This window comes from Erythrolamprus reginae, chromosome 6, assembly GCF_031021105.1.
Source record: "Erythrolamprus reginae isolate rEryReg1 chromosome 6, rEryReg1.hap1, whole genome shotgun sequence".
Classification (NCBI taxonomy): Eukaryota; Metazoa; Chordata; class Lepidosauria; order Squamata; family Dipsadidae; genus Erythrolamprus; species Erythrolamprus reginae.
Genome location: NC_091955.1, coordinates 73,131,779 through 73,275,957, shown reverse-complemented (window position 1 = coordinate 73,275,957; position 144,179 = coordinate 73,131,779). Strand labels below are relative to the sequence as shown.

General features: G+C 39.2%; 2 protein-coding genes across 3 annotated transcripts; both read left to right on the top strand.

The window, feature by feature from the left end:
- The first annotated feature begins 4,134 nt into the window (after positions 1-4,134).
- On the top strand, positions 4,135-29,298 carry TCP11L2 (t-complex 11 like 2). The gene is made up of 12 exons (XM_070756250.1): positions 4,135-4,696; positions 10,436-10,542; positions 16,783-16,845; positions 17,485-17,657; positions 18,799-18,934; positions 19,419-19,539; positions 21,652-21,872; positions 23,811-23,947; positions 24,388-24,578; positions 26,600-26,781; positions 27,361-27,533; positions 28,670-29,298. Exons 4-12 carry the CDS (start codon positions 17,519-17,521, stop codon positions 28,912-28,914), a joined length of 1,545 nt encoding a protein of 514 aa, XP_070612351.1. The 5' UTR covers positions 4,135-4,696; positions 10,436-10,542; positions 16,783-16,845; positions 17,485-17,518; the 3' UTR covers positions 28,915-29,298.
- A 9,648-nt stretch (positions 29,299-38,946) lies between these two features.
- On the top strand, positions 38,947-129,544 carry POLR3B (RNA polymerase III subunit B). 2 transcript variants are annotated; one of them, XM_070756248.1, is made up of 28 exons: positions 38,947-39,074; positions 41,810-41,842; positions 43,909-43,965; positions 44,607-44,671; positions 45,022-45,097; positions 47,079-47,179; positions 51,837-51,928; positions 53,469-53,586; positions 54,837-54,945; positions 63,978-64,100; positions 64,917-65,033; positions 67,555-67,689; positions 74,050-74,211; positions 76,324-76,524; positions 78,479-78,641; positions 82,496-82,649; positions 83,785-83,859; positions 85,239-85,337; positions 86,487-86,614; positions 91,772-91,981; positions 95,264-95,422; positions 97,444-97,561; positions 98,651-98,793; positions 108,062-108,165; positions 111,624-111,790; positions 115,210-115,323; positions 117,642-117,815; positions 129,035-129,544. In XM_070756248.1, exons 1-28 carry the CDS (start codon positions 39,009-39,011, stop codon positions 129,162-129,164), a joined length of 3,393 nt encoding a protein of 1,130 aa, XP_070612349.1. In that variant the 5' UTR covers positions 38,947-39,008; the 3' UTR covers positions 129,165-129,544. The 2 variants fall into 2 exon arrangements, with proteins under 2 accessions (XP_070612349.1, XP_070612350.1); XM_070756249.1 differs by lacking the exons at positions 38,947-39,074; positions 41,810-41,842; positions 43,909-43,965; positions 44,607-44,671; positions 45,022-45,097 and adding an exon at positions 46,620-46,642.
- The last annotated feature ends 14,635 nt before the right edge of the window (positions 129,545-144,179 follow it).

Below are 144,179 nucleotides of genomic sequence, written 5' to 3'. Positions count from 1 at the left end.
GATTATATTTGCCCACCTTAGCAATCAAACCCAAACTCAAACTCTGACAGATAGTTATAAAAATAAAGGCCGGGAAAAGGATACAACAGCATTCCTAAATCAAGTGTTCAGCCTATATGTCCCATCAAACATTTGAAGCCAGACTGGAAGAAACTAAATTAATTCTGTCAGACAGTAAAAGATGTTTTCAATTCTCTGCTTGGTAGGATAGCTAAAATATTTTATATTTTATTTCTATTTATAGAACTAAACAAATCCAATATCTTGGTATTGTTAGTAGAAGTTGATGTATTACAGTCCTCCACAATTAGCTTCATTTTAAATGTTTTCTGAATAATGTATTGAAAAAAATAACAAAAATCATTATAAGTTTCTGATTAAAATGAAACTTTGTGTGCTTCTGTTTCCTTTTCATATTTATCATTGCTGCTATGATAAAATATTGTAAACAAGGATTAGTGTAGTCTTACACATCGGCAAAAAGAATCAGAACACAAAATACAAGCTTAGAGGACATGACCTTGTAGATGGCCCCCACTCTGTCAAGGACCTTGGAGTACTCATATCTAATGGCCTACGTGTTAATGCCCACAGTAACAACATTGCCAAAGAGGCACTAAGAGTTGTTAATCTAATCTTACGTAGCTTCTTCTCTGGCAATATTACACTGCTAACAAGAGCATACCAAAAAAAAACAAAAAACCCACCCATTTGCTAGTCCAATTCTCAAACACAGCTCACTTGTATGGAACCCGCACTGCATTTTGGACATCAATACAATCAAGAGAATCCAAAAATAATTCACAAGAAGAGTTCTCCACTGCTCTTCTCACAACAGAATAGTACTTTATTCTACCAGACTTGAAATTTTGGGCTTAGATAACTTAGAGCTATATCGCCTTCATTATGATCTAAATGTAGTTCACAATATCTACCTACCTGTCAATCAATACTTCACCTTCAACTGCAATAATACACGAGCACACAATAGATTCAAACTGAATATAAACCACTCCAAACACAATTGCAGAAAATACGACTTTAGCAATAGGGAATGTGCTACCTAACTCTGTGGTACCCCAAACCCCAAAAGCTTTAACCTTAAACTGTCTACAGTTGACCTCACCCCGCACCTAAGAGGTCTGTAACGGGTGTGCATAAGCACACCATTGTGTCTAACGTCCCTGTCTTACTGTCATATTGTCCAACATGTACCTACTTTGCTTATTTTTATGTTTGTACCAATACCTACTATTTTTGACAAATAAATTAATTGAATGTATGAATGAATAAATAAATGAATAAATAAATATGGTAGGGCTGCCAACTACTCTTGCTGCTGGTTATCTTGATTTAATAGATAAATAGCACTGGAAATGTAGTGTTAGAAGTACTGAGACCTGCCAGGACAAAAGCAGTTGCCATAAGTATATACGTATCACACTTTTCACATTTAGCAAACAAGTTTAATTTGTTCACTATACCTTTCTGGCTTGCAAGCCACAATTTCACTCACTTTGTATATTGATCTTTGTTCTTTAAACTTCTCATCACTTTTTCAGGATCATGTCAAATCCTCCCAATCAGGTTTCTTCTTCACCTATTTCCTCTTCGTTTATTTTGCAATCAAACTACACCCATTACTGTACAGTACAGTATATGACAAAACATCCCAATATGTTTCTTTGGCACTGATGTATTTGGTCAATTCTCATTTATTCAACCTATTTTATTCCACAGCTATTTATCCCATTTCCACTGCATTTAAATTATGTTTCTTCTGCCATATCCAATTTTCACTTCTTTATAAAAGAAACATGATCTTACACACACACACCCTTAATTTCTTTTATCAAGCATTCATTCCTCACAATAGGCTACATATATTTGGCAACTGTCTACTGTACTGTAATATGTAAATTGCCACCATAGAAATGTTTCTCTACCTGGAGAATGACTTTTCCACCCTAGACCGAACAATGATATTTTTTCAGCTTTTAAGAGAACTGGGCAAATAGATTTTGTATCAGTGTGTGGGTGTGGTTGTTTAAATAGTCATGGGGAAGAACATATTACTGTAGTATGGGAGTGTCTTCACTTTATAAAGCTAGAAAAAGTCTACCATCCTGCCCTCCTCACAGGTGGAATCCCATATGATTCAGTTGCTTCTCTCAAGAAATGAGGTGGGCCAATTTAGTAAATATAAATATGTACCTTAATCTCTTCAAAATTTAGTAACATTTAAAGCGTTAATGGAAGAAACTGCAGTATACATTTTGAAATAGCTTGGCTATAGCTTAAATTTAACAGTGACTTTCAAAAATTAATTTTTCAAGCCAATTTGGGGGGCTAAAGAAATCTGTGATCCACTTCAAGACAGGTAATTTTGTTACTTTAAAAACTGATTTGTGGGGAGAACTTAAAATAGACTTTATTATTTTATTTTATTATCATCTGTTTGACTCATAGTGACTACGTAGTTTGTTTGTTTTTTGCATGACAATCTTTGCCTAACCTGATCCTTCAGGTCCTCTAGTTGCATTCATCACCACCACATCTATCTAACTTACTGCTGGTCATTCTCTTCTCTTTCCTTCAACCTTTCCAACATTAGAGCCTTTTCCATAGAACTCATTCTTCATGTTTCCAAAGTACGGCAATTTGAGGTTAGTCAATTGTACCTCCAATGAGAACTCTTTTAATGTGTTTGATGATCCATTTTCTTAATAGTCCACAGTATTCTCAGGAGTCTTCTCCAACACCAAAGTTCAAAAGTGTCAATATTATTCTGCTCGTTCCATTGTGTGTCTCACAGTAAAACAGCATTGCTAAATAAAATTAATATTTAACTATATATATATTGTTCATCTTATTTTCCATAACAATTATGTCTCCAATAACTACCAAGTAGATCACAGGGCAACATTCCTTCATAATTATTACCTCCAACTGCTTTTCAGTTGCCTTTGAAAATGGAAAATCCCAATCTCAAGGTTTGTAAAATAACCCAAGGGATAAAACCCACCAAGCTAACAAAGGAACCAGTCTGAAGGCAAACTTTTCCATGGATTTGTCTGAAAAACATTTGTCAGACCAATTCTAGAATATAGCTCACCTGTACGGAACCCGCATTGCATATCAGACATTAATACAATCAAGAGGGTCCAGAAATATTTCACAAGAAGAGACCTTCACTCCTCTCGTAGCAAAATACCGTACTCCACCAGACTTGAAATACTGAAATTAGACAATTTACAATAGAATTCTTTATTGGCCAAGTGTGATTGGACATACAAGGAATTTGTCTTTGGTGCATATGCTCTCAGTGTACATAAAAGAAAAAGATACATTTGTCAAGAATCCTGAAGTACAACACTTAGTGATTGTCATAGGGGTCAAATAAGCAATGAGGAAACAATCAATATTACCTAACCATAGTTCACAAAATCATATACCAAAATATCCTTCCAGTTAATGACTACTTCACCTTTAACCGCAACAATACACGAGCACATAATAGATTCAAACTGAATCTCAGCTACTCCAAACTAGACTGCAGAAAATATGACTTCAGCAATAGAGTGATCAACGCCTGGAATTCACTACCTGACTGTTGCTTTTTCCCCAAACCCCAAAATCTTCAACCTTAGATTGTCTACAGTAGAATCTCTCCCCTGTCCTACTGTCCTGTTGTCTTCTTTTGCCTTTACTTTCTATAATATGTTTATATAACCTTACTATCCTATACTCCAGTGTTTCCCAACCTTGGCCACTTGAAGATATTTGGACTTCAACTCCCAGAATTCCCCAGCCAGCGAATGCTGGCTGGGGAATTCTGGGAGTTGAAGTCCAGATATCTTCAAGTAGCCAAGGTTGGGAAACACTACTAAACTCGATTGACAAATACATACCGGTAAATAAATAAATAAATAATAATAAATAAAATAAAATAAAGCCATTCAAATTCAGCATCCTCCTGGGGCCAACCATTCCACAGCGAGAACGCCGTGACACTTTTGTCTTCTTTCGCTTCTCTCCTGCGAAACGCGATCCTTATATTCCGCCGCCAACGAGAACCTCTTTGGATCACGGTCAGGCGGCCAACTCAAGCGGGAGATGCATTGTGACAAAGTCAGGACGGGATCGAGCAACCTACAGGGCAGGAAAGAGCCGCGCTTTTTGGCCCCGGCGCCCAAACCGCGACGCGAGCCGCCCCGGAGGAGGCAAACCTCCGAGCCCGAGCAAGCAAAGGGAGAACTGGGGACATCCGCTCGCTTCCGTAAACATCGGTCGGCCCCGCCCCTCCGGCCGGGAGAGAGCATTCGCACCCAGGGGGGAGATAGGAGCCAGGTTCCTGACGTAAAAGGACAGATTCGGCTTCGACGGACCTGCAAACCGGCTTCAACCTGTCCGGGCTAAAGCTGGTCGCTTGGGTCTAGGAGTGTGGCTTCCTTCGCCCGTCGCCTTGGTTGAGATCAGGAACGGAACGTTTCCTCCTCCCCTCTCCCCGCGGAGAAGTGGAATCGTCCAGGCAGCTGCTAATAGACGGCCCGAGACTTGTATAACAAAACGAGGAGGGGGGGGGGGGGAGAGGCGGATGGAGAGTTTAAAGCCCTGGTGACAACAGTTGGAGGGGCAGCCCCGGCAGAAGCGGTGCAAGGAGGGGGGGCAATAGAGGACTCCTCCGCTTGGAAAGGTGAGTGCGTCTCCCTTTGCCTTTCTCCTACTCCTCCTCTCGAGCAAGAAGTGCTCGGCGTCCTCCCCAAACCCCGAGAATCCTACCGACGATTGAACCCCGGATTCCCTCGGGAGCCCCATTGCATTGGGGAGAGAACCCGTGAAAGGTGGAGGGTGTCATTCTGGCTGGATCCCGCCGGCAAGCAAAGCGGTTCGGATTTGCAAACAATGGCTTAATGGCTTTACGCCGTTTTTCGAATCTGGGACAATGTTGGCTTGTTTTACACCCCTCCCCCCCGGTTAAACAAGCATAAGGCGGGCTCGATCTCAAGGTGACTCCTCTCGCCCACCAAGCGCGCTTTTGCAGTCGGACAAAGCTGAGTGGAAAGGGGGGGGGGGGGGAGAGAGCAATAATTCCCTTTTTGAGGGGACATTTGGGGGGGGGAGGAATAATTTGCAACCTGAATTATTTTGTCCATTCCGAAACACTTGTGTGTGTTTTTTTAAAACAACCCTCCTTCCCTTCAACTTCTCTCAAGAAATGGGGTGGGCCAGTTTAACAAATGTACCTTAATCTCTTCAAGATTTAAAGCAGTGTCTCCCAACCTTGGCCACTTGAAGATATTTGGACTTCAACTCCCAGAATTCCCCAGCCAGCAAATGCTGGCTGGGGAATTCTGGGAGTTAAAGTCCAGATATCTTCAAGTGGCCAAGGTTGGGAAACACTGATTTAAAGCATTAATGGAAGAAACTGCAGCATACATTTTGAAATAGCTTGGCTATAATTTAAATGGAACATTGACTTTCAAAAACTACATTTTCCAAGCCAATTTTTGGGGTCTAAACACATCTATGATCCACTTCAGGACAGATCATTTTGTTACTTAGGGGGAATTTGGGGGGGGGGGGAAAGTAAAATAGAGCCATAATTCCCTTTTTGAGGGGACGTGGGGGGGGAGAATAATTTGCAACCTAAATTATTATAATTATTATAATTTGCAACCCATTTTTTTTGTTTTTTAAAACGACCATCCTTCCCCGCAACTTCTCGGATGCGGTTAAAGATCCGGAAGCGATCTGTAGAAATTGCGGAGATCGCGAAGGCGAGAAGCGATCTTGTTGTTTGGAGGCTTTCCTTGGAAACGCTGCTTTTGTTTTGCACCGGAGGCTGCCAGGAGGAGGCTTCGAGCCTCTGAGCCGGCGCCAAAAATACATCTGCGGCGGGGAGGGGAAATCATCCAAGCCACCGAGGGCGAGCTGCTTGTTTTCGCCCTCCATCCGAGGAGGGGCGTCGGGTTACTCATGTGCAAATCTTGTAAATCTACAGTGAGCCTCGGAGTCGCTGCTCTCTCGTGTTGACTGCTAGTAGAGGTTAGTCCTCGATTTACGAGCACGATTGAGCCGGGGATTTATGATGCTAAGGAAAACCTTTTTGGCAGCTTTCCTGCCAGGGTTGTTCAGAGAATCAGTAGACACCCCCTCCCCCCCAATTAACTTGGCTTGTCAAAAAGTCGCAAAAGGTGATGTGATATAATAATAATAATAATAATAATAATAATAATAATAATAATAATAACAACAACAACAACAACAACAACAACAATGGGCGCAGTGCCAAAGGATCTCAGCGGACATTTGAAAACCATCGGAATTGACAAAATCTCCATCTGTCAATTGCAAAAGGCCGCTTTACTGGGATCGGCAAACATAATTTGCCGCTACATCACGCAGTCCTAGGTGCTTGGGAAGCGCCCGACTGGTGATGAAATAGTTATAGTTTATAGTTATAGTTTATTAGATTTGTATGCTGCCCCTCTCCGAAGACTCGGGGCGGCTCACAGCATAGCAATAATACAATACATTACAAATCTAACAATAAAAAATTAGATCCATTTAAAAGACATTAATAACATAATAAAACTCCTAGCTATGCAGTCACACACATTCAACCTATCATGCAGTAAGGCCAAAAATATAATAAAAAGCGGAAAGATCCCCACGCCTGGCGACAAAAGTGGGTCTTGAGCATTTTATGGAAGGCAAGGAGGGTGGGGGCTATTCGAATCTCTGGAGGGAGTTGATCCAGCATAGCGATCTCGTTTGCTGTGTTGTGTTGACATAATAATAATAATAATAATAATAATAATAATAATAATAATAATAATAATAATATATTAGATTTGTATGCCGCCTCTCTCCGAAGACTCGGAGTGGCTCACAACATAGCAATAATACAATACATTACAAATATAATAATAAAACTTTAAAGTCAATTTAAAAACATTAATATAACATAACCAGTGTCATAAAATTACCAACTACACAATCGTACACATTCAACCCAGTACATCATACAACAGAGGTCAGAAAACAAAATGAAGGGGGGAGGTAATCATTCAGGACCCTGCAACCGTCCTGAATTTTAGTCAGATGCCAATCATCTGTTGATTATGTGACCATGGGAATGCCACAATTCGTAAGTGTGAAAAATAACTGTAAATTTGTTGTAATTTCCAGTGTTCACTAAAGGAACTCTTGTAAGTTGAGGACTACCTATACGTTCTCTTACTCTGCCCACTGCATTGAAATGGTTTCATGGTTGATAAATCCACAGTAACTGAATTTAAACATGCCTGAGATAAACATATCCATCCTAAGATAAAATACAGGAAATAGTAAAAGGACCATGAGGTCTTTTTCTGCCGCCAATCTTCTATGTTTCTATAAATAAAGTCTCAGGTGTGATTAACAGAAAAATCTGAATGACCACTACAGTGGAGCCATGGGCTAAAAGTATTAATGCATTGCATTTTTATTATTATTTTTAGTCAATTTCCTTTAAAAAAATGATACAGATTCATGCCTTGAATCCAAATATCCAATCAATTGATTGGATCTATTGTGATAATTCAGTTTAAACAAAGGTGTTTTGTGACTTTAGAACTACATTTGAAAATTAAAAAGCAAAACTTCTATATGGTGGCTGTTTAGATTTCTGCAGCTTAGATCTGTAGCATATGATTCAGATGTTTACAGACATTCTTGCACTTAAATCATTGTCATCTTAATTAACAATGTTGAGTTTTCCCCTAATTTGACAAATAGTAGAAAATTACTTAAATGTTTCAAAATGTACATTAAAAGCAATAATAAATAACTGTCAGATCATAAGGTGTCTATTAGACACTGTAACATTTGCACATCTCATCATTTCCATTTCTGCAGATTCTCTTTTCAGGATTTTTCCATGAGTTCATGTGAAACCACCTTCAAATCACAAGACACATTTGCCAGCATTCAATGAGGCTTCTTAGTCATGAGTCCTTTTGATCCCATTACAGTATTAAAACATTATTTGAAGCTGGGATCTTTACATGGGATGCAACCTATATGAAATCATCAAGAAATAAATTATGTCTGTCAGGGCCATACAATTGGACAATCATGGATCTCACCACTATTTGGCTCCCCAACCAAAAATTGGGTTGGGGAGAGATAATTTGATTTTGCATCATTTTTAAAGGGAGTCACATGAAATCATTCTAAAGTCATATTCACTTTAAAGGGATGGTAGAGTAGACCTGTCCGTCTACTGTGAATAGTTCATTGCAGGTGAATCAGAGATGGATGTCCGGAATGCTCACCATCTTTCCTCACACTAATCCCTTTGACTTAAGTTCTGTGAATTCTAACATTGCAGTATTTTAAGAATCCTAACATTGATAGAATTGTGGTGCAACCATATATTTACACTAATATATTTTCTGAACTTTTACTTCTATATAGATGTACATAACATTTCAAACCATTGTTCAATACCAGGAAAAAAACCTCCAGGCAGAAGACTTGCGTCAAATACCTACAATTAATATGGATGATTAAATGAATAATATTTTCAGGGTATGTGGGGGAGGATACTTTACATTCTGAAGCCTTCTGTAAATTCTGTAAGCTTTTGTCTCTTCATCATAATAATGGACTGTAATTTAACTGAGATACACTTTCTTCCCTTTGGGGGAATAATGTGGAAAGCAATATTCTGGGGGACTTCAACCCTTCTTACTTCCAGAGCTTCTACTTCATAAACTAGCATTTCACCTTTTAAATGAAGAAAAATCTAAGTGTGAAATACAGATCCTGCAGGAGGGGGAAGAAGAGGGTCCAGTTACGGTTTTCTCAGGTCAGGTTTATCTTAGTCTTAAAGAAAATACTAGGACAACTGAAGGATTTAGCAATAATACAAGAGTAGGAAAGAACAATAGGTTGCAAGGTCACTGAAGCATTCTGTAACGCCTGGTAAACATTATGCAATCTAAATGATTGGCTAATGCTAGAGTCTATGCAGAACCTTATCCCTGTAAGTATTTGTTTTAGTTCTCTGGAGACAGTTGTCTCTTTCCTACTAGTATGCAGGAACAAACAAAGAAAAACGTTGCTCCTCCAAAGACTGAATTTCGCTCACAGCAAGAGATAAACCAAGAGTTTGTGGATTAATGTTTGCAATAAATCATACATAAAGCTAAATGTCCAGAGACTGATTTACAAACATCAGTAGGGTTATTAGATTAGGATAGATATGTAATGCTTTCTCAAGAAACAGATCTGTTTAAATGAAACACTACTGATAAAATCAAATTCAATTCTCACCTAATGAATGTTACATTATGGAATTCACTGTTAACAAAAGTTCATTAAAGAAACCTATTTCCCACTTAATTACACTGGTACACCTCCACAATTAGTGAAGTAAGTATTGCTGCTCAGTTTCCATTCATTAGGAGATCTATAATATTGTTGCTATAACCTTTGTATATGGGTTGCTATGTTTCTGAGTTAAAAACAAAAAGATGTGCTTATGATATCTGCTAATTCACCATCAACACACACACACACACACTGTAAATTTTCCATTGAAGCTATATAGAGCCATAAAGAGTCCTGCTGATTTATTTACTCTGATCGGTATATTCTTGAATCTTTTTTTCTCTTCTGAAAAGAGAAACACAACAAACAGAACAAGAATTCGTAAGTGTAGTAGTGTACTATCACTGAAGTTGGTCAGCACTAATTCTCTTGTGTGCATGAAGAAAGATTGCTCATTCCTTGCATGATTGATTTCCATTGTGAGATACTAAATGAACCACTTTTCTCTATTAATTTTCTGCTTCTTCAAAGAATTATTTATTCTCCAGCCTTGTCTTAGCATAGAGTGTAGATGGGTTAGCTTTCAACTCTAAGAATTATTAGAAGCATCAACCTGGGAAAAATGAAACATTTTTAATAATTTTTAAAAATGCAAGTTGCCATTACAGGATCTGCATTTGTGAGTAGAATTATGCAACTGGAACATTGCATGACTCTCCATAATCCCACTCTTTTGAAATGATTTCCCCAGGTTTTCATTAGGATTTTGGCAAGTTTATGCATGAGTTAATATTATGTTTGCCCTTGTCACGCTACAGATATTTACTGATAGATGTAAGAATAAAGTGATAGTTTAATAAAATCACTGCATCAACTTAAAATATTTGATACCTTTGTAAAGATATTCATGCAGAAATTAATATTGCTCAAAAATGAAATTGCAGGTGTTTTTTACAACTCTGTAAATGTTGATGGAGATTGAAGAGTCTTAAGATACTATGCAAATTCCATTTTATCTCATTTATTTTACCCCAAATAGGCACAATACATATGTTGACAACATGATATACAATGATATTGGTTTTACTCAAATTTCTTATTTTCTGTGTCCCAGTTTGCAGATCTGCTACACACTTCTTAAATGATCTTCAGAATACATATTGAAAGTCTAATTGCCAATGAACTGCATCAAATCTCACATAGGGAATAACTCTTGAACAGGTAAGGATTGACCATGATAGACAAGTCTAAAAGTAGTGCAGTAAACATGGGTAAGCAGGATATTAATAGATCACATATAAGCATGTATATCTATTTTTAAATAATACCCTTTTAAGCATTTAAATACTATCTCAAATTTTCTTATACAGTGTAATTTGTAATGAAGCTTATTTTCCAACCAAAATAAGGCTGTGAGTTTCTATTTTACATTCTGCTTTTATTTGTTATGCATGCATGTCCTACATAGTTGCTCACAGGACAGATATGTCACCTAGATCTGCCATGTGTTTTTTAGGGTGAGTAAATGAAGAATGTAGAGCTCTTCATATTTACTTTTATTTATTGCCTTCTCTTATAAGGCTATTAGTAGTAGCTTTCCAGTCCCCCCAAGATACTACTGTAAAATGTGCAGACTGCAACTTTATCCACTCCACAATCCTGTCCACTCCAGTGATGCATGGATTCTATCACTCTATTTCTGGTTGGTTGCATCTATATATAGTTGCATACCTACTGACTGTCCTTAACTTTCTGAGCTCTCCATGTTTTTCAACTGGTCCTGCAGCAAAAAGTTAAAAGAAAATTTTACATCCCAAATATCTGACCATCAGAAACTTTCGATCATCAGCTCCTTCCATTCTTCTTGGTTTCTTATTGATTTAATTATTAGTCTTTTGTCAGCATGCTTATTTAATGTCTGCTTTATCAGTGGAGGGCTTTGTCTTCTTGTAAACATGATCTTTAATAGTCAGTTAAGGGAAAATTCATTTCATAATATGAAATGACAAATTAACATTAGCCAAATACCTCCTATTTGCAATTAACATTAGCCAAATACCTCCTATTTGCAATTTAGGGCTGGTGAAACCTTTGGAATTTATTATTTGTTTAAGTAGTGGAAACAGTAGTGGAGCGAGAATAATGAATGAGTTTAACTAGCTTAAATAAATTTCTGATGTACACAACTTGAAGAATAAATTAAAAATATTTTTCTTGATTCTTTGTGTGTGTGTGCATGTGTGTGTGTGTAGGTCTTGCCATATTTGGGTCTTTTCCTGTGTAAGGTTGATAGAGTATTGGCGACGTTTCAAGGTTACCTGTGAAAACCTATATATATATATATATATTCACGGGTACAGGTATGAGGGTCTTGGAATATTTGGGTTTCTTCCCGTGTAAGTTTCAGAGATTCCTGGTGACGTTTCGACGAGATCCCACTCATCATCTTCACACTGGTGCTTTTGACCTAATGCAATAGTGAACATTCTAGTGCTAGTGCTATGTTCACCATAGCACTAGGCCAAAAGCACCAGCCTGAAGATGACGAGTGGGACCTTGTTGAAACGTCACCAGGAATCTCTAAAACTTACATAGGAAGAAACCCGAATATGCCAAGATCTTCAAGTGTGTGTGTGTGTGTGTTTTCCTGTCAAAATATTTATATTTATATATATTTATTTGTATTTATATACTGTATACAGTGGTACCTCTGCCTAAGAACGTCTCTACTTAAGAACTTTTCTAGATAAGAACCGTGTGGTCAAGATTTTTTTGCCTCTTCTTAAGAATCATTTTCTACTTAAGAATCCGGAAAAAATTCCCAGGAACTTTGAGGAAGGCCCAGCCAGTTTCCTGCCATTTCCCCTAGGTTTCTCTCTCTGGCGCAGTGTATGGGAGGCAGTCTTGTGCCAGGTATATGGGAGTCCCTCTTTGTTTTAAGCCTTAAAGTTTTAGATTTGTTAAAATTCCCCTTACCTCCCCTTCCTTTAGCAGCAACTGTCCTCCTCCTCTTCTTCTTCCTCTTCCTCCCACCCAAATTCCGAGCTTTTATTTCTTTCCTAATGGGTTTGCACGCATTATTTGCTTTTACATTGATTCCTATGGGAAAAATTGCTTCTACTTACAAACTTTTCTACTTAAGAACCTGGTCACAGAACAAATTAAGTTCTTAAGTAGAGGTACCACTGTATGTGTGTGTGTATGTGTGTGTACGTGTGTGTGATTTTTTGTTTGTTGAGTCAACCTGATATATTGAAGGAGCATCATAGCTTCCTTTTTGCCTCTCGGCCCCACTAGGAGCCATATTCCAAAGGCAGATAAGTTTTTAATAGCCGACAATATAATCTATAAGTGTAACATATTTTTGCTGATAATGAAAAGGAAGGGAGATTACTTTAGATCTATTTCGGTCTTATTTGCCTTCATCAGGTAGCCACACCCTTACTGGGATTTGTAATCCCAGATTTCAAATCCCTGTAAGGGTGTGGCTACCTGATGAAGCAAAAATATGTTGCACACACACACATACATCCTGAGTAAACAGTAAGAAAACTATTTGCCTTGCTTCACAATCAATTTCAACCAAACGTAGCATACATATGATTTACTATTTGGCGAAAAATACTGTGGGAGTAAGATAAGGATGCCTACGAATGCGTTTTGGGAACAACGGTCGTGTTCTGTGCACTGAGCCTAGCTTAGCGGTTGTATTCTATACACTGAGTTTAGCTCAGCTTTTTTCTGAAGAGGCCTAGGCCTCCCTCACACAGTAGGCCTATGAAGGGAGCCTGATTAGGCCTTTGAGTAAATGTGCCACGGCCTAAGCGGATCACCCACCTCCATTTATTTATTTATTTATTTATTTAAATAAATCTCACTATGGCGGCCCAATCTTGCAGGGAGCAGCTTCAGCCTGTGTTCCCAGGATCGTCCTTTGTCCCAACTCAGGCCTAGGCCTCCCTCACACAGTAGGCCTAAGAAGCGAAGGAAGTCTGGTTAGTCTAGTAAGAGGCCTCTGATTGAGAGCACCACATGGCCTCAGTGGATCGTCCACCCCCACCTGACAGCTTTGGCCCGTGTTTCCAGGATTGTCCTTGGCTCCAACTCATTGCATGAAGGATGGGACCACCCCAACTGAGGCAAAACAAGTATGGAGGCCAAAGACACAGCCTATTTCAGCAGGAGTGGAGGACGCGCAGCATGAACCAGCTCGGGGATTTATATTCTAATCTCAGGCCCAGTTTGAAGAAATAGTAAAATAGGTGGTGCTTCTAAATCCCCTAGCTGTCCACTGGTTCCGTAGCTGGAATTTGAACAAGGACCTTGTTTTTAAAACCCTGTCAATAAAATTGCTTTGATTTGATACTATAGATATAATTCATTCCTTTTCCTGTCTAATATAAAATTGGAATAAATACTCAGGCAACACCACGTAATCATTGGTTGCTGATCAGTTTCTGGTCACAATTCAAAGTTTTGGTTATGACCTATAAAGCCCTTCATGGCATCAGACCAGAATATCTACAGGACCGTCTTCTGCCACACGAATCCCAGTGACCAGTTAGGTCCCACAGAGTTGGCATTCTCCGGGTCCCGTCGACTAAACAATGTTGATTGGTGGGACCCAAGGGAAGAGCCTTCTCTGTGACGGCCCCGACCCTCTGGAATCATTTCCCCCCAGAGATCAAAATTGCCCCCACCCTCCTTGCCTTTCATAAGCTCCTTAAAACCCACCTCTGCCATCAGGCATAGGCGAATTAAAATATTCACTCCCCTCAGGCCTATACAATTTATGCATGGTATATTTGTGTGTATGTTTGGTTTTTAATAAGGGTTTTTAGTTATTTTAAATATTAGATTTGTTATACGTTGTTTTATTACTGTTGTTAGCCGCCCCGAGTCTACGAAAAGGGGCGGCATACAAATCAAATCAAATAAAATCAAATTAAATAAATAAATAAATAAATAAATAAATAAGCTAATAAGCTAATAAGATATAAAATCAGCATGTGAATAGGTAGCTTCGTTCGATTTATGTAATGATCATTCCTCTAAGCGTGAGAATCATAATATATCCTGAGAATAATATTATGGCACACAGAAATAACCATATCCCTCTTTCTACTATATTAGGTGGTTATGTGGTCATTAGTGTATCCAGGTTCTGCATTGATGCACAATGTTCACACTGCATTGTATGCACAAACATCTTTGATGTGTGCATTTTTAAATTGCAACTTTCTGTAGCTGATTCATTTTTATATAGGATTATTTTCCTAAAACTTTTTTCAGAAAATGGAAAAGTGTACTTTGATGATTGCTACATTACATATAGCAAAAAGTCAAAAAGAAGGTCCATTTCTAAATGTCAGTATGGTAATATCTGAGAAGTGGAATGTACTCGTAAAGGAAGCTTATTCCTATTAGCTATTTTTAAAAGACTAAAGATGAGAATCCAAAGAAAGAAACTATGAAGCTGGAAAGGAAGCAACTCAAATTTCTTTCGGGAGTCATCATGCTCTGTGCAAATGAGGGACAGTCTCATTTAATTGCTTGGCTCAGTGACTCGTGTTCCTGTGTACAGTACCTTATGGAATATGACATAAAGTTTCAAGACTCTAAAGTATGTAGTTCTGTCACCAGTTGTGTCATCAGTTGTAGCTGTGTTTCTTCATTAGGTCTGACATTTGTAAGTTAGATTTTGGTCTAGTGAACTAGGTAAACTCAGCCATTGTTATTGATAAACCATTAGTTTATAGTCGTAACTTGTTTTTCAAATAGATACCAGAGAGTTTTTATTTGCTGCTTTTGATGAGACTATGCCTTTGTTTACCTTCTCGTAGCTGTTCTATAATTGCCAAGCATAAAATGTTTTAAGGTCTTTCATACCATGGTCATCAAGATTCTTCTATAGCACAAGGAACTTCACTTGCAAATCAAGGGTGGGCAACTACTATACTGTAAAGTATCTTGTATATTTGAGGACAAAATGTTTTAGTTGAACCATTCAAATAAATGACAGCTGTGTTGTGATCTACCCTTTTGATATTAAAAAGTAAAAAATGCTTGTTACATGAGATGATATTTTGGTCCTGTTCCCTCAAATTCTGTGTCCTGGTTTTAAAAAATGGTTTTTATAATTCCTTGCCATATGCTAACACATTTTGAGGACACAAAGTTAGGATACGTGGTTTCATTCTATTTATTCATTATTCATTTTTGTATGTAAACTTATTAAGTTTATATACATAAAAAGGAACGGAGACTAGCATACTAATCTGTCTCTCCTTCACCAGTTGTAGAGTTAATCCTCAAGTCCACAAAGAGGGCAGCTTCTCTACAATTAATCGGCTTTTAGTTCATTAGTAGTTTTGATTAAGTAGATTCCTATGGAACCAAGGAACATCTGGAAAATGTTCTTGTTGTAAACAAAAAGAGGTTCAGGCTTGTTGACTCAGTGCCAGAGCAGTTTAATAATTGTATGACTATGTAAATTCCAACTGTAGTTTTTAAATTGATGATTTAAACATGGTCATATTTACTTCCTGTTCTGCACATGTGCCTAGATATGATTGGTGGGGTTATTAATCTACTTGACCAACACTAGAAATAGTTGTTTTTCCTTGACACAGGAAGCATTTAATTGCATTAAATCATGATAATTATTGATGGTTCAGTATGAGAGGTGTTATATGTTAATAATAGACTTTATTAATACATAATAATGGATAAAGTATATGAATTGAGTAGTGACTGGTTTAAATCTCTTATCACACTGACCTCAGTGTTGGGTTTCATGTTGTGTAAATTGGCACATTAACCCACTAGACAAATATTCTAAGTTGATCAGTTGGATGAGTGCCAGTTATTTAACTGGTTAAATATTATTGAATATTTGAAGAATTCAAAGTGATAGCCTCTCTCTTTTTGTAGTAACTCCTTATTACCAAGAATAAAGTAAGGATCATTTGTCCTAGAAAATGAAATAAAGCTTCTGTTAGTCTGATTTTTGTAGTAGGTGCTGAGAATCCATATTCATAGAAACATAGAAGTCTGACGGCAGAAAAAGACCTCCTGGTCCATCTAGTCTGCCCTTATACTATTTTCTGTATTTTATCTTAGGATGGATATATATTCAAAAGGGTGCCCACTTGTACACTGTCTCTATTTAAAATTCCAGTGATGCAGAGTTGGATAATAGCATCTTGTTAAGAAGGGGAGCATCTCAGTTTCCAAGGAATCTAGTGGTCCATAATATGGTATAGCTAAATTATAGCCAAAAATGATTTTCATTATTTAACATTAAACATTAAATACCCAGACTAGGCTTTTATCTTAGAATATTAACCTGTCTTACACAACTCCCGTAAAGACTGATAAAATGATATATATGGAAAATCCTTTGAAGTATTAACTAAATCCTAAGTGTTAAATTAAGTATCTGTCTCTTTAATTTTCAAGATGACTGCATCTAGTCTACCTCTAGACAACTGTGATAATTTCATTTGGTGCTTGCTTACACAGGTTAGTATACAATTTTGACTAACATTCAGTAATCTACTTATCCAGTTTGTCATGATCATCAACTAGGAAAACGGCCAAAACGGAGGTCACTAGGGTTGGGAACAGCTGTAATAAAATTGTATCATGTAAAGAACATAATCTGTTCTTTACAATAAAGATGTCTAAGTTCGGTATCTTATTTTAATTATTTTCCCCAAAATCTCAGCATTACTCTGTACACTTTAAGTCAGTTTTAATACTGCCTGATTCCATTTTAAATGTACAATAAAATGGATGTTGTATTTGTGTGTCGGATTTAGCCAAAGGCCAGATGACACCATCCCTCAAAGGAAGCTTAGAAGAAGAAAAAACATCATCTACTTCCCAAATGTTCATTGAATCTAAGGATATCTTTCATTTTAAAGATAACTTACTTGGAGTAAACACTGCTCTTCATTTCAATTCAGTGGGTTGGGAACAGCTGTAATAAAATTGTATCATGTAAAGAACATAATCTGTGATTATGAATAAAGATGTCTAGGTTCAGTATCTTATTTTAATTATTTTTGCCAGCCATATCTTCAGTGATAATATTTTAAAAGACTTTCTTATAGCTGTATCAAACAGATTTTAGTAAACCCCTTTTAAAAAATTTGGCAGGTTCTATTTACTGGATCAAGAGAAGTGATCCAAAATGCCTTTCACTGATGAGCAGAGCAGTGACTGTGATTCTTCGCGATCTTCAGAAAGTGCAACTTCTTCATCTAGTGACTCTGAATACTCAAGGCAGAGTTTTACCAGTGATTCTTCAAGCAAGCCCAGTTCTCCAGCCTGTAAGCAAGAAACATATACCAGGATATGTGCCTTTGAATTGCCAAAAGGGTCTGGGATAAGTTCAGATTGGATATGCAAATCCTCCACCATTTTGAGGAGGATGTTGGTGGACTATTATCTTCTGGCCGTATTTGGGCATTTGTAGGATTTTTGTCAAAGGAAGACAGTGAAATAAATGTCTCTGACACTTCTAGATTGTGACCTCAGAACACTCAAAATAATTTCCCAAATTGTGCAAAATGTCAGTGATATCCTATGGGAGTTGAAGCTGGCCACATTTTAGAAGGGTTTTTTATAGCTATCTTCCATGACATCATGCCAAATCCTGGGAGTGAAAGAGATTGCCAGAATGTAAGATTATTGTTAATTTATGACCAAACAGGTTTGGATCCTAGCAGTTTATTTATTTATTTATTTATTTATTTATTTATTGGATTTGTATGCCGCCCCCTCCAGAGACTCGGGGCGGCTAACAGCGACAATAAAACAGTGTACAATAGTAATTTGGTATTGATGATTAAAAATCAATTAATATAAAAACCAAACATACATACATACATACATACCATGCATAGAATTGTAAAGGCCTAGGGGGAAAGAGGATCTCAATTCCCCCATGCCTGGTGGCAGAGGTGGGTTTTAAGTTGTTTACGAAAGGCAAGGAGGGTGGGGGCCGTTCTAATCTCTGGGGGGAGTTGGTTCCAGAGGGCTGGGGCCCATGTATTGATAGTAGGCATTAATAAAGATATCATGGACTTCCCTTAATTATATTTATAATCGCTGTCTGCAATGATATTGCCAACCTTATCCTAAGTACCTTTTGAAATTTTACAGAAAAAGTATAAAATAGCAAAGTGCTTGAGTTGTCCTCTGGCTGAACTAAATGACCATCTTAGAACGGGTCCATAACATTCTATAATTTATGGATATGCTGGAAATGTAATTTTCAAAATTATAAAATTTCACTAAGATGCTGCGCATGCAACTTTGGGTCTCCGGCACGTGCGTATCCCAGCAAGATTTTACTTATTTTTAAAACTTTTTAAAAACACTAAGTGAAGAACCCGCCCAGAAATGTAAAATATTGATAGGTTTTCATGTTCAAGTCAAGGCGTCATGTGTTTTATTTCTTGATTCCAGCAACAAGTCCTCCCAAAATGGTTACGTTTGATGAAATGATGGCAGCTGCAAGGAATCTATCAAACCTAACTCTGGCTCATGAAATTGCTGTAAATGAGAATTTTCATTTGGAACGCATAGAGCACCCACAGAACAGGTAGGTTCAGGTTTTTAAAAGAATGGGGAAAAGGGAACCAGTTTCTAAACTGATAAACAAGCAATCGCAGATAGTTTGAATAGTTTCATGGGTCCTTTCAAATGTACATCTTTTAGTACAGAAGGTGTGCTCAAAAAGCTAAGCAAGCCCCCCCACCCCAGGTTAAGCTTGTGATTCAAATTGATAAGCCCATGAGACATAAACATACTTTATGTCTTGAATGTGTAATATTCCTGTAAATATTGACTAAGGTTACATACAGTATCACATAAATCATGACCTGTGTAACAACTGCAATGGCCCATTTCACAAATAATTGAGTTCTGACCTTTGGTTTATAAACTGCTATGGCTAGGCTCTTTCTATTAATGAAATGTTAGATCCTTTCCTCTAAGGAGGAAATTGATTTGACATTTTTTGGTTCAGCACTTTGCTTGCTTTAACTGCTTATACTCTCCTGTCTTTCCCTTCTCATACCTGACAGCTTACCTGGAAGGGTTAAACAAATTGTACATAAAGCATTCTGGGATCGCCTGGAAGAAGATTTGAAGGAAGACCCTCCTGAGTATGAGCATGCAATCAAACTGTTCGAGGAAATTAAGGAGGTGGGATTTTGTTCCTGTTCTCTCTCTCTTTCTCAAGATAAATTTGTTTATAAGCAGCCACGGAGCAGGTTCTGTACATTGGCATTCTGTAAATCAAAGTTGTAGATGTAAAGTGTGCAGCCTCTCAAGATATCTCTACTCTAACTGTCTGTCAGGTGTCTTGACTATGATGGCTGGGAGAATGGTAAAGTTGAGTTTGAGCACACCTGAGAGGCAACCAGGGGGAGGGGAGAAGATTGCTGGAAAGTTTTATAAGACAGAAATAATTTTTAAAAATTCTACATGCTCAGCATGTTTTTTTTCTTTTTGTTTATGATGGCATGGTTGCCAAAAGCAGAATTATACAAAGTTTGATAGCATTCATTGTAGCACTTGTTTGTGTTTGTTTGTTTGACAAACATGTACAAAATAGCTGGTATCGGTATAAACTTAAGCAAAGTAAGTACAGATAAATGAGGACAATAGGACAGTAAGACAGGGACGGTAAGCACGATGGTGCACTTATGCACGCCCCTTACAGACCTCTTAGGACACACAAGGGGGTATGGTCGGGTCCAGCATTAATGACTAGCAACTAATGACCAAGGAGAGATTCAACCTAGAAGTAAGGAAGGAGTTTAGAACTAAGACGCCTTAAACAAGATCTAAGTATTGCCCACAAGATCATATGCTGCAACGTCCTGCCTGTCGGCGACTACGTCAGCTTCAACCACAACAACACAAGAGCACACAACAGATTTAAACTTAATATTAACCGCTCCAAACTTGACTGTAAAAAATATGACTTCAGTAACCGAGTTGTTGAAGCATGGAACTCATTACCGGACTCCATAGTGGCATCCCCAAACCCCCAACACTTTACCCTTAGATTATCTACAGTTCACCTATCCAGATTCCTAAGAGGTCAGTAAGGGGCGAGTACAAGTGCACTAGAGTGCCTTCCGTCCCCTGTCCTATTGCTCTCCTATATCCTTTATACCTTTCTTCTATTCCTATATCTCTTTTTCTACTCTTTCATTGATATGTTCTATCACTATATCTTCTTTTCTATTATTTCTTAGATATATTTTACTATCAGTACAGTATCTCCTCTATAACCCACTAAAACCCTCATTGTGTATTGGACAAAATAAATAAATAAATAAACTTCCTGACAGTCAGAGCGATCAACCAGTGGAACAACCTGCCTGGGGAGGTTGTGAACTCCCCAACTCTGGACACTTTCAAGAGGAGATTGGACTGCCATTTGGCTGGGGTGCTATAGGATTCCTGCTCAGGCAAGGGGTTGGACTTGATGACCTGCATGGTCCCTTTCAACTCTTAACAATAAATAAATAAAAATAAATAAAAAAACTGAAATATTTCAGTAGTCCAAGTCTCAGAGGAAAAATCTTGATTTGGACAATACTTTCAATATTTCCCTACAGTGATATTAGACTCTGATGTAGCATTGTTATACGTTCAAGGTGACCACAATAACTGCTCAGCTTATCCTGTCAGTGCTGAAAGCCAATTAAAAATGTGTGTGTGTGTTTCAGGCTTTGCCTGAAAGTTATGTGTGTTAGTATTTGTATGCTGAGTACTTAAACAGGGCCTGAATGAGATCCTGCTATGACTACAACATTTTGCCATAACATTACATAATATCATAACATTATTTTGTAGTTTTTAAAGGTTTTGCAGTGGGTGGGGATGGCTGTCTGTGTGTGATTGCATATCTTTATTTCAGTGTTGCCTCTGGCAACTGATTACTCCTTGTAGTTTTGTTGGCAAGATTGTTAGCTTTGTGGCCACTTAGTTCCTCCAAATGACACTTTTGTAAAATAATTTAGATGTAGAACAGCATGAACTTGTTTTGCATCTAGGTACGGCATTCACATCATTTGAATTACAAAGTGTCTCTACAGTGACTTCAAATGGCAAGGAGGGCAGGACTCATAATTTATCTTGAAGAGCAAAGTTTGGCATGCAACATAAAGCCACAGTTGCTGAAATTCCTCCTAACTTAATATTACTGACCGGTTCTCTGTGTGTCTTTGACCATATGAAACACACATTTCTATTATGGGTCATTAATTGCAATTTAGTTGATATGTGGTTTTAATCTTGCAGATCCTTCTTTCTTTTTTGAACCCGGGGGCGAACAGGATGCGCAACCAAATTTGTGAAGTCCTCGACACGGACCTTATAAGGCAGCAGGCTGAGCATAATGCAGTTGATATCCAGGGTCTTGCAAACTATGTCATTAGCACCATGGGGAAGATGTGTGCTCCAGTAAGGGACAATGATATCAACCAGTTAAAGCCCACTGGGAATATTGTAGCGTTGTTGAGGTTGGTATGTGATTTACTTTTTAACATTAGGTGGTGGTTAAAAGAATGATCTGAGTCAATCCACCCCAAATCCTCCTCGTGGTCTTTTAGGAGTATACCATTTAGAATTCCCAGTTAACATGGCTATCAAGTCCTTCCCTTTGTTGTTTACTGCTGATAGTCAGACATCAGTAATACCTATCATTGACTAAAGCAGGGGTCCCCAAACTTTTTACACAGGGGGCCAGTTCACTTTCCCTCGGACTGTTGAAGGGCTGGACTATAAAAAAAACCTATGAACAAATCCCTATGCACACTGCACATACCTTATTTTAAAGTAAAAAACAAAATGGGAACGTACTATTTAGAGGGGGGGGGAAGAAGTCTGAAATTCATATATGTTTATGTTTTGTTTTTAATTTTCTTTTGTTAACATCTGATTGGCTATACAAGGTTTTCTTGGCTTATAGAAAAATGTATAAAGAAAGAAGGAAGCACTTTGTCATAATGGTTAATAAGTTAGAAATATAATTGGTGTACTTTTTTAAGAAGGGAATTTAATTAAAATAAAATGAATGTAACTGGATGACAAAATTAGAAAAAAAAACTTTTGCAACTTTTTTGATGATTGATATTAGTTACTAACAAAATACCGCATTTTATTCATGGAAAATTAGATGTGCTCCTGTTACTCACCCGTGGGCCGGATAAATGGCCTCAGCGGGCCGCATTTGGCCCATGGGCCGTAGTTTGGGGACCACTGGACTAAAGCATTGCTAGCTGAGAAATTATGGGAGTTCAAGCCCACCCAACCCAAAATTGCTGAGGATGAGAAATCCTGAATTAAAATGTTCCAAAGGCGCTTTTTAAAGAGATAACTGGACTAGGTAAACGTCTATATAGATTCTCAATCATCCAGGTCATAGTTGTCGCAAAAAAGGTGCTTTTTCAAGAGGCTTTCTTGTTTCTTTTTTTTTCTTTGAAGACATTTTGCTTCTCATCCAAGAAGTGTCTTCAGTTCTGAAAGCCCAGTTGTCTTTTGAAAAAACACCTTTGGGACAACTATCACCTGGATGACTGAGAATCTCCACAGACCTGGACTAAACCATTCCAAATACAATCAGTATCTTGAGTCTGACTTTAGTTTTATGCTTTTTCCCTGTCTCCTATCGTTTGTAAAAGCAACCATCCACTTCCATATTGTAAAATACAGTAGTACCTCTAGATACGAGCTGCTCCACATGCGAGTATTCCAAGTTACGAGCCACGAGGGGAAAGACATTTCTGTTGCAGACCCGAGCTGAAATTCGGGATACGAGCCGAGCGTCCACTAGGTGGCGCAAGAATCCTTGCTTCTGGTTATCTCGGAGGGGAAAAACAAAGTCTAAAGCCATTTGTTCCAGATACGAGTTGTTCGACATACAAGCTCCCTTCTAGAATGAATTAAACTCGTATCTAAAGGTACTACTGTATGGATATAAAAGCACCCTTTCATTATATTTTCTTATGATTCAACTCAGCTTTGAGTGTTATTGTTTTACTCCCAATGGATATCTGTTCCAGTTTGATGGCTATTTGCTTTTTAAAGCTAGTTGCTTAAGAGTTTAAAAAGTGACTTTTGCACTCCAGTTTTGGACAGGCATCTGGTAGAAGCAGAATAGATAGGATTTATGTTATCATTTCTTGTGATCTTTGCATTTGTAATAACCAAAGGTTATAAAAAGATGTAACTACATGAACATTGCAAAACAGCTGAAATTCTTCTCAGTGGCTTTACAATGTCATGCCTTATTTTTGAAGCTTGGAATTGGATGTAGTTTCTTATGAAAACTAAACTCTTGGGAAATTATCATAAAAGTACATATCAATGTTCACATCGTGAGAAAGAATGACTGACTAAAATATGAAAGTAATAATGTTTGAACATACTGCAAATTTGTCATTTCTGTATTCTTTCAGGCAAATATTCCATGTCCTGGATCTCATGACAATGGATATGGTTAATTTTACCATACAGAGTATTAGACCTCACGTTCAGCGCAACCTGATAGATTATGAAAGAGCAAAATTCCAAGATATACTTGAAGAAACTCCAAGTATGTTCTTTGTTTACATAAAAAGGGGATAGACAGTGAAGTGGCAACAAAGGCAATGAGATCTGAAGCAGTTGAGCAACAGGCTGCAACAGATTTGGGGAAGGGAGAGAAGTACAGTACTTTTTTAGGATGACTGTTAGTAAAACAACTTTGCAAAAATGCTCTGACTTACATGTTTTACTGTCTAGATGTATTTTTACACTGTATGCTTCTGCTTGATTATAAAGTGACTTTGTCATGTTGTAAACTTAATCAGTTATTTTTAAAACTTTCTCTTGTTTTCAATATTCACCTGTTTTCTTTTCTTTGGGGGATTAGGTCTGGAATAATCATCCCCCCCCCCCCCAAAAAAAATAGCTTATTTACTGAACTGAGTACATGCCTTTATAAAACCAACAGTACAAGTCTAGTATCTCTTAACTCTGTCTCCAAATGTTCAGGTGCTCTAGACTTGACAACCGAATGGATAAGGGAATCAATACAAGATGAACTGTCTTCTGTTTCTTGTGAAATGTCATCATCTGCTGGTGCTAATGGGATCTCAAAACCAAATCTTAGCCCAATTGTGGTATTAACAAACAGCTACCTGAAACTGTTAGAATGGGATTATCAGAAAAAAACAATTCCAGAGGTAAGTTGCTTTCTATCTCAGAACATCTAAAATGTTTATTCTTCTTTTTCTGTAATACATAGTGGATAGCATTTCACACTTAAACCATGGTTGACTTAACCATGATTTATGGAGTAAAGCACAACAAAGTAATCCAAAAACAAGTCATGTTATAGGTTAGTATGCTTCCTGATTTTAGGCCGGTAGATTTTTTAATAGTTACCATCCACAATGTCAAATAGACAGACAGACACTTTTTCAAGAACAAGCTTGGATAAAGATTGATTCCGTTTTATAATGTGAACCGATAGCCTGACAGCAATACATTTCATTTCATTATAATTTTATGCCTTTTTTGTATGTGATTTGCTGTTCATTGAGACGCTGACTCTGTGGTATCCTACCTACTTTGTCCTATAGAAATTAACCTAACTCTGCAAAAAATGCTGCCATCTGATGCAATGACAATTATTGTTTTAATAATTCTAAGAGACAGGAGAAATTCATGACAATTAAGCCTATAATACCTAGTCTTAAATGTTGTTTAGTACTTCCAGGCTGCTAAAATTTTACTACCTTAAATAGCAATTATTGGGGAGCAACAGCAGAAGAGGACTAGATCCTCCTATTTACATTTAAGAGCTTCTAAATTAATCTAATTGGTTAATGTATGATTATTATTATTATTATTATTATTATTATTTATTAGATTTGTATGCCGCCCCTCTTCGCAGACTCGGGGCAGCTCACAGCAATGATAAAAACAATATACAGTAACAAATCTAATATTAAAGTTTAAAATAACAATTTTACATTAAAAAGCCTAAAAATCCCAGTATATATTAAAAAAAACATAAACATATCATACATACAGCTGCATAGGCAAGGGGGGGTTTTAAGAATTTTACGAAAGGCAAGGAGGGTGGGGGCAGTCCTGATCTCTGGGGAGAGCTGGTTCCAGAGGGTCGGGGCCACCACAGAGAAGGCTCTTCCCCTGGGTCCCGCCAGACGACATTGTTTAGTCAACAGGACCCGGAGAAGGCCAACTCTGTGGGACCTAACCAGCTGCTAGGATTCGTGCGGCAGAAGGCGGTCTCGCAGATATCCTGGTCCGGTGCCATGAAGGGCTTTATAGGTCATAACCAACACTTTGAATTGTGACCGGAAACTGATCGGCAACCAATGCAGGCTGTGGAGTGTTGGAATAACATGGGCATACCTAGGAAAACCCATGATTGCTCTCGCAGCTGCATTCTGCACAATCTGAAGTTTCTGAACACTCTTCAAAGGTAGCCCCATGTAGAGAGCGTTACAGTAGTTGAACGTCGAGGTGATGAGGGCATGAGTGACTGTGAGCAGTGACTCCCGGTCCAAATAGAGCCGCAACTGGTGGACTAGGCGAACCTGGGCAAACGCCCCCCTCGCCACAACTGAAAGATGTTTCTCTAATGTGAGCTGTGGATCGAGGAGGATGCCCAAGTTGCGGACCCTCTCTGAGGGGGTCAATAATTCCCCCCCACAGGGTGATGGACGGACAGATAGAATTGTCCTTGGGAGGCAAAACCCACAGCCACTCCGTCTTATCAGGGTTGAGTTTGAGTCTGTTGACACCCATCCAGACCCCAACAGCCTCTACACACCGGCACATCACTTCCACTGCTTCGTTGACTGGACATGGGGTGGAGATGTACAACTGGGTATCATCGGATGATCTCACCCAGCGGTTTCATGTAGATATTAAATAGTGTAGAAAGCTGGCATCAGCCTTGGGCTTTAACCAATACCTATGTAACTCAATTTGCTCTTTAAACTAATTTACATTTAAATGTTTATAAAACAATATCAATAAGGAAATGGAGTTTGGACATTTTGCATTTGTGTTACCAGCAATATTGAATATAATGAAAATATGGTGCTAGTTACATTTTTCAGATTTCTTTTATTCTGGACCTGATGAAAAAGACCTCACAAAGATGTACTTTGTCAAATATGATCAGATATTTGATAATTGTCCATAAATATTACTCTTCCAATTGTTTTAGACACTAATGACAGATGAAGCTCGCCTTCAAGAATTATCCAAGAAATTGAATCAGTTGAAGATTGTAGCATGTATTTCTCTCATAACAAGCAACTTGCTGCCTGCAGTTATTGAGGATATTCCAGACTTTGTTGAGAAACAAAAAAGGATTTCTTTTGTTTTGCTCGAAGGAATGCATAAGGAGTAAGTATTATTATTATTATTATTATTATTATTATTATTATTATTATTATTATTATTATTATTATTAATTGGATTTGTATGCCGCCCCTCTCCGCGGACTTGGGGCGGCTAACAACAGTGATAAAAAACAGCATGTAACAATCCAATACTAAACAACTAAAAAACCTCTTATTATAAAACCAAACATACATACAAACATACCATGCATAAATTGTAAGGCCTAGGGGGAAAGAATATCTCAGTTCCCCCATGCCTGACGGCAGAGGTAGGTTTTAAGAAGCTTACGAAAGGCAAGGAGGGTGGGGGCAATTCTAATCTCTGGGGGGAGTTGGTTACAAAGGGCCGGGGCCACCACAGAGAAGGCTCTTCCCCTGGGTCCCGCCAAACGACATTGTTTAGTTGACGGAACCCGGAGAAGGCCCACTCTGTGGATCCTAACTGGTCGCTGGGATTCGTGCAGCAGAATTCGTGCAGAATTCGTGCAGTAAACACATGAATTAATGAATAATGATTTTTTTAAAAGGCAAAAGCATTATGTGATAGCATTTTGTTTCTAATCTCCTTCCCTCTTTCTTGCAGGACTTTTGATTTAAAAGAAGCTCTTAATGCAATAGGTATTCAGACATGTAGTGCAATAAATGAATCACTCACAACAAGAGGCTTTCAACTATTAAATAAAGAGGTTCAAGCAAATGTGGTAGGTCAGCTCTGCAACATTGTTGAAGAAGACAATGCTGTCATCACCTTAATTGGTTAGTGATAAATTACTTGACCTATTTTTAATATGAAATGTATATTTAAATGCACCTATGATTCCTGAGCACTCTTATACGCATTCATTTTTAAAGCCTTCCCCATTGTTCCCCTTGTGAAGATTGGGCCCACCTGCTTCTTAAATTTAATAGTACATTACTGATTTTAGATTTCAGTTGCAGAACACAGAAATCCTACCTTCATTAAATGATGATCCCAGTTTTAGCCACATTGTTATTTGAAAGGAGCACAGGTTCAGGGCAGCTAGCTTTGTCTCTCCTATTTAAAACCTGCATGAACCCTGTCACTAGCTTGCAATGGTTTATGCAGATGGTTCTTCCCATTCACTGTTTGTGACCTTGCTAAGAGTTGAAGAAGCCAGCTGACTGGGTTGATCACATATTTTACAAATCAGTGAAGTTTGCTAAACAAATTACTGTAAACCAAGCAGAAATGACTTACAATATGTGAATCTTGGCAGACATGGCTATAACTGGAGACCTGCAGTTGCTAAGGCATTGGAAGCCTATGGTTCTTAAAGTATTACTAAATTATAACTCTCATATTAGCAATAGCACTTAGATTTAATACCACTTCACAGTGCTTTACAACCCTCTCTAAGCGGTTTACAAAATCAGCCAGTTGCCCCCAACAATCTGGATCCTCATTTTACCCACCACGGAAGGATGGGCTGAATCAACCTTGAGCCTGGTGAGATTCGATCTACCAAACTGATGGCAGCTGGTGATCAGCAGAAGTAGCCTGAAATACTGCACTCTAACCACTGCGCCACCATGGCTCTTATTGTCATATTCAATATTGTCCACATTGAATATGACTGCATTGTAGACTTCCATGAAAGAGGAAATATGTCCTTTGTATAGATTTCAAAGGTATTTTGCAGTCTAAATGCCAAAGTTTTCATAGATTAGATGTCAACTTCTAATGCCATTAGTATCAGTCATAGTGCTACGTTATCTGTATAGTCACACTGTCTTTTTTGATGTGTGAGTGCTTTGCAGTTAATTATGTTAGTTGGTCAGTTTTCATTCATTATGAGAAATTAATGCTGTCCTAAATAATGCCAGGAATCTAATTGTACATGTATGTGTGGGTATTTTTTTTTCTTTTTCAGGTAAACGAATTCATTTGTACATAAAAAGCTTGCTTGCTTCTCCATGCTTACAAAAATCTATGCCTACAATTCCTGGAGGTCTTGGTGTGGTTCAGAAAGAGATAGAGACTATTGGATTGCAGTATGCTAGCATTGTTAACCTTAATAAACAGGTTTATGGACCATTCTATGCAAGTATCTTTCGAAAACTGCTGTTCAGTGAGACAGAAACAAACAAAGCAGAACTTGAGACTTCTACCAACTGAAATATGTACAGCTACTTTTTTGGTCCCTCCTTTTCACAATATTTATATTGTGATCTGCATTCTTCTTTTAACTATGCATAGCTTGCAGTGATGAGAAAAATGTTTATATTATACAGATTACAGTCTAATAAATAAAAGTTCCCTCCAAATTAAAGCAATTTCTACATTTTAAAAAGGTAACTTTTGAAAGGATTCTGTTTCTAGCTATGGATTATAACATGTGGCACTTATTTTACTGTAATTTTCTTTTCTTTTTTTACACAAATATTTTAGACATGTATGATAAATGCCTACTGTAATATAAATCTTTTAATTGTTTAATATGCTTGTGCAAATAACTATGGTGCAATAATATTAAAAATATATTTCAGTTTTAATCTGAAATAATTGTTAGGGCATTTGCCTTCTGCCTTTACCCAAAATGGATTGCTCAAGGAGCCCCCCACTTCCTTTCTTCTCACAAGTGAGATGATAGGGAAGATCATGTGTCAAATTTATTCAAGGCTGTTCCTGTTTTGAGCTTTTAATGTATACAGTCTTCATAATCAGTATCAGTTGCTTAGAATTTAGTAGCCTCTGATTCCACTTGGAAGAATATACAGTAGTCCCTTTTTTAAAAAGATAAGACATGATATTTTAACTCACTTGCTTAACAATTTGCTGTATTATATACAATAGCAATAGCACTTAGACTTATATACCGCTTCACAGTACAGCCCTCTAAGCGGTTTACAGAGTCAGCACACTGCCCCCAATAATCTGGGTCCTCATTTTACCGATCTCAGAAGATGGAAGACTGAGTCAGCTTGTGTGTTTATGTGTGTGTGTGTGTATGTAAAATTTATTTTTATATATATATATATATATATATATATATATGTTTTTCTTATGTCGGATCACCCTGGTATATTTAAGGAACGTCACAGCTCCTTTTTGCCTCTAGGCCCAACCCAGGACCACTACAAGGCAGTTAATATATTTATAGCCGACAACTATATTCTGTATGTGTTAAAATGTTTTCAGCTGGAATTTTTAAAATTAAGGGAGACTAGGATAAGGCCGAAATGGGACCATCCTAGTCTCCCTTAATTTTAAAAATTCCAGCTGAAAACATTTTAACATATATATATATATATATATATATATATATATATATATATATATATATATATATATATATATATATAATTTTTCTCAACTTATTGAAGGATTAAAGTACATTGAACACATAATTCTGTTTACTACCAACATGAATCAGAATTTGAAAATGGAAAGTTCAAGAAGACAAATGTATAGTATTAAACAGGAAATGCTGAACATGTTCAGTTGGATACCTTTTTGCAGATTTATGTCAGTAAATAGTCCCACTTGATATTTTACTTGCTTTTTTTTTTCTAATAAAAATTTAGTTACCATTTTGGGTATAACATGAAACACTCTTACCCAGAGATGTAAAATTTCAGAAAATTTTAAAGCCATGAGAAAAAAACATGTGTTCCCCCCCTTTTTTCCAGAAAAAATACAAATTTTTGAATAATTGAAAAAAAAGTTCAGTGTGGAGTAGTTTTATAGATTGCATAAAACTATTGTGCAAAAGTATGTGCTTGCAATAAAAAAAGGTAACCATCCCCCTTTCCCTCAAAAGCAACAAAAGCAAGAAACCATCAACATAAAAAAATAGATTTGCCCCTTAACATCAATAGCAAATAAAGTTAAGGTCCATCTCAATATTTAAGCTCCACAGAAGGTTAACCTTTTGAGTGGTACTTTTTTTAAAAAGAAAAAAACAGATGACACAACATATACATGCCATTTATTGCATCTCATTTTCTGAACTACTGTTATCATTTTCCATTTCATCTTCGTCTTTCTCTTCGTCATTTTTCTCATGGACTTCTAAAATCTTTAGGGTTGCATGGATTGAAACAAGCTTCTCTACCTTTCACAGGTCAGTTTGTTTCTTGATTTCGTATGAATATTACCAAGCATTGACGAGATGGAAGAGGTTGTAAGAGGTTGTGTGCTGCAGAGACCTGGCCACCATGTTTCAGGAGGGATATGTGTCATAGAATACCAGAATGCTTTCCTGGCCCAAATCCCTGAAGCTGTTCTATATTCTGCAATATTTGAAAGTACTTTTTCAACATCGTTCTAAGCGCCCATCTTGTTTCATAATCTAGTCACTCACACCACACTGCCTTTAAATCTTGGATCCAGTAGATTTGCAGCAGTATATATTGTATGACAACAAAATCCTTCCTGTTTCTTAATAAAATCTTTCAATTTACTTTTTTCAGCAATTGTAGGTGGAGATGAACTTAGATTCTCAAAAACTGATGTTTTTAGGATAGACGTAGTTAGGAATTTTGACACAAGTGTAGTGTCTGATTCAGATGCACGGATTTCTGGGGAAAATGGCATTAAAATCTGTAGGGAGTTCTTCAGCTGAACCCAAAACACATCTATATCAAGTACATATTTCTGGGAATTTTAAGATCCTCAATACTGTTGCTTGAAGATCTTCCTCCTTATCTTCAGTGTCCTTATTTTATTCTATGCATTTTTTTCTTCTTCTTGCTGCTTCTTGAAGACTACGGTGACAACATGAGTAGCTTTTATATATTGATAACTTCTTTAGGGCTTCTATAAATCCTTTGAAGAGTGTCCAGTTTCATGAAGTCACTAAGAAATAAGCTTAGTCCATGAAATGTATTATAGTAATATGTGGGTACTTGTCCATTATGATTTCCCATGCAGCTTTCATATTGCTTGCATTGTCAGCAAAGCAACTACTTTACCCCTCTCAATTTTCTCTAAAATAGCACATATCTCACTTCTGATATATTCGAAAGTATGTCTGTTCTCTCCAGTTTCAATGCTTCTATAAAAGACTGGTTGAGGTATCGTTATCAGAAAGTTGATGATTCCTTCTCCCCGAACATTTGCCCATCCATCTGTAAGTACTGCAAAACATAGTCCTTCACTTATTTTTTCTTTTACAAATGCCATCACACCCTCGTATTCTAACTCCAAAAGAAGTTTGCTAAAGGAATGTCTGCTTGGCAAATAGTATGGCCATAATAATTCCAAAGTTTCCTACCATTTTGAATTATTGACAAAGCTGATCCAGAAGCATATATTGCTCTTGCAAGAGCGTGATCAATTTTCTCCTGATTTTCAGGTGTCGTTTTATCTAAAAATGAAGGTATTGTGTATTTTTGTGAGGCAGTGCTTTGCAACATCTGCTTATTTGAAGATGTTGCTAGTGAAGAAATACTTTGTAATGATCCAGAAGCAGCAGAAAGAGAGTTTCTGGAATTAGAACTCTGGAAGGAAAAACAGCATGCACTTTCATTCTGGTCCTCATCATTTAATTCCATAAAGTATTCTTGAATGTCTTTAGGGCACCTCTAGCATGCAAGGACGTGTTTTGTCATCTCTGTAGCATTCAGAAAAGTATATTTCTTCTCACAATAGTTGCAAATTGCAGCTTTGCTCTCAGCAGAAATTGCACTGTGGAAATGCTTCCAAACTCATCGTTTTACTGAGAGGAAGAATAGAAAAATCAATTTACTGACTAGACTATAGGTAAGCATTATTGTGTGATGGTCGAGAACATTAAGAGGAATCATTTAAGGGTTACAAAAGAGAAATTTGTCAGACAAATTTTTCCTCTGACCAGTCAGTTAAGGCTTAAAAGGAAGACAGAAATTATCATCTCCTGCAGGGATCCCCAAACTTGGCAATTTTAAGAGTTGCTAGAATTCTGGGAGTTGAAGTCCACAAGTCTTAACGTTGCCAAATTTGAAGAACTCTGATCTACTATATACCAGAAATTACTCTACTGTAGGAGGTCCAATGTACATAGATGAACTAAACTCAAGTGTTTTCCTGCAGTGCTCTCCTCATGGCACAAATGCACATTTCTCTTGTTTGAGAACTGCACTGAGAAGTACAGTGTTACTTGAATTGTATTCTAGAACTTGCTTGTTTTCAGCCAAGAGAACTTGCAATAATTTAAGACTTTACAAAAAGTCTCAAAAATCTTTCATTAAGGTCTTCATATTATATAGTTTGAATACCATGTCATAGAGATTACCTCCGAGACCGCCTTCTGCCGCACAAATCCCAGCATCCGGTCAGGTCTCAGAGTTGGACTCTTCATGGTCCCATCAGCCAGAAAATGTCGGCTGGCGGGACCTAGGAGAAGAGCCTTCTCTGTGGGGGCCCCAGCCCTCTGGAATCAACACCCCCCAGAGATTTGCAGTGTCCCCACCCTCCTTGCCTTCCGAAAAAGTTTAAAGACTCATCTTTGTCACCAGTCCTGGGGTCCTTAGATCTTTCCCCCTGGCCAATGAGTGTTTTTAGTGTGTTTCATGGAGTGAATGATAATGAATGTTTTAATTATATCAGGATTTTTAGGGCTTTTTAATATTAATTGGATTTAGATGTATTATTATGTTTTCTTATATATGTTGTGAGCCGCCCCGAGTTCTTGGAGAGGGGCGGCATACAAATCAAATCAAATCAATCAATCAATCAATAGTTGGAAAAGGACATATTCCACGCTCCTTTTTTTCACATTTTCTGGAAAAAAATGGCTTTGGGGAAAAAGAACCTGTTTTCTTCCCAATTTTTCAATTTTTTCCCCCCTAGGCTTTCCCATCTATACCATTACCATATAATGCTTCTGAAATGATTGTCAGAAATACTTTCAAGAAGGACCTTAATGTTTAAAACAACTGCTGAGGTAATTGTTCCTACAGAAATAGGATTGTTTTACCTCAGCCCATCAACCTGGTGACAAGGCAAGGGGTTCTGAAAATTGGAATCTCTACAAGATCAAAGAGATTTCAGATTAAGGAAGATAGATATGAATTTTTTAATTAAAAAATCTCATATATTGCTAGGATATTTTAGAGGAGAACCATTTTTATTCATACGTGTCAACTGCACATGGGATTGAACAAAATAACTTTGTGATAAATATTTGTTCAGCAATCCAAATGTGCTTATGACAGCCAACTTAAGTTTTACAAATCAATTTTCTTAAACTGCTCAGTATCTTAATGATTTTAGAAGATCTTCCTTGTTCTGGTATCTATCCCCTGCTCTCAATATTCCACCTTTCATTTTTGTAAACAAATTTACAGCAGGTTTGAGAAGACAAGACATTGTGGTAGCTATCAAAATATGTATATGGCTAAAGGAAGTATTGAAACACAATATTTGTTGACAATAGTGACTTGTATCAAGAACTGAATATGTGAATACCTAATACAGTGAATAAACTGTGGCTCTCCGGTGCAGTACTATAACTTCTAGCATCCTACATAACTAGTTTCGTTGCATACATATTGTACAATGACAATAAAGGCTTTGACTTGACTACATATCGGTCATATTAGCTAAGGCTATTAAAACTATATCTCAACAAATGGAGGGTTATACTTTACTAACCCATGCCACATACTGAAAATACAATTATCTAATTCTTAACCTTGAAATTTAAAAAGTGTAAAATATTTTGGACCTATACATACTTGGATAAGTTTGTAAAGTTATAGTATCTACTAAAAAAAACTTTCTGTAATCATGTTATGGTGTATATATGTTCTGTTTTTAAGCATTTTACATTATGTGGTGAATATGTTTCCACAAATTTTTAATTTACCTAGAGAATTAGATCTAAATTAGTTTAACCTGGATACCATTGAAAACAATGAACTAAGTTAAACAGAACAAGTCCCATTTACTTCAGTGGGTATTACTGTAATTGCAATTAAGTGTTTGAATCCAGCATATCTATATTGTACCATGTTCATGCAGAAGATAATGTGTAGTTTTTATAAATGACTTGAAAGGGACATTTTAATATAGCATGTTGTGTATGTCCATTCAACAGTTTTTGAATATCTCATAATTAACGTCCATATGTTAATGTTCAGAATGCTTGGCTAAGTACAGTTGTTCCTCTCGCATGTTACTATTATTATTGAAATACATTTGCTACATTTGACAAAAGTTAGATATGTATGTAATTGGTTTATTAAGTGATTTTTGTCTTCGATGTATTAATTAAATTTGGTTTCATTTAAAATGTGTGCAGATTCTCATTTTAATGCATAAATAAAAAACGTGAAAAAAGCAGCACAGATATTTGCTGGATCTACAGTAATTCTTGGTATTTTGAGTGGATAGTTTAAGGGTAACAACAATCTTTAGTGGCAAGGGGAAACGGGAAAGAAGGAAAACAAGTGACATAGCAAGAAAAGTATGCTTTATCAGTGCCACTAAATTAGGCTGTACTGTTTTAGTCAACATCGGGAACATTTTGAGATGTATTGATGAGGCTACGTACATTGCAACTGACAATCACTTAACATATCACAGACTCAAACTCAACCCGGATAAGACGGAGTGGCTGTGGGTTTTGCCTCCAAAGGACAATTCCATCTGTCCTTCCATTACCCTAGGGGGGGGAATTATTGACCCCCTCGGAGAGGGTCCGCAACTTGGGCGTCCTCCTCGATCCACAGCTCACATTAGAGAACCATCTTTTAGCTGTGGCGAGGGGGGCGTTTGCCCAGGTTCGCCTGGTGCACCAATTGCGGCCCTATTCACTGCTCACAGTCACTCATGCCCTCATCACCTCGAGGTTCGACTACTGTAATGCTCTCTACATGGGGCTACCTTTGAAGAGTGTTCGGAAACTCCAGATCATGCAGAATGCAGCTGCGAGAGCAGTCATGGGCTTACCTAGGTATGCCCATGTTTCACCAACACTTCGCAGTCTGCATTGGTTGCCGATCAATTTCCGGTCACAATTCAAAGTGTTGGTTATGACCTTTAAAGCCCTTCATGGCACTGGACCAGAATATCTCCGAGACCGCCTGCTGCTGCACGAATCCCAGCGACCGATTAGGTCCCACAGAGTGGGCCTTCTCCGGGTCCCGTCAACTAAACAATGTCGGTTGGCGGGCCCCAAAGGAAGAGCCTTCTCTGTGGCGGCCCCGGCCCTCTGGAACCAACTCCCCCCGGAGATTAGAACTGCCCCTACTCTCCTTGCCTTCCGTAAGCTCCTTAAGACCCACCTTTGTCGTCAGGCATGGGAAAACTGAGACATCTCCCCCGGGCATATACAATTTATGAACGCTATGTCTGGATGTATGTTTGTTTAGAAAATGGGGTTTTTAAAAAATATTTTTAAACAGTAATTTAGATTTGTTGTAAATTGTTTTCACTTTGTTGTGAGCCGCCCCGAGTCTGCGGAGAGGGGCGGCATACAAATCTAAATAATAAATAAATAAATAAATAAATAAATAAATAAATAAATAAATAAATAAATAAATAAATAAATAAATAAATAAATAATATCCAACATATTTCAGGTTACACTATTTGCTTCTTTATGCCAGGCCCAAGCTTGAACCCCATTTCAAACTTAAACCTCTTTTGGGTTTTGCTTACCTGATACTATGAGACAAGCTGTGTCTATATAATGCACTCAACTGGAAAAGTTGAAGATTTGGCAGTGAAGGAAACGGGACTTGGTGGACTTCAGAGGCTCAGATTCAATTGTACCTAATCAGCTATGGATGCTTAGCTGGTGTTTTGAGCCAATCATTCTCAGACCTATTTCACAAGGTTGTTACTGAGGAGGAAAAATAAAGGATGGAATAATGTGACAGCTATTTTAAGATCCTGAAGAAAAAGCAAAAGACAAAACTTGCAAGCAAAAAATAAACTAGAAGTTACCACACTGACACTGAAACTAGAAATAAGTCAACTGCAGACTGCAGACAACAGAACTTCTATTTTATTGTTGTTATAAAAATTTGTATAAAAGTATATTTACATATGTGTCCAAAGAGATGCTTAAGAGGGTTCTGCAAATATAAATTTATTACTAAGCATAAACATGAAAAGATGCTATTGCTTTACAAATGGGATTTTTTTTAATTCCCTGAAATCTTGCATCCCTTTTAAAATAATGTCTCGATCTGACCACACTCAATCCATGCACAAAACTAATTATTTCAATGGATTTAGAGTAGGCTTAGAAATAAATGTGCCAGCTATTTTAATGGTTATATTTTAAGCTAAAAAATAAATTTACAACTTTATAAAGTGGATAAAAATGCTGAACTTTACTAATGCATTACACCAAGGGATATGGATTTGCTATTATATGCTACATGATAGAAATGGCACAGGCACAGATCATTATGCAACTCAATTCCTGGATGCCTTTGGCTTAATCATTCTCTCTTTGACTAACCTCTTCACAGGATTATGCACTTTATTATATGGATAATAAAACCCAGCTTCAACAATCCGGGCAGCCATCTGATAGCACATAGAAAACACAGAATATATTTAACTCTCTGTTAGTGGTTCTTCATTGAACGGGCCCAAAGACGGGCTACAAAAGTCTTAAGCATAAAATTTATCAGGAAAGACTTAATGAACTCAATCTGTATAGTCTGGAGGACAGAAGAGAAAGGGGGGACATGATTGAAACATTTAAATATGTTAAAGGGTTAAATAAGGTTCAGGAGGGAAGTGTTTTTAATAGGAAAGTGAACCCAAGAACAAGGCGGCACAATCTGAGATTAGTTGGGGGAAAGATCAGAAGCAACGTGAGAAAATATTATTTTACTGAAAGAGTAGTAGATGCTTGGAACAAACTTCCAGCAGATGTGGTTGGTAAATCCACAGTAACTGAATTTAAACAATGCCTGCGATAAACATATATCCATCCCAAGATAAAATACAGGAAATCGTATAAGGGCAGACTAAATAGAACATGAGTGGGGTTTTTTTGCCGTCAATCTTCTGTGTTTCTATAAATTTACAACTTTATCAAGTGGATAAAAATGCTGACCTTTACTAATGCATACACCAAGGGATATGGATTTGCTATTACTATATATGCCACATGATAGAAATGGCACAGGACACTGTGGAACTCAATCCCTGGATGCCTTTGGCTAATCATTCTCTCTTTGACTAACCTTTTCATAGGATTATGCACTTTATTATATGGATAATATAACCCAGCTTCAACAATCTGGGCAACCATCTGAGAGCACATTGAAATACAAATATGCTTAACTCTCTGCTAGTGGTTCTTCAGATGTTTACATGGTCTAGTTGGTATTCCTTTTTATGCTGCTGAAGGAAGTTATTAGGAAGACTATTAATACTTATGAAATAAATAAAGCCTGGATATTATGTGTCACACAGAGTTCACACATACATTTAAACACTAAAGCAGGGTTTGTCAAACTTAGTGACTTTTAAGATGCATGGGCTTCAAGTCCCAGAATTCCCCAGCTAACCTGAATCAAAGTCCACCCAACTTTGCAATTAAGTGTATTTATGGCGTACATAAGTGCACCAGAATGCCTACTGTCCCCTGTCCTATAGTCTCTCCTATATCTCATATCTTTTCTATCTCTTCTATCCATTATATCTCTTGTATCTCTTTTATCTCTTATATTTTCTGCTATTCTCTCTAGTTATATTTTACTCCTATATTTTTCTCCTATACTCTCTTTGATTCATTGTACTCGTATATATCCTCTATTATTATTGTGTATTATTGTGTATTGGACAAAACAAACAAATAAATAAAAAATAAAATAAATAAACTTAAAAGTTGCCAAGTTTGAAAGACGCTGCCCTAAAGGATGCTCTATGCCAAGGGTAGGCAAAGTTGGCTCGTCTATGACATGTGGACTTCAACTCCCAGAATTCCTGAGCCAATCATGCTAACTCAGGATTTCTGGGAATTGAAGTCCACATGCCTACCCTATGCGAAGCACTGTTTCTAATTATTTTGACTTACCTGTTTAATTTCTTTGCAATGAAATAATAGTGGGCTGGGAGGATTAGTATGGGGTAAACGAGCTTTGCTCTTGATGAACCGGAATTACACCCACGGACCACAGCAGACAGAGGAGCTTTTCAGCAGCGCCCTGAACGGACCTTCTTTTCAGTTGGTGAGTTGCAGGGAGGACCGATTTCAAGGATACACGCATGCGCTATACCCAGGAAACGCTGGGTTTGCAAAGGGAGCATTCTGCAGCATGGATGCAGCAGAGTTGGGTGCTTTGACTCCTGAACAAGCGGCGGCTCCTATAAATACGGTGGAGGTGAGTGAAAGGATCGAAACAGAAAGTGATTGTGTAACTTGGAGCTTTTTAAAGTCGCTGACAAAAAAAATCGAGACTGTAAAATCTAGTTTTAAAGGCTTCTGATCACCGTTTCATTATAATCTCCAATAGTAAAAAGAGGGTAGAAAAGGATATAATATATATTTATGTATCCTTTTCTGACCCTCTTGTTTACTATTGGATATTATAAGAGAAGCATTAATCCCTCTGTAAAACGAAGCATAGAATAAGAAGTTATACCCTCTTCCTTTCTCAGCATCCTGGTGATTAGAAAGGGAGTCAAATCTCCAAATAAGTAGGGCTACCCTTGATAGAATTCTTGGATTTCTAAGATAAGAAATCCAAAGATTGTCTTTTTAAAAAATCGGTAGTAGATTTGCTAGAATTAGTGTTTCTGCACGTATAATACTATATTACTGAAGCAGTCGTTTTTAATTCCTCTCCACTTTTGACAGTACTTGTGTGGACCAGATGCTATTCATATTATTATAGAAACATAGAAGTCTGACAGCAGAAAAAGACCTCATGGTCCCTCTAGTCTGCCCTTATACTATTTTCTGTATTTTATTTTAGGATGGATATATGTTTATCCCAGGCATGTTTAAATTCAGTTACTGTGGATTTATCTACCACGTCTGCTGGAAGTTTGCTCCAAGGATCTACTACTCTTTCAATAATAATAATAATAATAATAATAATAATAATAATAATAATAATAATAATTTATATTATTATCATTATTATTAACGACAAACAACAATTGTGGGAAGGGTGGCATACAAATCAATAAATAAACAAACAAATAACAGCAACAGAGTTGGAAGACACCTTAGAGGTCTTCTACTCCAACCTCCAGCTTAGGCAGGAAATGCTACACTACTTCAGACAAATGGTTATCCAACATCTTAAAAACATCTAGCCACTCCGAGTCCTCAGAGAGGGTGGCATACAAATCTAATAAATTATTATTATTATTATTATTCTAGTGTTGGAGTATTCACAACTTCTGGAGGCAAGCTGTTCCACTGGTTAATTGTTATAACCGTCAGGAAATTTTTCCGAGTTCTAAATTACTTCTCTCCTTATTTGGTTTCCACCCATTGCTTCTTGTCCTCCCATCAGGTGGTTAGGAGAATAGTTTGACTCCCTCATCTTTGTGGCAATCCCTGAGATAGTGGAACACTGCTATCATGTCTCCCCTGGTCTTTCTTTTCAGTCTTTAGGTCTTTAAACTAGACCTACCCAGTTCCTGCAACCATTCTTCATAGGTTTTAGCCTCCAGTCCCTAATCATCTTTGTTGCTCTTCTCTGTACTCAATAGAGTCTCAACTCTATTTCTCCTTTTAGAAATTAGAAGTTCTAGAAACTTGACTTTGTTGGAGCTTAAGAAAACCCAGATAAAACAGACGTTGTTCCAACAGCTGTTGAAGTGTGTTGGTATTTTGTGTTTGATCAGAGCAGATTTGTTTCACCGCTGAAGAAAGATGCTCATGGGTTCTTCAATAACTTTAGGTGCTTGTACATCTTTCACATATGTGCACTGTACCTGTGACCTTGACACCCGTGTTCTAGATACATGTTGTAATAAATATATCTTAGTACATATTACTATGTACTAATGTTTTATGATTTTTTTTCTGGAACCAGCTCCCCCCCGGAGATTAGAACTGCCCCCACCCTCCTTGCCTTTCGTAAATTTCTTAAAACCCACCTTTGCCGCCAGGCATGGGGGAACTGAGATATTTCCCCTGGGCCTATACAGTTTATGCATGGTATGTTTGTATGTATGTTTCTTTTTAATAAGAGTTTTTAAAGTAATTTTAATTATTAGATTTGTTATATACAGTATTGTATTATTACTGTTGTGAGCCGTCCCGAGTCTACAGAGAGGGGCGGCATACAAATCTAATAAATAATAATAATAATAATAATAATAATAATAATAATAATAATAATAATATGTATAAAACAATAATTATAAAACTATTGATTTTTTAAAAATAAAATATTTTTCTTGGAATTTGTGTTTCACATGTTTTACTGTTTTGATGTACAGTGATCCCTCGGTTAGCGCGGGGGTTACGTTCCAAGACCTCCCGCGCTAACCGATTTCCGCGTTATACTGGATGCGGAAGTAAAAACACCATCTGCGCATGCGCGCCCTTTGTTCCATGGCCGCACATGCGCAGAAGGTGGAGCGACGCAAGTTCGGAGGCTGGCAATGCAATGGTGATTTTTCCGGGCTCCTCGCCGCTACCCACAGGGCAGCGCTGGCGGCAATGGCAATGGCAACCCTCCCTCCTTCCCTCCTTCCCTTCTCTCCCTCCCTCCTTCCCTCCTTCCTTCCTCTCACCGGCTTTCTTGGGGCAGCGCTGGCGGCAATGGCAATGGCAACCCTCCCTCCTTCCCTTCTCTCCCTCCCTCCTTCCTTCCCTCCTTCCCTTCTCTCCCTCCCTCCTTCCCTCCTTCCTTCCTCTCACCGGCTTTCTTGGGGCAGCGCTGGCGGCAATGGCAATGGCAACCCTCCCTCCTTCCCTTCTCTTTTGGCCAATCAGCAATCAGTATGACGTCATCGGGCGGGAAAAACCGTGGTGTAGGAAAAAAAACGCGGACTTATTTTTTAATTAATATTTTTGAAAAACCGCGTTGCAGCGTTTCGCGCTAATCGAGAACGCGCAAATCGAGGGATCACTGTACTGTACTTTTGTTTTCAGGAAAAATGGAGACTGCTTCCAGCTTTTTTGAAGGTTAGTACAAGTACAACCAGATTGGGGAAATCTTTTTCTTTACATATAGTTGCTAATTATACTCAGTTGTTGTCTACAACTCAGGTATGTGTGTGTGTGTGAGAGTTGTCTGGATTCGTACTGCCCTCACCCTCCTGTCTTCCGAAAGGCTTTGAAAACATGCCTGTGTCGACAGGCCTGAGGCCATTGAGCGATAGCATTCTATTCCGGCAGGTAATATGAATAACTGATGGTTGCATGCTTATTTTATATTGGATTTTAAATTTTGTATTCATTTTATTGTATTTACTTTGGGGTATTTTTTAATTTTGTTAAAAAAAATTTAATTGAGTTTTTTGACAAACCAACACACAGACATTTAACATTAAACATTTACATTTTCCTATATACATAAAACATAAATTTGTTTTTTTTTACAATTCCATTTACTGTACATAATAGTCTTTTACTGCTAGTTTCTCTTTTTTTTTCTCGATCCAGTTGTACAATTTTTCCCATTCTCTGTAGTAGTTTTTATTTTGTTGATTTTGCATTTCGTAAGTTAATTTGCTTAATTTAGCGCAGTCTAATATTTTTTTAATTACCATCTCTTCATTTGGTGTCTTTTCTTGCTTCCAAATTTGCGCAAATGCCAATCTTGCTGCAGTTAATATATGGATTATTAGATTATTTTTTTAATTTTGTATTCATCTTATTGTTGTACGCCACCCTGAGTCCATCAATAGAGGGGTGGCATATAAATTTTATTTTATTTATTTATTTAATTCGACTTCTGTGCTGCCCAATCCCAAACGACTCAGGGCAGCTATTGAACAAAATAATAAATAAAATAAATACCATAGTGAGAAAATGCATTTAAAATAGAATATTTTTGGTGTGAATTATTTTTTCATCTGGACTATTAATTTTTCTTTCTATAATTTTTGCATAATACAGTGATCCCTCAAGTATCGCGAGGGTTACGTTCCAAGACCCCTCGCGATACTCGATTTTTCGCAATGTAGTGGTGCGGAAGTAAAAACACCATCTGCGCATGCGCGCCCCTTTTTCCATGGCCGCGCATGCGCAGATGGTGTTTTTACTTCCACACCTGGGAAGACCCAGGGAAGGTTCCTTCCGCTGCCCAGCAGCTGAGGAGCCGCCTGCCTGCCTGCCTGCCTGCCCGCCGCTTTTCCGCCCGCCGCTTGTCCGCCGCTTTTCTGGCCGCCGCTTGTCCGGCCGCCGCTTGTCCGCCGCTTGTCCGGCCGCCGCTTTTCCGCCTGCTGCTTTTCCGGCCGCTGCTTGTCCGCCGCTTGTCCGCCGCTCAGTGCACGATCGGGGTTTCCCCTTTGCGTGGGCGGCGGGGAATTCTGGGAGTTGAAGACCCAGGGAAGGTTCCTTCGGCCGCCCAGCAGCTGATCTGCTCGGCAGTGCAGTAGCAGCGAGGAGCCGAAGATGGGGTTTCCCCGCTGCCCACGCAAAGGGGAAACCCCATCTTCGGCTCCTCGCTGCTACTGCGCTGCCGAGCAGATCAGCTGCTGGGCGGCCGAAGGAACCTTCCCTGGGTGCCGCCCGCCGCTCGAGAGCAAGAGGGAGAGAGATAGAGAAAGAGAGAGAAGGAAAGAAAGAGATGAGAGAGGGAGGAAGAGAGTGTGAGAGGAAGAAGCAAGATAGAGAAAGAGAGAGAGAAAGAGAGATGAGAAAGGAAGGGAGTGACGTCATCGGGTGGAAAAATCGCGATATAGCGTTTCGCAAAGATCGAGATCGCGAAACTCGAGGGATCACTGTATTACATATTTTCCTTTCAATTTTACTCTCAAGTATATTTTGGAATTAAAATTAGAGTGAGTTTGTGTGGGCTGAAAGGTAATATAACATAGCCAATAGGAATAATGTAGCTTGGCTACCTCCCTAGTTTTCATTATTTGTTTATATCTAGTGATGGCGAATTACTTATGAAAAATGAAATTCATTTTTTAAGTAAGACATGGAAATTCTTCAAGTAAAACTTCAAAGTATTAAATGACATTTTAGCAGTTCAAAAGTCCTATATTTTGTCTTCACTGAAGGTAATTTTCCTATTTTAGGTAAAAGGACTTGTAAAGCAACATATAGATTCATTCAATTATTTCATCAATGTGGAGGTAAGCCATTTTGTTTTGTTGAATATTAAAGCCTATAATATATAGTAATTCTTGGCCTATAGCCACAATTGGAGCTGAATTTGTCATAAGTCAGGTTAGACCTATTTTACAGTGTTTATTGTGGGCTTTAAATGAATCACATGGTTATTAGAGCCATGGTGGCGCATGGTTAGAATGCAGTACTGCAGGCTACTTCTTCCAGCTGCCTGCAATTTGCAGATCAAATCTCATCAGGCTCAAGATTGACTCAGCCTTCCATCATTCTGAGGTCGGTAAAATAAGGACGCAAATTATTGGGGCCAATATGCTGACTGTAAACCGCTTAGAAAGGGCTGTAAAAGCACTGTGAAGCAATACATAAGTCTAAGTGCTAAGTGCTATTAAGTGAATCCAGGTTCCCCAGTGGGTATTTCTTTGCCAGAATCATAATCATATGACCATAGGATGCTACAATTTGTTGTAAATATGAGCAAATTTCCAAATGCTCAAATTGCAATCACGTTACTGCAAGCAGCTGTAAACAGTTGTAAGTCCAAGTACAGGTTTCCTAAGACTGTTGTAACTTTTATTTTACAATCACAAGTAAAAGATTTCCTGTTACTCATATCCTTCAACCTCTGTAAACCTTCTTTCATTTTCAGATAAAGAAAATAATGAAAGCCAATGAAAAAATTACAAGTGATGCTGATCCAATGTGGTATTTAAAGTAAGCCTAAATTTTATTTTGGGGGCAACTTGAATATCCTGAGCTACAACTTCCATGGAAGTGTTTGTTTTATCCATAAAATCTGCTATGAAATGCTGCAGATGTATAGATATAATATAATATAATTGATTGAGCTAAAATGGATTCAGTGGCAATATGATTGATTTTCCTACAAATAACAGGTTTTGTTTAAAACAGCTATTTCTTGCAGTTTATATATTATTTGTAAATTTCTGTAAATATAATTAGTTTTACTAAATAGAAATATAATATTAAAACATGTACTATATATTGGGCAATTGTTTCATATTCTATTTATAATTATTTTTTATTTGATCTTAACTTTGCAGATATCTCAATATTTATGTGGGTACTCCAGATGTCGAAGAAAGCTTTAATGTAACAAGACCTGTTTCTCCTCATGAGGTATGTGATTCTATTCAGCACTTCACTTTGGAAAATTTTTAACTGGCAAATTAGAGTGAGTTTACAATTAGCTCTCAGTTAAGGGGTGATTGTCTATTAAAGTAGAATGATAGTGTACATAAATGTATGTAACAGATGTTTAAGCATAGTGTTGTACATACTCCTGGTCAGTTGGTGATGATGAAAAACTTCAGAACTCTGATACAGATAGTGTTTATGAATTAGTGGTAGGCCCTGAGTTACAGGTAGTAGAACAGGTGGGAGGCCAGCCACAGGATGTTGCTATGAGTCCAGAATTTAGTGAGGAAGAAACAGACGTTCGCTGGGTTAATCCTCAATTCAGAAGGGTCCAAAAACGTAAGGATCAGGTGTTTGGAAGAAGATATACAGTGATCCCCCGAGTTTCGCGAGGGTTCCGTTCCAAGACCCCTCGCGAAACTCGATTTGTCGCGATATAGCGGTGCGGAAGTAAAACACCATCTGTGCATGCGCGGCTTTTTTTTCATGGCCGCACATGCGCAGATGGTGGAGTTTGCGTGTGGGCGGCGGGGAAGACCCAGGGAAGGTTCCTTCGGCCGCCCAACAGCTGATCTGCTCCGCAGCGCGGCAGCAGCGAGGAGCCGAAGATGGGGTTTCCCCGTTGCGAAACCCCATCTTCGGCTCCTCGCTGCTGCCGCGCTGCGGAGCAGATCAGCTGTTGGGCGGCCGAAGGAACCTTCCCTGGGTCTTCCCGTCGCCCAGGCAAAGGGGAAACCCCAAGATCGCTTGCCGCTTTCCTGTTCACCCGCCCGCCCGGCCGCTCCGCTTGCCCGTTCGCCCGCCCACCCGGCCGCTCCGCTTGCCTGTTCGCCCGCCCGCCCGGCCGCTCCGCTTGCCCGTTCGCCCGCCCGGCCGCTCCGCTTGCCCATTCGCCCCGCCCGCCCGGCCGCTCCGCTTGCCCGTTCGCCCGCCCGCCCGGCCGCTCCGCTTGCCCGTTCGCCCGCCTGCCCGGCCGCTCCGCTTGCCCATTCGCCCCGCCCGCCCGGCTGCTGGCTTGCCCGTTCGCCCACCCGCCCGGCCGCTCCGCTTGCCCGTCCGCCCGGCCGCTCCGCTTGCCTGTTCGCCCGCCCGCCCGGCTGCTCGCTTGCCCGGTCGCCCACCCGCCCGGCTGCTCGCTTGCCGCTCGAGAGCAAGAGGGGGAGAGATAGAGAAAGAGAGAAAAGGAAAGAAAGAGATGAGAGAGGGAGGAAGAGAGTGTGAGAGAGGAAGAAGCAAGATAGAGAAAGAGAGAGAGAAAGAAAGATGAGAAAGGAAGGGAGTGACGTCATCGGGTGGAAAAATCGCGATATAGCGTTTCGCAAAGATCGAGATCGCGAAACTCGAGGGATCACTGTATGGGTTAAATACTGGAGTGATGTATTTGGTACGTCAGGGGGCCAGTGGGGAAGAAGGGTGGAGTTTCAATGTTGTAATGCAAAAATGAAAGGTGTTTTCGTTCAGCTCCCCGAGCGAGCAAGTTCATTCTGTGTTGTTTTACAGTCATTTCTGCTGTTTTTGAATCATACTGTGAGTACATAAATCTTGGTAGACGGAGAAGGCTGGGAGGAATGCATGTGGAATGTAATTAAGAGAGATAACAGGAGAAAAGGAATGTGCTAGTATGAACTGCATTTTGAATATGGAAGTGAAGAGAATAACGATGGAGTTTCTTTGTTTATGAAATACTGCATTTAGTAAGAGTTATTTGTAATAGCTAAAGTTCAGAAACATAGAATACATATAATATTTGCATAGATTTTAACCATTGCTTCTGTTATCCACTACACCAATTATACTATAATACTTTAGTTTAGTATAATAGTATGGATAGCAATATAGCTATCTATATTATAACAATATAGCTATCTATATTGCTATAGACAAAATCCTAGCAGTTAAAATATGTCTCCGAGAGTGTTGAAGACTCATATACAGTACATCATTTATTTATTTTTCTTTTAAGTGTCGTCTGAGAGATATGACTTATTCTGCCCCAATTACAGTGGACATTGAATATACCCGAGGCAGCCAAAGAATTATTCGTAATGCATTACCTGTTGGCAGGTAAGTAACTGAGCCTTAGCTAATAAGTCTGAGTCTAAGGAGAAGGGCGGCATAAAAATTGAATAAATAAATTGAATTGAATAAATAAATAACAGAAAATAGTTAAGAACTCTGCCGGATAATGTGCATGGCCTTGATCTGAATAGGCATCAACATAACAACTAGCACTTTTATGAACAATATACTGTAATACTGGTCATTTTCACCTGTGTAAAGCAGAGGCATCATATTAGTCTAGCACTTTGAATTTAATCTGGTTTAGGATTAGAACACTCAGGATAAATCTACCTGATGAAACCTCTGTCTGTGACCAGGTAGCAGGTTAAATCCAACAAGGTGTGCAATGGTGGGTCTCTACTCCCAGGAATAAAATCCCATAGCTAAAGCAGTCTCAAGGCTTAAGCTATTCTTTGTGACTCTACTCTTAATAACAGAAACAGTTGTATTGAGCTAAGATATTTTTTTTAGAAGTTTGTTGCCTTGTGGATGGTGGATCTTTCTCAGCTTGACTTCATGCTGGAGCTAAGTACCAGCTAGAGCCCCTGTTTCTGCTATAATAATAATAATAATAATAATAATAATAATAATAATAATAATAATAATAATAATAATAGCGAGAGCTATCATGGGCTTTCCTAAATATGCCCATGTTACTCCAACACTCCGCAGTCTGCACTGGTTGCCGATTGGTTTCCAGTCACAATTCAAAGTGTTGGTTATGACCTATTAAGCCCTTCATGGCATCGGACCAGAATATCTCCGAGACCACCTTCTGCCACACGAATTCCAGCGACCAGTTAGATCCCACAGAGTTGGCCTTCTCCAGGTCCCGTTGACTAAACAATGTCGTTTGGCGGGACCCAGGGGAAGAGCCTTCTTTGTGGCTGCCCCGACCCTATGGAACCAACTCCCCCCAGAGTTGCCCCCACCCTCCTTGCTTTTCGTAAGCTCTTAAAAACCCACTCTGTCATCAGGCATGGGGGAATTGAAATATTCCCTTCCCCATGGCTTATAAAATTTATGTATGGTATGATTGTATGTATGACTGATCTCTTAAATTGGGGTTTTTAGATTTTTTAATATTAGATTTGTTTACGTTGTCTTTTTATTGTTGTTAGCCGCCCCGAGTCTGTGGAGAGGGGCGGCATACAAATCTAATAAATGAATGAATGAATGAATGAATGAATGAATGAATAAATAAATAAATAAATAAAATAATAATAATAATAATAATAATAATAATAATAATAATAATAATTTATTAGATTTGTATGCTGCCCTTCTCCGAAGACTCGGGGCAGCTCTAAAGAAGTTAGATGTTATATGGGTAGATGTAGTGTGATGTAGTGATTAAGGTGTTTTCCTAGAAACCAGGAGAGTGAGTTCTAGTTCCGCCTAGGACAGTGATGCGAACCTATGGCACGTGTGTGCCACAGGTGGCACGTAGAGCCATATCGGAGGGCACGCAAGGCATGTATGTACTGGCCAGCTGATTTTCGGTCTTCTTTTCAGCCTTTTTCACTCTCCCCAGGGTTCAGGAGGCTTTCGGAAGCCGCCTGAAGTCTAGGGACAACAAAAAACAATCCAACAGGCCAACCGGACGTCCAGAGGCATCGGGGGGTATGTGCGTATGCGTGGTGGGGGAAAGCATTGCATTATAGGTGTGGGCATGCACGCATGCGCTATCGCACACATATACTTTTGGCACCCGGGCCAAAAAAGGTTCGCCATCACTGACCTAGAACATGAAAGCCAGCAGAGTGACTTTAGGACAGTCATTCTCTCTCAGCTCAACTCACTTTACACATTTGTGGGAAAAGTAGGAAAAAGAAGGAGTCCTATATAAGTGTACAGTCTTCAGTTACCTGTAAAGTAATAAAGGGAATACAAAAAGCGATTAAATAAATGAAAAAGGTGTGAATGTTTTGCACATAAATATTGGTGAAATGTTGGTAGACTGCCAGTTATTGGCTAGTATATTATCTGTTCAAACAAACCTTCTCTAAGCCAATTTTGGTGAGCTTTTATACTATTAATGTGGACTTTATGCATTTTAAAAGGCCAAAAAAGACTATGCTGGTTTGGTCTTTGGTCTTGTTAAGCTTTAAAGAGTATGCCAGTTTGTATGTAATGTGTGGCCTGTTGTGTTTTGTTGATGAGCTGCTAGTGCATTTAAAAGCATATATTTATTGTACTGGCAAAATACTGGGAATGAGTGATGGTCAGCATCTTTCATTTTGCTTTTGTAATGCTAATTTATCCTATCCGTGCAATTAAGCAGCAGTAGCAGCCCTTTCTTGTTTGCAACCAGCAGCCACCTTAATGCAATCAGAAAATCAAGGGGCAAACAAAGAGCAGCTTAGACACTCACTTTTTTGTTGGGTCTTGTGCATAGTAGACAGGTGACAAAATCCTCATGTCCATCTGCTATAGGGGACCCCCTAGTCAGCGATGACTGTTGGCTGTGCAACCCAATTTGCGTATCTTGTGCATAGAAGTTTTGCATCAGAGGATTTTATTGCAAACTGCGATTGTCCTTTGGAGGAAGAGGTCTCAAGCTGGTGACCCAGTCTGCTATGCATTAACATCAGTGGAGAGGAAACAAAATAGGATGTGAAAACTTTAGCATGATTTGATTAGATCTCTTGGATCTTGAGCCTGTGTGAATTGATGGGTAGATAATTAAATTATAGAAATGCAATTAAAACATTTCCTGCAATGTCAATTCTAATATCAATTTGCATTGGCATCCTTCAGTCTTGAAAGATCATGGTATCATGTTCTGTATTCCCCAGAGCATGAAGCCTGGGTAGGTTAGAAGTATCAATTTATATATCAATGTATATACTGTATGTCATATATATTCATATCTCTCTCTCTCTCTCTCTCTCTCTCTCTCTCTCTCCCCCCCCCTCTCTCAATATATATCTATATCTATATATCAATATATATATCAATAGATCTATCCTAGTCTCCCTTAATTTTCAAATTCAGCCAAAACATGTGACATATATATATATCTGTCACATGTATATGTCATGGTTTTTTTTTGCTGAATTTGAAAATTAAGGGAGACTAGGATAGATCTATTTCGGCCTTATTTTGGCCTCATCAGCTAGCCATACCCACTGGGACTTGAATCTGCAACCTTTGCCTTGTAAGGCAGAGAATTATCCTCTAGGCTACAGTATTCCAATCCCTTCAGCTCTGCACCAGGGAAGGGTTACATATTTTTGTGTCGAATCACCCTGATGTATTGAAGGAACATCACAGCTCCTTATTTGCCTCCCGGCCCAATCCAGGGCCATTTCCAAGGCAGTTAATTTTATTGATAGCTGACAATTCTATCTGTATGTGTCACATGTTGTTGTTGTTTTTGCTGAATTATATATATATATAATTTATATATCAAATATCAATTTACCATGTAGCATTATTACAGGTTTTTTAATCATCTAATCAAGAGTAAATAGTTACTCTCATTCCTACAAATTACCTGCATTTTCTTTCCTATATTCATTTCAGGCAATTTAGCCTTGAATGTAGTATATCATTTTTAAAAATTACATATAAAAACAGATCTTTCTGCTTTCTCTACCCTGTTTCTCTGGAATACTGATGCCAGATTTGCATATACGTAAATTGATTTATCTCTGGGTAAATGAATGAACCTTCTAAATTAGCAACTCAGTAATTAGGTCACAGATAGTCTCATTTATCAGCTGCCTCATTTATTGCTTGTTTGCAGTTATGACGGTGATGAAATTTTAACCTCCTGATCAATCCTTGTCTTTATGATCTTTGCAGATCTATAAAGGAAAGGATTACTGAAGTAAGGTCATAAGCAAAGTTGTAATTTCATTTAATGACTGCTTAATAGAATAAAATAGAATATAATTCTGTATTGGCAAAGTGTGATTGGACACACAAGGACTGTGTTTTTGGTGTATATTTTCTCAGTGTACATAAAAGAAAATATACGTTCATCAAGAATCATGAAGTATAACACTTAATGATTGTCATAAGGTACAAATAAGCAATCAGGAAACAATCAATATTCATAAAAATAATAAGAATACATGCAACAAGTTACAGTCAGACGGTCATAGGTGGGAGAAGATGGGTTGATAGCAATGATGAGAAGACTAATAGTAATAGTATTGCAGCCTTAGTGAATAGTTTGACAGTGGTGGGAGAATTATTTGTTTAGCAGAGTCATGGCATTTTAGGAAAAAACTGTTCTTGTGTCTAGTTGTCTTTCTGTGCAGTGCTCTATAGTGTTGTTTTGAGGATAGGTGTTGAAACAATTTGTGTCCAGGATGTGAGGGGTCAGTAAATGTTTTCACCACCCTCTTTTTGACTTGTGCAGTATACAGGTCCTCAATGGAAGGCAAGTTGGCAGTAATTGTTTTTTCAGAACTGCAGAAAAGTTCTGATCACTAAACAAGCACTACCTATAATTATATTGCTGGTCTAAGATGATTGGCAAGTTAAGTATTTATTTCCAGTAAATGAAATATTTATTATCTGCAACTATGAAAAAAGACTGGCTACCACCATTACTATCTGGCTTACTATTTTTCCAGTGGTATTTAGGTTATCTGTCTGAAAGACGAGCTGATAGACTGTTTAACCTATGCTGTTTTCCTTCCTATAGGATGCCGATAATGTTGCGTAGCTCCAATTGTGTTCTCACTGGGAAGACTCCAGCAGAATTCGCAAAGCTCAATGAGTGTCCTTTAGATCCAGGTTCCAAATTTATTTTCTAATATTCTTTGCTATTTTGGTTAAGCATTGGTTCCTTTTAAGATAGTAATTATTAAGATTTTACAATTATTAATTCATGTGTAATCTGAGATTTTGCAACTCAAAGGTGCAGCGAAAACAATTGCTAAGTTTCGGTTCAAGGAAAAAGCACCATCATTGGTTGTGGTATTTCATGCGATTTGCTTACATTCATATTCCTGATATTCCTTAAATTTTAATTAGCATATTTATAGAGCCGTTCATCTCACAAACATGTGACTCTGGGCAGCATACAACATAACAACAGTGGGCTCATGTAGGTGTTAAATAGAAATGAAGAGGGAACCGAACCTTGCAGAACCCCATAAAATAAGGGTTAAGGATGGGACCTCTCACAATTGTCTGAATGGTATTGACCCCATAGAGAAAATAAGTGGCCTAGTATAATACCCTGTTGCCCATTCCCAGCCTGTGGAGCTATCCCAGAAGAATACCATGATAAACCCATGATAAATGCACCAGGAAGTAAAGAAGATTTAGATGTACTACCCCTGTCTCAATCCCATTAGAGATCATCTAAACGAGTGGCCAACACCATCTCTATCTCCTATTCATATCCCGACTGAAAGGAGTCCACCCGGCCCTCTGGAACCAACTCCCCCCAGAGATTAGAATTGCCCCTACTCTCCTTGCCTTTCGTAAGCTACTTAAAACCCACCTCTGCCGCCAGGCATGGGGGAACTGAGATACCCTTTCCCCCTAGGCCTTTACAATTTTATGCATGGTATGTCTGTATGTATGTTTGGTTTTTTATTATAATGGGTTTTAATGGTTTTTAGTATTGGATTATTGTTATACGCTGTCTTATTATTGCTGTTAGCTGCCCCGAGCCTCCGGAGAGGGGCAGCATACAAATCCAATAAATACATTCTTTTTTTAACCCAGATCAGATCAAATTGTCTTACCATCCATTAAATTCTACAGCTCTCTGTATTGTGCTGTCTAAATGATACATCTGTATTTTATTACAATGGTAATGAAAATCATAACAACAGGTGATTGTGAAGAATTACATCTGGCTACTTAACACAGGTCATTTAATTACAAATCATTTAATAACCTATAATTACGTGACATCTTTCAATATGCTAGGCCATAAACCAAAGTTTATGATCCATACTTACTGTAAACACACAACCTAAATCCCAAGCACAGCAAATGATAGATGTCTTTGATGCAGAAACCCAGCCTTCATTCTAATGAAACACCAGTTTTATAATTCTGATTTGCTTGGCTTTTAAGAGTATATAATGGAATGTGAATGAATTTGTATAGCAAATAAAATATACTGCAATGTTGCACATAACGGAGAGGGGTGGCACACAAATCCAATAAATGAATGAATGAATGAATGAATGATTAATTAATTAATTAATTAATTAATTAATTAATTAATTCCAAATTGCAAATGCATATTTCAAAATTGTATAAATCTCAATTTAGAATTCAGCAATTGAATAAACGTTCATTTTCTATTTGGTAGGTGGCTACTTCATTGTTAAAGGAGTGGAAAAGGTCATTCTTATTCAAGAGCAATTATCCAAAAACCGAATAATAGTGGAAGCTGACAGAAAAGGAACAGTTGGTGCATCAGTTACCAGGTGGGTAAAAAAATTACTGAATAAGAGTCTCTTACGGAAGTTGTTTTAGATTTATTTAAGAACTTGGGCACGTTGGGGATGAGTTCTTTTCAGATACTTCCCAATATATAGCTGCAAGAGCAATCATGGGCTTACCTAGGTATGCCCATGTTTCACCAACACTCCGCAGTCTGCATTGGTTGCCGATCAGTTTCCGGTCACAATTCAAAGTGTTGGTTATGACCTATAAAGCCCTTCATGGCATCGGACCAGAATATCTCCGGGACCGCCTTCTGCCGCACGAATCCCAGCAACCAGCTAGGTCCCACAGAGTTGGCCTTCTCCGGGTCCTGTCGACTAAACAGTGTCGTCTGGCAGGGCCCAGGGGAAGAGCCTTCTCTGTGCCGGCCCCGACCCTCTGGAACCAGCTCCCCCCGGAGATTAGGATTGCCCCCACCCTCCTTGCCTTTCGTAAACTTCTTAAGGCCCACCTCTGCCGTCACGCATGGAGGAATTGAGACATCTTCCCCAGGCCTATATAATTTTTGTATAGTATGTTGGGTGTATGTTTTTTAATTACGGGTTTTTTAGTTTTTAAATATTAGATTTGTATTTTACATTGTGTTATACTATTGCTGTGAGCCGCCCCGAGTCTACAGAGGGGCAGCATACAAATTAAATAAGTAAGTAAATAAGTAAGTAAGTAAGTAAGTAAATAAATAAATAAATAAATAAATAATACCCTGTCACAAAATTGATGTCCTTCAATCCACTTTCATCCTTCAACCTCTCATTTAGCATTCACTTACATTTCTCTCTCACCTCTGTTGGTGCACTCAATCCACTGTCTCTGTGCCTCATTCACCTTTCCTTTCTTCTTCACCCCCCTTCTCTTTCCTGTTCTGATCAACAGAGGCCAGTCTACTCTATCATCCAACCTCTGGCATGGCTGTTTCGAAATCTAACTTAGTCACATAGTCTGCCATCGGCTTCTCTTGCTTGACTTCTTTTTCTGGCAAACCATGGCCAGTCTCTCACTGACTGGCTGACTGGCAGCTCACTGTGGTTTTTCCTGCTTCCAAATCAATCTTTTTGGCTATTGTGTATAGTCAGGAATAGATGCTTGAGATGTAGCTAATTTTCGATTTTCAAGATGAACATATTTTGGAGCTCTGAAATTCGAACTACAGGAAGTCTTGATAGGTTTTCCTCTCTGAATAAAAAGTATAAGTATTAATGCTATGTTCCATTTTTTTGTAACCAATGCTTAGTTCTACGCATGAAAAGAAGAGCCGAACAAATATAACTGTGAAGCAAGGAAGGTTTTATCTGAAGCACAACACCCTTTCAGAAGATATTCCAATAGCAATAATCTTTAAGGTATTCTTAATAAACAGTATACACCAGAAATTTGAATTGTTTAAAAAAACGATGTGAGAACTTTAGCTTTTGAGTATATAAGTCCAGTGATCTTATTTATTTATTTTATTTATTTATTTATTGGATTTGTATGCCGCCCCTCTCCGGAGACTCGGGGCAGCTAACAGCAATAATAAGACAGCGTACAATAATAAACCAATACTAAAAACAATTAAAAACCCATTAATATAAAAAAACCAAACATACATACAGACATACCATGCATAAAATTGTAAATGCCTAGGGGGAAAGAGTATCTCAATTCCCCCATGCCTGGCGGCAGAGGTGGGTTATAAGTAGCTTACGAAAGGCAAGGAGGGTGGGGGCAATTCTAATTTCTGGGGGGAGTTGGTTCCAGGGGGCCAGGGCCACCACAGAAAAGGCTCTTCCCCTGGGTCCCGCCAAGCGGCATTGTTTAGTTGACGGTACCCAGAGAAGACCACTCTGTGGGACCTAACTGGTCTTGTTTATGTCTACTGTTTTCATCCAGCCTTTTCCAAGCAAATAATATCTGGAGAACGCCTGGATGGGAAAGGCTATCTTAGCAATGCACTCCATATTATAGGGTTTGCAAAAGCACTTTTGTTTCGTTGGTTTTGAACACTTTCGTTGGTTGTATTTGGGCATTGTCAAAATGTTCATACTGTTTTCTCCTTTTGTCTCTTTATAAGAGGAGAACAAAAGTGCAACTGAAGGAGAAAGTATCTTGAGTAGATGTGAAAAAATGTGGGCAAGAAAGGGAGAAAAAAATATAAAAGGATGTGGCACAAGAGTGGGAAATATGGTGCTCTGCGATATCTTCCTTACTGCTTGCCCATGTGTCTTAAAAGTTGACTTACTAAAGACAAAGGGTCTATCTTAAGCATCAGATCTATTTGCAGTCCTAAAAAAGTCGTGGAGAGCACTACCGGCTTCGTTACACGGGTGATTTTTGCCAGACCCACTAGAACATCCATTTTATGAAGAGTAAAATCTCTATTTTGTGATTGTGATTATCACAAGTTCTCAAAACTCTAGATATAGTTCCAGAACAAAAAAGAGTTACATATTTGTGATAGAGCAAGTAATAGAACATAGAAACATGGTCCATCTAGTCTGCCCTTATACTATTTCCTGTATTTTATCCTACAATGGATCTATGTTTATCCCAGGCATGTTTAAATTCAGTTACTGTGGATTTACCAACCACGTCTGCTGGAAGTTTGTTCCAAGGATCTACTACTCTTTCAGTCAAATAATATTTTCTCACGTTGCTTTTGATCTTTCCCCCAACTAACTTCAGATTGTGTCCCCTTGTTCTCGTGTTCACTTTCCTATTAAAAACACTTCCCTCCTGGACCTTATTTAACCCTTTAATATATTTAAATGTTTCGATCATGTCCCCCCTTTTCCTTCTGTCCTCCAGACTATACAGATTGAGTTCATTAAGTCTTTCCTGATACGTTTTATGCTTAAGACCTTCCACCATTCTTGTAGCCTGTCTTTGGACCCGTTCAATTTTGTCAATATCTTTTTGTAGGTGAGGTCTCCAGAACTGAACACAGTATTCCACATGTGGTCTCACCAGCGCTCTATATAAGGGGATCACAATCTCCCTCTTCCTGCTTGTTATACCTCTAGCTATGCAGCCAAGCATCCTACTTGCTTTTCCTACTGCCTGACCACACCGCTCACCCATTTTGAGACTGTCAGAAATCACTACCCCTAAATCCTTCTCTTCTGAAGTTTTTGCTAACACAGAACTTGTTGTTCTATGACACTAAGGGTAATGGATGTTGCCAGTGCCACAATACACATTGACCAGATTTTTGAGCCTTTTGATTGGAAATTTGTTATTCATTGTTTCTGACAGAGTTTTAATATTGTTCTCCATCCAAAACCCCCTAGAAGTGTATCTTCTGGAATAAAAAATATTTTTAAAAAATTGAAAGAAAATGAGTATTTTTGTAAATACTTTAAAGGCAGTGTCTCGCTTAAATTGAATTTTTGGGGAGTAGCTGCTGGTCACTGGACCCTTCTTAATTTCGTTTATTGTGCCTTGTTGAATTCTATGAGGCAGTAATAGAAGTCATCCATAATCTTATAGCTTTTATGTGTGTTGTATTAACACAGAAGTCTTCAAACTTGGCAACTTTAAAATTTGTGGAGTTCAACTTTAGAATTCTCCAGCCAGCACAGCTGCCTGTAGGATTCTGGGAATTGAAGTGCACAAGTCTTAAAGTTGCCAAGTTTGGGGACCTCTATTTTAATAAACATCTCAGACATGAAATGAGTTGCCAGAAGAGGGCAGTGCTTGATCACAATATAGCAAGCAAAATATGATTTGGAGTTTGGGGCTGCTTTGAAATGTTATCTTTAGGGATTAAGACCTTTATGTGTTTTCTGGGTTTAATCCTACATAATGTGTTCCTAATAAGACAAATCTGCCAATTCATTTTGCCAGATCAATTATTTGTCCATATCAGAGGACATCACATGCTCTGAAAGCAACTAACTTCTTTGCTTACTTGTATATCACTAACTATGGATTTAAACTTTGCTTCTGTGCCACATCTTTATTTTTCATGAAAGAAATGTTTCTTAGAGTAGTGTACATAGTTAGAGGATAAAACTCTAGCTGTCCGGATAACATTTTTAATATAGGAAATAGATAAATATTTTGCTGGCAGTAGGATATTAAGATAAGAGCAAGTTGATTGTAGTGTTTGAATGATATTATATTACAATAATGCAATCCTGGTTATACTATCATAGTTTGGATTGGACTTGTAAAATATTTGCCAAGAAATTAATTGTCGCCACATTCAATAATTATTTGAAATAAATATTGCTGTTTGTGTTTATATTATGTATGAATTAGCAACCTTTAGATAGTAATATTTTCATATGTGATGATTTATTGTAATCAATGTAGTGAAAAAACAGATTACTTGTACTACTCACAAGACCCCAAACAATCCTAAATTCTGTGGGGAAATTTGTTAGCAACAGCCCATCTTTTTTGGATGTGTATGAGATACAAATGCTTTGTGAATAAGGATGAAATAATGTATGATGAAATAATTTTCTGAAAATTACTGTTATCTGGCATGTCCTATGTAGAATATTTTTTTTACAGCATACATTATTTTTTGAATAATTGGAAGTATTCCCTCTCATACCAGATATTCGCTAATACTTTGTTGGGTTGTTAGGGACTAGATAAAAACTTGGAGTTGAAGTCCACAAGTTCTGTGTTAAGGGGTTTATTTTTAATATGAGCTCTGCCTTATGTTCACTAGCAAATCGTCTGAATCATGGCTTGGTGGGTTCTCAGCTATAGGCCGTGCTGATAGTAGCCTATCTCAAAGTAGCCGTTTCAAACTAGCTTTAGAACAAACTATAAAGTTGACGCCACCTAGGTCAGCTTGATGTTGAAGGATCAGTGAGAATGTGTTTCTGTTGTTTCTCATAACTCTCAATTAGATTAGATTAGATTTATTGGATTTATATGCCGCCCCTCTCCGCAGACTCGGGGCGGCTCACAACAATGGTGAAGAACAATACATAGTAACAAATCTAATATTTAAAAATCTAGGTTACAGTTTTAGATTAAAAGTCCAAAAAAGAAACAGTATATAAAAAACAACACACAATCGAATCATACACAAAAAATTACATGGGCAAGGGGGAGACGTTTCAATTCCCCCATGCCTAGTTTTTAGAAGTTTACAAAAGGCAAAGAGGGTGGGGGCAATCCTGATCTCTGGGGGGAGCTGGTTCCAGAGGGTCGGAGCCACCACAGAGAAGGCTCTTTCCCTGGGTCCCGCCAGACGACATTGTTTAGTCGACGGGACCCGGAGAAGGCCAACTCTGTGGGACCTAACCGGTCACTGGGATTCGTGCGGCAGAAGGCGGTCTCGCAAGTCAATAGCTTTAAGTCATTTTTTTTTTCTGGATAGACTGAGACAATTGGAAACACATGGCTTTGTGGTGGTTCCATTCCTGTCTCCTATTCCTATCTCACTCTTTTGTCTGAAATTCAGACAAAATGTTGCAAGGTGCCATAATTGTGGGAGCAAGGGTTTAGATCTGCTTGTGAATGGGATTACTGGATCCCAGAAGGACTGGGTATATACTTTGGGTTGCTTCCAAATGCAACTCTGTCTAGTTTCCCTGACTGATGAAATACAGTTGTAAGATAATTTTTACTGTACCCTGCCAAGAAATAAGTACAGTGTTCCCTCGATTTTCGCAGGGGATGCGTTCCGAGACGACCCGCGAAAGTTGAATTTCCGCGAAGTAGAGATGCGGAAGTAAATACACCATTTTTGGCTATGGACAGTATCACAAGGCATCCCTTAACACTTTAAACCCTTAAATTACCATTTCCCATCCCCTTAACAACCATTATACTCACCATTATTACTGGTACACACCATTGAATAAGACACTTAGTGATCCTGATATTTATAAACATAATTCTTTATTAACAATTATTATTTTTTTGTTATTTATTTACAAAAATTATTAGTTTGGCAATGACGTATGACGTCATCGGGCGGAAAAAACCGTGGTATAGAAAAAAAAACCCGCAAAGTATTTTTTAATTAATATTTTTTGAAAAACCGTGGTATAGGCTATTCGCGAAGTTCGAAGGAACACTCTATCTTCTAAATTCTGAACTCTAACCCACATTGTCAGCAATTGTCAGAAGCTTTTGAGACGGCCAAATGTAAACCTGCAGGGAAAGAGAAATACAGCTCAAATCATGCTGGAGGCTATTATCTCCCAACCTGTGTGATGGCAACAAACGAAGTAAACAGCCTGTAAAGGAAGTCATAGCAGAAGTAAAAAACACCATCTAATATCTTGAGGTAGGCAGTTCTTCATACTCAATTGCCACCAAGAAAGTCCCTGTCCTGTATTTGAAGGCAATGCTGCAAACAAGAAGGACTCTTTGAGTGAGCAGCTCCAAAATATTTAGACACACACCCCTTCAACATTGTTGAATCCTAACTACAGTGGTACTTCTACTTACAAACTTAATTTGTTCCGTGACCAGGTTCTTAAGTAGAAAAGCCTGCACTGGCTGCCGATCAGTTTCCAGTCACAATCCAAAGTGTTGATTATGACCTTTAAAGCCCTACATGGCATTGGACCAGAGTACCTCCGGAACTGCCTGCTACCGCACAAATCCCAGCGACCGATAAGGTCCCACAGAGTTGGCCTTCTCCGGGTCCTGTCGACTAAACAATGTCGTTTGGCGGGCCCCAGGGGAAGAGCCTTCTCTGTGGCGACCCCGGCCCTCTGGAATCAACTCCCCCCAGAGATTAGAACTGCTCCCACCCTCCTTATCTTTCGTAAACTACTCAAGACCCACCTATACTGCCAGGCATGGGGGATTTGAAACATCTTTCCCCCAGGCTCCTTATAATTTATATTTGGTATGTATGTGTTGTCTGTTTTTAATATGATAGGGTTTTAGTTATTTCTTTTAATATTAGATTTGTGCCACTATAATATTGTTTTTATCATTGTTGTGAGCCGCCCTGAGTCTTCGGAGAAGGGCGGCATACAAATCTAATAAATTATTATTATTATTATTATTATTATTATTATTATTACTATTATTATTATTAATTTTCCCCAATGTAACCAATGTAAATGCAAATAATGTGTGCGATTGGGGAAACCACAGGGAGGGTGGAGGCCCTGTTTCTTCCCAGGAGATTCCTAGAGAGGCCTCACAGAGGCTTCTCCCTGCCTTTTCCAGCCCTGTTTCCTCCCAGGAAATTCCTAGAGAGGCCCCATAGAGGTTTCTCCCCACCTTTTCCAGCCCTGTTTCCTCCCAGGAGATTCCTAGATAGGCCCCACGGAAGCTTCTCCCTGCCTTTTCCGGCCCTGTTTTCTCCCAGGAGATTCCTAGAGAGGCCCCAGAGAGGCTTCTCCCCGCCTTTTCCGTTTACAGTTTCGGAGGCTCGGGTTTGTAAGTGGAAAATGGTTCTTGAGAAGAGGCAAAAAAAATCTTGAACACCCGGTTCTTATCTAGAAAGGTTTGTAAGTACAGTAGAGGCATTTATAGGTAGAGGTACCACTGTACTGTTGTGTTTTTTAATATGCATTTTTGATAGAGGGTAATTCCAAGGAATAGGGACGTGGTGGCTCAGTGGCTAAGATGCTGAGCTTGCCGATTGAAAGATTGGCAGTTCAGCGGTTTGAATCCCTAATGCCGCATAACGGGGTGAGCTCCCGTTACTTGTCCCAGCTTCTGCCAAACTAGCAGCTTGAAAGCAGGTAAAAAATGCAAGTAGAAAAATAGGGATCAACTTTGGTGGGAAGGCAACAGCATTCCGTGCACCTTTGCCATTAAGGCATGCCAGCCACATGATCTTCAGACAACGCTGGCTCTTCAGCTTTGAAACGGAAATGAGCACCGCCCCCTAGAGTCAGGAATGACTAGCACATATGCGCGAGGGGGAAATTTACTTTTTAATTCCAAAGAGAAAGATGAAAACCGAAGCTTTAACAATGTCTGCAACTCAAAAAGATCTGCACTACTGTCTGCCAGTTTGAAGCACTATTTATAGGGAGATTGGGGAAGATTTTAAAACCTGAAAAGCTCATTTATATTGTAAGCCCCTTTTCCCCCAATATAATATATAATCCGGGGCTTATGAACCTCTGGGGGGAGAAATAACATAACACGATCCTAAGGATAGCACTATATGGGTGAAATCCCAACCTTCTATTTTTGTAAGATTGGACTCATTACCAATACTCATTAATATTGCATCCCAAAGAAGTAGAAGATGGCTCCACTTCGTTGGCGGAGACAATACATAAACATGGCAGGCAACAGTAAAGACGGCAGGCTATAGTTTGCCACCTTAATTTCCTACCATACTGTGGAATGGTTTTAAAGTTTCTGGGTTTTGGATTGTTGTTTTTTTGCACTTTCCCATGTGTAGCTTGCATTCTTCATGGGAACAGATCTATGCTTGCTAAGTGTCGGTTTGTTTGTTTTGTTTGTTTATTTGATTTCTCCTGGGACTCAGGGTGGCTTACAACAAGTAATATACACGTGATAAAAATCTAAATAAATCACAACTAAAAATCCCCATAGTTTAAAAACCAATCAAATCGATTAAGACATCATGCATCAGGCATTCATTCATTGTGCAGGGCGAGGTATAAAATTTTCAATGCCGGCAAAGATGGGTCTTTAAAATTTCATGGAAGGCAGTACCGATCTCTGGAGGGAGGTCATTCTATAGGGCCTAGGCCAGTGATGGCGAACCTTTTTTTCCTCGGGTGTCATAGAAGCGTGGGCACATGTTATCGCACATGCCCGAGTGCCCACACCCAGAATTCAATGCCCGAGAAGGGAGAAAACAACAGTTTTCCCCTGCCTCCCAGATCTCTGGAGGCTGGAAATGGCTTGTTTCTTCTGGTGGGCTCAGTAGGCTCGTGTTTCACTCTCCCCAGGCTCCAAAGGCTTTCCTGGAGCCAGGGGAGGGTAAAAACGCCCTCTCCCATCCTCCTGGAGGTTCTCTGGAAGCCAAAAATGTCCTCCAGAGCCTCCGTGCAAGCCCAAAATCAGCTGGCCCGGCACACACATGCACGCTGGAGCTGCGCTAGGGCAACAGCTCGTGTGCCAGCAGATATGGCTCTGCGTGCCACCTGTGGCACCCGTGCCATAGGTTCGCCATCACTGGCCTAGGCTCTTCCCCTAGGCCCCGCCAGACGACATTGTCTGGCTGACGGGACCTGGAGAAGGCCAACTCTGTGGGACCTGACAAATTGTGGTGTTTCTATGCTATGCTATGCACCTACAGAGTGCTGCAGTAACAATACAGGCTCCTCTTCCAATGTGTAACGTGCTCCGAGTCAGGATTTCATAAATCTTCATTAATCCCATCTTAAATGCAGTTACTCCTGAGAAAAGGAGGTGCACATTGCGAACTTGATCAGTGATAATAATAATAATAATAATAATAATAATAATAATTATTATTATTATTATTATTATTATTATTATTAATTAGATTTGTATGCCGCCCCTCTCTGCAGACTCGGGGCGGCTCACAACAGTGACAAAAACAATATACATTGACAAATCTAATAATTCAATATCTAAAATAACACTTGTACATTTAAAAATCTAAAAGCAAAGAACCCCAATATAAAAAACATACATACAGTCATATCATGCACTAAAACTACATAGGCAGGGGGAGATGTCTCAGTTCCGCCACGCTTGACGACAGAGGTGGATTTTAAGGAGTTTACGAAAGGCAAAGAGGGTAGGGGCAGTTCTAATCTCTGGAGGGAGCTGATTCCAGAGGGTCGGGGCCGCCACAGAGAAGGCTCTTCCCCTGGGTCCTGCCAGACGACATTGTTTAGTCGACGGGACCTGGAGAAGACCAATTGTGTGGGACCTGACTGGTCGCTGGGATTCGTGCGGCAGAAGGCGGTCTCGCAGATATCCTGGTCCGGTGCCATGAAGGGCTTTATTGGTAATAACCAACACTTTGAATTGTGACCGGAAACTAATCGGCAACCAATGCAGACTGCGGAGTGTTGGAGTAACATGGGCATATTTGGAAAATATAATGTTACATAATGTTACACAGCTTTACTGGACTGCGTATATATAAGCTGCAGCTCTTCAACTGGTTTATCCTGCTGCCGTTGTCAGTTGCTATTTATTGAGAAAACGTATGGAGTTTCTTCTTTATACATCAGCCAATAACTTTCTAGTAAAAAAAAATATACCGTCTCGCCATTCATCGTTCCTGCTTTCGGTGCTGCTTATCAAGATTTCCTTTATGATGTGGAGGCGCGACTGCCAATGCCAGATGGTCCTATTTCAGAGAGAACTCGCTTTTTGCTTAAGAGTTTACCGACTACAATACCAAATTAGCATAAGCAAATGTCAGCGAGTTAACAGAAAGCCAACATTCTTTCTCTCCCTTTTCTACCTTTTATTTCTCTTCCTCCCTCTATTGTAGGCCATGGGGGTTGAGAGTGACCAAGAGATTGTGCAGATGATTGGAACGGAGGAGCACGTGATGGCTGCGTTTGGCCCCAGCTTGGAGGAATGCCAAAAAGCTCAGATTTTCACACAGATGCAGGTGTGTGATATTCAAGCATCCATCTATAGTGCATTTGTAATGAAACTGGGCTTTTTACCCCTTTAAAAAACAGTGAGTAGCAAGAAGATGCACCAGTACATTTTTTACTCGTCACCCAACTTTGTTTAATTAGGTTAGGAGAGTAAGCCAATATCCAAAAGCTTATATAATATTGAACAGTTAATTGGAAAGGTTCAAATACAGTATTCCCTCGATTTCCGCGGGAGATGCGTTCCAAGACCGCCCGCGAAAGTCGAATTTCCGCGAAGTAGAGATGCGGAAGTAAATACACCATTTTTGGCTATGGACAGTATCACAAGCCTTCCCTTAACACTTTAAACCCCTAAATTGCAATTTTCCATTCCCTTAACAACCATTTACTCACCATTGTTACTGGTACTCACCATTGAATAAGACACTTAGTGATCCTGATATTTATAAACATAATTATTTATTAACAATAATTATTTTTTTTGTTATTTATTTGCAAAAATTATTAGTTTGGCGATGACATATGACGTCATCAGGTGGGAAAAACCGTGGTATAGGAAAAAACCCGCAAAATATTTTTTAATTAATATTTTTTGAAAAACCGTGGTATAGGCTATTCGCGAAGTTCGAACCCGCAAAAATCGAGGGAACACTGTATTAAAACTCTGGATTGCTCCGTTAGATGGCTAATGAAGTTTATACTTTGTTCTAGAATGCTAACTTGTTCAACTTGTGTCATATAAATGGTGGTAGACGTAACATTTGAAAATACCCTACCAAAATCTGAAATAGCACAGTAAGCAGTCTTTTCGCTTCGCTCTGCAGGCATTGAAATATTTGGGAAATAAAGTCCGAAGGCAGCGAATGTGGGGAGGTCCCAAGAAAACCAAGATGGAGGAAGCAAGAGAATTGTTGGCAACAACTATTCTTGCTCATGTGCCGGTAAGTGATTTAGTCTTAAACTATCAGATGCTCTTCCTACATTGCAGGGATGACTACAGCAGTGGTTCTCGACCTTTCTAATGCCACGACCCCTTGATACAGTTCCTCATGTTGTGGTGACCCCCAATCATAAGTCCAGCACCAATTCAGACACAATCTGAAGTTAGTTGGGGGAAAGATCAAAAGCAACACGAGAAAATATTATTTTACTGAAAGAGTAGTAAATCCTTGGAACAAACTTCCAGCAGACGTGGTTGGTAAATCCACAATAACTGAATTTAAACATGCCTGGGATAAACAGATCCATCCGAAGATAAAATACAAAAAATAGTATAAGGGCAGACTAGATGGACCATGAGGTCTTTTTCTGCCGTCAGTCTTCTATGTTTCTATGTTTCTAATTCTCCCAACAGAGCTTTAAGCTGATTGGCAGGAAGGTCAGAGAGACACCCCCACTGTAAATGCCTGACTGGTCGGATTGTAGAAATATGTTCCAAGGCGCCAGAATAGAAGCTTTAGTTCCTAACACCACGGGAAATTTGTCTTTTCCCATGGTCTTAGGCGACTCATGTGAAATGATCGTTGGACCCCCAAAGGGATCCCAATCCCCAGGTTGAAAACCACTGGACTGCTGCTCGGTTTATTATTTTGGGGATAGTTTATATATACAAACAATTATATACCACTTTGCTTCATAAAACTCAAGACTATACCAACTATTGTCAGGCACCAATAATCAGGAACAGGGGTTGAGTTCAAAGAACTAAAAGTTTATTTTTGTCACCTATATCCAAGACTAACAGTCCAAGCTAATTTGGTGCTAAAAATCCACAAAATTAACTGGTGGGAAGAGGTGGACTTGGGTCTTTTGTGGCTGCACAATGATTCCAAACTCATTATACATTTAATTTAACCCTGCCCTCGAGAACAGCCTTCTCATCTCCTACATCTATAAATCAATACAGCAAAAAGTAATTAAAATAAATTGTATATAATTTTAAGCAGGAGTAACAGATTTAAAGTATATTAATTTTTAATTATTCCTTCAATGTCAATATTAATTGGTGTCCTCATTTATAAACACATACAACAATCTTATCAATTTACATGCCTATGCAGATGAATTTGCAGCCTATCCTGCAGAATAGATTCTTGATCCTGGGTAACACACAAAGCAGTCCTACTCCGAATTGTTGAGAGATGTGTACATAATCAGAGAGATAGTGACATCCTAGTATCTATTAAACCCTGAAAAACCATTTGCCCATTAAATAAAACAGTATTCTCCTTCCTCATACTATACGCAATAACCTCTAAATTGTTATTGCCAGCAATAACAATAAAACCATTCATTGGAATGGTTTTACAGTTAATGTTATACTGATTGCATAGCCGCAGCCTCTCTTCCCTCCTGGTTCTCTGTCTTTTTTGAAGCTTGAATTCAGGACCAGTACTATGCTCTGCAACATGCTGGATATATTGTACTGTAAAAAGATATAATTGACCATGCCTAATAACAGAGTTAAGCAGAGTTATCCATAAGTTAATGATAAGGCAATTATCTGGTTGGTAGTTTACATGACAATGAATGTATTGCTTTGAGATGGCATTTTCTCCAGTACTCTTATCTAGCTGTGGATGATATAGAGATGTATTATGGATCTTTACCCAGAATAATTAGAAAATAGTTTCCAGTACTGTCAGACCCATTCCCAAAAGCCAGAAGCTTGGGCAACTATGGTACCAGAAAACACAATGAAAGTACAGTGGTACCTCTACCTTAAAACGCCTCTATTTATGAATGTTTCTAGATAAGAACCGGGTATGCAAGATTTTTTTGCCTCTTCTCAAGAACCATTTTCCACTTACAAACCCAAGCCTCCGAAACTGTAACTGGAAAAGGCAAGGAGAAGCCTCTTTGGGGCCTCTCTAGGAATCTCCTGGGAGGAAACAGGGCCGGAAAAGGCGGGGAGAAGCCTCCATGGGGCCTCTCTAGGAATCTCCTGGGAGGAAACAGGACCGGAAAAGTTGGAGAGAAGCCTCTGTGAGGCCTCTCTAGGAATCTCCTGGGAGGAAACAGGGCCTCCACCCTCCCTGTGGTTTCCCCAATCGCACACATTATTTGCTTTTACATTGATTCCCATGGGAAAAATTGCTTCTTCTTACAAACTTTTCTACTTAAGAACCTGGTCACGGAACAAATTAAGTTCATAACTAGAGGTACCACTGTAGGTCATGATGGGAAATTAAGAAAGAAGGCATTTAAAAAAGAGATCACTTACAATCAAAGTGACATCCAAGCATTTGATGCCTGGTGGATCAATTATAAACTCCAAGGCCCTTGTAGAGAGGAGAGGCTGTAATTATAAATGCAATTTATTCTTGTGCAGTACTATTCTTTCCTTCAATTTGCATGACCCTTTACTTACCGTGCCCAAGAGGATTAGAAACATCAAAGTTGAGACATTTCCATGCAAGGTACTGTCATTTAAGTTAACTTTCTCATTTTTGGTATATTCAGGTAAAAGAATTCAACTTCCGCTCCAAGTGCATCTACACAGCTGTGATGGTCCGCAGGGTGATTCTAGCCCAGGGAGATAACAAAGTGGATGACAGGGATTATTACGGAAACAAGAGGCTGGAACTAGCAGGACAGGTAAGTGCATCTCAAAGTTTAATAAAATTGGACTATGTTATATTGCTTAATGAGTCAGTCAAATGCAGATGGTCATTTAATTTTACTGTATTTTTCAGTGTATAAGATGCACCGGAGTATAAGATGCACCTTAGTTTTGGGGGAGGAAAAAAGGCCTCTACCTCCCAGCAATTTGCCAAACAGCAAACAGCAAACAGCACAAAAGATATACATTGTTTGCTGTGTATTTCTGTGCACTAAGTGGTAGCACTTGGAGGGAGGACAACCCAAACCGGAGCAAGTGCACTTGCAATTTGAGCTTGCACATGCCTTAATGTGGATAATATTCCATTTATTTATTTATTCATTCATTCATTCATTCATTCATTCATTTATTAGATTTGTATTCCGCCCCTCTCCATAGACTCGGGGCGGCTCACAATACAATAAAACAGTTCATGACAAATCTAATAATTTACAATTTAAAATATTTAAAAGCCCCATTATTAAAAAGACATACATACAAACATACCATACATAAATTGTATAGGCCCGGGGGAGATATCTCAGTTCCCCCATGCCTGACGACAAAGGTGGGTTTTGAGAAGTTTACGGAAGGCAAGGAGGGTAGGGGCAGTTCTAATCTCTGGGGGGAGCTGGTTCCAGAGAGTCGGGGCCGCCACAGAGAAGGCTCTTCCCCTGGGGCCCGCCAACCGACATTGTTTAGTTGACGGGACCCGGAGAAGGCCCACTCTGTGGGACCTAATCGGTCGCTGGGATTCGTGCGGCAGAAGGCGGTCTCGGAGATATTCTGGTCCGGTGCCATGAAGGGTTTTATAGGTCATAACCAACACTTTGAATTGTGACCGGAAACTGTTTCATGACTGCTGAAAGAAGGAAGAATAAGTTTTCGAGCAGTGCTGAATAGTGAATTCTGTGTTATTTACCTTTTATTTAATTAAATGTATTTATTTATTTATTTATTTAAATTTATAGGCCGCCCTTCTCCAAGTGGACTCAGGGCGGCTTACAGGAATGAAAGACATAATAATAAATAATTTTTATTTATTGTGTCTTTTATTGAGACCTCTGACAATAGTTTTATGTCAGTGGCATCAAACGTTATTTCACTGAGGGCACATCTGGGTTTTGTTTGATCTTGGGGTGGCCAGGGTGGGTGTGACCATTCAATGTCACTTATGTAACCAAATGCCACTTTTGCCTAATAGTTTGTTTTGCTAGCACTCTGCTAGCAAAAGTGGAGCTTGTGAGGGCCGCGGGCAGCCCTCACAGGTTCCGTTTTCACTGGCAAAGGCACTGCGGGCCAATCCTTAACTATTTCCAGGGTGGTCCCAGGGCCAGATCCAGCCCGTGGGCCTTGAATTTGACCCCCCTGTTTTACGTAGTAACTGTTCTAATTTTTTAGAAAATTTACAAAATTCTTTACTATTTATTATACAGTGGTACATCGTGATACGTTTCGGCCGGCCAGGAAGGACGTCTTTGTGACGTCAAAGCTCCACCCATGGAATTCCCTATTGGGATTCCCCACCTCCTTTCCAGCCTCCCGACCGGCCCGACAGCTCCGCGGCTCTTTTGAAAAGCTAACAGCCGGGCGGCGGGGCTTCTCAGCGTTCTCCTGAATCCGAACGCTGACCCTGAACTTTTGCCGAACTTCTGGGTTCAGCGTTCGGGAGAACGCCGAGAAGCCCCCCCAGCTGTTTCAAAAGGCGACAGCCTGGCGGTGGGGCTTCTCGGCAGCCTCCCGAACGCCAAACCCGGAAGTTCGGCAAAAGTTGGGGTTTGGCGTTCGGGTTCGGGAGGACGCCGAGAAGCCCCCCGGCTGTTTCAAAAGGTGACAGCCGGGCGGCGGGGCTTCTCGGCGGCCACCCGAACCTAAACTTTTGCCGAACTTCCAGGTTCAGCATTGGGAGAAAGCTGAGAAGCGCCCGGCTGTTTCAAAAAGTGACAGCCGGGCGGCGGTGTTTTTTTGCTGCATGCATTAATTCATTTCGTCTTACGAACCTTTTGCCTTACGAACCTCCTCCGGGAACCAATTAGGTTCGTAAGACAAGGTATTATTGTATTTTGAATAATACACTAGTCATAAAATACAATTCTATGTGTGTTTAGTTGATTAACCCTCCGAGTCTACAGAGAGGGGCGGCATACAGATCTAATTAATAATAATAATAATAATAATAATAATAATAATAATAATAATAATAATTTATAACAAATTAATCAACCATAATTTGCTTTCATTAGATTATTCTTCCTTCCTGATAGTGCTTAACTACAAATCATTACAGCAGTTTCATGTCCCAATATACCTTGAACTTGCCACAATTCTGTTCAAATACAAATTATTTTTAAGTTAGAGTTTCATAAATAGTACCATACGTCCATTGCCTTATTGGTTATTTTAATATTTATGATACTTTTGTAACTTAAAAATGCATCTTGCAGGCATGTTCCTGCTATTATTAACACAATGTCTGCATTATATCTGCAAAATAATAAAGCGCCTTACTTTAAGCCTGTTACTCAGTGTTTTCAGTTAATGTTTCCCTCTAAATGGCTTTCATCCTTTCAAAAGCTGGCAGTGTTTCTGGGCTAAAAATTCAGTTGCTTAAAAATTTGAATGCAAAGGGATTGATCCTGCATTAAGGGAGAGAAGCAGAGCAGCCTGCACAATGCAAAGACATAAAAGGTATTGTGTCTATAAAAATGTGTGAAAACAATAGGAGCTAATTTCACACCCCATGGGACAAGGGAGCACGAAATGTGCTTTAGCTTTAGATAACGGTTGTTTCCACTAGCCAAGCTGGTTTACAGAGCTTTTTCTTCATTTTTTTTTCCAGCCCACAAGAGGTTTGGCAGGCCAGGTGCCAGCAGAGGTGTTAGCGAAACCTACGGACTCCAAGCTTAATCTTTTCACCTACCTTTTCTCTTTCCTTAATGTGTTCATTATTTGCTGAGCATTTCCCTCCTCTTTGTCCTCAGGGTTTGTTTGGAATTTTTTTTCTCTCTCTCTTTAATTCAGCTTGCTTTGTATGGGTGAGATATGGAACAGCACCAAAATCCGGCACCCTGGAAAGGAAAGGATTTCTACCCTACCACAAAAGAAAACCGTCTTGACTTCAGAGATTGACTAATCCCAGCTGTTCTGATAATATAATTAAGGCTGCCTAATGTCTTTAATTTTGCAACCAGTTTGTGTGAAAAGGAGAATTTGGCACTCTAAAGCCTTAAACAGTAAATGGCAATCTCAAGGAGGCTAATTAGAATTCTCTGACATTAAGCTAATTGGTGAAATTCTATTTCAGCAGCTTAACTTCTTTATTATTATTTTTTTCCTCCAGATTTTCCATGGAAATCAATTGATGAACTGTCACTTCTTTCCCTTATACCTTCAACCACATTTGAGTATAGTTTACTTCCCAGCCCTCTTTTTGAAAGGGCCTGGTGCTTAGAAACATAGAAACATAGAAGTCTGACGGCAGAAAAAGACCTCATGGTCCATTTAGTCTGCCCTTATACTATTTTCTGTATTTTATCTTAGGATGGATATATGTTTATCCCAGGCATGTTTAAATTCAGTTACTGTGGATTTATCTACCACATCTGCTGGAAGTTTGTTCCAAGGATCTACTACTCTTTCAGTAAAATAATATTTTCTCATGTTGCTTTTGATCTTTCCCCCAACTAACTTCAGATTGTGTCCCCTTGTTCTTGTGTTCACTTTCCTATTAAAAACACTTCCCTCCTGGACCTTATTTAACCCTTTAATATATTTAAATGTTTCGATCATGTCCCCCCTTTTCCTTCTGTCCTCCAGACTATACAGATTGAGTTCATTAAGTCTTTCCTGATACGTTTTATGCTTAAGACCTTCCACCATTCTTGTAGCCCGTCTTTGGACCCGTTCAATTTTGTCAATATCTTTTTGTAGGTGAGGTCTCCAGAACTGAACACAGTATTCCAAATGTGGTCTCACCAGCATTCTATATAGTGGGATCATAATCTCCCTCTTCCTGCTTGTTATACCTCTAGCTATGCAGCCAAGCATCCTACTTGCTTTCCCTACCGCCTGACTGCACTGTTCACCCATTTTGCTTGCAATGAAAATTTAATTATTATTATTGCTGGGATTCCATTCAGTGTTTAATCACTTATTCTTGATCTAAAAAGTAGGCTATCATGAATCTTTGCCATGCTCTTAGGAATAAACCCTTTTAGAATAAACAAAAGTAAAATAAAAACTCACTCTAACTTTAGAATAGAACAGAATAGGAACAGGAAGAAAATACTCCGATTAGTGGAAACTTTTTTTGAAGTTAACAAAAATCTATAGAATGTTTATAATATATACTATATAGTGGATTATATATCATCAGGATTTAGGAAATAGTTTTAGATGAAATCCTGGATAGTTATAGCCACTTAAGTGACTGAATTCACTAAGAAACATGAAAAGATTTGTTTGTTTTGCCAATGTATTGCATGATGCCATTATGATTATAAATAATCACTTATAATTTATTGCAATTTATATTGTGATATCCAGACTCGGAAGTTGTGAGAAACTCAAAGTAATAACAGCTTGCAACAGTTGTTTAAAGAAACAATAACCAAGTTACATTTAGAGTGCAGTTTATAAAATCTGGATTATGTACCGTTAATAGTAAGCCATTTCAATTACAGTGCATTCAAAGTGATCTAGATTTTGAACCAAAAGAAGCTTTATCAGCAAGTGTTTTCTATAAACTATTAGGGATACAATGATGGAAAGATGATGGATATAATCAGTGTAAATGTTAATTTGGAAAGCAAAGTAGATGCTTGGCCTTTTGCCAAAAGTGGCAGAGTTCTGCTAAAGCTTCTAAAAAAATGGAGACAGTTTTAAAACAGACTCATTCCCTGCAGGAATTAAATTATGCAATAGATTCCAGAATGTCTTAACAGGGCCTGTTTAAATACTTAGCTTGTTTAGTAGTTAACAATGTATTGTATACTGGAAACTTGCATTTTTGGCATGCACTAGCAACCTTATTTTAGTCTTCCTGACAATTAGTATTGTAAAAACAAAAAAAGCAAAGTTTGGAGCTGTTTTCTAGAGACAAGAGAAGAAATTGAGAATGAAATTGAGAATGCCTATTTGCCGATGACTCTAAAGTGTGCAATAGGGTTGATATTCCTGGAGGGGTCTGTAATATGGTAAATGATTTAGCGTTACTAGATAAATGGTCAAAGCAATGGAAACTGCAGTTTAATGTTTCCAAATGTAAAATAATGCACTTGGGAAAAAGGAATCCTAAATCTGAGTATTGCATTGGCAGTTCTGTGTTAGCAAAAACTTCAGAAGAGAAGGATTTAGGGGTAGTGATTTCTGACAGTCTCAAAATGGGTGAGCAGTGTGGTCGGGCGGTAGGAAAGGCAAGTAGGATGCTTGGCTGCATAGCTAGAGGTATAACAAGCAGGAAGAGGGAGATTGTGATCCCCTTATATAGAGTGCTGGTGAGACCACATTTGGAATACTGTGTTCAGTTCTGGAGACCTCACCTACAAAAAGATATTGACAAAATTGAACGGGTCCAAAGACGGGCTACAAGAATGGTGGAAGGTCTGAAGTATAAAACGTATCAGGAAAGACTTAATGAACTCAATCTGTATAGTCTGGAAGACAGAAGGAAAAGGGGGGACATGATCGAAACATTTAAATATGTTAAAGGGTTAAATAGGGTTCAGGAGGGAAGTGTTTTTAACAGGAAAGTGAACACAAGAACAAGGGGACACAATCTGAAGTTAGTTGGGGGAAAGATCAAAGGCAACATGAGAAAGTATTATTTTACTGAAAGAGTAGTAGATCCTTGGAACAAACTTCCAGCAGACGTGGTTGGTAAATCCACAGTAACCGAATTTAAACATGCCTGGGATAAACATATATCCATTGTAAGATAAAATACAGGAAATAGTAAAAGGGCAGACTAGATGGACCATGGGGTCTTTTTCTGCCGTCAGTCTTCTATGTTTCTATGTTTCTAAAAGCAGTGTTTAATCTCTGTCTACCTTGCTGTGAAACGTGTTAGATAGCTTTAAATAAATATAGTCTTCCTCCCTCTCAAAAAATATATGTATCAATAGAAAAAACACTGAATGGAAAGGGCAAACTAGTGAGCAAACAAAAAAAAAAAGTGACAATCAAGTTTAAAAAGTAAAATGAGTTGGAAGGAATTTATTAGATGGGGAATGCCAGAGAATTGGAAGGATCCTTTGTTTTCTCTTTTCATAAATATTGGATAAAAAATGTTTTAGCAACCTCTCTTGATTTCAATATTTCCTGGGTTGTACATTAATTACGTCAATTTTTTATTGCAGCTTCTGTCCCTTCTATTTGAAGACTTGTTCAAAAAATTCAACTCTGAGTTGAAGAAAATTGCGGACCAAGTAATTCCGAAGCAAAGAGCTGCCCAGTTCGATGTAGTTAAGCACATGCGGCAAGATCAGATCACCAACGGTATGGTGAATGCCATCTCGACCGTAAGTGTTTCATTTGGATGGACAGCCTTGGGATATTATGAGCCAAGTTTGTTTGTTTGTTTGTTTGTTTGTTTGTTTATTCATTCATTCATTTATTAGATTTGTATGCCGCCCCTCTCCGTAGACTCGGGGCGGCTCACAACAATAAAACAATTCATGACAAATCTAATAATTTAAAAACATTTTTTAAAAAACCCGTTATTAAGCAGACATACACACAGACATACCATACATAAATTGTATAGGCCCGGGGGAGATATCTCAATTCCCCCATGCCTGGTGGCAAAGTTGGATTTTAAGGAGTTTACGAAAGGCAAGGAGGGTGGAGGCAGTTCTAATCTCCGGGGGGAGCTGGTTCCAGAGAGACGGGGCCGCCACAGAGAAGGCTCTTCCCCTGGGACCCGCCAAATGACATTGTTTATTCGACGGGACCCGGAGAAGGCCAACTCTGTGGGACCTAATCGGTCGCTGGGATTCGTGCGGCAAAAGGTGGTCCCAGAGATATTCTGGTCCGGTGCCATGAAGGGCTTTATAGGTCATAACCAACACTTTGAATTGTGACCGGAAATTGATCGGCAACCAGTGCAGACTGTGGAGTGTTGGTGTAACATGGGCATCCCTGGGGAAGTCCATGATTCCTCTCGCAGCTGCATTCTGCACGATCTGAAGATTCTGAACACTTTTCAAAGGTAGCCCCATGTAGAGAGCATTACAGTAGTTGAATCTTGAGGTGATGAGGGCAGGAGTGACTGTGAGCAGTGAGTCCCGGTCCAGATAGGGCCACAACTGGTGCACCAGGTGCACCAAGTTATGGGACTCAGTGCAAATTACAGGTTGTCATATTGCCCAGTGCTTCTTTTTCCAATTTTAACTGAAAACCTTCCTAGTATTTGTTTAAAGAAGAATTGTTAGTAGCTTGCTGTGTTCTATTTGTAAGTCATTTTACAGTTCATCTATTTCTTGTTTCCAGCATCTGGAAGGTATAGTATATGAGGGCCCTTTGCTCCCTGACCTTGGTTGTTTACCTGCAGGAATTTCAACTAGGTAATATCATCATCACTGACGCTATTACTTAGTTTGAGTAATGAAACATTTGCAAGAAAGCACCAAGGACCCATCATTTCAGCCCTGAACTACAAAGATTCTCCTTTATCAGTACAATACAATTTTTGTCAGTTGAAGGAGGTGTATTTTGTGGGGTGTCTTTCTTGAGAATGTGAGCAAAATATATCACCAAATCCAGTTAATTTATTGACTTAAGTATAAAGGATATTTTTAGATCTGGCACAATCGTTAAATGTTCACTCCAAACAGAACAACTTAACATCTAGATCATTATCTTTTTGCTATCAGAAAAGATTAGTGATTAGTGTATGTTTCTAAGCTACTTAATTTATGTTAGATCTATTTTTTTTAAAGTCTGTCTTTAACTACTTTGGTTTATTTGATATATTTTTGTATTATTGCCAATATCTGTTCTTCATATGGACTTGATATAATATTTTTAAGTTGAATTAATATTTTTTTTAAAGTTCCTGAAGTTAAGAACAGTTTAACCTTGGTACCAGTTATCAAGAAAAGGGAAGTGTATTGTTAATTTTTAAATTTGGATTCTTACACTAAGTAGGGAACTGGAGTCAGTAGTTTAAAAGACCCTTTCCTACTTTAAGATTCTGTGATTTAAATCTGGATCCTGTCCCAGAAATGTATTATTATAATGTACCCAAGAAATAAATAATATATTGGGCTGGTCCAGCTATTCCAGTTGTTTACCAACAGAGAAATGTCCTGCTTATGTATCTCTTCTCCTTAGTACTTGTATCAAAATACCAAATAAAAATTGAAATGGACTTCAAATACAGTAATTGAGAAATTTGCCTGTAACAAACAATTGATCAAAATCCGGAACAAAATCTAAAATCTGAAGAATGCTAAAATTCAACACGTGACCAACAGCATGGTTATTGTCCTTTATACAAAAAGGTTTCCTAGATTTTCCTGATAGATGAAAAATCTGGATCTGCTTTACCTTGTTTTCCAAACTGTTACTGTTTAGAAATATAAAAAGTTGTTTGAAGCGTTGAACAGTGTTACATGATTCTTTATCTTTAGGGGAATTGGTCCCTGAAGAGGTTCAAGATGGATCGACAGGGTGTGACTCAAGTATTGTCGCGCTTGTCCTATATCTCTGCTTTGGGGATGATGACAAGGATTTCTTCTCAGTTTGAAAAGACCAGGAAAGTGAGCGGCCCCCGATCTCTGCAGCCATCTCAGTGGGGAATGCTGTGCCCATCAGATACTCCTGAAGGAGAGGTAAGCTCCATTGTAGTTAATGCACTTTCCCTTGTCATATTATGTTATACTTCACAGGTCGTTGTTGCTGTTGTTGTTATTATTATTATTATTTATTAGATTTCTATGCCGCCCTTCTCTTGAGACTTGGCGGCTTACAACAAACAAATATAATATGTGAGAAATCTAACATTTAAAATACTAAAAAACATCAAATCTAAAAACATGTAAAAAACAAAGACCCCAATTTAAAACCAAACATTCATGTTTCATACTAACACACTTTTATCAGTTCAACCATAGGCTGGGGTAGATATTAAAATTCAATGACCCCAGGCCTGTCAGCAAAGGTGTGTTTTTAAGGCTTTACAAAAGGCTGGGAGGGTGTGGGCAGTATGAATTTCTGGGGGGAGTTGATTCCAGAGGGCCAGGGCTGCCACCAAGAAGGCTCTTCCCCTAGGCCAGTGATGGCAAACCTATGGCACAGGTGCCACAGGTGACACTCAGAGCCATATCTCCCGGCCCTCAAACCGTTGCCCTAGCTCAGCTCCAGCTCGCATGTGTGGACCGGCCAGCTGATTTTTGGTTCACCCGGAGGCTCTGGGAGGACATTTTCGGCTTCTGAAGGATGGGGGGAGTTTTTGCCCTCCGCAGACTCCAAGGAAGCCTCTGAAGCCTAGAGAGGGTGAAAAACGGGCCTACTGGGCCCACCAGAAGTTGAGAAATGGGCTGTTTCTGACCTCCAGAGGGCCTCCAGGTGGGCAGGGGCGGCAATTTTTGCCCTCTCCAGGCATTGAATTATGGATGTGGGCACTCATGGGGAAAAACTAGGGAAAAACACCCAAAGGAAAAGAGGTTCGCCATCACTGCCCTAGGCCCTGCCAGGCATTGCCTGGCTGACGGGACCTGGAGAAGGCCAAATCTGTGGGACCTGACCGGCCGCTGGAATACGTGAGGCAGAAGACGGTCCAAGTAATCTGGTCCAATGCCATGGAGGGCTTTATATGCCATGTAGATTATTATATGGATGTACTGCATTTGTCTTTTTCTTTCAAAATGAAGACCCTCCATGCACTTATCTCTTGTACTGCTTCCATGCCGTTAAACAAGTCCTCCTGGAATATCCATGATTCAGCAAACCTTTTTCATAGCTATTTTCACGCTCTAAACTTTTCCTCAATTTGGATTGATGATTTTATGTCCTTGAATTCATTTGGCTGGCTATTTAAAAAGAAAACTTGGAAACAAATTGCTAATAAATACATTCTCTTGATAGCAGCTTACAACAGAACTGTTGTTTAATGCAAAAGACAACAGTTAGCCCTCATAAGTACTTTATATACAAAAAAAAAAGAGTTATAATCTTAATTCCAAGTACTGTATGGTAAAGCTATAAATATCAGTTATGTCATTTATGCTTTCTAGAATTAAATTATGAATTCTATTCTATGTTTTCTTGTCAATATAACTTGGAATTAATTGTCACTAACCAGCCAAGTTCTGATAACAATCACCAAATAACAGTGGCTAAAATTGCAAACATAAATATTGATATTATATACTGCACAAAATGACATACTAATATAGCTGATACATTATAACATATTTGATGGCCACCTAAGCAGAATGTTTGTTAAACTAATCTCTTAGTAGTTTAGTTATACAGTAGTACGTCTAGATACGAGTTTAATTCGTTCCAGAAGGGAGCTTGTATGTTGAACAACTCGTATCTGGAACAAATGGCTTTAGACTTTGTTTTTCCCCTCCGAGATAACCAAAAGCAAGGATTCTTGCGCCACCTAGTGGATGCTCAGCTCGTATCCCGAATTTGAGCTCGGGTCTGGAACAGAAATTTCTCTCTCCTCGTGGCTCGTATCTTGGAATACTCGCATGTGGAGCAGCTCGTATCTGTATAAATTGATTTTATATACTTGTTTTCCTTCTTAATTTTTTAATTGACTTCTGTTTTCCTCAGGCCTGTGGCTTGGTTAAAAACCTAGCACTGATGACTCACATAACTACTGACATGGAAGATGGCCCTATTATTAAATTAGCTGGTAACCTTGGAGTAGAAGATGTAAACCTTCTGTGTGGAGAGGAACTTTCATATCCAAACGTGTTTCTTGTTTTCCTTAATGGTATGTTACTGCTTTTAATCCAAGTGAAACAAGATACTAGAAGTTTAAACATTAGTATAAATGATGTGACCTTCTCGTAATAATCAAGACTTGATCAGGTAATTTTTCAGAAAATGAGATTTTTAAAAAAATGTGTGATTATGTATTTTAACAGTGCAATTAAAGGTTCCCAAACTTTGTCATTTCAGTTAGAATCCCAGTAATTTTTTTCAGAGCACTGCTAAGCCAAAACTGAACTATTTCAAAATACTACTTCTTGTGGTGTCTGATCATATTGAATATCACTGTTTCCCTTGAGAATGTAAAATATTCCATGGTGCCTCTGTAAGTACACTTTGCGTTGTACAAAATTTGGGAACTGTAGATAGATAGATTTTTTATTGGCCAAGTGTGATTGGACACACAAGGAATTTGTCTTGGTGCATATGCTCTCAGCGTACATAAAATAAAATATACATTTGTCAAGAATCATGTGGTACAACACTTAATGATTGTCATAGGGGTCAAATAAGCAATGAAGAAGCAATATTAATAAAAATCTTAGGATATAAGCAACAAGTTACAGTCATACAGTCAACATGGGAGGAAATGGGTGAAAGGAATGATGAGAAAAACTAGTAGAATAGAAGTGCAGATTTAGTAGAAAGTCTGACAGTGTTGAGGGAATTATTTGTTTAGTAGAGTGATGGCGTTCGGAAAAAAACTGTTCTTGTGTCTAGTTGTCTTGGTGTGCAGTGCTCTGTAGCGATGTTTTGAAGGTAGGAGTTGAAACAGTTTGTGTCCAGGATGTGAGGGGTCAGTAAATATTTTCCCCGCCCTCTTTTTGACTTGTGCAGTATACAGGTCCATAGAACGCATATGAGACAAATAGAATGTTCTTTGCGTTCTTTTTTAAATAGTTCATCCCATGGCATAAATGCAACATTTAAAGTTACGTATAAATATTGATTGGGGATGCCAATTTCTGTAATATATTCCATTACAGAATATGATTTTCATACAATGAACATGATTGTAAGCCTTTTATATTAGTTACGACATGAGGCAAAGCTTTAGAAACCCAACTTCCACATTTAAAAAGTAGCGTACTTTTCAGAGTATAAAACACATTCCCCCACCCACAAAAAAGGGTAGAAATGGTGCTTCTTATTCCCCGAATACAGCCATTTTTGAACTCCCGAAACTCCACCCTGCACAGCCAAAAACAGGCCCATTTTTCACAAAAACAGGATGTACAGAGGCTTTGGGAGACCTCCATTGTGCTTCCGGGGGCTGCAGATGGCAAAAACGTAACACGTGGGAGGTTTGGGAGGTGAAAAGCAGGCCCATTTTCACAAAAAAGGGGCCCTCAGAGGGTTTGGAAGGCCTGCAAAGTGCTCCTGGCAGCCAGGGAGGGCAAAAATTTGTTTTTTCTTGTTTACATGTTTGAAATCTTGGTGCGTCTTATACTCCAGTGCATCTTATAGTCTGAAACTATTACCTAAATGCAGTTATGGCAGGAAATAGCCCCTCAACACTGTCGGCAAATCAGGAGCAAGATGTGAGATAATAAAATGTGTATCTATACAATTATTGTGCATTGATCCCAATACTGCTACGACATGTTCTCTTGCAAAATACTCCTAGGTAATATGCAATAAATACTTAAGGTACATTTAATACAGTGTGAAAATGTTTTAAGAAAAATGCATACATGATTAAAGATGTTGAGAGTTATTATCCACATAGCTGGAAAATAACAATTGGGGGGAAATGAGTAGAAGTGGTAGAAGAAGGTAAAATAAAGCTTTTTCTCTCCATCTGCCATACTTATGAAAGTTCCAACCTAGCAATATTTTACCAGGAAACATACTTTTTAACTTTGAAGAGAGACCATATTGAAGTTTGACGAAAGGATAATAAAATCGCTTTTGTTGGAATGTGAAAATTGTTCTCTTTTAGGTTTGCATCACTTTACCGTGTTTCCCCGAAAGTAAGACAGTGTCTTACTTTCTTTTTATCCCCCAAAGCCCCACTATGTCTTACTTTCGGGGTATGTCTTATATTGGAAAAAAAATGTCGAATTTTTTGTTTTAACCATAAAATTAACATTTAGACGCGGTGACGTATGGAGGGGGGGCGGCGCGGAAGTGGGCAGGAGGCGGCGCTCATTTGGATCAGACGGAGGCGGCAGACGCAGTGATGTATGGAGGGGGGGCGGCGCGGAAGTGGGCAGCAGGCGGCGCTCATTAAGATCAGAGGGAGGTGGCAGACGCGGCGACGTATGGAGAGGGGGACGGTGCGGACGTGGGCAGGAGGCGGCGCGCAGCTAGATGAGAGGGAGGCGGCAATACCCCCGTGTTTCCCCGAAAGTAAGACATATGTCTTACTTTCGGGGTACGGCTTATATTAGCCGAAACCCCTGAAACCCCCGATACGTCTTACAATCGGGGGTGTCTTACTATCGGGGAAACAGGGTATTTGAGTGCTCTAAATGTTGCTATCATTTTATTTCTAGAGATAGCTGATTCAAATTCAAATTATAGCAGAAATCCAATTCAGTTATCTACTATACAGTGCTACCTCAACCTAAGAACGCCTCTACTTTTCTAGATAAGAACCGGCTGTTCAAGATTTTTTTGCCTCTTAAGAACCATTTTCTACTTAAGAACCCGAGCCCGGAAAAAATTCCCAGGAAATTTGAGAGCGGCACGAAGGCCCGGCCAGTTTCCTGCCATTCCCCCTTTACTCCCAGCCATCTTGGGCTTTTCTGGGCTGCCAGAGGAACCTTTCGGTGGCGCTTAAGGAGGCTTTGGCAGACAAGTGAAAGAATCATTTTCCTTTCTCTGGGTACTTGGAGAGGGAGGCCCCCCTCTTGCCCGCCTGGGTTTCTCTCTCTCTGGTGCAGTGTATGGGAGGCAGCCTCACGCCGGGTATATGGGAGGCGCATGCTATTCCTCGCCACCTCAGAGTCCCTGTTTTTTTTTTAAGCCTTAAAGTTTTGCATTTTTTTTTATTTCCCTCACCTTCTTCTTTCGGTTCTCCTCTTCTTCTTCCTCCTCCCATCCAAATTCTGAGCTTTTATTTCTTTCCTAATGGGTCTGCATGCATTATTTGCTTTTACATTGATTCCTATGGGAAAAATTGCTTCTACTTACAAACTTTTCTACTTAAGAACCTGGTCACGGAATGAATTAAGTTCTTAAGTAGAAGTACCACTATATTTTGAAAAATGCATTGACTTTTCTGTTGGTTATGACCTATAAAGCCCTTCATGGCACCGGACCAGATTATCTCAGGGACTGCCTTCTTCTTCGGGTCCCGTCAACTAAACAATGTCACTTGACGGGACCCAGGGGAAGAGCCTTCTCTGTGGCGGCCCCGGCCCTCTCGAACCAACTACCCCCAGAGATTAGAATTGCCCCCACCCTCCTCACCTTTTGTAAGCTCCTTAAAACCCACCTCTGCCGCCAGGCATGGGGGAACTGAGATACTCTTTCCCCCTAGGCCTTTACAATTTTATGCATGGTATGTCTGTATGTATGTTTGGTTTTATAATAAGGGTTTTTAACTGTTTTAATATTGGATTGCTATATGCTGTTCTTATTACTGTTGTTAGCCGCCCCGGGTCTATGGAGAGGGGCGGCATACAAATCCAATAAATAAATAAAATAAATAAATAAATAAATAAATAAATAAATAAATAAATAAATATTGCATGTTTATGTCCCAGAACAGAATAGAAATTGATCAAACATTTCATAACTATGCTGATGACAACTGGGATTCTTATTCCAGGAGAAAGACAACATTTGGCTTTATACATTGATATGGTGGTAATATTTATAGACTCATTTAATTGTTTGCTTGAACAGGTAACATCCTTGGTGTCATTCGAGATCATCAGAAACTGGTCTATACATTCCGGCTAATGCGTAGAGCAGGCTATATCAATGAATTTGTTTCAATCTCCACAAATCTTGCAGACAGATGTGTCTATATTTCTAGTGATGGTGGAAGGCTATGTAGGTAAGAATTTTGAATATGCTTTTCCCAGGCCATGGCACCAGAATGTTCCATTCCAAGTTGTTATCAAGTTGTTCAGTTCATTCACAAGAAACAGTGTTAGACACATGTGCATTCCACAAGTTGATTGGCAAGCAGTGAGCACTTTATCAACAAGCCGGTCATATAAATTGGAACTCAAAGGATGCACATCTCAGCAGTTAAAAAGTATTCATCATGTTGTATGATTAGTGTTACTTAATTTTTCAATCTTGCTGTGGTTTTCTTCATTTCATTTAGCTTTACTAGATAAATGGTCAAAGCAATGGAAACTGCAGTTTAATGTTTCCAAATGTAAAATAATGCACTTGGGGAATCCTCAATCTGAGTATTGTATTGGCAGTTCTGTGTTAGCAAAAACTTCAGAAGAGAAGGATTTAGGGGTAGTGATTTCTGACAGTCTCAAAATGGGTGAACAGTGCAGTCAGGCGGTAGGGAAAGCAAGTAGGATGCTTGGCTGCATAGCTAGAGGTATAACAAGCAGGAAGAGGGAGATTATGATCCCGCTATATAGAGTGCTGGTGAGACCACATTTGGAATACTGTGTTCAGTTCTGGAGACCTCACCTACAAAAAGATATTGACAAAATTGAACAGGTCCAAAGACGGGCTACAAGAATGGTGAAAGGTCTTAAGCATAAAACGTATCAGGAAAGACTTAATGAACTCAATCTGTATAGTTTGGAGGACAGAAGGAAAAGGGGGGACATGATCGAAACATTTAAATATGTTAAAGGGTTAAATAAGGTCCAGGAGGGAAGTGTTTTTAATAGGAAAGTGAATACAAGAACAAGGGGACACAATCTGAAGTTAGTTGGGGGAAAGATCAGAAGCAACATGAGAAAATATTATTTTACTGAAAGAGTAGTAGATCCTTGGAACAAACTTCCAGCAGACGTGGTTGGTAAATCCACAGTAACTGAATTTAAACATGCCTGGGATAAACATATATCCATCCTAAGATAAAATACAGAAAATAGTATAAGAGCAGACTAGATGGATCATGAGGTCTTTTTCTGCCGTCAGTCGTCTATGTTTCATCTCTGAAATGACATGACAATAAAATACACAATCTGTCAACTCTCTTTCTTATTATCTAGACCCTATATTATTGTGAAGAAGCAAAAACCGGCTGTAACAGAAAAGCATATGGAAGAACTTGCACAAGGTTACAGGTAAACAACTCAGCAAGTGATCCTGGTTTCTTTACCAGGATCCATCTGTTCATAAAAAATAAGAATGAACAGCATTTCCTGTGTTTGCAATCCAGTATATAACCACAAATATTTCTATACTCCTCATCAACAGGCTACCCTTCAGCTTTGGGCCTCCAAAAATGACTAACTTTTCCTCCCCACCAAATTATTTTTATATTTCACTAATTAAAAATAGATAAATAAATGGGAAGCAGGACTGATACAAGAGTTTGCAGTGTATTCAGCTGCACTGAAGATCTGCACAGAGCTAGTGATATGAGGATGAGCAAACAAAGAGGTGCCTGGCTACTATGTCCTACTACTGAGAACATGCCTTGTGTTTGCTTTAGTTTGGGAGGGTTAGGGTGGTAAGCTCCCCCCCCCCCCCATAGCTAACAGCACGTCATCTTAGCCAATATATAGACTGAGCCAGTGGGGTTTTCAATCAGGCCATGTATGTACTGGCTCAGCTCCATGTTAGCCAGCAGGTCGATTAGACTAAAGGGATTTTCAGGAGGGGTTGGTTCACACATTGGCTAATCAAGCTCTTTGTTAGCCAAAACATGGGTTTGATTGACAGGATTTTTGTATAGGCTTTTCTGCTCATTAGCTAGTGCAGCTGTGTGGGGCTAGCTAATAGGTTGATGGCACCAAAAATGTCATTCTTTGAAGTTAAAAAAAATTATAATGGTTAGTGATGCAGTTGTGTCCTGAGATATTTCTTTCAATGCAGAGGGGCTATTTTCTGTAATGAATCTCCTGCATCTTGCTGTAAGAAATTACATGGTTGTAGTTGCAGTTCCAATACTTTGTTTGCCGTTCAGTATATGGGTGCCTTATGATCACCATACTCACTGCTACATTAGTGCGATGAGGATGCCCATTTCAAACGCACTCATTGGCAGCACAAAAGTTCAAGAAGGAAACTCCTGGCTAAATGAGTAAGGCACATAACCTTGTGTAAACCAATTCTGGTTCAGTCCTTAGCATCTTCAGGACAGTCAATCCTCTACCCCAGGGGTCCCCAAACTTGGCAACTTTAAGACTTGTGAACTTCAACTGCCAGAATTCTGGCAATTGAAGTCCACAAATCTTAAAAGTTGCCAAGTTTGAAGACCTCTTCTCTACCTGAACCTCTGGACAGCTACTGCTAGTCAAGAGTCTTTAGTTAAATGTTATTAAGTTATTAAGTTAAGTTATTCTGGACTCTATTTATGGTAGAAATCTGTATGTGGAAATTCACTTATATGAAAACTCTGCTTTAGTATTAGTTTTTTGTTTATCTTTTATGCACAGTTTTGCACATGGAATTATGTGAACATATCCATTGTTTTGAAAAATAAATATTTTATATTCAGGAATTTTGAAGACTTTTTACATGAAAGCCTGGTTGAATATTTGGATGTGAATGAGGAAAATGATTGCAACATTGCACTCTATGAACATATAATCAATAAGTAAGTATTTTGGCATCATTAAAGCCTAATTTTTATATTGTAACACTGAAATTGGAGCAAGAAGATATTTAATCTTCTTGAGAATATATTCTAAGAATGAAAAAATATGAAGTTTTGTACAATAGATGTATGTGAGTCTGCGGAGAGGGGCGGCATATAAATCCAATAAATCTAATCTAATCTAATCTAAATCTATATGTGACATAAAAAGAAATTTCTTTTTAATTCTTTACAAATCTTTAAGAATTTTTTCTTAAAGATCCAAGAGAGGAATGTGGAAAGCAAGTTAAAAAACCCAAACAATTAAAGCTATAAAGCAGACAAGAGATGACAGATAGAAAGGATTTGTTTTTAAATATATTGGCGGCATGATTAAAAGTTAGAATAGGGATAGAAATAAGAGAGGAGGGACTATTAGTATACACATTTTTATACAATAAAACAAAAGTAATAAGAGAAGATTAGAAATTGAATAATGGTATTATTATGTATGTTTAAACAAAATTGTGATGGCATTGGAATAACGTATTGAAACATAGAATAATTAAATAATGAAAATATATAATTTAATACAAATACGTGTATTAATGTATTAATTATGTAGAACTACATAAGCATGTAACAAATATGATTAATGGCACTATTTTTATTAGCACTAAAATATGTGATACCCAGGTGTCACGCTGTTCATGCATTGATATGTTTTGTAAAATAAAATAAAAATTTGTGTGGAGGGGAATACATTTCTTTTCATTATTAACATTGTCTTCAAAAACATTTATGTGACTTGGTAACATAATTAAAATAGTAAAATCCAAAATCTGATTTCCTCTTTTGATATTTCGAGCCGCCCTGAGTCTTTGGATAGGGGTGGCATACAAATCTAATAAATTATTATTATTATTATTATTATTATTATTATTATTATTATTATTATTACAATTATTGAACTCATCATTTGTTCGGTACTTTACCATTGGATCTAATTAATCTCCAAAGATCTTTCAGAACAGCTGGGTTTTCCTCTACGTCCAGAAAGCCATTGGTGGGGGGTGAGAATTCTTATTTCACAGGTCCAGCTTTTCACTATGTAACCATGTGATTTTTTTACCTTTAAGAAATCTCGCTATCTTTTTTCCCCTTTGTTAGAGAGACAACACACTTGGAGATTGAACCTTTTACACTTCTTGGAGTCTGTGCTGGTCTCATTCCATATCCCCATCATAACCAGTCTCCAAGAAACACTTACCAATGTGCTATGGGAAAGCAAGCTATGGGTAAGACTTCTGTGCCTTCGGATCAGAATAGTTATTTCATTCATTCCAGATTCAGCTTCTCTCAGCTTTGTTAAATATTTCTCATACCCTGATTTGAGAACTTCTCATATCCCCAATTTTTGGCACAAATTTCTAAATTCTTTCCTATTTATTGTTTTAAAAAAAACAAAATTAGAAATGTAGTCAGAGGCTAAGATAAAAAATTGATGAGAGATATTTTGTAACATGCTGCTTTCATTTATCACCATTAAATTATCAAGATTATTTTTAGGGTAATGTAGTTATAACTGCCTTTTCAGACAACAGGAAATCCCCAATTCATCAACTATTATTTCTTTACCAAGTTTATTAAGCCTCATTATTAAAACTGAATTCCAGAATTCATGGCTAAGAAGTTCATATCATAGCTCTGTTGGACTTCCTACAAACAAACAAACAAACAAACAAACATAGATACATACATACGTTTGTTCAGTAGTTCAACCTTTTTCTAATACATATTTATTAATATTAATCTACATTAATACATTGAACTCAAAATTAGCATAGCAGGGGAGTGTATGTGTATGTGTATAAAATGTAAAGGAAGACAGAAATAGTTAGTCATCTATTTTGATGGGTTTGATTGTTTTGCTTTGCTTTGTTTCAATTCAGCAATGATTTCCCTGCTGTTTACTGCTTTTAAATAAGCATTACAGAGGGTCACTTATATACATACGTACATACATACATATTGTTGCCCCCTACATCCTACATACATTGCAATTCATATAGACATATACCTCTCGATATACATTAAGACAGTGTAAAGCATTTGAATACTGTACATGCTTTGTAAACCCTTTTGCCCAAAACAAAGCATCTCCTTTTGAAGTTTTGAGAGCACCCCGCTGGAATGATCATGCAGGGCTTCAAAGTCATTTCCCATGAGTCTTTTGTCTCTGCGCACATGTAGGCGCATAACTGCTTCACATCGCCAGCAAAAACGTTGGCTGGCCATGGGGCTGCCATTTACAAGGCTTTGGGGGAATGCAGCAGTCTCCAAATTTGATGACAAGTGCTTTACTTCTTTGAGCTTTTGTGGCTCAACTGCGTTGAACAGCATTTATTTATACATTACACATTTGTGCAACACGTGGATTTCTGGTTCCTTCACCACAGCAAGCAAATTGTCACTACCATCTCTTATTTGCAACTTAAATGTTGCTCTGTAGCTTTAACCTAGTTTGTTCTCCATCTCCCAAAGCCACCGCTTTATGAAGACATTTCCTTAAATCAGTGTTTTCCAACCTTTTTTGAGCAACGGCACATTATTCATATTTTCAAAATCTTGGGAAACATTGGGGGGGGGGGAAGTTTGGACAAAATATCTCTCCCTCCCTTTCGCTCTTATTTCTCCCTCCCTCTTTCTCTTCCTTCCTTCCCTTCTTTCTCTCTCTCCATCCCTCTTTCTTTCTTTCTTCCTCTCTTTTTTGCTCTCTTTCTCTCTCCCTCCTTCCCTCCCTCTATGTCTTTCTCTCCCTCCTTCCCCCTCTCTTGCTCTCTCTCTCTTGCTTTTTTCTCTCTCTCTTGCTATCTCTCTCTCTCTCTGTCTCTCTTGCTATCTCTCTCTCTCTTTCTCTTTCTCTGTCTCTATTGCTATCTCTCTCTTTCTCTCTCTCTCTGTCTCTTGCTATCTCTTTCTCTCTCTCTCTCTCTCTCTCTCTCTCTTGCTATGTCTCTCTTTCTCTCTCTCTCTCTCTGTCTCTCTTGCTATCTCTTTCTCTCTCTGTCTCTCTGTCTCTCTTGCTATGTCTCTCTTTCTCTCTCTCTCTCTCTCTGTCTTGCTATCTCTCTTTCTTTCTCTCTCTGCCTCTCTTGCTATGTCTCTCTTTCTTTCTCTCTCTCTCTCTCTCTCTCTCTTGCTATGTCTCTCTTTCTTTCTCTCTCTCTCTCTGCCTCTCTTGCTATCTCTCTTTCTCTCTCTCTGCCTCTCTTGCTATCTCTCTTTCTTTCTCTGACTCTCTGTCTCTCTTGCTATGTCTGTCTGTCTGTCTCTCTCTGTCTCTCTCTCTCTGTCTCTCTCTCTCTCTTGCTTTGCGGCACACTTGACCATGTCGGCACACCGGTTGGGAAACGCTGCCTTAAATAACACCTGCAGGATTTTTTCTGCAGCAATTGCAACTGATGGCAGAGAACCTTCTCGCCACCATTCATTCATTTTCCGTGAGGCTTTTCTCAGCGAACCTAAGTTGCCATTACCATTTGCTTAAAACATTAACTGTGAAATTCGGTTAGAGTTACATTCCTGGTGGTCACATAAATTCAAGGAGTATACAGTAATATATAGCCAAATAATGCTGGCTTCTGGGTTGATGGGGGGAGGGAGGGAATAAAAGTACCTTAGATAATCTTTTTTATATAAGCAAAACCACAAAGTGGCATATTTCTTTCCCTTCAGCACATGAGAAACGCTTTAAAAAAATATTTTACACACCATCCCTTTCTTTTAATTGCATCCTGTTTCTTTGTCATGCTTTCTCTTTTTTCCAGGAGAATCTATTTTAGGACTATTAGCCTCAGAAGGTTTGGTTAGTTACCACACACAGTTAAGCAGGATCAGTGTGTACAGAAAGCCAATTCAGAATCTGTAGAGTCCTTTTGTACTTTTCTGTGTGAAGGTCTTTTTTTCTCATTTTGTTTTCAGTGTCATTTGCAATTCATTGTCTGTGTTTTCTGAGGTTGGTGTATTCAGCTGCTTTGACCCGGGGTCTTGCACATTTAGCTCCTTGGATACAATCCTCTGACGTTGCTGCTGACGATGGGAATACAAAAGCCGCTGAATATCTTTAGGAATTATTGTTAAAGGCTTTGTTTCTGTGTGCTACTGCAAGCACCTGAGGAATGAGCAAGGCGATAAAAGTACAGTTCTAAAACTGAGATGGACCATTAAAAAAAAACAACCATAGACACATTAAACATCTAGTTGTGTGCTGAATATTTGCTAATAGTGGCTAGACTGTGTTTTTTTCCCTTCTGAACATCTTGCCTTCTGTGCCCTGTAGATATGTGGGACTGTAGTTCCTATAGTCACAAGATGGTTATAGAATAGAATAGAATTTTATTGGCCAAGTGTGATTGGACACACAAGGAATTTGTCTTGGTGCATATGCTCTCAACGTACATAAAATAAAATATACATTTGTCAAGAATCATGTGGTACAACACTTAATGATTGTCATAGGGGTCAAATAAGCAATGAAGAAGCAATATTAATAAAAATCTTAGGATATAAGCAACAAGTTACAGTCATACAGTCAACATGGGAGGAAATGGGTGAAAGGAATGATGAGAAAAACTAGTAGAATAGAAGTGCAGATTTAGTAGAAAGTCTGACAGTGTTGAGGGAATTATTTGTTTAGTAGAGTGATGGCGTTCGGGAAAAAACTGTTCTTGTGTCTAGTTGTCTTGGTGTGCAGTGCTCTGTAGCGATGTTTTGAGGGTAGGAGTTGAAACAGTTTGTGTCCAGGATGTGAGGGGTCAGTAAATATTTTCCCCGCCCTCTTTTTGACTCATGCAGTATACAGGTCCTCAATGGAAGGCAGGTTGGCAGCAATTGTTTTTTCTGCAATTCTGATTATCCTCTGAAGTTTGTGTCGGTCCTGTTGGGTTGCAGCACCAAACCAGACAGTTATAGAGGTGCAGATGACAGACTCAATGATTCCTCTGTAGAACTGAATCAGCAGCTCCTTGGGCAGTTTGAGCTTCCTGAGCTGGCGCAGAAAGAACATTCTTTGTTGTGCTTTTTTGATGATGTTTTTGATGTTATGGTAAAAGAAGTTATAATCCAAAGCACCAGATATAGACATAGTGCCTGTAGGACTTTCAATTCTTGTAAGCCCAGATTGGCTACGAATCAACTTCAAGGCACAATTTACATTTGGTGCTGTAACTTATGAGTTGGCTATTTTGAATCTGTCTGGACAGTGATTCATCACATCAAACTACGTTTGTTCTTTAAAAGTGTCAGCCCTCCCTTATGGTTGTCTCTGCCTGTCCCTCCCCACCCGCTGCCACTAACAGTCTTTGTATTGTCCTCTGGGAGATACATGTTCAAGTCCATTTAGTCACTTCCTGGGCTGTCAAGAATTTGGGATTATTGAGATAGTCTTTTGACTCCCTGCGGAGAAGAAAGGACTTGTTACTCAGCATTGCCCCATTCTGATTATTTGAATACTTCCATTGCCTGAGAAATGCCTTTCTTGAGGCTTAGCAAAATATTAGGCAGATCGGTGGATCTTAAATAAAACACAGAGTACCAGATAGAAACATAGAAGTCTGACGGCAGAAAAAGACCTCATGGTCCATCTAGTCTGCCCTTATACTATTTTCTGTATTTTATCTTAGGATGGATATATGTTTATCCCAGGCATGTTTAAATTCAGTTACTAGATGAACTGAAATTCTGATGATATATGTTGGAAGGTATACACTGGGTATAAACAGAAATAGAATCTTATTTGTGGATCGTATTTTGAGAGGTTAAATCACTTATTCATTTAATAGATTTTTTCTTTCAACAAATCTATGGACTGTGTAATCAGATAGGCAGTAATGAAGCTGAGATAATACTAATCATATTCCAGATGCACAGGAATTATTTGCCTGTTTAGTACATCTTGTTTATCAATTTATGGAGTCTCAAGAATTATTTCCTGCTCAAGGCTGTAAGAAGGAACCTCAATATTGTGGTCATTATATTTTGTACATCGGCTGGTATATTGAAACAATGATTGTATTTATAACTAGATTACTATAGATCAACTACTCAAAAGCATCTAATAAAAAAACTATCATAGCAATTGCAATCTAACTCTAGAATAACTCAAAGATGAATTGGTTCTTGAAATAACATAGAGGCTCAAAAATGCTTTGAGACTTACACTGAGAACTTTCTACTATAATTTAATAATATGTAAACAGTGTATGGGGAAAGTTGGGGATTGCATATTTTCACCTTAATTAGCCTTCAGCTGAAATGAACACCAAAGAAATAGATGGCATTAAATATTTGCTGCTGTTTCTGTCAATTTCTCCACATTGTTGTAGCTAATGTTGTACATAGGTAGAATCAAGCATTTACCAAGTTTGTTAAAGAAGATTTTTTTCCAATTGCAGGTACCATTGGCTACAATCAGAGGAATAGGATTGATACCCTTATGTATCTGTTAGCATATCCACAAAGACCAATGGTTAAGACAAAAACAATAGAACTCATTGAGTTTGAAAAACTGCCGGCTGGACAGAATGCCACAGTTGCTGTGATGAGTTACAGTGGTTATGATATTGAGGATGCTCTGGTTTTAAACAAGGCTTCTTTAGACCGAGGTAGGAAGTCTCTATTTCAGAGGTCCCCAAACTTGGCAACATTAAGACTTGTGGACTTCAACTCCCAGAATTCTCCTGTTAGCTATGCTAACTTGGCAACTTTTAAGTCTTGTGGACTTCAACTCCCAGAATTCTCCAGTTACCTATGCTGGCTGGAGAATTGTGGGAGTTGAAGTCCACAAGTCTTAAAGTTTCCAAGTTTGAAGACCTCTGCTCTATTTAATATGATAGTTACATCTTTTGCTTCAGCTCAGTACAAACAGTTTATATCTATGAATAAAGAAGATCACAATTTTGGTGTTTAAAGTGACAAATCACAATTTATTTTTAGGTGCATTTGTATGTCAAAACTATGATTTGATATCTAAATTGATAAACCACACTTGTGATATTTGAAATAATAGATCGCATTAGCTGACATACCGCACAACAAAAAGAACACTGAGCTGATGGAACAGCAGGTAGCTCAAAATCTGTTTGTCTTGTATTTTTGTGGGCTCACTTTATGGATAGAGTTTGAAAATCTGTTCTTAACATAATAATGTATTATAATTACATCTCAATCTAGTATAACAACTTTTCAAGAATTAGAATGAATGATAAATTAGTCTAGAAAATGCTTCTTAAGGGGGGCCCCTCCAAATTTACTATCGTGTTTCCCCAAAAATAAGACAGGGCCTTCTATTTTTTTTAACCCCGAAATATGGCCTTGACCTTATTATCGGATGATACCTCCTGCCTACCAGACATCTGGAAACCAGCCCTCATTAACAAACGTATCCCAGCCATACAAACTAAAACCAGACTTAGAACACCCATTGCAAAACAACTAAGTAGCCTGCAAGCTCCAATTACTCAGGATATCACTCCCAATCCACAAACATTAACTAATCAGCATACCCCAGTTACATCAACGACCCTAGGTGTTACCCCACTGACTCACCAGGAAGTTTCAACACAGCAGGCAGCTTCTGAGCCATCAAACTACACCCAGCCACCAGTATTTATAGAAGGAAGGCAGCTCAGGTCTCGCTGTGTTCGCCCTAGAACAAGGACAGAAGCACCAGCCTGAAGATGACGAGTGGGACCTCATACAAACATCAGCAGAAATCTCTAAATCCTACACGGGAAGAAACCCGAATATACCAAGACCGTCATATATATACACACACATATATATATGTGTGTGTCACATGTTTTTGCTGAATTTTTAAAATTAAGGGAGACTAGGATAGCGCTATTTCGGCCTTGTTCTGGCCTCATCAGCTAGCCATACCCTTACTGGGATTTGACGCACCGGAATATAAGATGCACCTTAGTTTCTGGGGAGGAAAATGGGAAAAGGAATCTGCTTACCAGGTATTCATCTGGCTAGCTTCTTTAGTCTGGTCAGCATCAGCACATTATTTTATCCCCTGGTTAAGGGCTTTTTAAAAAATATATTCTGAGAGATATAATAATATCTCAATAAAAGAACTTACAAGCCAGTAAGAGCTGGGAACATTATTAGCACCTGGAAAGAAACAGTCTGAGCAAGTAGAGCAATGGAAAAAACCCTGCAAAGACTTAGGGCTCGGAAAACATTTTTCTTTCCAGAGAGTAACAATGAAAGAGCTTGCAAGTCGGTAAGAGCTGGGAACATCATTAGCACCTGGTTAGGGCTGGAAAGAAACTTACTCAGAGCAAGTTAGAGTAATGAAAAAAAAGGTGCAAAGACTTAGGGCTTGGATAACATTCTTCATAGAGAGAAACAATAAAAAGCCTGCAAGGTAAGAGCTGGGAAGATTGTTAGCTTCTCGTTAGGGCTGGGGGGGAAAAGTTACATTCAGAGTATAAGACACACCCAAATTTTCAGCCTGTTTTAGGGAGGGAAAGGGTGCATCCTATACACCGAAAAATACGGTAAATCTTTTTCAGGAAAAGCATATTCGTTGCTTCATTGCAAAGAGCACTGCTTGCATTCACTTCAAACAAACTTGTCTGGATGTTACGCTTTTTAGTGTTGCCTCATCAATCATATTTAAAACACAGTTCCTCTGCTTGAGGCATAATATTGTGGGTGTCTGCGTTTACTTTGTGTGGTCAGACTGCTTACGTACTGCAGTACATTCTACTACACTCGCCCATCCTTAAGAGCCCTTTTGCCAGTTGCCAGGCAGCACTAGTAGTATTGCTGGACATGTATCTTTGGCATTAATGTCTGCACACTTAATTTATTCTTTTTTGCCTAAAACAATGGCAGACATGATTTAAAGCGAAATGTTTTCTTTCTGGTAGACTAGTAACATTGGGGGGAATCAAATACTCTCCCGAATTACTTTGTATGGCCAAATGATACAAATATACTATACATAAATTCAACTGAAAAAAACATTTTCGGAGCGTAAAGTTTATGAAGAAGCATTCTTCCAAATTTAGGAATTATTAAGCCAGTGAGAGCTAATGAAAGAAATGGAGCACTTTTATTTTGGGATCTTGCAACCGAAAATTGTTAAGGGCAATTAATATTTTTGGTTTAATATTTTTTACAAAACAGGTTATTCTTTAGTTTTTACAAAACAGATTATTCTTTAGTTAAATTATGGTATTTTTTTTAAAAAAAATCTGGGAATCACTTACATTTTTATCATTCTTTAAACCTGTTAAATTACATAAGATACTTGACCTAAAATATAGATGTTTTATTCTAAAAACTGCCTAGGGCAGTTAGATCATGCCCCCTCTTCTTTTTAACCATTAAATATTATGTGTGGATGTGATTGAGTTAATTGACTGTTTTTTAAATGTAAGGGGATTTTAGCTTAAAGTTTTTAACTATTAGATTTGTACATATGTATATTGTATTTTGTGAACAAATTCCTGTTTTTAGCTCTTTTGAAATGTAGCTTTAACAAAGTTTAAACCCCTTTGAAGTTATACTTTTAATGGAAGATTATAAATGGCTTGTGACACCTTGAGGTTGCTGTTATGACATAATATTCCATTGTCATAAGCCACTTCATTTCTAACAATACATTTTGGTTCATGCCCTATTAAAATTATTATTAAATCAGTATACGTAATTGAATAGCTTGAAAAGAGTCCATTGGACTGCAGCCATAGTCTTTAAATTGTCCACCATTTCAGTATATTAAGTGCATTGTTTCATAAACAACTATCCAAGCAATGGTTTTCTGTACTATGGATTTGTACAGTAGATTTAAAACATAATCGTAGATGTCTGATTGTCATTTTAGATAAGCCTAATAGTAGATTTGATTGATATATTTGTTTTCTTTTGAGGCTTTGGAAGGTGCCTTGTTTACAAAAACGCTAAGTGTACTCTCAAGCGTTATACAAATCAGACATTTGATAAAGTAATGGGGCCCATGCTGGATGCGGGAACACGCAAACCGATTTGGCGGCATGAAATTTTAGATGCTGATGGTATTTGCTCTCCAGGTATGCATGGTTTTCTTTATTATGTGCATTATTAGTTTGAACTACTGTTTTTATTCATTTGCTATGGTCAAACTCAATCCCAAATCTGTAGCTTTTGTGTCATAACATGAGGAGTCGTAGTGACCAGCCGGGGGTTTCTACTTACCACCGCTACCGGTATGATGCGCACGCAGTTTCACATTGCCAGTGTGCATGCATGCATTTGCACAGAAGCAAAATCTTGTGAGAGGATGTGCACGCAAGAGAGATTTTGGTGATTCTTTTTGCTTCCGTGCGCGTGCGTCCTCTTGCAAGACTTTGCTTCCTGCACATGCGCAGAAGCAAAATCTCACTGGGGCACATGCACACCAGCAATGCAGAGCTGAGCATGCAGCTCCATTTTTGCTACCAGTACGTGTTGTGATTCAGCCTGAGGCTCCTCAGGGAATGGCTGGAACTCTGCCGGATCCATGCTCAGAGGGGGAGAACGATGAACAGGAGGGGGAGGATCAGGCAGACAGGGAAGAGGAATGTCAGGAAGAGGAGGAGGGAGAGCAGCCTGAGACCCCCGGGGGGGGGGCTCTCCCCAGCGAGTAGCCTGGATTCATTAGATGAAGACGCACAGGCTATCATAGATATGAGGCAGAGACGGGCAGCCCAAAGAAGGGGCCAATTAGCAAGGTATTTCCATCCCTGAATTGGCAACAGCTGGGTTTGGGTGTGGTTCTCCTCAGCAGGGTTGAAAAGGCAGGCCCGCCCTTACTGTATTGTGGAGAGTTATCAACTGGGAGTCCTGTGACCTTGCTTCGATTCTTTGCGTCTCTGATCTTGGCTTGTGGCCTAGAAGGCTGAAGACTTGGGGGAGGCGTGGCTTTTATTATCTCCAGTGTTGTTTTTGCCAGCAAGAATCCTGTTTTATTGCCTGGCCTTCGTGAAACCTCTGTGAAGCTTCATAGTGTTCCTGTCTGTAAGAACAGTTTTTGTTACCTGTGTTTGCTTTCAAATATATAAACTGCCTTTGCTCTTTACCAGTGTGTCTGGATACTCTTTTTAGTTGGTGTTGGCGTCTGGGGGGACCCAGACAGAACAGTACGCAGTGTGGTCCGTACCATTAACAACCTAATACAGTGGTCCCTTGACTTTCGCGGGGGATACATTCCAAGACCGCCCACAAAAGTCAAATTTCTGCAAAGTGGAGACACTCCCTTCCTTACTTCCTCCCCCTCCGTCCCTCCTCCATTCCTGCTTTTACTTGCCCCCAGAACCCACAAGGGCAATGGGGGAGCAAGCTGGGGGCTTTGCTGCGCTCGCTGCTGGCGTCTCCCATGGCACTCAGGGTCAGGGGAAGCTGAAGGCAAGAGGAATCCAGGCCAGGGCTCGAAGCCGGGATTCCAGGCCAGTCAGCTGGGAGGTTGGATGCTACAACTAAGGGAGACGGTGGGCGGCATGAAGCGACAGTGGCGGAAAGCCATCCCCATGATTAGCATGCAGTCCCTGACCTAGCAATGCCCTCAGCTCCTCCCCCCTCGGGCGAATTAGGATGGTCTTGTCCGCCTGCAAGGCTCGGCTTCAAGTGGAGCATACCAACGCTCTGAGAATTAAAGAGGAGGGATCGGGAGGCTGGAGCGGAAGCAGGCTATACCACGGGTTTTCAAAACTTGTGGTATAGCCTTTCCGCGAAAGTCGGACACATAAAAATTAAGGGACCACTGTACTGGTCCTGACCTGATTCAGTGTAAAGCTTTATTGTTGTTGTTTAATTCATGGAATATACTGGATAGTTTATCAATAAGCCGCCCCGAGTCCTCAGAGGGGTGGCATATAAATCCAATTAATAAATAAACTTCTTGAAAATCAGACCCTCATTTTTCAGTATTTTCCTGCCAAATTTTGGTGACATGAAGTTGGTTGACTCCAAGGTGGGTAAATAAGGCACTGGGATGAGGCCTAGGTTCTCAGGTTATAATACGGCACCACCCCATTCCTTCTTTCACCATTTGAGAATAAGGAATAAGGAAAGCATGTTATTTCCTCATATACAGGTGAAAAAGTGGAAAACAAGCAAGTGCTTGTGAATAAATCGATGCCCACGGTGACCCAGACCCCTCTGGAAGGGAGCAGTGTATCTCAGCAATCTCAGTATAAAGATGTGCCAGTAATGTATGACATGCTACATTATTTTATTTTTGAAAACCAACAGAAAACAGCCAATAGAAAATTCTTAATTCTGGAAAAGGAAATAGAAATTGACCATGTCAGGCATACTATCGTAGTTACTAAAAGAATTCAAATGTCTAGTTTTCTTGGTAATATCACATGATATTTATTTTATTTTATTTTATTTTATTTTATTTTAATTTTATTTTTATTTTTATTTTTTATTTTATTTTATTTTATTTTATTTTATTTATTTATTTATTTATTTATTTATTTATTTATTTATTTATTTATTTATTTATTTATTTATTTATTTATTTATTAGATTTGTATGCCGCCCCTCTCCGTAGACTCGGGGCAGCTCACAACAATAATAAAAAACAATGTATCACAAATCTAATATTAAAAAGTCTCTAAAAACCCCTTATTTAAAAAGCCACACACACACACAGACCTACCATGCATAAATTATATAGGCCAGGGGGAGATGTCTCAATTCCCCCATGCCTGATGGCAGAGGTGGGTCTTCAGAAGCTTTCGAAAGGCAAGGAGGGTGGGGGCAATCCTAATCTCTGGGGGGAGCTGGTTCCAGAGGGTCGGGGCCGCCACAGAGTAGGCTCTTCCCCTGGGTCCTGCCAGACGACATTGTTTAGTCGACGGGAGCCGGCAAAGGCCCACTCTGTGGGACCTAACTGGTCGCTGGGATTCGTGCGGCAGAAGGTGGTCCCAGAGATATTCTGGTCCGATGCCATGAAGGGCTTTATAGGTCATAACCAACACTTATATATATATTATAAAGAAACTGGATTTCAATTTGATTCAGTCTTTTGTAATATCCAAGTTCCTCATGGGTCCTTTTTGTTCATTCTTAAACAAAATGGGCAAAGAAACTTTTCTTTATTTACCATTCCTATTGTTGCTGGGATCCTATAGCTGTTTTGCAGTTGCTTTCACAATTGAAACTGCATGAAGCAGTAAAATTGTGACTTGAAGCTGAAATTTGTAAACGGTTGTTTTGCAGATGTCTAGTATTAATTAAATTTAGCTGCCTTTCTTTCTTGAATTAAACTATGTACATTTTCTGTCCATTAGCTATAAAGGTGCAACTGATTCGTACATTGAAAAGGTCATGATCTCTTCCAACGCAGAAGATGCTTTTTTAATCAAAATATTGCTGAGGCAAACCAGGCGCCCAGAAATTGGAGACAAGTTTAGTAGTCGTCATGGGCAAAAAGGTACATTTTACTATCTTTCAATTTAATCAAAATATTTCCAGTTGTTCTTGGCAAAACAGCAGAGCAAAATAATATAATTATTATAAGTGCCTGGATTGGAGTCAACTAGAATTTTAATCTGCCTCTGGAAAAAGTAACCCCAGTTGCAAAAATGCTGAGAAGTTTAAAGCTGGAGGGATGCTGTTCTCATGAAAAAAAATTGCCAATTCAATGCAAGTTACTATACTTTGAAATAAATGGGTAATACTGCAAATAAATTCACATGCAGTCATTAAAAATGCTTGTGCCTTTTCCCTCTATTCGGTAATACATGATGGAGGCACGAAAAACCACTAACAGCAACTGTAATAATTAATTAGGTGTATTTGAAAAATATGAAAAATGATCCATTTTTTAAATTAGCTCAATATTTTTTAAATATTGACATTTTAAAAAAAAAAATCCATCCCAGCTTCTTTAAGGTGTCTATGTCTGTGTCTGTCTGTTCTTCCATCCATCCATCCATCCATCCTATTATCAATCGAACTATCAAACTATCTATCAAACTATGCTTTTCCTATTTTTTGCAATTATAAAAATTCTAAAGTAGAGTTGTCCATATATAACTGGCCAGAACTGTTCTATTCAGTTTTTATGGTTGATTCATACCCAATTGAGATGGAAACAGTGTTGCTTGATTATTTTAACCATTTACTTTAATTTTATGTCCCCAAATATTTTATACCATAGTTTTCACAATATAATAGCAAAGACTTGTAAAATAGAGAGCACCATATTGCTAGCCCTTCCTTAAAGGCATATATTTTGGACTGAGAAAAAATTAACTCTATTAACTCAACGCTACCCTATATTTTGGTACATTGTTGCACTGGAAGATAAACATCTCTCGGTGTAGCTTTGAACAATTGCAAAAATAAAATGCAACAAAATACTAATAATAAAATCAGAATAGGGGGCATAGATAGTGGGAGATTGGCAAGTAGAGGAATTTGACATGCTTCTGTGATTGTAAGTGCTGGAAGGCTGCCAAGTGCCTGAATTTTAATCATGTGATGGTGGGGTGTGATGCAATGACCATTATGCTATGTATGACCATTAAGTTATGTTTATTTTTTTCAGTACCATCTTAACTTTAACTGGTCCGTAATAAATTGTCGTAAATGAAGGACTCGCTATAAAGACCACTATTGAACAAGGATTGGGTTTTTTAAAATTTTCCCCTTCGCTTTTAGATATCAGGTAGATATGCAAATAGTTGAAGACAGGTGATCCTCTAAATGCCTTATGAACTTTGGTTTGTGCATAAACATGTTTATCTACAATGAACCATCACATACAATGAAATGTGTGCAACCAGAAGTGGAAAAGTCTTAAGTGCTTTTCATAAAGAGACCGGGGGGTTGATGTGGTTTCCAGGACCCTCAATGTTTCACATATTATTTTCAGTGCCGTTGAAATTGTGTTCTTGGATATCTTAATCATAAAACCATGGAAATAGCATTAATAAGATATATCTAGATTTATGACTCATAGCTCGTGAGCAATAAATTTCCACAGCCCATCCCTTCAATTTACTTTTTTGTGTTCTTCTAACTAGGATATGTAAAAGTTGTTGACAAAGAATGTCAACAAAATATAAATTACTGCCAATTAAATCAGTTGTCCTCAGAAAATAATTAATCTTTTTTTTTGTATTAGGACTTAGAGATTATTTAACTTCCTTCCTTCCTGTACTTTATCTGCTGAATTTTAGTTCTTTGTGTGGATAACAATCTTCACAATTCAGGAAGTGCTATACCTAAACTGGACACATGTCAAAATGTACAGCAACTATATTTCTAACTACAATTGATAGAATCCTTTGGGAAATATGTTCTCTATAATTAGAAAGTTGTAGCAATTTTTACACTGGATAAGTCAAAATGTGCAAGTTCTAAATTTTTGAATTTAAGACTTATACAATCTCTGGCATTTCACAAGGTCATCCTATTAGTGTAACAAGTATTTTAGTGAATATTAATGTCCACTAAGTGGCTTGATTGACCTAAATTTTCATTAGTGTTATCCAGATAATTTGGGGAAAGCAGAAGGTATTATTATTTATTATTATTATTATTATTATTATTATTTATTAGATTTGTATGCCGCCCCTTTCCGTGGACTCGGGGCGGCTCACAACACAATAAAACAATTCATAACAAATCCTTTCCCAAGCTGTTACCTTTCAGATCTTTTAACAATTGTTTCTCAACCTTGGCAATTTTAACTTTCAAAATTCCCTAGGCAGCACACATCTTAAAATTATCAAAATTGGGAAAACACTATAGATCCCAGATTTGTCAGATGATTTTGGGCTACAACAACCAATAATCCCAGGCAGCATATCTAAAGGAGTTAACCCATTCTGGGGGAAAAATATTGGTATAGAAGAACAATTTGGTAGATATCAAACCTATTTTTTTTTTTCAAATCACCTGGATTTGAATCATTCTTAGTTCCAGACTCAAGACAGAGAGATAATTTCAGGCATTCATATTTCTTGGATCTCTATATTTCCAGACTTTCTTTTCCTTCTGCAGGAATCCCAGTGAAAGGGAAAAGTTAGAGTCCTTTGATGTGAAAAAGCAATCTATCACTTCTCTGAAAGACCGGTCTCAGTCTCTCATGTGAAAAAGGATTAGCACTACTGACAAAGGTCGTGCAAATCACAGAACTAAACAGTGGTGCTGAGCAGTATTCTTCAAGTGGAAGACCTGTATTTAAGCAATGAGGATAGGAATGGCAAACAGAACCTGTTTTAATAGCCAAAGACCCCAGATAAAGGCTTAAACCTTTCTTGAGTAGCCACCATAAAAATACTTCTAGGAACAAGGAAATGATTTTACATTCATTGATATTATATTTATGAAAACATTCTGTTGCAAAATGATGTGTTTATTTTAGTACAGAATATACTTTATTTGCAATATTGATTACCCCGTACTATTAATAAATAATGTTAAAACACATATATAAATGAACTTTAAGGCCTGGTCTAGCACATAGATATTTTTCTTAAATCTATATGGTTTTTAATTCCTTGAATTGGAGACCTCTGAATACCTCTTAAGTATTTGTCTTGAATATTTTTAATACTCCTTTTCAAGCAACAGACTCCCAAAATAGTTTAAATAAAGTAAGCCCATTAACACAATCCTACAAATGCTTCATTTAAATTAATGTCTTACTAAATTTCTCCCAGATAAATGAATAAAGAATGCACCCTAAAAGAAAAAAGAAAATTGGACTTCAAATGCCATTAGAAGCATACATCAAGTGATAGACAAAATCAAGCTCGATCTGAACTAGTAAAAATCATACCGGTTGATTATTATCATATTGCATTGTCATCCATCGGTCTTGAAAGACCATGGTATTATGCTCTGGACTCCCCAGAGCATGAAGATTGGGTAGGTTAGTGTTGTGCCGGGCTCTCTGGTATGAGCCTCCCGAGAATTCAAGGGTACAAATTTCAGACACAAACAGCTTTGAAAATTCAAAACAATGTTCTTTATCACAAAATTCAAAATAAACTAAGCACTCTTTTTGTATTGCAAAGAGCACTCGTCCCAAAACAACCTGATAGTCTGTACAAGTCCCTTAATCAGTCCTTAAGTACTTAGCTTGCAGCTGTGAAGAAATGTCACAGCCCTTCTTCCACGAAGTGAAACACACACACACTTTGCTCTGCTTTGGTTTCAAAGTCGTGAAAAATCAACAAACAAAGTCCGGAAACAGCAAGGCAGTCCTGAAGAACAACGATCAGATAATCTTCCACAACGGCCAAACCCACACGCTGCTATTTATATCAGCAGCACTAATTACTGGAGCCCCACCCAAACACAGGGGGTCTCTCTTATCTCCTGTAATATGCCCTCAATTGGTCTCTTCTACGCATAACTCTGTACCTGCGTGGGTCCAAAACTTCCGCATCCAAATCGACCGAAGATAATGGAGATTGACTTCCTGGGCTGTGTGCCATGCCCCCCTCTTCCATGTCACTCCCACCTTCTTCTTCGTCCAAGGAAACTGAACTACCTGACTCTGTCGGCAATAAAACAGGCCTAGGACATTTTGAAGTTTTCCCTACATCCACCTCCACATTCCCTGGGGCAGCAGCTGGGCCAGAGCCAACCACAACAGGTTAGTATGGAGGATAGACTGTTACCCAAGCAACAGATCCCCCCTCTCCACATCTCTGAAATAATCCAATAGAGTGCCAAAGGCAATTAAAATGGTTCCAGCTACATCGCAAGGAGTTATCGGTACGTGGTTGTACACAGTCACAAACTGCTTCCGGGACTCCGGCTCTGGATTTTGCCTCAAGGTTTATTCCTGAAGCCCTTTCCAATGATGGAGATAGCCACAAAGCAGTGGAGGTTTGCAGTCAGAGTTTCCTTTCTCCTAGTGGTTGACCAGGGTGGCTTTTGTGTCTTGCCGTGCTCTTAGCATACCACATTGCTTACCGAGATCCCCTTCATGACCGTTGACCTAGTAGATTTCATCCACTCAGTCTGCCGGAATCCATCTTCACATGCACGGGATAGACAAGTCCCTATCTCACCGAAGGTCAATGACCCATCGGCTATTTTGACCAGCCTGCCAAAGCTGTTGCCCAGGGTGTAGCCACTGTGCATGCTACAGCTACTAGGAGCCACAGGTGAGAGCTAAGTGTCAGGTGGGGAAAGGCGAATGAGCTGCCCTAAATGAGCTGCCATAAAAGGACACGGCATGCTCCTATACCAGAGGTGCTACCCCTTCCGGAGCACCCCATTCACCCCTTATTATCATAAATGTTCTAATAAATGTTCTAATAAATTCAGTTTTCCATAAACAGAATCAGAAGGCACCACTACCAATGGCTAGCATTTAATGGTCAACCACTCTTATTCTATAAATTGTTGATTTAACCTAATATGGACTCTCTATTTGTTCTGTTTATCCAAAATCTGCCCAATGAGATGACAGAACTGCAAATTATTCACCATTGGAAAAACAATTGTTCTTTGTTACGGGAATTTATCCATTTTGGCATAAAGTTTCCACTACCTGAAAAACCATTGGTTTCTGAAGGTTTTTATTCCCTGCCCAGGTATAGCAATAAACTGGAATTTATAAATATACCTGTACTGTTCTAAATTAAGGGAAGTTTAAAAAAAGGAAGAGAAGCTATGGAGATTATCATGAACTCTTAATATTAGTTGGGATTAATAAATTACTAAGAAATATGTGTTTTAAAATGTATAAACGTCTGCATATAAAGTTAAAAGCCTTTGAGGATATACTGCAGACTAATAATAATAATAATAATAATAATAATAATAATAATAATAATAATTTATTAGATTTGTATGCCGCCCCTCTCCGAAGACTCGGGGCGGCTCACAACAATAATAAAAACAATATTATAGTAGAACAAATCTAATATTAAAAAAACATATAAAACCCTATCATTATTTAAAAAACCAAACAGCAACAAGACAGAATAATGGGAGATTCTATGTAATAAAAGATCTTCCATTGAACATGGTACATAAAGTTTTAAAATTACACTAAATATCCAGAAGATACTGTCCTAATGGCAAGTTCTATTTTTAATTTTTTCCGTAGTAACTGATAACTGCAGCTGTGGTTTCTGATCTTTTAATTGTGGCCTGGCCTACATTCTTTATACTGTGGGGCTTAATCGAGATTTAAATGTCATAGGATTATTTGTCTTTCTGAATTTTAAGTACTTTACTATTTAGTTCCATGGGTATTAGTTTGTTCTTGCTGCCTTTTTGCATGGTTACAGAGTAGTACAGTTTTTAACAGCTAAAAAATAAACATTATGAACATTAACTGATTTTGGATTTTGCCCATGAGAAAAATTACAAACCCTTTGCAGAACGTCAGAATATTTAAGCTTGAAAAACTAGAACTTCACATACACTATCCCAAACCAGACTTTGAATTAACAACTCTGCATGAATAGTGATGGTGCAGCTTTTTGTGGTGTAGAACAGAAAAAGTACCTTGGAGAATGGGGTCATTTTTTGCTGCTCTTAAAACAACTACTTTTTCCCAATAATATATAATTCCAATAAAATGTAGCTTTAAAAAGTACTTTTGGAGGGGCTGTCAAAGTATGTCCCAATCATGTTACCTTTGTCTCATCTCTTGAAATTTACACATATGTTCCTACGTGATAGTGTGGCTACTGTGTGAGACCAGGAAAAGAGATGGTTTCCTTAAGCTACATCACCTTTGAAAACTTCTTCATTGGATCTGAAGTGCAGCACTTAACTATAAATATAGGAGAATGTTTAATGTAACCATTATCCTAGCCACAGGCATATTCATCAATGTCAGTTCAGAAGTTCCGAGACTAATTATTGTCCTTGATTTAAATAACTTTTCCCTATCAGTCAGGGTAACATTTCATATCCCTGTGAGTTATTATTTAAGGGCACAAAATCAGCTATCCTTGAGATCAACAAAAAAAAACACCAAATGAAGAACCCTCTTCATAAAAAATGTTGACAAAATATTCTTAATTTAAAAGTGTGTTTCAGATTTTGCTGTTTTGTGTTAGTAGTCAAATAACCAGTTCTGTTTTTCATCAATTCTTCTCTGTTGAAACAATTGGAATGTGGACAAATATTCATAAAGTTTGTTTATACAAAGATTTATTTGTCAAACATAGATCTCATTTTTGTGCCCCTGGAAAAAAGTTAGTACTTTCATCAGAAATCATGGACAGGCAAAATACATAAAATCTATTGATGGGGTACTCTGGTCTAGTCTCTAATGAGTATTATATTGAAATGGAAATCTGGTGTACCTTTATATAAGCCTGATTTTCTTTAAGTGTAATTGATAGTATGCATGTGTGCTTAAAATTACATGCCATTGGTTTTGAAATAATAATTATTTCCAAAACAGTGAAAGATAGTGTTGCAATCTAAAACTTTGGTTTTTAAATGTAATGGTTGCCCCTTTAGCTATTTTTTTTTGTACATATTCAAGGGTTTGTGTGTATGTATATATGTTTAGGTAGTGAAATAATTCTTTAAACAGTCATATGCATAGAGTAGTTTTTGTGTCTCAACAACTTTGACTTTTGTTGTAGAAATTGAAAAGGACTTACTATTTTGCTCGATCACAAAGCCTTTAGTATAAAGTAACATGTAAACCCGGTAGCTTAAAATAATATTTTAACTTAATGGAGCAAATATATTCTTAGACTGAAAAAAATATTATTAGCATTCTAGAGACAAAAAGGCAGAAGTGCTGTTGCTGAATTGTTTATAATTGTGTATGTTTTGTTACGTTTCAATGGATCAGCTTTTTAGAGTTAAGGATTTTAACTTACTTCTGAAAATAAGAACTTTTAAAGACGTCTTGTAAAAGTAGTGATTTCTTTTCCCCCACGAGTCTTTCTAAATATTTTGTTTTAACGTCTAATCTTGTTATCCTTTCTTTGTGTTTAACTTGTATTAAAATCTGTCAGCTATGACTGGTCTCATAAGCACAGTCAGCGGACCAGAATAAGTTAATTATTTACTTGTGTCACTAGTGCTCTTCATCTAATGAAATGCACAGCTGTGTTAGATCTGCAGTTGGACGTCTCGATCCCATTGTTATACAAGTCAGCAAAGGGTAGAAGCTGCTATGATGGAGAGGCCTCTGTTCTTTCTGCTGTTCTGCCTTTCTGTGTCGATTTCATGGATCTTTTATCATTCACTTTCACACAAAACAAACAACACAGTGGCTGTCTGCTATGGGAACCGTCTTGGCATATAAAAGGGATTCAGTGCCTGAAGTAATTTTAAGTTAGGCCACATTTAATTTTTGCCTTATAGGTGCCCTTTTCAGCATAATAACACGGAGCAAGTTCCTAGAGGAGGGAAATGTGTACATTCAATCAAAGTTGACCAATATATGTGTTAAAAATAAATAAATAATGGGCGTGTGAAGCAGGTGTTGAATATTTGGCATGCATAAGAACCAATTAAATGTGTCTCTCTGTGTGCATGTGTAATACTTTCTATGTTTGCTACGAAATACCCCATTTCCTATTATAGTTTACATGCATTTTCACCATGGCCAGCCATTTTTATACATTAACCACTTATCTATTTGTACTTAATTAACCTCAGGGAAGCTGAGTAGCTTTTTTTGAAATGTGGGTTTCAACTGTTTTTGACAATCGATCTTACCAAATTAAGAGTGAATCACTGCTTAATTATGAATTAAATTGTATAGACTGCATAGACAGGTTAAGGTATTAGAGAAGAAATGGATGACCTTGGTTTCAAGTTCACTTTTAAGCATGGAAGTTCACTGGGTGTCTTAAGGTGAGACTTTGGTGTCTCTTGTTTCGTTATGTTTTCCAGACTCCCTGTGAACTTAGTTCTTTGGTTTATGTTCTGATGAAGCCCCAGGATCACTATACTATCCTTCCTTCCCTTCGAAAGTAAGGCAGTTACCGTATTTTTTGGACTATAAGACAGATTCCCCCCCCCCCAAAAAAAGTGGATGGGAATGTCTCATAGAGCGAATATTGGGGGGACGGGGTTGTTGTGGCATTGATCAGCTGTTCTATGCAGTGGGGATTGGTACCTATTGCCGCCGCCTGTTTGGCAGTGAATGGGCCACCGGCGATCCCCGCTGCCTAAAACAGCTGATCAGTGGTGTTCCAGGAGGCAAATCCAATCACCAATCAGCTGTTCGGCAGCAAAGGCTCCAGCATTACATGGTGGCGGCAGCAGCTCAGCTCAGATGACTGGTGGTGGGTGCAACGGAGCAGAGTCCTGACGAGCCACGTGCTAGGGCTGCGCTAATGTGCTAAAGCTGACCAGGCTGTTTGCTGCAAGGACACAGATGAATACCGGATGGATGCTGGGAATCAGAGGCAGATTTTTTTTCTTCCTTGTTTTCCTTCTGTAAAGCTGATGTGCATCATCTAGTCCAGAACATCTTCTAGTCCGAAAAATATGATAGTTGACTAAATTATTTTTAGTCAGCTCATTATGACTACAAAGTTTTCTCTAGGTTTAAGACATCATGTGCATAAGAATATTTTTGTAGGAAATGTTCTAACACTATTTACTAACATAAAATTAAATATTTGTCCAATTCTTCATTTAGGATAGGAATTGAACTACATAAAAACATAATCCATGCTATTGATCTGATGTACAGTATGAATTCTTTGCTTTTCTTTGAAAGTTGCACTCTCTTCTAGGAGTCTGTGGATTGATTGTACCCCAGGAAGACATGCCGTTTTGTGATTCAGGAATTTGTCCTGATATCATTATGAATCCCCATGGCTTCCCATCACGTATGACGGTATGTAACATCATGCATTTAGAACTGCGTTTCACTTCAATGGGTTTTTTTAATGCTAAGATTTAGAAAGATAGAAAATATAGAAACATAGAAGACTGACGGCAGAAAAAGACCTCATGGTCCATCTAGTCTGCCCTTATACTATTTTCTGTATTTTATCTTAGGATGGATTTATGTTTATCCCAGGCATGTTTAAATTCAGTTACTGTTGATTTATCTACCATGTCTGCTGGAAGTTTGTTCCAAGGATCTACTACTCTTTCAGTAAAATAATATTTTCTCATGTTGCCTTTGATCTTTCCCCCAACTAACTTCAGATTGTGTCCCCTTGTTCTTGTGTTCACTTTCCTATTAAAAACACTTCCCTCCTGGACCTTATTTAACCCTTTAACATATTTAAATGCTTCGATCATGTCCCCCCTTTTCCTTCTGTCCTCCAGACTATACAGATTGAGTTCATTAAGTCTTTCCTGATACGTTTTATGCTTAAGACCTTCCCCCATTCTTGTAGCCCGTCTTTGGACCCGTTCAATTTTGTCAACATCTTTTTGTAGGTGAGGTCTCCAGAACTGAACACAGTATTCCAAATGTGGTCTCACCAGCACTCTATATAGCGGGATCATAATCTCCCTCTTCCTGCTTGTTATACCTCTAACTATGCAGCCAAGCATCCTACTTGCTTTCCCTACCGCCTGACCACACTGCTCACCCATTTTGAGACTGTCAGAAATCACTACCCCTAAATCCTTTTCTTCTGAAGTTTTTGCTAACACAGAACTGCCAATACAATACAGTGATCCCTCGAGTTTCGCGATCTCGATCTTTGCGAAACGCTATATCGCGATTTTTCCACCCGATGACGTCACTCTCTTCCTTCCTTTCTCATCTTTCTTTCTCTCTCTCTTTCTCTATCTTGCTTCTTCCTCTCTCACACTCTCTTCCTCCCTCTCTCATCTCTTTCTTTCCTTCTCTCTCTTTCTCTATCTCTCCCCCTCTTGCTGGCGGGTGGCGGGCGGGCGAGCGGGGGCATCAGCGAGGAGCCGGGGTTTCCCCTTTGCGTGGGCGACTGGGAAACCCCGATCTTCGTCTGCTCGCTGCTGCTGCGCCGAGCAGATCAGCTGCTGGGCGGCCGAAGGAACCTTCCCTGGGTCTTCCCCCTCTTGCTGGCGGGCGGGCGAGCGGCGGGCATCAGCGAGGAGCCGGGGTTTCCCCTTTGCGTGGGCGGCCAGGAAGACCCAGGGAAGGTTCCTTCGGCCGCCCAGCAGCTGATCTGCTCGGTAGCACAGCAGCAGCGAGGAGCCAAATCGGGTTTCCCCTTTGCGTGGGCGGCGGGGAACGCAAACTCCACCATCTACGCATGCGCGGCCATAGAAAAAAAAGGGTGCGCATGCACAGATGGTGTTTTTACTTCCGCAACCCTACATCCCGAAAAATCGATTATCGCGAGGGGTCTTGGAACGGAACCCTCGCGATAATAGAGGGATCACTGTATTCAGATTGAAGATTCCTTTTCCCCAAGTGCATTATTTTACATTTGGAAACATTAAACTGCAGTTTCCATTGCTTTGACAATGGAAAGATTTTGGGTTTTTTACCAAATTTGTCTAGTGGCAATGCCAATTCCCATATTCTACATTATTCTTCATAGAACAAAGGTGTGGTCCATTACTTATCTTGAAAGCCTGTGCTTTTCTATTTGCTGAAAGAAACCAGTTTGCCCAATAATATTTTCCAGGTTTATGCTTATCTATTGGGTCCTTTATATTCCTTATTTATCAGAAATGAGTATCTTCACAAAACAGTGGAAAGTTGCTTTAGTAGAAGAATCTGGTAAAAATGAATCTGTGCTTCTCTTAGTTACTGCCAGCATGATCAAACATAAATGTGTTGAACTCTGCATTACGTAGCCTTTGTTAATTGTCTTCTGCCTAATTCGATTTGTTGCTTAGAAATCATTAAATGTCAGAGAGCCCATTCCCAGGTTTCTTGTTGCCTGTCTTGGTTGATCAACCCCAGTTCATAGTTTTGCTTTATTTCACTGATTCTATGCTCCTTTTTAAATGTTTAATATAGCTATTTGTACAATATCATCATCGTCATCATCATCATCATCGTAAAATTGTAGCAAGCTCAGTTAGGAAAGAAACCTTCTTGGTTATATTGCCCAAGGAAAATGGATAAAGCTGTGTGGAAATAGAATCAAAGAATAGAAACATAGAAGACTGACGGCAGAAAAAGACCTCATGATCCATCTAGTCTGCCCTTATACTATTTCCTGTATTTTATCTTAGGATGGATCTATGTTTATCCCAGGCATGTTTAAATTCAGTTACTGTGGATTTACCAACCACGTCTGCTGAAAGTTTGTTCCAAGGATCTACTACTCTTTCAGTAAAATAATATTTTCTCATGTTGCCTTTAATCTTTCCCCCAACTAACTTCAGATTGTGTCCCCTTGTTCTTGTGTTCACTTTCCTATTAAAAACACTTCCCTCCTGAACCTTATTTAACCCTTTAACACATTTAAATGTTTCGATCATGTCCCCCCTTTTCCTTCTGTCCTCCAGACTATACAGATTGAGTTCATTAAGTCTCAATGTTTATCCCAGGCATGTTTAAATTCAGTTACTGTGGATTTACCAACCACGTCTGCTGGAAGTTTGTTCCAAGCATCTACTACTCTTTCAGTAAAATAATATTTTCTCACGTTGCTTCTGATCTTTCCTCCAACTATTGATTTGATTTGATTTGATTTATTGGATTTGTATGCCGCCCCTCTCCGGAGACTCGGGGCGGCTAACAGCAACAATAAAACAGTGTACAATAATAATCCAATACTAAAAATGATTAAAAACCCATTAATATAAAAACCAAACATACATACAGACATACCATGCATAAAATTGTAAAGGCCTAGGGGGAAAGAGTATCTCAATTCCCCCATGCCTGGCGGCAGAGGTGGGTTTTAAGTAGCTTACGAAAGGATACTTATTGTGCCCCCCTGTTTTTGTATTCACTTTCCTATTAAAAACACTTCCCTCCTGAATCTTATTTAACCCTTTAACATATTTAAATGTTTCGATCATGTCCCCCCTTTCCCTTCTGTCCTCCAGACTATACAGATTGAGTTCATGAAGTCTTTCCTGATAAGTTTTATGCTTAAGACCTTCCACCATTTTTGTAGCCTGTCTTTGGACCCGTTCAATTTTATCAATATCTTTTTGTAGGTGAGGTCTACAAAATACAAGATGATGTAGTTAAATAGATCAGTTTTTAGTCTTCCAGTACCACCTTGGGCAGACCAAGTGTTCTCTCTGGCATTCACTAAACATGCACCAAGGGCCAAGATACCTTAAATACAACACTACTGTTCCTCTATTGTACCTTAGTTACAACACACCGCTTCCTTATCACAGATTGTTTGTGGTGAAACATTGTCACTGTTCTGTGTTGCCTAGGTAGGAAAACTCATTGAACTTCTGGCAGGAAAAGCTGGAGTCCTAGATGGCAGATTTCATTATGGAACGGCATTCGGTGGCAGTAAAGTTAAAGACGTATGTGAAGATCTTGTTCGTTATGGCTATAACTATTTGGGGAAGGATTACGTAACATCGGGCATCACGGGGTAAGAAGACCTTGAAAAGGGTATTTGGAAACCGCAGTTCCAGTTTTTAATGCATGTTCATGCGTTGAAAATACACTGCTCAAAAAAATAAAGGGAACACTTAAACAGCAGAATATAACTCCAAGTAAATCAAATTTCTGTGAAATCAAACTGTCCACTTAGGAAGCAACACTGATTGACAATCAATTTCATTTTGTTGTCACCACATTCAACTTTGTTCAGAACAAAGTATTCAATGAGAATATTTCATTCATTCAGATCTAGGATGTGTTATTTGAGTGTTCCCTTTTTTTTTTATGTGTATGTAATGATAACGTGTACTAAATTTTGTATGAATTATCTCAAAAAAGGATTGTTTAACCCCTTATTTATTTATTAATCATTTATTTATTAATCATATTTGTATGCCGCCCCTTTCCGCAGACTCGGGGCGGCTCACAGCAGTAATAGTACAATGTAAACAAATCTAATATTTAAGTTTAAGTTAATTTAAAACCCCAATTTAAAAACCAATCATACATGCTAGCATACCATGCATAGATTATATAAGCCTAGGGGAAGGGAAAGTATCAATTCCCCCATGCCTGACGACAGAGGTGGGTTTTAAGGAGCTTACGAAAGGCTAGGAGGGTGGGGGCAACTCTGATATCCGGGGGGAGTTGGTTCCAAAGGGTCGGGGCCGCCACAGAGAAGGCTCTTCCCCTGGGTCCCGCCAAACGACATTGTTTAGTTGACGGGACCCGGAGAAGGCCAACTCTGTGGGACCTAACTGGTCGCTGGGATTCGTGCGGCAGAAGGTGGTCCCGGAGATATCCTGGTCCCGTGCCATGAAGGGCTTTATAGGTCATCTCCAAATCATCCCATAAAACAAAACAAAAAACAACTTTTCCTTGTTGGGAAGTCTTGTTTGCTAATTATATTTTGTTAGTGATATTTTTCAAGGTCCTTGGTAGACATTTTGTGTGCTTTTTCAAGGCCCTTGGCAGACATTTAGTAACCTTCTGTTGTATAAAGTCATATAAAATATAGTATTGGAGGCAGATGTTAATCAACTGGGGCTTTTTTTCTCTGGAGCTTTTGTCAATTATTGAGTCAGTCTGGCAGAGCTGACTGATCTCTGAGATTCCTGCTGTGTTGATTAAACTATCTTCGGAGTTGTGGTGTTCAAAGGAATATGAGATGACTTAAGGATAGGATAGAGCCATATGACACTATGTCTTTATCTTAATTCTGATTTTCAATTTCTTATTCCCTCCTGTTCCAAAACCAGCGTACCATTGACACGAACTTATTCCAAGTATGGAGGACTTTAAAAAAAAAAAATCTTAAATAAAATTTGATTTAAGGGAAATACACATTAAAAAAAAAAATCTGATGTGATTTTCCAGCCCCAATGCATTGAGATATTAAATCTTACTTCAACATATTGAATGAACTTCTGTAATTTGCCTCCGTTTGTTAAAAGCTGCTTGTCCTCCCTCTTACGTTAGCAATCTTCAGTCTTCAGCAGCAGGTGACGATCTTTTAGTTTAAAGAAAATTCTATTTTAAGGCCTTAAGCTTCATTTTTGTGTGATTCCTACCATAGAATGGTGCCACTGATTTGCAGTAATATATATCAGGAGTTTGAACACTAGATGTTTCCCTCAGAGATCAGGTTGTCCATCCCTATGTTATACTTCTGTGTGTAAATTAGTAAAACATATCCCTTTTTAAAAAAAAAAATACATTTTTTAATTGATAAACTTTTTAGGAAAATAGAAGCTGTTCTGTTGGGCTCTCTGGTAGAATTCTCCCAAAAATTCACAGGTACAAATTTCAGACACACACAAGTTTGAAAATTCAAAACAATGTTCTTTATAATGAAAATTCACTTAAACCAAGCCCTCTTTTGGTATAGCAAAGAGCACTCGTCTCCAAACAAACTGGTAATTTGTACAAGTCCCTTATCAGTTCTGTGATACTTAGCTTGCAGCTGTGAGGCAATTCACAGTCCTTCTTCTTTCACAAAGTGAAACACACTTTGCTCTGGTTTAGTTTCAAAGCAGGGAAAAATCAGCACGCAAAAGGTCAAAGTCAGTAAAGCAGTCACGAAACACAACGATCAGATAATCCTCCACAATGGCCAAACCCACAGGCTGCTATTTATAGCAGCTTCACTAATTACCACAGCTCCACCCAACCACAGGTGGCCTCATTTTCTTTGATAATAATCTCTCAGTTGTTGTTGCCTATGCATCGCTCCGCATGCGTGGCTACATCATTAACTCTTGTTCTGAATCCAAGGAGGAGCTAGATAATTGATCTCCTTCTGAGCTGTCTGCCCCACTCTCCTCCTCCCTGTCACTCATGTCTTCTTGGTCAGAGGAGCCTTCATCAGCAGATTCCACCGGGGGCAAAACAGGCCTGCAGCATGTGGATGTCTCCCCCACATCCACAGTCCTTGGGGCAGGAGCTGGGCCAGAGCTAACCACAACAGAAGCGTTGGCAATCACAAAAAGGGAGGGGGGGAATTTGCACAACATCCCACAGTCATAGGGAGAAGATAGAGGGAAGATTGAATTTGTCCCCATTGCTGCTTCCGCTGTTCCTCTTAGCGCCATTAGAACCTTGCTACATTTCTTTTTACTTTTGGGGGGCCCATTTTCAGGCCCTCCACCTTGGTAGCTACGCTAAAAGTCTTTTTCAGGAATTTCTTTCATGTAAAAGACAAAAAAGGAGAAGAAAAACTAAACTATTTTTTTTCTTTTCATATAACGATATTCACCTTTTATCAGATAGAGTGTTCCCTCACTTTTCGCGGGGGATGCGTTCCGAGACCGCCCGCAAAAGTCGAATTTCCGCAAAGTAGAGATGCGGAAGTAAATATACTATTTTTGGCTATGAACAGTATCACAAGCCTTCCCTTAACACTTTAAACCCCTAAATTGCAATTTTCCATTCCCTTAGCAACCATTCAGATTATTATTCACCATGTTTATTTATTAAAGTTATTAAAAAAATATTTATTAAAGGCAGACGAAAGTTTGGCGATGACATATGACGTCATCGGGTGGGAAAAACCGTGGTATAGGGAAAAACCCCGCGAAGTATTTTTTTAATTAATATTTTTGAAAAACCCGTGGTATAGACTTTTCGCGAAGTTCGAACCTGCGAAAATCGAGGGAACACCGTACTTGGTTTCTTTCTCCCCCCTCTTTCAATTGAGTAAGTTATAGTTTTGGCTTCTGTGAAGATGGGACTTGGCTAAAATGTAATTAAGAGGGAGGGAAAATAAGTTGTCTACTATGCAGTTTTTCCATATGTAGCACCATTGTTCTAGATGCTGGTTATTTAATGTCGTATATTTTTGTATAAAGTTGTAATTCTGACATGTATATTTTTACAGTTCATTTTTCTGCTTTCATTTTATTATTTCAGGGAACCCTTAGAAGCCTATATCTATTTTGGCCCTGTGTATTATCAGAAACTGAAGCACATGGTGCTGGATAAGATGCACGCAAGAGCTAGAGGACCCAGAGCAGTTCTTACCAGGTATGAAGGAAACAAGGACACAAATGTACCAAATGAATACAGTGGTACTTCGACATACGAGTTTAATTCGTTCCAGACCCGAGCTCGTAAGTCGATCAACTCGCATCTCGAATGAATGCCTTTAGACTTTGTTTTTCGCGTCGAGCTAACCGGAAGCAAGGAGATTCTTGCGCCACCTAGTGGAAGCTCGGCTCGTATCCCGAATTTGAGCTCGGGTGTCGAATAGAAATTTCGCTCGCATCGCGGCTCGTAACATGGAATACTCGCATGTGGAGCAGCTCGTATCTAGAGGTACTACTGTAATATCTAATGATGTAAAGCAAGGGTCCCCAAACGTGGCAACTTTAAGACTTGTGGACTTCAACTCCCAGAATTCTCCAGTCAATTCTGGGAGTTGAAGTCCACAAATCTTAAAAGTTGCCAAGTTTGAAGACCTCTGAGGTAAAGAAAGCCACTGAATCGAGATTGCTACTGTTTTTCAGCTGTTACACCAGTGCACATTTTGACATATATTCCAAATTGTTTTCAATTATATTGGTGGTGATTACTATTATTTCTTAGACTAATGTCTTCCAATTCCAGTCAAGCTTAATTTAATTTCCCTCAGAGAAAACCTCTACGAGAAAAGACTAGCGCAGAGTGAATATTTATTAATTAATTGTTTGCTCGTTGTTTGTTTGATTTCTATGCCGCTCTTCTCCTGAGACTCAGGGCGGCTTATAAAAAATAATAAACACATTATAGAAATCTGTATAAAATTACAGCTAAAAATCCCCATAGTTAAAAAACCAACCAAACAGATTCAAACATCATGCGTCAGACATTCATTCATTGGGCGGGGCAAGGTATAAAAATTTCAATGGCCCCAGGCCTGCCAGTAAAGATGGGTCTTTAAAACTTTAAGAAAGGCAGTGAGTGTGGGGGCAGTACGGATCCCTGCATGGAGGTGGTTCCCTAGGGCCGGGGCTGCCACAGAGAAGGCTCTTTCCCTAGGCCCCACCAGACAGCATTTTCTGGCTGATAGGACCTGGAGAAGGCCAACTCTGTGGGACCTGACCGGCCGCCAGGATGTATGAAGCAGAAGACGGTCCTGTAAGTAATCTGGTCCCATGCCATGTTGGGCTTTATAGGTCATAACCAAAACTTTGAATTGTGTTTGGAGACTAATCGGTAGCCCATGCAGCTTGCAGAGTGCTGTACTGACATGGGCATATCTCAAGAGACCCATGATTGCTCGCACGGCTGCATTCTGTACTACGTGCAGTCTTCAAACACTCTTCAAAGGTAGCCCCATGTAGAGACCATAGCACCCAGTGCCAACTGACATAACTAACCAAGTACCCTCCAAGCAGCTTCAAACTGAGGTTGGACTTGAAGTTGGTTCTCCCAACTCTTAAAAAGCTAAATATTACATTGTATTCTAGTCTTTAAATAGTATATAAACTAAATGAATCATCGGCATCTTTTAACAAGCCAATAATCCCTTGTGGAATGAAGTCTGGGCAGCTGAATGCAGCTGAGTGTTTGCCCTTCCTGTCACCAACGTGGAGGTTTTTTTTCAGCAGATATATTTTCATTTTGCCCAGAGAGAAATATCTGTCTCTACTAGGATCGAACTCACAGCCTCCTGATTGTGAGGCGAGAGCTCAACCTCTAGGCCAACGCACCACTCCAGTATATACTGAATGAATATTTCCAATAAATAATGTAGAAGAACGGATTCTGTTTTGCATTATATAGAGGTGATCAGATGCTTCTTCGATGTCTACTGCTGGATCCTTAGCTAATTGAAGGAAAGACACAATTTATAAATGTAGTCTTCAACTTACAACCAGAGGTGGAGCCTAATGTTTCTCTTGCTAAGCAAGGAAGTTGTTAAGTGAGGTTTGTCCCATTTTACAACCTTTTTGCTGCCTTTGTTAAGCAACTCATTGCAGTTGTTAAGTGAATCATGCAATCGTGAAACAAATCTGACTTCCCTATTGACCTTGCCGGCCAGAAACCAGATGGAGAAGGTTACAAAGGTGATCACATGATTCCAAGATCATGTGACTGTCATAACTCCAAGTGAATCAAACTTCTGTGAAATCAAACTGTCCACTTAGGAAGCAACACTGACTGACCGTCAATTTCACATGCTGCTGTGCAAATGGAATAGTTGTGCAAATGAAATATTCAAGGAGAACATTTCATTCATTCAGATCTAGGATGTGTTATTTGAGCGTTCCCTTTATTTATTTTTTGAGCAGTATATATTACTGAATGGTAACTGCACGTGTCACTGGAAATAAAATAATTACAAACTTTTTGATTTCAAGGCAGCCCACTGAAGGCCGATCCCGTGATGGAGGCCTACGTCTGGGAGAAATGGAAAGAGATTGCTTGATAGGTTATGGAGCCAGCATGCTGTTGTTGGAGAGGCTTATGATTTCAAGCGATGCATTTGAAGTAGATGTGTGCGGTCAGTGTGGGTTACTGGGCTACTCTGGTTGGTAAGTAGATGTTTGCTTGACAGTGTATTTTCTTTTTAAAAAAATATAGTTTATTTATACTTTTCTAAATTTTTAGCTTAGAGTATTTAACTATTAGATTTGTACACATATTGTTATTGTATTGTATTTTGTGAGCCACCCCGAGTCCTCAGAGAAGGGCAGCATACAGGTCTAATAAATAATAATAATAATAATTATTATTTATTTATTTATTTATTTATTTATTTATTTATTAGATTTGTATGCCATCCCTCTCCGTAGACTCCGTAGACTCCGTAGACATAATAATAATAATAATTTTCTCTTTACATACGTAAGTGCTTTACGAACAACGTGTTGTGTGGATCAATTATTTACATAATACTACAAGGGTTATCCGGAAAGTAAGGTTAGAAGGCACGTAAATTTTTAGAGTTTTTAACTATTAGATTTGTACACATATTGTTATTGTATTGTATTTTGTGAGCCGCCACGAGTCCTTTGACAAGGGCAGCATACAAGTCTAATTAATAATAATAATAATAATTATTATTATTATTATTATTATTATTATTATTATATTTATTTATTTATTTATTTATTTATTTATTTATTTATTTATTTATTTATTAGATTTGTATGCCTCCCCTCTCCGTAGACTCCGTAGACATAATAATAATAATAATTTTCTCTTTACATAAGTGCTTTACGAACAACGTGTTGTCTGGATCAATTCTTTACATAATACTACAAGGGTTATCCGGAAAGTAAGGTTAGAAGGCACGTAGCTCTCGCGGGGGAATGTTCGTGGAGGAAATTGGTATTACTATAGTGTAGCAGGAAGCCAGCGGAAGAGAAGAGACTTCCTGAAAATAATACAAATAGTATACTTTATTATTTCGTGTTCTTTCAAGGAAATTGAATAGAGAAGAGCGGTTATCTAGCCCTCTAAGCCTGAAGCTTTAACTGATACTATACCCATGAAGATGCCAAATTTGGCATAGGAGAATCAGAAGCAGCTCTTTTGCCAGGGAAGCTGACGGGAATTGTGGTTGTAAGAGGAAAAAAAATATTCACTTCTCCTAAACACCATCATTTCTAAACCGATTTTCTCAATTGGATTAAACTTTGGCCTGAACCACGAAGATTATCTCTTTCAATTTCTTCACCCTGTCTTGTGGACTGATCGCTGCCTGCTTCTACTGGCCATTTCCTTAGACCCTTTTAAAATTAACTACCGTATTTTTCGGAGTATAAGACGCATTGGAGTATAAGGCACACCTAGATTTTACAGGTGGAAAACAAGGAAAAAAGTATTCTGAACCAAATGGTATAGTAATATATTTAATAAAATACCAATGTAGCATAATATTTTTTTACAATCATGTATACTTTTTACAAACACGTACACTTTTTACAAACTTCAAGCTTGATACCTTTAAGACTTGTGGACTTCAACTCCCAGAATTCCTCCTCCAGTCATGCTAGCTCAGGAATGGGAGTTGAAATCCACAAGTTTAAAACTTGCCAAGTTTGAAGACCCTTGCACTCTTAACCCCTAACCCAGGGGTCTTCAAACATGACAGCTTTAAGACTAGTCAACTTCAACTCCCAGAATTCTTCCTCCAGCCATGCTTGATGGGGTAATTAGAAGAAAAAATCACCCCTATTTTTGCAAAAAAAAAAAAGGGCCATTTTTTGCCTGGTTGTTTTTTGTTTTTTTTTACAAAATTGGGGTGGGCACAAAGTCTGGGAAGCCTGCAGAGATGGCAAAAATGTTCCCGTTTTTGTGAAAAATAGGCCATTTTAGCCCATTTTTTCATAAGATTGGGGGCATTTTTGCCTTCTCCCAGTCTCCAGGAGCTCTCTGTAGGTTTCCCAGACACTTTGCCCAACCCATTTTTGCAAAAAAAAGGGGGGGGGACAGCCTGTTTATTGCAAAAACGGGGGCATTTTTGCCATCCCCAGCACCCAAGAGCTCTCTGTAGGCTTCCCAGATCCTCTATCCACCCAATTTTTGCAAAAAACAGCCCCATTTTTTGCAAAAATGGGACACAGGGGTGGATCTTTGGGACAGCGAAAATGGTTGTATTCAATGTATAAGACACACTGATATTTCCACCCTCTTTTAGAAAGGTGGATCTTACATTCCGAAAAATACGGTATGTCCCATTGGTTGCTTCTGTTGTCTCTCACTTAGCTATTATAGTGATATCTTGATACTCACCATTAATTGGTTCCAGGAGGCGTGATGAGTACCAAAAACAATGACTACTAAAAATGAGTACCAAACATATTTTTCCCATAAGGAATAATATAGTGTATCATAAGTTCTAGCTTGCATGTTGAGTACCAAACAAATGATGAGTACCAGGGCAAAATGTTCATGTCAAAATAGGTTGAGTACCCAATTCAATGAGTTTCAAAGCAGTTGAGTATCAAGGTACCACTGTATAGTGCCTTGTTCTCAGTCGCAAAAAATAAAGTCAGAATGAAAAGTTTCATAATGAAATGTAACTCCTATGACAGGCAGATATCAAATCAGACTGAGTAAGGGATGGCATGAGGGGAAAAGCTCAAAGTTTATTTTCTGCTTGATTAGAAACTCATCTATTTTGAACCTCTTAATAATGGACATAAAATATTCAGGCTTGTGGGAAACTAAAATTGGCAAAGAAACTACTATATAAGCTTTTATGTAGCTCTATCCCATTAGTACCGATCTAAGCAGCCCATATTGTCCTATACAAGCGTATTTAAATATTTTAAAAGGGCAATCATCTTCAAATTGACTCCTGGTGACTTCATAGGCATATTAATGCAATTTTATTGGCAATTGTATAGATATGTTTTTCCTTTCTTTCTTCCATGATATTATTTTGAAGAACTAGTATAGTCTAAAGATCAAGTAGTTTTGGGAAATATAAATTTAGCTTCTAGCTAGGTTCCAACCTCCTTATTTTCTGGAAATCATGCAATTATAATAAAAGGCTAACTATGGGACAGATTAAGTGTGTTTATCTTATGGAAAAAGATAACTGAGGAGTTATTGAAAGATATATAAGATATTATTAAATAAAAATACAAGTATATTCCTAGAATTTGAAAGGGAAAGTCAACAATTGTCTTTCAGAACCAGGTATTATCATGACAAAGAAATACCCAATATAAAAATCTTAGGCAACAAGAAAGAAAAATAATAATGCAAACTGCAAGGAACAAGGAAAGATGATATCTGTTAAAATATTAACAAATGGAGGAACATTAGAAGAAAATAAAAGTAGGTAATGTTTGAAGAAGTTTAGAGAAATCTTAGGAAATCTGATCATTTAAGGGGGAGGTATACTCAAGAGTAATCTTGGGTGGTACGTAATAGAAGCAAATGAGATTAAACAATTATGGAAAATAGAAGACATCTGCTGAGAAAACTATGAAATGTAAGGGGGGGGGGGAAACAGTCAATTGTCCCTGGACCAACCAAACAGGAAGTAGAACATCATGTGCTTTGGATATGTGATGGAAACAGATCATGGATTTTTTTGTGGGAAGTTTCAGGAAAGGAGGAGACAACAGATTGGATTGATGGATGGGATCAAAGAAATTATACTGTCTACCTGTTGGCACTAAGTAGCTTTTTTACAAAGCCCAAGATCTTGAATTTTGATTGCAGTTTTTATTTTGATTGTGAGAAATAATTACAGTGCTGCAATGGGAAGTTGCAGTGAATTAGGGAAGAATAACAGTTAACATTTGCATACCCAGTATTTAGAAGAAATTTGTGCATCGCAGCACACAAAATATAATATCAGAAAAGTTACCCAGCAAAAGTGAGACATTTGCCCCTCTAAAGCTGTGGTTTTGTTGGTCAAAGAGATGACCAGTGGAACCAATGTAAAAAGAAGGTAATTGAAAGCCATAAAGGGGATGCTAAATACAAATGCAGAAAAATTCTGCCCACAGCTATGGTAATTTATTGCATGAAAGGATTGCATTTCAAACAGGAAAAAATAATATCTTGCCATTCATTTTGCAGAACATTTAGAAAAGTTGTTTTCTGCGGTTGAGTTACGCTACATAAATGTGGAAAATAAGTTCAAAGGAAGTAATTCTGGTCTTACGTTATCTGATGGTGATCATAACCTATAATTGGGTTTGTTATCCAGTTATTGGGTGATTATGTGCTGTGTCTGTCAATAGTAGGAGCCAAGCAGCCCTTTAATGAGCAACACAATAGAAGCTAGGCAATTATAGCAACTCCAGACCTCTAAAAGGCCTTTGCCAGTAAGCCCAGCTTTAGTGAGGAATTGCTGTATAAATTAGCATGCCTTTGGAAAAAAATATATATAGGGAAGGTAGAAAGGGAAAATATTGGATGTAGAGATGTAGCCCGGAATTAGAAATCAGAAAAGTATTTCATATAAAGATTGTATTTGATGCTTCAGTGGCACTTGGATCAAGGATTGAAACTGTCAAAGAAGTGGTGACCGAATGTTGAAAATCCAGCAAATGTTATAAAAGCTAAATTTAATTTTATTGCTAAATTATCAAAGACAAGTTACTTCTGGTGTTGAACTGCTTCTTCAAAATATGTTGTTTATTCAGTGAATGCTCCTTTAAAGACACATAGATACAACCCATAGATAAACACTTTCTGCTTGGGGGATTCTGAGTGCATTGGTTATTTGGAATACAGTAATACCTCGTCTTACAAACCTAATTGGTTCCAGGGGGAGGTTCGTAAGACGAAAAGTTCGTAAGACGAAACATTATTTCCCATAGGAAACAATGTAAAATCCATTAATCCGTGCAATGAAGAAAAAAACCCCGCAAAAAACCGCCGCCGCCCGGCTGTCACCTTTTAAAACAGCCGGGGGGGCTTCTCGGAGGCCTCCCGAACGCCGACCCCGGAAGTTCGGGTTTGGCGTTCGGGTTCAGGAGACTGCTGAGAAGACCCCCGGCTGTTTTAAAAGGTGACAGCCGGGCGGCAGGGCTTCCCAGCAGCCTCCCGAACCTGAACTTTTGCCAAACTTCCGGGTTCGGCGTTCGGGAGGCTGCTGAGAAGCCCGCTGCCCAGCTGTCACCTTTCAAAACAGCCGGGGGGCTTCTCGGAGGTCTCCTGAACACCGAACCCGGAAGTTTGGGTTTGGCGTTCGGGTTTAGGAGGACGCTGGGAAGCCCCCCAGCTGTTTCAAAAAGCGACAGCCGGGTGGTGGGGCTTCGCGGCGGCAGCGGGTTCGTAAGAAGAAAAAAGTTTGTAAGAAGAGGCAAAAATTTTCTGAACCCCGGGTTCGTATCTCAGGTTGTTCGTAAGACGAGGGGTTCGTATCATGAGGTACCACTGTATTACACCATAAGAGATTGAAACTGTCTGCTGAGTCTAGAGTAGTGATGGCGAACCTATGGCACTGGTGCCACAGGTGACACGCGGAGCCATATTTGCTGGTATGCGGGCCGTTGCCCTAGCTCAGCTCCAACGTTCATATGTGTGCCAACCAGCGGATTTTTGTCTTGCATAGAGGCTCTGGGAGGGCGTTTTTGGCTCCTAGAGAGCCTCTGGGGGATGGGGGAGGGTGTTTTTACCCTCCCCCGGCTCCAGAGAAGCCTTTGGAACCTGGGGAGGGCAAAACACAGCTGTTTCCAGCCTCCAGAGGGCAGGGGGGAGGCTGTTTTCACCCTCCCCAGGAAAACCCCCGGAGCCTGTAGATGGCAAAAAATGGACTCAACCAGATGTTCGGAGGCTTCAGTGAGATCTGCGCTCATGTGCGGGAGATTGTGTGTGCATGCGTGAGGGGAGAGCCTTGCATTATGGGTATGGGCACACACAAAAAATGGTTCGCTATCACTGCTATTATCTATTCGTGTAAAAGAGAGGAAGTTGAGGGAAGTTGTTTTATTGCAACCATGCTTAACAATATATGCTAAATAAACATTCATCCTTTGCTCATTCCACAACCATTTCCTTCTTTCCTTGACATATGCGAAACTTATATTTGGAGCTCCTTAAGACATGTGTGTGCTTTAAAGTATAAAGCATTTTTAAAAATAAGCATACTTTGTAAAACTTCAGAAACAAATTTTCTACTTTTTAAAATTGATGTACCGGTAGTCCTTACAGTTAATTATAGAATAATATATGATTTTTAGATAAACAATAGGTGTCAAGAGAATATCTCGGTCCTTTGTAGTCATTTGATATGCACAATTTATCAGTCAGTGTAATATATAGGAATATCATCTTAGAATCTGTCCTGCCCTGACTAATGACACCTAAAAGGCCACAATCCCTTCCAACATCATTTTATTTATTTATTTATTTATTTATTATTTGGATTTGTATGCCGCCCCTCTCCGAAGACTCGGGTCGGCTCACAACAAGTGAAAAGCAATCCAATACATAATCCAATTAATTAAAATATTGAAAAATTTTAAAAAAACCCATATACTAAAATACATACACACAAGCATACCATATATAAATTCAATGTGCCCAGGGGGAGATGTTTAGTTTCCCCATGCCTGACGGCAAAGGTGGGTTTTGAGGAGTTTGCGGAAGGCAGGAAGAGTAGGGGCAGTTCTGATCTCCGGGGGGAGTTGGTTCCAGAGAGTCGGTGCCGCCACAGAGAAGGCTCTCCCCCTGGGGCCCGCCAACCGACATTTTGAGTCTCTACATTTTCTAGAAAAGCAACAAAACAAAATGCTTGTGGCAAAGATTTGGTATTTTTTTAAAAAATTGAGAGTTGATATTTTTTTAAAAAAAATGCTTCAATTGTATATTTTTTTCTGGCAATTTGTGAGTTAAAATTAAGCCACCCCATGTTGCAAAGCCTCGTGGAATCCTGAGCCCTTTGTGAGTACGAGAACCTACAAAGATTGCCAAAGATTGATCACATAATTTTTGTTCGTTTTGAAGTAGAAAACTTTTTGAAATTGTGCCATTAAGCATTGTCTTAATGTAGTTTTTAAAAAGGAGAAAAACGGGGTGGTGGGGAGAGATAAGGAAAACAAATCCAGAAAATCCTGGTTCTGCCCATTTTTCATTGCCTTGTCTACCAAATGTGACCTCTGGTTTTCTTTTTTTTAAATAAATTTTTTATTAAATACAGATAAAATACGCACACATACAAAACAAACAAATAATTAGGAGTACAATTTCCCCTACATGGCATTGGACCAAAGTACCTCCGGAACCGCCTGCTACCGCACGAATCCCAGCGACTAATAAGGTCCCACAGAGTTGGCCTTCTCCGGGTCCCGTCAACTAAACAATGTCGTTTGGCGGGGCCCAGGGGAAGAGCCTTCCCTCTGGAACCGACTCCCCCTGGAGATTAGAACTGCCCCCACCCTCCCTGTCTTTCGTAAACTACTCAAGACTCACTTATACCGCCAGGCATGGGGGAGTTGAGACACCTTTCCCCCAGGCTTTTTTTTATACTTTGTTTTATGTTTGGTATGAATGTGCTGTTTGGTTTTTAAAATAATGATAGGATTTTTATATGTTTTTTAATATTAGATTTGTTCCACTGCTATATTGTTTTTATTACTGTTGTGAGCCGCCCTGAGTCTTCGGAGAGGGGCAGCATACAAATCTAATAAATAAATAAATAAAATAAATAAAAAAGATTACATCTGTTAGTATCAACAATTATAATATCCCTATATATCTCTATGTATATAGTGATGGCGAACCTATGGCCATATCTGCTGGCACGCGAGCCATTGCTTTAGCTCAGCTCCAACGTGCATGTGTGTGCCAGCCAGCTGATTTTGGGCTCGTATAGAGGCTCCTGGGGGGCATTTTTAGCTTCCAGAGAGCCTGGAGGGTTGGGGGAAGGGGTTTTTTTACCCTCCCCTCGCTCCAGGGAAGCCTTTGGAGTCTGGGGGGGGGGGTGAAACCCAAGCTTACTGGACCCACCAGAAGTTGGGGAACAGCCCGTTTTCGACCTCCAGAGGATCTCTGGGGGGTGGGGGAAGCTGTTTTCACCCTCCCCAGGCATTGAATTATGTGTGTGGGCACTAGCGCATGCGCGATAGCCCACGCGTACACTCTTTCGGCACCTGAGGAAAGAAAGGTTCACCATCATTGCTGTAGGCAGTGCTCTCTGGGATTATTTTATAGATTGTCACTTTCTATGCCTTCCTATTGTATCACCTAAAAAGTAATTTTAATCTTGTTGTATATATTGGTGAATAATATTCAAGACGTCTTCCTGCTCGCCTTAAACTTTTGTTTGAAAATGTCCCTAAAAATGATGAGTGGCTGAATTAGTGAGCTTTTTGGATAGATATTATCAGGGGTGGGTGGGTTATTGTTATTGTTGATGGGTTTCGGGATATTGTTCTTTCCTCTCTGCTCTAGCAAGTACAAGTTGGGCCATTCATTGGTGCACAAATTAAGATTGAAGGGAAATCTCATTCTTCACCCCTAAATTGGAATAGTATAATTAACATTTCTGTGCCACTGACTGAGAGTTTCCTTGGTAATGGAGAACTGCAGCTGAGGCTCTCACAGCACTTAAAGGGCGCCACCAATATGTTAGCACATCTGTGTCCATTAAATGTTACCATAGGTTGATTAACAGTAGAATTGAAGGGGACGGGAAGCTGGTTCAACATCCAAAGTGGTCCATCCTAAAAGTTAGAACTGGCTAATTGGGATCACACTTATATCTATCATGTATTTAAAGGTACAGAAATTGTAGTATTCAAAAAGGAATACTTTTGATATTTCATTTACATGATTTGATCTCAAATTCACCATGTACAATATACAATAAATATACACAATATTACAGGAGAACTATCACAACTATATGCACCAAATAAACAAGAGGCCTACCTCAACTTCTGAGATTATCGGACATATTTTTTTCAAGCCAGTCTAATGTTATAATGTCCAACAGCACAATATCCCTTTGGCCTTCCAAGTCTTAAAACTCTTGCCTAAATTTGCTGAATGCCCTGGAATGTAATAGCATCTCTTCAAATTCTGGGGAAAATTTGAAATGGCAGAGTTACATGCTACCGCTAGAGTTTATGTTGATGATCCCAGGTGTCCACAGTTAGTCAGCCATGACAGTACATCAATATCTAACTTCTATTGTCTACAAATATTGTGTTATTTATAGATAGACCTCCCTTTTTGGTCTTGGTTAACTTCTCATGGTCAAAAATAATATAAAAACGTAAGTTTTGAATAAATCTCAGCAATTGTCCAAACAGTGCTTTTTCCAAAAGGCAACTGGACTTTTTTGTTTGGTTTTTCTTTCGAAACATTTTGCTTCTCATCCAAGAAACTTCTTCAGTTCTTGGATGAGAAGCAGCACATTTTCAAAGCAAAAACCAAGAAAGTCCAGTTGCCTTTTTGAAAAAGCACCTTTGAGACAACCAAGACTTGGATGATTGAGAATTTCTACAGACATTTCACTAGTAGCTGATTTTGTGTAACATGTTTGTACAGATTGTGTACTGTTTCATCCCATAATCTGTTCTGGGTGGATGTTGAATTTAATCTCATTGAGGAGGATATAGAATTTAATCTCACTGAGACAATATCTTGATGTTCCATTTGTTCTTGAAGATGAGGGAGAGTAGCCAGAATGTGTTCCTTGGAAGAATGTAGGAGATAACATTTGGGATGGAAAGCTTGAGCTTTATATAAGGTTGAACTAGTCCAATAAAGTATCTAGTTACCGTAAATAAATTAGCATGCTCCTTTGTCTCTAAGAATGAGTTTTAAGAGTGGAACTGCTAGACTACCAACTGCAACTACCATCCTTTACCCAAGACATAAGAAGCACCGGAAGATCAAAAAAATCATGCTGGTATTTTTGAGGATTATGATTTTTGGTATAGGATTTTTGACCAGGAATAAGGTTTAATTTCATTTTTTAAGCCTAGAACTTAAAGCATAAGAAATTAAAGTAACTATTTAGGCAGCAGGAAATTGCAATATTGACTTGGGGAGAAGATTATGTAAGGGATTCTAGACACCACTTTATCTTCTTTTAGAACCTTAGAGTTGGAAGGGTCTTTGGAGGTCTTCTAGTCCAGAGGTAGGCAAAGTTGGCTCTTCTATGACATGTGGACCTCAACTCCCAGAATTCCTGAGCTAGCATGATTGACTCAGGAGTTCTGGGAGTTGGAGTCCACAAGTCAAAGAAGAGCCAACTTTGCCTACCCTTGTTCTAGTCCAATCCTTACCCAGAAGAAAACACCTTATTTTATCTCTTGACAAATGATTGTCCAACCTTTCCTTGAAAACCTCCAGCAATAGAGTACCCACAACTTTGGGATGCAAGCTATTCCATTGACTTAATTGTTCACATGGTTGTAATGTTGCATAGATCAAGGGTCCCCTGTCCGTGGACTGACACTGGCCCGCAGCATGCCAGAAACTGGGCTGCACAAACAAGCCCTGAAGCCCCATCCACAGGATGTAGGCAGCACATGAAGTCACATCCCCTCTATTCTGTGGAAGAATCTCTCTCGATGGAAGCAGTCCCTGGTGTCCAAAAGGCTGGGGGGGGGGACCATCATAGATAGTCCGTTCTCTGTGGCATATAATATACGTACAAACTTTAATTCTTCTGCTAAATTGTTTGTCCTGCAAAATATTTACATAATTGGTGCATCTTGTAAGGTTTTTATTACTACTTACTCTGAGTCTTCGGAGAGGGGGGGCATATAAATCCAATAAATAAATTATTATTGTTATTGCTGCTGCTGCTGCTGCTGCTGTTGTTGTTATTATTATTTATTTATTTATTTATTTATTTTATTTATTTATTGGATTTGTATGCCGCCCCTCTCCGCAGACTCGGGGCGGCTAACAACAGTAATAAAAAACAGCATGTAAAATATTATTATTATTATTATTATTATTATTATTATTATTATTATTATTATTATTATTATTATTACAAGAGAGACAGTTTGGGTAGCCAATAATGAAAACAGGTCTTTTATGGAATGCAGCCCAACATTTACCGAATTCTTTCTCTGCTGTCTTCAGAAATGGAGGCAGGGTTTCATTTTTTAAAACTTTTGTGGGAAATTCTTGTACTTGTTGATTTATGGATACATTTATTAAGGCCGCCGTGCCCCGTGTAACTTGCCTTTTATTGCTATTGTGCTGAGAATCGTGGGACATAAAAAGAAAGCAATGTGAAATGGCTGTGGTACTCCTGAGGTGTTTGAATAACGTGTGAGGAAAATAACACCCTGTTTTCCCTATCTTTCAGGTGCCATTACTGCAAATCTTCATGCCATGTCTCTTCTCTGCGTATACCATATGCATGTAAGCTCCTCTTCCAAGAACTTCAATCTATGAACATTATACCCAGATTAAAATTATCCAAGTACAATGAATAAACGAACGACAAGCAAAGAAAGTAATCGGAACAAGTTCAAGTGGAAGTGTTAAACCACATAGGCCACAAGTTCCTCTTGGGGTTTTTTTTCCCTCTTTGGCTGGGAAACAGTCCTGAAGAGAATGTTAGAAGCTGCAAGGGCCAGACTCAAGCTGTGTTTATCTGTGACAAACAACAAGAGGTTTTGTATGGAAGATGAATAAGGAAATAGATGCAGCATCTTGGTATCCTTTGAACTGAGGGGAAGCCCTACAGATCGGCCATTTGAAACAGAGCAAACAACATACTGTAAATACAAGCATATACACATAAATAAACATTTGGAATAGCAATACACTGTTAAAATCAGTGAAATTTAATAAAGGACCAACTTTTGATGTTTTGGTGACTGGGATATTATTTTTAATAAGTGGAGGTTCTTTTCCCGTATCAAGTATAGGGTTTTTTTTAATGTTATTCGCCGAGATTGGAAATTAATAAAAATGTAAAATATATTGTCCAATGTTGGTTTTAGTAGCCAAATGTTTTATGTGTCTGTAGTAGTAGTAGTAATAGTGTAAACAGGATTGAGGCAGCCACCTGTTGTAAGGTAGCCTGCCCTTTCTTGTCTGTGGTGTTCTATAGCAGTGTTTCCAAACCTTGGCAACTTGAAGATATCTGGACTTCAACTCCCAGAATTCCCCAGCCAGCATCCGCTGGCTGGGGAATTCTGGGAGTTGAAGTCCAAATACCTTCAAGTTGCCAAGGTTGGGAAACACTGTTCTATAGAAAACATATTCAGAAATGTATAGCTGTAGAATTTGAATCCTAAGAGAATCCTAAAATAGCCTGAATTGACGGCTATCAATTGGAAGCAATTACACTCACAATTTTGGGAAGCTAATATGGGACCAACTACTCTCCCTCCCCACATGTCCATACTGCTCCCACCCTACTGGCCTTCCAAAAGGCTGTGACGTCCTGGCATTGATGGTAGGCCTGGGGACCATGTGTGTTAACACCCAGGCACAGCTGAACGGTAATTGACTGCTATATATGTGTGGGGGTTTTATTGTTTTTATTATATATATTTGACTTCTATCTCTTTGTATTGTATTATTCACTGTTGTAAGCCGCCCTGAATCCTATGGGATTGGACGCCATAGAAGTCTAATAAATTAAATTAACTTAAATTAAATTAAACTGGAGGGGATATGAGAATTATCAAATAAACATGGGCTGTAAAAAGTTAAACCACTGTAGCAAACATTTGACTACGGAGACAGAAATGAACAAACCTACCAGGAAATACTCCTTTAGAGACATGTTGTTTTCTGTTTTCTAATTTCGAGTACAGGGCCAAGGGGATATTGCTATGCAAAATTAAAACCACAAGTAATTTACATTTCCAGGCACTTTTTAAACCATTCTTTTTTTTTTAATAGCATCTGTTGTTAGGATTTTTAACTGTCCATCTTTTAAATTCCCTTTTTATGACCCTGTAGTTCCTATTTGGGGTAAAGACAGAATAATTGGCTGGACTGGAACATTTACTGGCTGAACATTCACAACAGATACCCTTCCTGGTGCCTTCACACAGTTCACAGTACATATATAGTGGGTACCTCTACTTACGAACTTAATTCGTTCTGTGACCAGGTTCTTAAGTAGAAACGTTTGTAAGAAGAAGCAATTTTTCCCATAGGAATCAATGTAAAAGCAAATAATGTGTCAATTGGGGAAATCACAGGGAGGATGGAAACCCTGTTTCCTCCCAGGAGATTCCTAGAAAGGCCCCACGGAGGCTTCTCCCCACCTTTTCTGGCTCTGTTTCTTCCCAGGAGATTCCTAGAAAGGCCCCACAGAGACTTCTCCCCACATTTTCCTGCCCTGTTTATACTTTTTCCAGTTGCTAGTGGTGTTAGGAACAGAATATAAAATTAGAGGACTGGAGGTCATGCTGAAGACAGAATATGATTATACTATCTTGGTCAAAAGATTGCTCAGTCTACTTATAAAAACCTCCAGTGATGGAGCATCCATAAGTCTGAGAGGCAAACGATTCCTTTGATTAAAAGTTCTCACTATCAGAAAATTTCTCCTCCTATATTGGATCACTCTTTAAAACTTTCACCCATTATTTCTCTGTTACATTGTTACATAAATTTCCTCTTCTCTGTAACAACCCCTGAAGTAGTGGATGATAGTTATCATGTCTCTTCTAATCATCCTCCATAGGCTAGACCAGTGATGGCGAACCTATGGCATGGGTGTCACAGGTGGCACACGGAGCTATATCTGCTGCCATGCGAGCCGTTGCCCTAGCTCAGCTCCAAAATGCATATGTGTGCCGGCTAGCTGATTTTTGGCTCGCACAGTGGCTATAAGAGAGGGGGGGAGGACGTTTTTACCCTCTCTCAGCTCTAGGAGGCCTTTGGAGCCTGGGGAGGGCAAAACACAAGCCTATTGGGCCCACCAGAAGTTGGGAAACAAGCTGTTTCCAGCCTCCAGAGGGCCTCCGGGGGGCAGGGGAAGCTATTTTCGTCCTCCACAGGCCCCCCACAGGCATTGAATTATGGGTGTGGGCACTCACACAATTGTGTGTGCATGCTCTTTTGGTACCCGAGGAAAAAAAGGTTTGCCATCACTGGGCTAGACATACCTAGTTCCCTCAACAGTTCATCAATAAAATGCATAAAAAGCAACATAAAAGCACGTCCAATATTTCAAATACTCCCAATCCACAAGGCAAATATGTCCCTTAAGTGTTACATTAATAAACTTGTGCTCTAGCAGAGCAGATGATAGAATGTATGTATGAACCATAAATGCGAAATATTTTTCCCATCATTTGGCAAAATCAACATCTGAAGATATTTATTATTCATTCATTCATTCATTCATTCATTCATTCATTGGATTTATATGCGAATCAATATTATTGATTTTAATAAATTTAGAGCAATGTTAAGACTCAAAAACTGAAAAAACTAATGAGAATTGAAAGCATTAGTGGGTGGATTTTCCTTAAAAAAACAGAAAAGGGGTGATATTGCAAATACAAGTGCAAACAATTCTCACGAGGAAAGAATCCAGAAAAAGCAGTCAAATCCACAATATTAAACACTTAGTTAAGCTTTGAAAATAAGTGAGATAGGAAAGGTAGGAAGTTGGACAAAACATCAAGAAGGAATATATTTAAAAAGCTGGAATGGTAGCAATGATATCAGGACAGTTTAAGCTTAGAAAGAGCTGAAGTGGACAATGAATGTTAAGAACAAGTTAGAGATATCATGCAGAGCATAGTTTCTGAGATTCTTTCTGATCCCTTATAGCAGCTTTGCAGTGGCTAGGAGGGTAGATGGAGGGGGCTTAAGCTGTCAGGCTTTTGAGCCACTGCCTAATTATTTCTCCCTTAGGGATGGCTTTGATTTTTCTTCTGGATTTATTTCTTCTCAGCCATAGTTGGGTCTAACCCATTTTCAATGCCACTTTTTCTGATTACACCAATTTTGGCTTTGTTCTGTTTTCTTCAATGAAGACAGCTAACTCTTACCCATCTCTACACTGAGTAGAGAAGGAGAAATGCCCCTAAGAATGTGGATTCTGGAAAATGCACGTTGCCAATTTGTAGGACTATTCTAGAGAACATCAATGACATATAAGCACCTAAAAAAAACCACAATTCAATAATTATAATAATTGAATTGAATAATAATTCGATAATCCAGAATGGATTTGTCAAGCCCAAATATTAGAGATTGGGCTTTTTTAAAAAGGTATTCTCTATCCCTTATGGATCATGGGAATTCTACAGATGTAAGATATCTTGATTTCAACAAAGCATTTGTCATAGTATCTGTCACATTTTAGTTAGCATGCCTGGTAAATGTGAGATAAATAGCATGACAAATATGTTGAATACTTGGCTTGAAAATCATCTTGAAAGATTTCATTTCTACTTGGAAACCACTTTTGGATTTTTTTGCTTGAAACAGAAACAAAAAATTAACCTTGGGATTAGAATTGTGTGTGCCTGCAGAAGTACAGTGTACTATGGTTTACTCTGGTTCAAGGAGTCATTGAATTTCATGCTCGCATTTGTGTCAGAGAAAATCTGAAGTTACTTTTTCTACAGTTTTTTCTCTTCTTGTCTACATCCCTTTTTCCCCCTTTGCTCCTTTTTCTTTTTCCAACTTTTCTTCTTTGAGGCTTTCTTGTATTTTATATTTTGGAATTCAACCAAAGTTTTGTGGGGGGAAAAGGAAAAATCATCTTGAAAGAGAATTCATGAATGGTTCCATATCACAGGAATTTTACGTATGGTCCCCTGGATATATACTGTGCAATATTTGTGATTTGTTGTTTGGATAAGGAAGTGGAGGGGATGATTATGAACTTTACAGATGACAGAAAATTGGGTATAGAATACATGATAAACTCTATCCTGCCAATCTTGGCAATTTGCAGGTGTGTGGACTTTTAACTAAATTTCTTAGCAATAATCAAGCTAGCTGGGGAATTCTGAGAGTTGAAATCCACAAATCCAGAAGTTGCTAGGGCTAGAACAGTGATGGTGAACCTTTTTTCCCTCGAATGCCAAAAGTGCATATGCTATCGCGCATGCACGAGTGCCCACACCCATAATTCAATGCCCCTCCCGCCTTCTCTCCAGAGGCCTTCTGGAGGCCTGAAACAGTCCATTTCCCAAACTCTGGTGGGCCTGGTAGACCCATTTTTCACCCTCTCTAGGCTCCAGAGGCAAAAATGCCCTCCCAGAACCTCCGGGCAAGCTGAAAATCAGCTGTCCGGTATGCATATGCACATTGGAGCTGAGCTAGGCTAACAACTCATGTGCCAGCAAATATGTCTCCGCGTGCCACCTGCAGCACCCGTGCCATAGGTTCACCACCACTGCCCTAGAAAACAAATGAATTCCAAGTTATTATTGATAACATGAGAAAAATGGCTGAAAATTACAGAATGAAATTTCATATAGAGAAATGCAAAGTTATGTATTCAGGAAACAAAAATAAAACATGGATATACCATAGGAGGTACTTGAGTTGACAATCTTTATAGGAAAAGTTCTTAAAGTAGTAGCTGACTATAAAATGAATCAGGATGATGTAACAAAGTTTGAACTAGGAGTGGTGACATGTTCATTCAAATCTACTCCCAGACACAGAAGCATACTGGGTGACCGGTGAGTCACACACACTTAGTTCAATGTACTTCATGAAGTTGCTATATGTGGAAATAGAAAAAGGGACTGGTGTGTGCTTTGTCTTGAGCAATTGAACAAAAGATGGGACATAGAACCAATAAATAAACAATGCACATATAGGAAAAGGAGTGTGACATGACTGAAAAAAAGGCAAATGTAATTTTAGACTGCATCAACAGAAGTGGAATTTCCAAACTGGATGGAACTCTACTTGACTTAATTTGAGTCTTGTGTATCCAGTGCTGTTCATACTTTAAGAAGGATTTCAGAGAAGCTGGATCAGTTTCACAAAAGGATAAAGTGGAGGACCAAGGGACTTACCGGTAAGAATTTAACTCCTCTGCAGAACCAAGAATGTTTAGCCTGAGAAGACTGAAGGAGGAGAACAAGATACCACTTTTTAGATCTGGAATGGGGGGTGGGGTGGAAAATGCCTCCTAGAAGGTCATGGTCTTCATTGTTCCAGAGTGCAGAAATAGGAATGTTCCTAACAATAAAAAAAGAGCTGCTGGATATCAGAATCAATTCCCCATAAAATGGCAGCTCCATTTTATTAGACGAATTCAGGCAGAAGTGAGACCCCCATCCCTTCGCAATGCTTCCATTTGGATTCCACACAGATCAGGGGCTTGAATTCAATGGGTTAATTAATTTCTATCTGGAAAACAGTTACTACATGAAACCCGCACTCCCATTTTTTTCCTCTTACAGAATTATAATTTCAGTTCACTGAATTTTAATCCAGACCCCTCCCAAGTGGGGAATCGAAGCACTTTTCCAACCATGAAAACACTACTCCTAGGGGCGATATTTTCCACTGTCCAAAGGGACCCCCCCCCCAGATTTTAGATGCAGCTCTTTACCACATTTCTGAATTAAATTTCCATATTGTGTTTTAAAAACCTAGAGCGGATTTTTAAATCTAATATTTAAAAAGTAATATTTTAAAAGCTGCAGTTCTAATTATTTAGCCTGAAGCATCCCTGAACACAAATGAAGTTTCTTTCCAGCAAACATACACTTGACTACACTGTATTATGTACGTATTTGATCACATTTCCAATGACTTAAATTTTGTGGCTTCATTCTTGGCTGTTTTGTATGGAAACAATCAATTACTATAAATAAAAATAAATTTGAAAAAAAGAATGGCATTGAAAAAGATGAGAATAGGAGCTAGCAAGCAAAACAGTATCAAAAAGATTCTAACCTGCTTACTTTGATGTGAAATACTATCCAAATTCAGTTATAATTCTCTCTATATGTATGTATGTATGTATGTATGTATGTATGTATGTATGTATGTATATGTATAACATGTTTTTGCTGATTTTTTAAAAAAAATATATTTTATTTTTTTTAATTAAGGGAGACTAGGATAGCGCTATTTCGGCCTTGTTCTGGCCACATTTATATATATGCACTGCTCAAAAGAATAAAAGAAACACTTAAACAACACAATATAACTCCAAGTAAATCAAACTTCTGTGAAATCAAACTGTCCACTTAGCAAGCAACACTGATTGACAATCAATTTCACCTGCTGTTGTGCACATTCAACTTTGTACAGAACAAAGTATTCAATGAGAATATTTCGTTCATTCAGATCTAGGATGTGTTCTTTGAGTGTTCCCTTTATTTTTTTGAGCATGTGTGTACAGTATATTATATTTCACAGATTGCTTGAACTAAAGCTCCAATTGCCAATTTTTATTCATCATGCCACAGAAAAAAAATCCCCACTTTTCCAAGTGAGTTTCCAAGAAACTTTTCCAAGTGAGGAGCAGAGTCTCCTACAAGATTTATTCACTTTGAGTCCTGTTGATCAAGCCACGTCAGCTGTTAGAAGACCCAGGAAATGAGCCTTTCCTCCTAAGATTTGGAGATATTTATGGGTTCTAACTACCAGCCCTTAAACCAAGCTTGCACTAGTCTGTGGTCTGGCCCCTTTAATTTGGTGGACTGACTTTTTTAAAAAAATGTTTGGACTTATTCTTACATTGTGAAGCCACCTAGAGTTATCCTCAAGTTGAGCAGCCTAGTGAGAGAGAGAGGGAGAGAAAGAAAAACTGTGACCAGTTCCAGTTCTCTTTGAAATGTTGGTTGTCTGAGAAAATTTGTCCAGCAGGAATTATTTGGAACCTTTTGCTTTTTAATTCCACCTTCATTCCACCTCACTCTTCCGAGAGGGGTGACATACAAATCAATAATAATACTAATAATAATAATAATAATAATAGTTGTTGTTGTTATTATTATTATTATTATTATTAGTAGTAGTAGTAGTAGTAGTAGTAGTAGTAGTAGTAGTATTTGGAGTGTTGCACATCTCCTCTCTATGATGAGAGTTTCTGATGGGCGACTTCCTACCCCTCTCTCCCCACCTCCTTTAACTGCTACATTGGGATTTATTAGTCTCCCCACACACACATACACAACTCTTTCTCCTAACTTCACTTTTTCTACTTCGCTTTGTCCCAGGACTTTGATCTGCACATTTTCTTGGGCCCTAATTCATCCCTGCCTTCCACTCCCTTAAGTTAAAAGGAAACACAAAACAAAACGCGGGAGGTGCGAAAATTACAGCAAAGTTGGATACGTGTTTAACGTACAGTATTGTAATTTCTCCCCCGACGTCTCTGGCTGGGCGGGGAGGTTGAAAGGGGGGGGGGGGGAGAGAGAAAGCGCTTGCTACTTGTTTGTCTACCTTAAGGGAAATGGGGGGACCGGGAGGCAGCAGGAGGAGAGAGCCAGCGAGCCAGAGACGGCGGGGAGGGAGAGAGCGAGCGAGCGAGGCCTTTTTCTGAAAGCACTTTGGCTCTGTCCATGGTCAAAGTAATTCAGCCGTAATCCCCCTTTCTCTTCCTCTCCTGGAGCTCCATTCATATTCTAATCACAGCTTTTCCTTCTCTAAACCAGCCACTTTATCGAAGCCCCAGCTCGGCTCGGCTCCTCCGTTTTTCCCTGCGTGGCTCCCAGAAGCGCCTTCCGAAGAGACGCCCCACTTTCGCCCGGCTCGGCTGGCTTCTCCTCAGCGCGCCCCTCGCCCTCCCACCCGAGACCCCCCTCTGCCCAGGCCGCCCCTCGAGGCGCCTTTCTTCCACTGCTTGTGACGTATAGACACACGCACAAGTAGTGTGTGTAATGTGTGTGTGTGAAAGTAATAGATACATATACACACATTATATATACATATAATATACATTTGCATATAATTTGCATATATATATTGTGTGTGTGTGTGTGTGTGTGTCTGTGTGTCTGTGTGTCTGTGTTTCTGTGTGTATGTCTATACTGTATCTGTCTGTCTGCGTGTGTATACACACATATACAAATGATTTAGTTATATACATTTATATGTATATACTGTACATATAATACATACATACATACTACATACATACATACACGATCTCTTCGGAGAGGGCGGCATACAAATCTAATAAATAATAATAATCTCGTGTGTGTGTGTGTGTGTGTGTGTGTATACATCCACCACACCCAGAGGTAATAATGTGTGTGTGAGAGTGTGTTTATACACACACATACACGTGTGTATTTGTGGGCATATGTTTATGCATATGTGTGTGTATATACTTATACACATATGTACACATATACACCTGTACATAGATCTAACTTTGCACCTCGTCTAATCTCCAAAGGATCCCATTGCGCGTCCCTCAGCGCTCATGATAGGAGGCCGCAGCCCTATTCTCTTTTTTTGTGTGTGGGGAGGGAGACGTTAGTGAACGTTGGGGGCCACCTTAGAGTATTACGCGGGGCCACCTTAGAGTATTACGCGGGGCCTATTTTCCGGCCAGAGCCAAGGCACGTCGGGGGGAGGGCGAGACGGTGAGGGCCCGGCCTGTGAAGCCCCCGGAACACCCAGCGAGAGGGGGGGGCAGAGACTCTCTTCCTTCAGAGCAAACTCCCCAAAAGAGGGGGAGGAGCGGGGGGGGCAGTCGGGCCGGAGGAAAGAGGGCAGCGAAGTCCGGATCGATGCAAGACTGTCCTGAGGGGGAAAAGTGGGGTGAGGGTGAGAGGGAGGGAAATGTGGAAGAGGGGGGACTGTCCTGAGGGGGGAAAGTGGGTGGGGTGAGAGGGAGGGAAATGTGGAAGGGGGGGGGGGCGAAGTCCGGGTCGATCCAAGGCTGTCCTGAGGGGGAAAAGTGTGGTGGGGGTGAGAGGGAGGGAAATGTGGAAGGGGGGCTGTCCTGAGGGGGGAAAGTGGGTGGGGGTGAGAGGGAGGGAAATGTGGAGGAGGGGGGGCTGTCCTGAGGGGGAAAAGTGGGGTAGGGGTGAGAGGGAGGGAAATGGGACGTCTGTGCTGTGGAACTTTCCTCAAGGCCGGCCTTCCCGAAGGGCCAAGCGGGGAAGGGCGGGGAGGTGAGGGGAAAGTCGCCGAAAAGAAGTGTGTGTGGGGCTCCCTCGCCGAAGAGCTCCGAAGTCTCTCCCGCCCCCCAACACACACACACACACACACACCGCCTTTGCCGGAGGAGCTCTTTTCTTATTCAAAACAGTGGCACAATGGGGTTCACATGGAGCCTTCGCCACCTCCCCATCTGACTAGCAGCCATTCATCAGGCTGGCCGGCCTATCAATGACATTTCTCCCATCGGGGCTCCTATAAAAATCCCGCTTTTTTTCCCAGGAAACATCCGCAAACATTTTGGACGGGCTCCGACGTCGCCCTGCTGGATTTACTGAGCGAGGGTCTCTCGCTCGCTCGTCCTCTTTCTCTCCCCCGCCCTCCCTCCCCCTCCCCTTCTGGCCTCCCCATCTCTCTCCCCCCTCCTCTCCCACGCACACCCCCTTCCTCCCCCCCTCGCTCTCCCTCGCCTGGTCCCTCTGAGCCAACTCCCCGACACTGCACCTCGGACCTTGGGGGCTCCTGTCCCGTCCATGGGATCAGCATGCATTGTGGGTTGCTCCAGGAACCTGATATGGATTCCACAGGTCAGTCCAAGCCGTCGGGGCGGCTCCCTCAACAGCCCGAGCTGGGGGAGAAAAAGTGGAAGTTATGGTGGGGGGGGGGTCAAGCCCGTCCTTCGGGGGCCTCCCCGAAGGACGGGGCCCCCAGGCGTTTTTGGCCCCACTCTCCAAGCCTGGGGTGAGAAGGATTAGGGACACCTACCCCCTCATCCCCAATTATCTTTGCAGAGGAATCTTTTACCAAGGGCGGAGTTGACTTTGGGGGTACCATCAGAATGGAACTAGCCACAAGGAGACCCAGAAAGATATTTTTAGTGGGGTGGGGATGACTCCTGTCTGAAGTTTCCTTGCAATTCCAGGGAGACTTTGGAGACTTACCCTCTGCCTGGCTTAGTTAGTTGAAGGGCCCAGGTAGGAAAGGAGCGGAGGGTGGAAGCCATAGGAAATACTTAGGATTATGGGGTTGAACACCTTGGCAAAGGCTTTGCAAGATCTTGATACCCCTGAGGAGGAGGAGGGAAGGAGAGAAGAAGGGGAGAAGGAGATGGAGAGAAGGAGATGGAGAGAAGGAGAAGGAGAGAAGGAGAGAAGGAGAAGGGGAAAATGAGAGAAGGAGGAGAGAAGGAGAATTAGTTAATTCTTAGGACCAATCTTTACTTAAGATCATAGGCCTATATTGGAATACTGGACTGTTATGAAGCAACTCCCATTTAATTGTCACAGCTCTTTAAATCGGTTTTAAAACATCAAGCTTTAACCTCCCTCTCTTTTCCCATCCGTGGTATTTTACGACCCCACCCTTTCCTTTTATTAGATTCTCTGCTCGCTCCAGATCTTTTCTCGGGGCGTTTTTAACCTCACCCTGGCTACTTCAGTGGCAACTGATCCAGTTCTCCAATCCCGAGAGCCTCTCTCTGGATTGGAGGCACCACAGTGCAAGCGGCAAGAAGCGACTGTGGCTTTGTTCCCCCAGGGACACCCCAAATGAGGTCTGGGTGGGCGGTTAGCTTGCACACGAGGCGCTGGGATATAGGGCTCTCCAGGCGCAGAAGCTGTGAAAATCTCAGCAGGTGCTGAGCAGAGAGGCAGAAGGGGCGGGTGGAAGGAGCTTATCTCTGGAGACGGAGCCAGGGCAACTTTCCCTTCTTTATTTGTTTGGGAACCGACGTTCCATCAATCTTAGGATGTTATTTCTTCTTCTTCTTGGGTTTGTCGACTTCTCGAGCGCATGAAAAATCAGCCAGGAAAGTTCTTACAAGAAGGGATTTTGGAGAGATTATAGCGCGCCAACTTGCACTGAAGTTTGGAAGCCAGATCTAAAGGGGCCCGTAGAGAAACCCATACGGGAGGGGGCGGGGGGGGAGGAGGAAAAGAGCCGGCTATAGTTTGAATAGTTATTTAAAAAACGTGCCTGGGGAATCCACAGGAAGCTAAAGCAAGGGAGATCAAGCGATCCGGGCTGAAGGATCGGATCCCGGCCGTTAGTTCAAAGCCTTGGGAAGTTTTTTCCCCTCTACGCTCCACTTCGAGATTTTAGGGTGAAAGTTTTAGCGCTGTTGCTTTCGCTCTCCGTTTTGGGGGGAACCCCCCTCCCCCAATAAAACAGCCGGGAAGGTGTTTGATGGGGGGAATGACGGGTTTTTGAGAGGGGGAGTTTTGACGGTTTTTTGATGGGGGGAATGACGGTTTTTTGGAAGTTTTTAAAGAGCCGAATGGAGCCCTGGCCGTCTCGATGAGGAAGATTTACAAGAAAAAAATATTTATTGTTGGATTTTTGGGTGTGGGTGTGTATTTGTGTGATAAGAGCACCAACTGACCTGTTGTCCTAAGGATCTGGCCAACGGAAAGGAAGGCCAAAGTGATGAAAATGAAAACGAAAAACGGGTCGGGTCCAAAGACGGGCTACAAGAATGGTGGAAGGTCTTAAGCATAAAACTTATCAGGAAAGACTTAATGAACTCAATCTGTAGAGTCTGGAGGACAGAAGGAAAAGGGGGGACATGATCGAAACATTTAAATATGTTAAAGGGTTAAATAAGGTTCAGGAGGGAAGCGTTTTTAATAGGAAAGTGAACACAAGAACAAGGTTAGTTGGGGGAAAGATTAGAAGTAACGTGAGAAAATATTATTTTACCGAAAGAGTAGTAGATGATTGGAACAAACTTCCAGCAGACGTAGTTGGTAAATCCACAGTAACTGAATTTAAACATGCCTGGGATAAACATATATCAATCCTAAGATAAAATACAGGAAATAGTATAAGGGCAGACTAGATGGACCATGAGGTCTTTTTCTGCCGCCAATCTTCTATGTTTCTAAAAACGAATTTTAAAAAAACCAACACCACGGACAATGAGAATCCGAAACTCCCAACACGGCCAAGATAGGATCCTTATCAACATTTGAATTTTGAAAAAAAAAAACCTAAACGCGGAGGTGTGGGGGAGGAAGGGGACAGCCGTGGCTTTAGGACTCCACCACCACCACCGCTCCGTTCCCACGTTGAAAATTGAAACTTTTTCTTAGGACTCTTTTGCTGCCACCAATAGAGCGAACCGAGCCAGTCTTGCGGACCGGCGGGATATTCAGGATGTGGAGCGCATCCCAAACTTATCTAGAGGTGTCTTGGGGGGATGGAGGAGGGTAGAAGCTCGGGGTGCCTCCACCTGCACCTTTTTGGTTGCAAACCCCCAAAGTGGAATTAAACGCCTTAGAGAGGATCAATAGCTGATCAATAGGGGATCTATCCAACAAGTTGGAGATCCTTGAACCTCCAACGCGATCTCTGGGCGATTCCCTCCCGGGTTGAGGAAGCCCACGCCTATAGCCGCCTTCCAGCCCCTTCCTTTACCCGGATGACGGGGGGGGGGGAGCGACTCTTGGGCTCGCCGGGCCAGAGCAGGCAGGCAGGATTGATTAAGATAATATTAATCAGGAATCACTTTCCCGACCTTGCTTCAACAGATGGCATGGAAAGTGGAGCTTTTGGCTTTGCCCCATTCAGGGACTTTCGCTTCCTTTTCAAAGCACTTAATCCAATTAGGCTTTCTTCGGAGTTGCAGTTGTTATGTAAAGGATCCTCTCTCTCTCTCTTTTTTTTTGCGTCGGCGGAGAAATATAGCTGGGGGCTGGGGGGCTGGGAAGGCAGCTTATTTTAATTATATTTTTCCCCTGACCCTTCGCATCTCTTCTTGTCTAATCGCTCTTTGGGGAAAATCAATCGGAATCTGAAGCCTTCATTGTAATTTGCTTATATCTAGTTTGTATCAAATATTGGGGCATACCATGTTTGGTTGTATTGAACGAATGATTTTGATACTTAGTTTTTATAATGTTTTTAGTTAATTATCTATATTAACTGGATCCAATTGTAATTTGTATATTGTTTTATTGACATGTTGTGAGCCGCCCCGAGTCCACGGAGAGGGGCGGCATACAAATCCAATTAATACATAAATAAAATAAATCTCTGTTTATTATTTATTATTATTTATTAAGTAAATTTATAGGCTGCCCAGCTCCTTAGGGACTCTAGAGCAGTTACAAGGCGAGCAAGGATGGTTAAATTCATAGTAATTTCACGCCTGTATAACTAACAAGAATAATTGTGGTGAAGCCGGTTTGAGCAAACTCTAATCTCTTTCTGATTTCACTATATATTTCAAATAATGCCGATTCAGGTGAAATGTTGCTAAATGAATTGAAACCCACTCAACAGGTGGAACTATCAAGAATGTTTGTCAGTTAAAGCACAAATTTCCTTGGGTATAGGATACATTCAACACTAACATCTGAATGTAGATGAAAAGTAGATATAATATGCCACGTTAAGAGAAAATAGTTTGTAATGGGGCGGGATGCTTACATTTTTATTTTAATTTGCAAATATGAAATGATCAGTAGGCAGGAAACTTAATTCCACTAGTTAAGCAGGTCCCTAAATTCAATCTCTACCAAAGAAATTGTGAAAGAAAAAGCAAGTCCTTTCTGTTAATCAGGGACAAGACTGATTAATTAAGGAATTAATTGAAACTGAGAAGTGGCCAAATTGATAGAAGCAGCCAGGCTGTATATCCTGATTTGGGATAATTCCAGAGTCTGTTCTCAGAATCTAGAAGCCCAGGAAAAGTTATAGAACTTTCATTTTCTCTACCTCTCCCCACTTCAAGACAGTGTTTGTTGGAAACCCTTTTTAATACACTGCTCTATAATGTGTGATGTAGCATGCCAAGGCAAATGTCTTAATGCATCTATAGGTGATAAAATGCAGTGTCTAAACATATTATGTTCTCCAATAGGAATAGAATTAGACAATGTTCAAATCTGAAATTAATCTTATAAACACCCCTCAATGCTTTAGAAGGGATTGGTTTCCTTCAAAATATATTTTGAAGAAATATATTTTAGGAATGCTGTCTTTAGGAGACAGCATTCCTAATTTTTTCTTTTGCAATGGGTGCCTATCCCTAAATTCTGTCCAAATGGCACTTTAGTTACAGGAGGGGGTCTTGAGCCCTGGGATAAAATTTTTAAAACCACTAGTTGCTGCTGCTGCTGCCTTAATACACACTGGATTAGAGGTTGGTGAGCCAAGGTTAGCCATTTCATTGTTTTTAGCTGCTGACCCCTTTTCTCTTCCTCGTTCTCTCCCAAGCCCCCACTCCCCACCCCACTGTTCTTGCTAAGGGAAGTTGCTTGCAGAACCCACTTAGTGATGGTTATTGACTCTTCTTTTCCATGAGAATTAAATGAAGGCATTGCCACACAATTTGGAAAAAACATCCCTTGGGTTCTCTTTGTTGTCTTTGGATAATGGGGGAAATGGAAAGTGAGCAGTGTGTGAGAGGGTTATTTATAATCCAAAATTTGTGA

Coding starts and splice junctions, on each gene's coding strand:
- POLR3B (XM_070756248.1), top strand. CDS start 39,009: ATGGATGCAGCAGAGTTGGGTGCTTTGACTCCTGAACAAGCGGCGGCT. Junction 44,672..45,021: donor GATCCAATGTGGTATTTAAA/GTAAGCCTAAAT, acceptor TTAACTTTGCAG/ATATCTCAATATTTATGTGG. Junction 53,587..54,836: donor GTTGGTGCATCAGTTACCAG/GTGGGTAAAAAA, acceptor ACCAATGCTTAG/TTCTACGCATGAAAAGAAGA.
- TCP11L2 (XM_070756250.1), top strand. CDS start 17,519: ATGCCTTTCACTGATGAGCAGAGCAGTGACTGTGATTCTTCGCGATCT. Junction 19,540..21,651: donor TGTTCGAGGAAATTAAGGAG/GTGGGATTTTGT, acceptor TTAATCTTGCAG/ATCCTTCTTTCTTTTTTGAA. Junction 21,873..23,810: donor AATATTGTAGCGTTGTTGAG/GTTGGTATGTGA, acceptor GTATTCTTTCAG/GCAAATATTCCATGTCCTGG.